This window comes from Trematomus bernacchii, unplaced genomic scaffold (genome assembly GCF_902827165.1).
Source record: "Trematomus bernacchii unplaced genomic scaffold, fTreBer1.1, whole genome shotgun sequence".
NCBI classification, from domain to species: Eukaryota; Metazoa; Chordata; class Actinopteri; order Perciformes; family Nototheniidae; genus Trematomus; species Trematomus bernacchii.
Window position 1 is genome coordinate 2,783,046 of NW_022987771.1, and position 113,053 is coordinate 2,896,098.

The 113,053-nt window shown below is 40.8% G+C and overlaps 5 protein-coding genes across 8 annotated transcripts in view; 4 read left to right on the top strand and 1 right to left on the bottom strand.

Moving 5' to 3' along the window:
- bco2l (beta-carotene 15, 15-dioxygenase 2, like) overlaps positions 1 to 1,304 on the top strand; it is a 15,067-nt gene extending 13,763 nt beyond the window's left edge. Inside the window, exon 12 of the mRNA XM_034148503.1 lies at positions 1 to 1,304. This exon is cut by the window's left edge and continues 9 nt beyond it. Within this exon, the coding sequence (XP_034004394.1) occupies positions 1 to 108 (108 nt within the window). The 3' untranslated portion in view covers positions 109 to 1,304.
- Positions 1,305 to 3,968: 2,664 nt separating this feature from the next.
- On the top strand, positions 3,969 to 54,166 carry LOC117496765 (GDNF family receptor alpha-2-like). 2 transcript variants are annotated; one of them, XM_034148511.1, is made up of 9 exons: positions 3,969 to 4,327; positions 4,438 to 4,583; positions 5,872 to 6,240; positions 18,438 to 18,524; positions 31,789 to 32,167; positions 42,588 to 42,700; positions 43,593 to 43,733; positions 48,049 to 48,185; positions 52,987 to 54,166. In XM_034148511.1, the coding sequence occupies exons 2-9, from the start codon at positions 4,532 to 4,534 to the stop codon at positions 53,122 to 53,124; spliced, it is 1,416 nt and encodes a 471-aa protein (XP_034004402.1). In that variant the 5' UTR covers positions 3,969 to 4,327; positions 4,438 to 4,531; the 3' UTR covers positions 53,125 to 54,166. The 2 variants fall into 2 exon arrangements, with proteins under 2 accessions (XP_034004402.1, XP_034004401.1); XM_034148510.1 differs by having other exon boundaries at positions 3,969 to 4,583.
- Positions 54,167 to 77,690: 23,524 nt separating this feature from the next.
- Positions 77,691 to 95,535, top strand: lzts1 (leucine zipper, putative tumor suppressor 1). 3 transcript variants are annotated; one of them, XM_034148809.1, is made up of 9 exons: positions 77,691 to 77,917; positions 87,707 to 88,042; positions 88,129 to 88,263; positions 89,805 to 89,967; positions 91,615 to 91,988; positions 92,501 to 92,674; positions 92,807 to 92,938; positions 93,628 to 93,822; positions 94,024 to 95,535. In XM_034148809.1, the coding sequence occupies exons 2-9, from the start codon at positions 87,821 to 87,823 to the stop codon at positions 94,555 to 94,557; spliced, it is 1,929 nt and encodes a 642-aa protein (XP_034004700.1). In that variant the 5' UTR covers positions 77,691 to 77,917; positions 87,707 to 87,820; the 3' UTR covers positions 94,558 to 95,535. The 3 variants fall into 3 exon arrangements, with proteins under 3 accessions (XP_034004700.1, XP_034004703.1, XP_034004702.1); XM_034148812.1 differs by lacking the exon at positions 77,691 to 77,917 and adding an exon at positions 81,496 to 81,557; XM_034148811.1 differs by lacking the exon at positions 77,691 to 77,917 and adding an exon at positions 85,211 to 85,448.
- Positions 95,536 to 99,147: 3,612 nt separating this feature from the next.
- LOC117496749 (heat shock protein family B (small) member 11) lies at positions 99,148 to 101,189 on the bottom strand. Its single transcript, XM_034148488.1, has 5 exons — positions 100,944 to 101,189; positions 99,983 to 100,089; positions 99,524 to 99,592; positions 99,386 to 99,429; positions 99,148 to 99,288 (listed from the first exon to the last, which is right to left on the bottom strand). Exons 1-5 carry the CDS (start codon positions 101,033 to 101,035, stop codon positions 99,196 to 99,198), a joined length of 405 nt encoding a protein of 134 aa, XP_034004379.1. The 5' UTR covers positions 101,036 to 101,189; the 3' UTR covers positions 99,148 to 99,195.
- Positions 101,190 to 101,237: 48 nt separating this feature from the next.
- On the top strand, positions 101,238 to 108,086 carry smn1 (survival of motor neuron 1, telomeric). The gene is made up of 8 exons (XM_034148487.1): positions 101,238 to 101,369; positions 101,886 to 101,957; positions 102,077 to 102,190; positions 104,936 to 105,127; positions 105,959 to 106,147; positions 107,195 to 107,269; positions 107,465 to 107,572; positions 107,833 to 108,086. Exons 1-8 carry the CDS (start codon positions 101,322 to 101,324, stop codon positions 107,887 to 107,889), a joined length of 855 nt encoding a protein of 284 aa, XP_034004378.1. The 5' UTR covers positions 101,238 to 101,321; the 3' UTR covers positions 107,890 to 108,086.
- Positions 108,087 to 113,053: the final 4,967 nt, after the last annotated feature.

Sequence of the window (113,053 nt, forward strand, 5' to 3'; positions counted from 1 at the left end):
ACTTTCCTGCTCATTCTGGATGCCAAGACCTTCACTGAGCTGGGCAGAGCAGAGGTCCCCGTCAATATCCCGTACGGGACCCACGGCGTGTTTAACCTCAAGGGCTAGACGTACCACCGTTTGCAGCTCTGTGGAAAATGAAATCTATTTATCCACAGAGCAGTCATCAAAATCAATATGGTGTGTGCCATTGATGGTAAAATTCCTGAACTGTAAAAGAAATAAGAACAGAAATAAGAACTGCAAGGAAATGCTGACTCATGCTATTTGTTTGTGCCTCCTCGATAAGAACAGGTACATGTCCTCGCTGTGTACTTCCATTACAGTCAGATAGATAGCGATCTTTTGGAGACTAACAACACAGAAAGCCCAGCATGGCATCAGCACACTGATAAAATGTGTCCTCTAAGTGTTTTTACAGTATGTGCTCTTGTAAGATTTTGTAACAGCCTTTAGACGATGTCTAGAGCCCCTGGCCGATAGCGCTTATTTTGAAGGACTGCTCCTTGAATCATCTTGAAAAACCATAAAACAAAACATAAGTCAATACTTACATTGAAATAAAACCCATTTCCCCCTTTTCTCTGTATAAACCCAAAGTGTTTTTGCATCATCACGCCACTGGAAACGCTATACTCCCACTGAGAACAGTGCAGCACTTAGGATACATAAAAATGCATCAGAGGAAATTCAATTTCTGTCAAAGTAATGTGATAGAAATGGACAAGGTCTGAAATGCCTGGAAAACAAATGGATCTAACTGGTCGATAGCCTCCAGAGAGTCTAGCGGAGGTCATATCAGAAATGGAGCGCTTTTTATACGCTCAAAACAACCCAAAACAAAGTTGACACACACATAAACACTGACATGTAGGACCTTGTGTGAGATCAGTTTGTTGTTGCATTGTATTAAACTGTGAGCCAAAGGAACAATGCAGAGTGAAGGGAACCGGCCGCACAGAGATGAAGAAGTAGCCTAGCTGCACCTGTCACTCCACCGTATCCGCAGCCATCAGTTATATTTCCCCTCACTTTGATTTAAATAGATTGATTTTAAATGACTTATGGCTTTGCACCTGATACAGGCACTAATGGCTGTGTGAAAGCAGAGAGGTTTCACATATATTATGTGACCCATATAATTTTTGTCTTTCCCAATATTTCAAAAAAACACTTTCAGTTAAGAGTTACAGTTTTAAAGATATTTTGCAACCTATCCGTAAATAATTCAGGACGGTACAGTGCACACACACAGATATTTCATTTTTTGCTTCTCCTTTTACAGTGAACTCAATAAAAAACAGGGAGGAAAAAGAGCTGTGGTGCACTGTTGGTAATTCATGTAATTAATTTAATACTGGGAATTAACTACACTTATGTTTTTGTCATGTTCCCTGCTCAGCCTCGGGCTGTGTCTCCTCATAAGCATGCTGCACAGGTCTCCCAAGATGCACATTAATTAGCCCATAATTCCTAATCTAATCAGTCATGCGTTAGCTCTGTGTGATTTCCTGAGTGTGTGTGTGCAAATATTGTATGCTTAGGTTCATTAGTACTCTCTCCAACGAGCATGACCTGCCGAGAGAGATACAGCGACCTTTGCCCTCAGATAAATCTCAAGCTAAATTTCCTTTTTTCGCAAATCTGTGAGGCGAAGCAAAACCTTATCAATGTTGCCTAACACCCTTTCAATTTAAAGTATTATAGGGTAAGACATTAAGCACATGGATCAATAGTTTGTTCAATGTGTTGCTCTAGATAGTTAACACTTTAAAGGCTAAATGTGGAGTTTGAATGATTGCTAAACACGCTAACTAGAGTCCTTCCAAATCACTTGTAGAAAATGTGAATAAAAATGTGCATCGCATTAGTATGCACGTTATTTCTGTCCTGCGTTCACAATTTCAGACTATCCACGCTCTTATTCGACCCCTGAGAGTATGCCTGACTGATAACCCCCCTGCTGTCTCTCTAAGCACAAGTTATTGTACAGGGTCTTAACTCTGACTGCCATCTCTATCATTATTTCATATCCGATGAATTCATAATGGTATCATCTATATTCACCATATTAGACACACTTCTCAGAGACAGGCTCTGATTTCCCTCAATAGTAAGAACAATGTCTTCAATATCCAGATTTGTCATTCCCTATCTTCACGGTCTTGAGTTGTCACAGAGAGAACGGTTATCTGACATACAGATTGTGTGCATCTGTGTGCATAAGTATATGCTTATTTATGAAACCAGTATGGAGCCGTGCATGTGCGTGTGTCTCTCTGTGGGCTGCCTCTAATCGTACACATAAAAAAAAATGAATACAGATGCTTTATGAAGTCAGAACGGAGCAATTAAATACCCACAGAGGGGGTGAATCGTGCAATGTCAACAAGAATAATGTCCCACAATGGACCTAACAGCCTGGCTCAAGAAAAGAAATAAAAAGATAAAAAGATTTATCCATATTGCACAATCATGGGAGGAAATAATGTGATGCCGGAATAGGAATCCACAATGCAAATGTATTTGTTCCCTGTGTTTGCAGCTAATGTGTCTCTTGATTGTTTGTGTTACAACAAGAAATGTCTTCTTCCTCCTGAGCCCACTGCTCAAGCAACTGAAAACTTGAACTGGTTTATACTGTATAACTCTTTTTCAGTCAGAAATTACTTGAATAACTTTACGGCTTCTTGTTTATCCGTTAAATGAAAAAGGAAATTGCTCCGGTTTTGGAAATAGCTGCACAAGGTTGCCATTCTGTGTTGAAAAAATGCATTCCTGCTTTAAAGAATTGAAGAAGAGGCTGAATCAGTCACTGCAGCACCATTGCAGGACAGACAGGATATAGTCATAGGGGAGGATGATGCTTTTCAATGTCCTCATAATGACAGAGACTTCAAAATCTTGGGGGAGAGGAGAATAAGCCCGGGCCAATATAGGCAGAATGAGGCTGATTTTGCCATTATAGCAGCGAGCTGTTTTCCCTCTTGGATGGGAGCCCGGGCTGACAGTCAAATGTCATTATGAGCCAGTGGCCTTGCAGTTTGTCACTGTCAGAGCCTCTAAATAGAGACTTTGTTTTCAAGATTTGTAGAGATTTATGACATTCCCGGCACTATTTAAGCGATGATGCACAACAAAGTCATTTTGTCTAATGCAAAGCCACTTTGAAAAATGGCAGATTCTTGTGGGCTTATTTCCTCCGAGCACATATATAATACCAGGCATTGTGCCCGGGTTTTTTTTTCCTTTTTTTTATCTTCCTTTCAATCAGAGGAAACACAGATGTCAGGAGAAATTGCTGGACTCTCGCTGTAATGAATGATGACATTTTCATCATCTTTGTTGAGTCCACCCTTGAACCCTGTCCATACAAATGATTAGCATATTCTCTAAGTTGTCGGTAAACCACTAATGTCAGCCAAAAATGAATTAGCTAAATAGCTGAATAAAATATTAACCCTTGAGCTGGAACACCAGATATTCTTGCTATTGATACATGTTGCCAACAAATTCCTTCCCTTGATTTGCTGCAGTTTTCTTCTCACCTTTCTCTAAAAGACTGTGAAGAAGCTTTAACGAAAGATATAGCAATCTTGCAAGAATGATTTTGCACATGAATCTCAGAAATTGTTTCACAAAATATATAGGCTCTCACAGAAAATCCTGAGGCAATACCCCACAGGAAATACCTCACAGGCCAAGTGAGGTCACTATCATTTCACCGCTGCCGAGGACCGCAGGTGTATTTCTCCCCAGCTCCCTGCAGGAAGATTACAGACATATCCTGGTGATTTTTCTATAGGGTAACATTATTTTTATTGGGCCTCGTTGTGACCGATTGTGACCCACGTTTTCCAATGAGAGCACCCTCCCCACAGCGCCCTCTGCTGGCGCACAGAAACTCCTCTTTATAAAGTGCCGTGATGCCTCGACACACATGCAGTCAGTGCAAAAGAAGCGTTCACTCCCTCCAGAGGAGCGCACTGCTTTCTGAAGGAGCCAGTGGTTGATGAGAAAACAATCCAGTCAGCGTTTTGTAGTCACTTTCAGATGACTTCCTCTGCCTCGTTAGAGATATTGGCATAGCTGACAGATCTTTTCACGCCAGTTTAAGGAATGTTTTAGGGAGAAATTGTCTCCAAGGGGCAATTGGAGCGGGCAGTGTGAGCCCTTATAATGCGGAGAGATCAAGTCTCAGTAGTTTGTCGGAATGAACGCAGCGCAGACGGACCCTGAGAAACTGCTCCATGGATTGACTGATTGATTGATTGGCATTTGATTTTACATTTTTCTTCAATATCAGAGGATTTCTTTCTGTGTCGTGGTTAGTGTATTAATAAAAAAAATAATCGTGGATTACTATTGGGGGTCGAGGATTTTTTTTCCGGAGGTGCGTTTTTAAAGAGGATATTTATTTTGTATTTGGTTTTTTAGTTAGGTTACGCACGGGTCAAGGATCCGAAGAGGGGAATTAACCTTTGACAAGGTGGAAATATTCATCGTTTGGACCCTAACTCATCTCTCCAACATGAAGTCTGTCACTGTGTGGATGTGCGTTCACATCTTCCTCCTGCTCTTAGGTGAGAAGTGAAATATGGAAAACATGTATAATTGTGCGCAAATGTGATAAATTCAGGCATTAAAAATGACAGGATGGATAAATTCTGACATTATTAATGATTGCCAAGGGGCATTTTCTGCTGTGTCCACTTTTGTCATGCATGAGTTGCTTGAGGGCAAAAGATTCATGCTGCTTTTTATAAATTAATATGTGTGGTCAAATACTGTTATATTTTAGGCAGATCAATTATGTTTAATGTCAAAGCTACAAGGTGAAGTTGGTGTATGCGAGTGAAACACTTATTATTTTTGATTCATTAAAAAACCCACAGGATGGATCTCATTATTGCCACATCTTTTAGTCAGTAAAAGAAAATAACTGAGCTTTCACCACACTAGTGTTTGGTTTAATGTGAAAAAATATCATCATCATCATAATCATCATCATCATGATCATCATCATCATCCTAATTACCATCATGAGTGTCGTCCACAAACGCCAGTGCGTCAGTTTAAGTCATCTGACTGATAACATATTTTCACAGTTAACTTCATGTGACTCTTTTTCCTTTACGTTGCTCTCTAATACTGATGCAGTGTCCCCTCCCCTTTGAGGGTCGATGCTCAGTATCACCACACGGGGTCTCTCTTGTCATTTCACCAGAACCGCCTGTAGTTAAAGTGTGTGTGTGTGTGTGTGCGTGTGTGTGCGTGCGTGTGTGTGTGTGTGTGTGTGTGTGTGTGTGTGTGTGTGTGTGTGTGTGTGTGTGTGTGTGTGTGTGTGTGTGTGTGTGTGTGTGTGTGTGTTTGGATGTTTGAATGTTGACTTATGTCAAACGCAACACCTGACTCTGTTCTGTGCATCATTGTTTACTCAAAGCCAGGTGTCATTTTCTGGATGTGATATTGGGAAGCTCACTTTTTTTTTTAAAGGTGAGATAATTAGATACACTTAATTGATCAAGTCTTCCTTTAATTACTGAGCCTGAACGCCGCAGTCTCACTTGTTTTTAGATGCACTAAAGTGACAACAGAAAATAACTGAATATTAATTGAACGGGAACTTAACAAGACCCCATGGAGAGATTTATATGTCTAATGTGAACATGAGGAATGTAACTGTCTTGCTGAAAGACGCCTTGGCCTGTGTGGGCATGTCACAGGCCATGAAACCTGTTTATGGGTCCCATATAAAAATAACCCAAAATGAAAGCAGGTTTATGATAGACTTGCATTCACACACACACAAATCCAAAATCCCCCATATTCAAGTGTGATTTCTGAGCCCTTTTTGTCTTGTCACACCAGTCTGTCCCCCAGATGAGTCGGCGAGTTCCTGGGAGACTCCCTCAGCTTTGTCCATTTCCTTGGCCAGTGGTTCTCCAGGATCTCCGGGCACCGGGTCTGTGCCTGGAGCTCAGCCGGAGTGGGTGGACTGCATCCAGGCGAGTGACATGTGCAACCAGAACGCTTACTGCAGCTCTCGGTACCGGGTGATGCGCCAGTGCCTTGTGGGCAAGGAGAAGGAAGCCATGCTGGACAACAACAGGGAGTGCCAGGCGGCCTTGGAAGTGCTCCTGGTCAGTCCTCTGTATGACTGCCGCTGCAAGAGGGGCATGAAGAAGGAGCTGCAGTGTCTGCAGAACTACTGGACCATCCACATGGGACTCACTGAAGGTAGGAGGCAGACGGTTTTACTATTCTCTGTCTCACAAATTCACATCATGTTTAACTGTGTGGCAATTTCACAACCTGCAACATAATTACACCTCTTTAAATCATGCTTTGTAAAACTACAAATGTATAAATTAGAACTTGCTCCTTCCACATTTATTCACCGTCAGCTCATTATGAACGATCTGGATCTTTAGTGTCATTTGTTTCCTTCTGTATTCCCCCTGTGGCCGTGAATCCAGCTCACACCATGCTAAATGGTTTTGTTCCTGAAAATGCATAGCAGGGCTCTTCATGAGCCTCATGGTCATGCACAGCTACTAGAAGAAGCACTCGCACTGCGGCAGTAAGCAGTCTGTCAAAGTGCAACACACCTCTATAGATGTTAATGTATGTGAATTAGGGCATTCTTTAGCATTATAATATTTATTTTAAATGATTCTTCCGATCTTAACAAAGAGTGTACTTTCCGGGCAAAGACAATAAGGATGCACTCCACACCCTTGTTGATGCCTTATTCCCTCATGCCCTCTTGTAATGATACCCAGAAGCCCTTGATGAAAAATACATGCTTTCCTTCTTTCCTCACCCACTCTAAGGTAATGGAGCTATAATGGGATTACATCACATAGACCTGTTGTGGTGGACTTATTGGTTTTCACCTAAAGTGTTCCATATTAGGTTACAATTGTATAGCTCAGTGGCCCTTATGTGTCCACTTACGCAGCACGTTAAATAGCACTCTTATTTTAACATTCTTGTTTGCACGTTGCCAAACATTTAGAGAGCATCAGGCAGCCTCCTGGATTGACATGTCTCTTGGTCCATATGTTTCACATGAAAACATATCTGACTGAACCAGAGCTGATGGAGATGCAGGGCCCTGGGGATCGGGCTAAAAGTGAGTCCTTAACCCAAGAGCGACATTACTCCATGCTTACACATGGCCGAAGCTTGTGTGACTGATGTCAAGTGTCATGCCATGTAAACATGGAGGACATTACGTGCTCGGCTGTTTTTACACGTGTGGTGGAAATGTTGCGCAGTCTCACAGCTCAGAGCATTCAGGGCTCTTGTGCGGCGATCCGTGAAGTGATTTGCCAGGACGACTGCTCATAGCACCAGCTATACACTTCATCAGACTGATGGCAGCAGAGGGTCCCTGACATGAGTTCAAGGGAAATGTAATGACATGGACGCTCCCCAGGCCTTCTGTCTTCCTCCCATGTCTTTCTCTCTCGTTCTGAACACTTCCCCCCCCCCCCCCCCCCCCCCCATAATGATCTTTCTGGTCTCCCTTTATATATCTCTTTCTCTCGCCTCACCCAAGAAACATGCAGGTGCTCGGCATCACTCCAAGAGTTTGTGTTTGAGTGCATCATGGAAGTTGTCTAACTGTCAGGGATAGAGACCTCCTGTGCTTGCCCTTCACAGAGTTTGTGTATCTTTACTCAGCAGATGTCTCTCAGCACTGTCCCGTTTTGGCCCTGTCGCCCTCGGAGATAAAACCCGATTTAACACAAACGAAAAGCTCTTAAAGTGCAGCTTTAATCTAATCACGATCCACTGTGCAGTCAAGCACGCTTTTGTTAACTGGAAACAATCTATGTACAACATCCATCTCTGGAAACAAACACGAAGGGTCAAATCCCAACACGCCCTCTCCAAATGGTGCTGAACCACTTTAAAAATGATTTGTGGACAAAGCAGGAAGGTTTGGATGTAGTTCTTGGGTAAGATGATGCGTAATGTAGTTTTGACAAATGTTCTTCTACTCTTGTTAAGATATGAATGGCTCGAGAGGAGATGAGACAGAAAGATAAGAAAAATGAGGAACTAAGGACTAAAAAAATAGGAGTAGAGCTTGAGAAGGTGGAAGGACAATGATGACAGACAGAAGAGGGCGGAGCTTGTAAAAGACCTGGACATATTTTTGTATTTATGTGATTAAATCAATTAAAAAAAGTTATCTCTTGTGCCTTAAGCATACAAATATACTGTATAACCACTTTGCTGCAACCATAAGCCATTATAAAGTGTTTATTCTACTAATTCAATACAATATTAATACAAACAATCCATACAGAGAAGGTACTAGAAAACAGAAGTAGTAGAAGCGGGAGGGCATAGTCATCCAATTTTAACGTCAAATACAATTATAAATAAATAAGAAATAGACATATATAATATATTCATCTACACATGTCAACACCACTCCCATGCTCTTTGAATATAAAACATATATAAAAAAAGAATCATATAATATGTATATAAGTTCACTCATAATGGGTTTACATACACACCCGAACTTCTATATTCAAGATTCAAGATTCAAAGGTTTTATTGTCATATGCACAAAGCTACAGTGAAGAAATGGAAATGAAATTCTTCTGACTTGAGCTCCTTCAACAATCCAACATATATAATAAAATACAAAAATACAAAATAAAAAGTACTGTAAAAAGACTATATACATGTCAATAGAATATGGGATATGTACAAGAACAGAATTTGAAATTAAATAATGTAAACTAAGACAAAATTATATACACACATACAGATACAGATACAGATACAGATACAGATACAGATACAGATACAGATACAGATACAGATACAGATACAGATACAGATACGCACACACACACACACACACACACACACACACACACACACACACACACACACACACACACACACACACACACACACACACACACACACACACACACACACACACACACACACACACACACAAAGCTGAAACGTTAAAAGGAAATGTGATGTTTTAGTTGTCATGACTACCTGAGTGACACTAGCCTCAGTGAGAGTGGAGCGATGTACATGTAACACATACACGACATACATATACACATATACTTCAGGTTTTGAGGTAGAACATTTGAAATCCGGCCACATCTCGAAGTTGGGCTGTATCTGATGACCCGTGCTGACCGGAGCAGGGAGTCGGCCTCTCGGCTGCCTGCAGGGCTTCAACATCATGTCTGTGAAGAGAAAGCTGACGTTGACCAGGGACGGACTGGGATTTGAAACGATGCCCTGCTCCCAGATCAGCTCAACGCAACGCAGCACAATACTCCACTGCCTGGGGCGAGGTTATACTGTGGCAATACCTAATTGAATGCGTCTAGTAATGTTGTTTATTTCAGAACCAAGGGGATGTTGTTAGCAGTTCAATAAAAGTGCACAAATGAATGTGATTAATAATGAAAGCTCGGAGTAGAAATATCCAGTATGTGGGAACAAAATATTACAAAAAAGGGAAATTATGTAAGAGTAAATTCATTTAAGATTGACTTGAATTATGACTTCATAAATGTTAAACATAACATCATACAGCGGAGCTTTTTTTTAGAAGCCTATCTTCTAGGCTGCATATTTGATACCAGTTTGGTCTTTAATGTTGAACATTTTTCTGTTTTTTCTGAAGTAAGAAAGGATAAGAAAACGTGTGATCATTGGTACAAAATATTTTTTCCGAAATTTTAAATAAAAATGTGCATTAATACATTTATGAGGGATCGTGTGCACTTCTTGACTTTGTCATAATTAGACCAAACTGTTTCCATTCTTCATGTGTGAATGAAGGAAGCACCGCCCCTAAGCCTTGAGCGTTGGTACTCGAATAAGAGAGAATTGAATTTGAACTCTGCGCAACTCTTTTATCTAGACAATCATTATGTTCCAGATCAAAAGGACTTCATAAACCAAAAGACTTTACCACATAAAAGAACTCACATCAATAATCAATTTGGGGGCAAAGTCATGTGAAGAATAATGAAAAAATCAACCTCATCCAGAGATTCAAACGAGCTTTGAAAGATCTTCATTTTTAAATTCATTGCCTCACCGCGTTGTCTCTTTTTTTATTCCACCGATGTCATTCAGCAAACATCAAAATGGATGCTAAAGCAAGAACTAAGCACTGAATGATAGGATAGTATGTTTTTACAGGTAGGCATCAAGTCTCTTGTTGCAGTATTTTATTTGAGATGTTGCGAGTTGCCTCCACTCATAAAAGACTTGCAGCTTGGATACATTTATGTGTTAAGTTATAATTAAGATTAAAACATAAAAAAGGCATACAGTAAACAACCTGCCTTTGTTCTCCTGCTGATGAAAATGAATCAGTTATGAATCAGTTATACTTTGATTGTAAACTTTAGTTTATTTCAATTCTAATTGTTTAAGCCTGCTATTTGCGGAAATTAAAGGGGCCCTATTATGCTAATTTTCAGGTTCTTATTTGTATTTAGTGTCTCTCCTGTGACATGTCTCCATGCTTTAATGTTCAAAAAGCTCTTTATTTTTCTCATACTGCCTGTGCTGCAGCACCTCTTTTCACCCTCTGTCTGAAACCAGAGCCCAGTCTGCTCTGATTGGTTAGCTGGCCGGCTCTGTTGTGATTGGGCAACCGCCCCATAGCCTATCACATGAATGTTAAATAGTGATGTTACTGAAGAAGAGAAAGGAGTCTAATGGAGGCAGGAAGGAAGATTTGAATATTTGCAGACCATTTACATGGACACATACATCTATATAATACATATAGGAAAGGGCAAACCCAATAAAACTTAATCGGGCCTCTTTAAATTTCAGAAAAACAAAGGAGACAAGGGACGTCACCTTGTATGTGAGATGTGTGTTAATCATTGCTAAACCAGAACACCATCACCAGCCAATCAACAATCACTTGTGTCCCAAAATCAGGTGGTGGGGCATCAGTTGGTGTAATTGTGTTTTTCTGCAGCCAGTGAACAGTTATCCTTTACCAAAATACATTTCAGATAACATAGATTTAAAATCACAACCACTGCGTCGAACTGGTGCGACATGCACCTCTCTTTTTTCTCCAGAGAGTTCTCTCCTGCTATGGTGTGATAACTGAAAATGTCATACTTAGTTGAAAGCAAACCAAAGAGTCTACCCTGAGACTGAAAGGTAATCAATCTTAAGCCAAGTCCAAGCAGACTCACCGTATAATGCCCTGGTGGAACAGGCCCTTAAGCTGCAGTGTGTCCTCTGTCCGTGAGATGGAACTGTAAATTACATTAGCTACAGCAAACAAGGTTCAGACACTTATGAGCAGCATGAGCGTCTCCGGTTACTAAGGTCCATTGAGAGGCCTGAATCTGTAAGTGTTTCAAAGTTGAATTTATGTGATACAAAACAATGCACCGCTGCTGAGAAAACACTTTACAGTACAGAGTGTGGCAACAATGTGAGTTTGATGTGTCCTCTACACATCTATACAAGCACCTTTCAGGTGGTGGGCGATATATTTCTTTCCCTTTTTTTTTTTTTTAAACAATATATTTATTGATTTTTTCAATTTTCACAACACAATAATGACGTAGCACATACATGACAAGTACATAATTACAAAGCAAAAAGACAAAAAATGACAAAAAAAAAACCAAACAAACAGCTCAGTCTCAAACATACACACATGTAGGTGGTTACAGGAGTATCACATTTATGATTGATGATGAATTTATGATTTCTTTCCCTTTTAAAATACATTATATTCACCTTACTGATATGTGGGGACAGATTTCATTCTTGATTTCTAAGCTGTTATGACGCTGCCTTTAGGTTAAACCGTACTGCGCTGAAACCATCAGTAATGGTGCTAATTGTTTCCTATTAATTCTGTTTTCTAAAGGAAAAATGGCAGCTAAATTCGATGTGTCAGTGCAGCCGTCCTTGATGGATAATGGGTGGTTTCTGCTCAGAATGAGCCTGAGTTGGTATGAGCAATGAGGTCTTGCAGTTTGAATCTATAAACGAAGTAATTACTAAGAAAGAAACATTGGCTGCTACACACAGGGATATTGTATAGGCAGCTGCGGTTCTCTTACAATCGTGCCTTGGGACTTATGTGGATATAGCCTTGCAGGATTGCAGTAGAATGAGTAATTTAAACGATAAGTTCCACACCTCTAACATGCATTATTTCATAGCCTCTGCGATGAAACCCCAGCCCGGGTCTTCAAGTAGCAATCGAAGTTCTTTTGTGGGGGGCTTTCAGAGCAGTTTAATTAGCTGAGCCAACTTGCACTGCAGGGAGAGAAAAGAGAGCTCCCCCACCGGTCATGTGTCAGCTCATTGTGGGAGAAGACTGTATCTTTGCATGAGATGACGAGAAAACCAGACAATTTCATGGCATGATTTATTCTCCTCACTTTCAAGATTGTCACAGTTGCAAAGGTCACCCATTGAATGTGTCACCACACCATGCTAATACCACAAGTATGGCCCAAATGCTGTGTAAAGTTACCTCAAATTGACAGTGTAAGAATGCTGCACACATCATGATTGACTTAGGCAGGGGGGGGGAGAGAAATGGAGAGAGCGAATGATGGGACTCAAGGTGAGGAGAGGACGGTAGATAAATGATAAGAGAGAGAGACAGAGAAACCCAAAGGGTACAAAAAGAGAGTCATGGGGGGAAACGAAGAGGTGTAGGGGGGGGTTACAAAGGTACACAGTATTCCTGGGTGAAACCATCATTACTATGAGCAATGGTAGCAGTCACCGGCCATTACCTTAGCCATCCACTGTCATAAGCAGAACATTTTTCCAGCCAGCCCGGCATGTCAGGGGAAAGGGAAGCAGGCTCCTGCATGCTGAATATGTCCTCTCTGCTTCCTCCCTCCCCTCACACTCGCTAGGTGGCTAGTTCATCATCAGAGGAAGGCCCCGTCGATAGCCTCTGGATGTGATCAATAGGATCTTTCAGAGCATTCCCAATCTCTTCCTCCTACTTTTCAACCTTTTTTTATCTTCCATCCCAAAAAGGATCAGTGAAATATGATGACAAAACAGGCTGTGTTTGTCTGCGTAAATCTGTCTAATGATTTTCCACACTGAAAGGTGAAGTGCTGCAGATGACTCCCATTCACCAGGAGGCTGTATAGAGAGTGTGACAGAGCGGCCAGGTATAGCGGGGTTTAGATTATAGCGGAGTGAGTTCTCAGGCTCTCTATCAGAGGGGAGAGTGAGTGACGGGCCATTCTGCTCGGTGAATGCTGTCATGATGTGGGCATTAAGACTCACTCATGGCAGGAAGGTTCAGGGCGTCTCTGAATGAAAGCGTGTTGCTGAAGTCAACTAGCAGGCCCGGCGGCTGTCATCTCAGCATGGGGACTTCCATTTCTCTCTCTGTGTTTCTCACGCTCCGCATCATTAATTGAAATAGCTGCTTGTTGGAATAAGTCAGCCAAGTTTTTCAGAGCTAGGGGCCAAACACTTTTTATTTATATAGATAGATCATTTGGATCGTTATCATTCTGTTATCTATTCTATACAGCGGCAGTACTTACATTTCACAGTTAATGTGTCAGTTTACAGTATCCAAAATGGGGTTTTCTATTCTTTCAAATGATGTAAAATGTTTCATTTTGAGGCTTATATTTTGCTGCCTGTTTTTAATGTTCTTTCGAATATGTCAAGTAAGCAGTGGTGGAAAGTAATTAAGTCAAGTATTGTACTTAAGTACTTTTTTGACATATTTTGTACTTTACTTGAGTATTTCCATATATTGCGACTTTATACTTTAACTCCACTACATTTTGGAGTACAATAATGTACATTTGACCCATTAAATGTATTTTAACACTCACAGTTACAAGTTACTTTGTACATATAAAAACACATGATATGGTATAATGCAGTACTGTACCACTGCACAGTATTTCTAGTATCTACATTTGGTCCATGTCAACAAACTAAAATGATCTTACATGTACAAAACAGGATAATATGATAACCATAATAATATAATACTGTAAATGGATCCATTCTGCATTACGAGAACCTTCGATACTTAAAACACATTAAGCAGATAATACTTCAGTACTTTATATTATTGTGAAATGGGTTATTGTGCAGAATGACTACTTTTCGGCACAATAATTCTGCACTACTTTTTGTACTTTAAGTATCTTTTGATGTCAATACATTTGTACTTTTACTTAAGTATTATTGGAAATCAGGACTTTTACTTGAAGTGGAGTATTTTAAGACCATAGTATTTGTACTTTTACTTAAGTAAAGGGCCTGAGTACTTCTTCAAACACTGTTGCTAAGCTATGAAGATGCTATTTACTGAAGCTGTGCAGCATTTACACAAGATTAAGCGTTCAGTACCAGACACCAGGTATTAAAATGCTGATTTAAGTAAGCATGTGTGTAACTATTCATATTAACATTACATCCACATAGCCAAAAGGCATGTCTGAACATTTCAGCACTCATTTCCTCAGCTGTGTTTGCCCACCACGCCACACGGATTGAAATTGTGACTTGAAATATTATTCAGAGCTAATCCAATATTCTATTTGTATGGTTTGGAATTGAGTTTAAAATGTCAATACCACTTCAAACGCTAAGCCGCTAACTGAATTTATGCCTCAACTTGTGTTCTGTTAAACACTATTCGAGAAAAAAAGATGCATTTGTATCACTTTATCTTTCCCCTTCTTGAAATGAGCACATTATGGGAGGGGAGTTGCGAGGAAACATTAATGCATTTTTATCGTAATGCAATAAAAATGTGAATTCTCATTTCCCCAGCGTTCCGTCTAATACGTTTCTATAGCATACAAGGATGCTTTGAGGAGTGCTTTAAAGAAGAATCTGTTGTGATAAGCCTGACAGCTTGTTTGCAACATTTGGGAGCTGTGATGAGAAAAGGCTCGGTCACCTTTTGTCACCGTCCGAGTTCGTGCTAAAAGCAGCAGGACTCTGAAGGAGACCTCCGGCTGCGCTCCAGGCTGTGCTTTGCGTTATGTGATTAATGTAACAACAGAAGTGCTGTTGCAGTACATTGTTATTATTTTAATAAGAAGTAATATTACAATTTGGTCTTTTCACAACATTGCCTGCAGCAAAACCGGGCTACGATATTAAATCAACATTAATAATAAATAGTAACACAATCAGCAGAGGGCACCTTTAAAAAAGAAACCAAAGTAAATGACAGTTATTAAAAAAACGGCTTCAGGAACAAAAACGGGTTGCCAAGAAAGTCACAAAAAAATCCATATAGGATAATTTTCATCACCCAAGGAGTTTAGCTTCATTGATAATGCATATGAAAAGGATGAGTGATGGCGCCTAACGGCTTCATAAAACCCCTTATGGTGAAGGTGGAGACAGTGAATACTCTTAAAGCAGAATTCCTCCCTCGCTGTAACCAGGGAAAGGCCTGCCTGTCTGAGCCGTGCCGGTCATGCTCCACACTGTCAGAGCAAATGAAGTCAAACGGAGGCTTAATTACAGCGATAAGTTGTTGCCCTGTGGCTGAAAACATCTTATCGCTAAACAGCTGGGAAGAATTGTCTATTATGGATGCATAATTGGGTCCAAGATGACTTTGAAAGAGCACTTTTTGGGTAAAAGTACAACAAGGCCTCCTGCTGTCCTCACAACCTACGGGTGTGTGTGTGATTATACTGTGTTTTGCACTTTTATGATTCAGTACGGCTCGTAACATCCATGTAAATAAGCTTTTAATATTCAGTAACTACAGCTACTGTTGTGGTTTGACATTGTTTTATAGGATCGCCACAGTGCACTCTACACTTCTGCTCATGATGTTTAATGTGTCTTAACACTTTTTGATCCCAGGCTGATTGTGCACTGAAGCTTCCCTGCGCTGGAAGAAGCTGCCAGAACAAAATGCTAAACAACCTCATAACCATTTGTTTTGCTCCTGGCAAAAGATAGGGCATGCTTTATTTCCATGTTGCTCTGTGCAACACAACGTGTTCTTGTAGTGGAAGAAGCATTGCACTTTTCTGTGGAATATTTCCCTCTTTTATAAAACAAATTACACAATAACTGTTGCAAAAATAAATGTGTGTGTGCTTAGCTGAACTCTTGAAAGGCTTCAGAAGGTAATGGCTGTAATTAGACTTACTGAGAGATCTCCAGCATCTGTCTCGTGGCAGAAACGTCAAAACTAACATGAAATGGCTGACACAAAATCAACTGGAAAACATGAAAACAGAGATACACTTTCAAATAAATGATTGTGTCAATACATCTTTGTGGCTCAGGGAAGAGTGGTGGTTCGATCCCCAGTCAACATGTCGAAGTGTCCTTGTGGAAGATACTTCAGATTAATCCCAGATTGATCCCCGTGTCCAACAGTGTGTGAAGTGTTTGAATGTTAGCCTCCCTGAGCAGTGGTTGAAAGTACCACTAAGTATGTAAGTACATTTACTGTACTCAAGTATCAGTTTGAGGTACTTCTACTTTACTTGAAGATTTCCATTTGCTGCCAATTTATACTTTTACTCCACCACATCTCAGAAAGAAATATTGTATGTTTTACTCCACTTCATTTATTTGACAATTCCCGGTTACTAGTTACTTTTCACACAAGTAACATGATGTGTTTATGAATACTATCTACTCAAAAAGTATCCAAAATGTGTTTCACATGAATGAATCACAACATTAACACACTCTATATGTATATGTTAATTGTTAATGTACATTTTTTAAAGAGACATTCTGCACTATGAATACATTTGATACATTTTATTGCTAATACATCTGTAACTTTTTTGGACTTTTGTCTTATTTTTAGACTGTGGTATTAGTACTTTTACTGAGTACTTCTTCCATCACTGTCCCTGAGCAGGTGGAACCTTTAATGGCACCTTTAATGTGTGAATGCTGACTTATATAACGCGCTTTGAGAGGTTGCAAATACTGAACAGCGCTATATAAATACAGTCTATTTACCGTATCCTTCAATACACAAACAGAACACACAAACAAGACATGTACATTGAGTACACACACAACTGTAGGTGATTCGAGTTACAAAGTATGTGTTACTCCTCTCCCCTCGGATTGTTTGCCGATGTTTTATTTATTCTTTCTCTCCGGTCTGCCTCTCCTCGGCTCCTTTTCTCTCTCTCTTAAACACACTTACAATCCTCACTTGTGCCAGATGTCAATAGCTATGTGCTCAGAGAATGGCCGGCTGAGCTGTTCCATCTTGTTATGATTGTCATTATTGATTGATAGTGGAGATGTAGGGCTCGGCGTACAGCGGCGACCCTGCAGTACGCTGGTCTGAGGCTGCTTTTCTTTACTCTGTGGACAAATTATGATCGAACATTCCCTTTCTCAAGTCCTTTCATTATCCAACTTATCTAGTCACTCCTTCTAACTGTGTGCCAATGTGCATCATTTCCTGTGCTGTTGATGAGGTTTAATGGAGAACATACTGCAACACACACACGCACGCACGCACGCACGCACGCACGCACGCACGCACGCACGCACGCACGCACGCACGCACGCACGCACGCACGCACGCACGCACGCACGCACGCACGCACACACACACACACACACACACACACACACACACACACACACACACACACACCAATATCCCAACCTATTACCCAACTGCTACGAGACAACATTTGATCAGCTTGCGTCATCTTCTGGGAAAGACTCCGAGGAGGATGTTGATAAACAAAATGCACTATATCTATTGATTGATTGGTAGGCAGACTGCAGTGTTGTTTCAACAGGTTTCACATTTTCTCATTTGTAGCAGCGGGCCTCCAAACCTTCCTCACAACACCCTGGCTGTGTTTCTGGTGGGATCAGAATGCAAAGCTATTACACACAGGAGGGGTTGTCTCAATCACACCGAATGGCTATGAATTTTAAATTCAGGATTAGGGCCTACAGAGAAGCAGGCACACGGGAGAGACTCAGTCAGTTGAGTGCTAATCTGATTTAAAACATCTTTTCTCTACCAACAGCTCTGGAAACACATTGTTAGCAGGGAAGATGTATTGCTGGGGCTTTAATCGTTCAGCTGCTCCCCCAAATCAAACCACAGCACAGACAAAATACTCTCTCGAAAAAGGAAATGATTCGACCACGATGAACATCCTGTTTTCCATATGAAGAAAATACCTGTTAACTGTTGGTCTGCCAGTATACCGGGAAATGCCATCATTACAGTTTAATGTGCACTCTCATGTATTACAGTGTTCATGAACTGAATTTCCTTTGAGTTTGTGTGTGTTATTTCAGGTCCTCATAGCTGGACTGAATTCTTATTTCTGTCTTTGGAAATGCTCTGCTGTAATGCTGTTTACTTTGAGTGTTAATTCATCTTTTTACTGTGTTTACAGATGGAGACATGGATGACTCATCCCCGTATGAACCTGTAGCTCCAAGCCGACACCACGATGCATTTCGCCTGGCCTCCATCTCTTCAGGTACCTCAGGTTTAATCTTGAACTAAATACTTGGCGGTTTATTATATGAGTGGAGACTTTTAGAGAGGGTGAAATAAAGGTTCATTGGAATGACTAAGGAAGTAGTGATCTAAATAGCCTGGGCTGATCATTCCTCACAGGCCTTTGAAGGGATCGGGTGCTTATCGTTTGATCTGTCTTGACATACGACAGATGTTATGGGCCTGTGGGGTAAACCATATACCCAGTTTATTACTGCACATTTTTCCCGGCTATTGACTCCGCTTTCAGTTTGATTTCCTATTTGGATTACTAATTAAACAGCCCAGCATGCAGCAGGGGAGCTATAGCCTGCAATTTAATTTACTGGTTATTACCGTCATGGTATAACTAATCAATGTGGATCCTATTATGAGACACAACTACAATGTTTAATGCAGTGCATATAGAAGCTAGTTATACAAAGGGTGTGATTGGACACAGGGACAATGTCTGTCCATTGCCAGAGCTAAAGGCATAGTCACTTGAAAATTAAAGTTTTTTTTTCATGTTCTGAGAACAATTTCTGGAGGATGTTCAATTTTTTTCTTTTTTCCAAAAGTAATTTACAAACAGGGAGAGCACATTTTCCTTTTCATTTGACTGATGTATCTTGCTTTGTTATATCTGGAAGGTACAAGAAAGACACGCTTTTGGTATAATCCCCTTAGCTTGGAATCAGCAGTGTATCACTTTTTTTTTTTTTTAAATGTGCTTGTTTGATATATTAAAAGAAGAAGAAGAGTACAAGATCAAATAGGCTTTGATTACTTTGGAGTTTTGAGAAACGATGGCACACTGTCCTCGCTGGAACAAACCGTGTTCATCTAGAAAACATTCAATAAGCGCATTCTCCGTCAAGGTTGCAGATAAATGTTATTCTAAAGATAGAAAATGTTTTGATGTTGCATCTGCAACAAAATACTAATACTGTTATCAACAAATCATGCTGATTAAATACATGTTTTGTATGGCTTTGTACAAAGAAAAACTTTCAAATTAGTAAGCCACCTGATAACTAAGTGAAGGCCATTTTAATTGATCAATTTAAAATTGCAGAAACTATGTTACACTCACTCTTCTTTTGGCTAGCGCTGATTATTTTGTATTTATTGATTGTTGTGTTTTTATTTAGGTCTTAATGTGTACACATGTAAAAATGTGTCTTTGAATGTGTATATATATATACATCTTTTTATATGTTATATACATTTGTTTTGATATTCAGGATCTCTCTGTCTGTACACACAAACTGGAAGATTGACAATAAAGTTGACTTTGATTTAGGATTAGGGGCGGAACATCTCTAAGTGGTTGCCCAATCACAACAGAGCTGGCCAGCTAACCAATCAGAGCAGACTGGGCTCTGGTTTCAGACAGAGGGTGAAAAGAGATGCTGCAGCACAGGCAGTATGAGAAAAATAAAGAGCTTTTTGAACATTAAAAAAATACTGCAGTTGCACCATATGCTCAAGAAATATAGCCATACTGTACATATGTCAAAAATAGTCGCAATATCGAAACATTTAAAAATAAATTTTCATTGTTACATTATTAATCACATTTGATAAAGGGTTGATGGCATTTGTTGTTGTGAAGTGAACATTTATAAGATTTTGGATTATCTGTGTGGGCAGAAATGTTCAAAGGGCAAGAAAGTACTTTATAAACAACAACAACATTTCCAACATTTTATTGACATACGTTTAGTTTTTTTGAAAAGCCATGCTCACAAACAATCCAGTGAGATGATATCAAAGTACAGACACTCATCCTTAGCCAAGCAGTGTAGGAGTGGGGTGGTAAAAGGACCGCAGTAAACATATTAAGATACAACAGGGGACTCATTAATTCATCCGTTTGGCTTTAGATGCTTCCTCCAATCTTCCTAGGTGAAATATTGGAAATCTGTTTGGCCACAAGCTTTCTTCATTATTTATCATTTCTAAGGACAGTGTAATTGATCTTGGCGCAGAGAGAAAACCACAGGCAAACTGATAAGTAATTACATACTTGTTTTATGAAGATAATTCTTACTTCGATTACTAAACCACACCAAAGTGTTTAATCACGTCCATAAATGTTAAACTGCAATGACACTTGGGGAATATATGATATCTGGCTGGTTGATGAGGACAGGGGAATGTATACTCTCCGAGAGGAAAGGTAGGAAATTGAAAAATAATCTCTGCCACTTTAAAAGTTTTGTCTGGGAGCAAGATAAGGGACAGAAGTTGTGATAGAAAGGAACTGTATGCACTCACACTCTGAAGTTGAAATTAAACAGTACATATGGAGACTCCGTTTCTGCATTGCCCCAAGTGATACAAACTATTTCACAAAGCTTCTCCTTCGTAAAGGACTGTGTAGTCGGAGACACTCTTTTATGCATATCTTCAAACTGAAAACATTCACTGTGCAAACAGACAAAAGGACAATGAGCACATTTAACCCTGTCCTTGAAACTCTAAATGATCATTTGTGTATCAATTGCCTACCGTTTTTTACCTTGGATTCATGAAGTAAAGTTCTTGAATGCCTCCGTGGCATATGAAGGGACTAAATAGTCTGAAAGAGAACAACAGTCTACTTGTCCTTGTTATTGTTTATGTGGAAGGGTTCGGCGAAAATGCGTGTGTTTATGAAACGGTAAACATACCACTGGATAAATGAGACTGAGAATTATTATTCACAAGTTTTGTGAGATCTTTTAGATGGAAGATTTCAGTAGTTTTGCTCTTTTGCTCTCTGTTTTTGGATATTTCGTTCTAAAACCAACTTTTTCTTAAAGAAGTCAAGGCAACAAGGTGTGAATAATCATGTTGGGGATAAAGAGTGCATACAGTAGAGTGGTGCATTGATGATGTCTTTTTGTAGGCTGACCCGGAAGTTAGCATCGCAGAGGGTCTCTTGACAAAAAACAGCACGATTTATTCATTGGATTTTTTCATTGGATTTTGAACATTGGAGAAAATAAAATCGCACACATTTTGTTTAGCAAGATAATGTCCACATATTCGAAGCATAATGCAAAACGTAATGGCTGTAAACAAACTACATCGTGGTAGCATGGCTGCGCGTCGCCACCGCTAAGCTAAAGGTAAGCTAATGCTCAGCGTGACGATGTTTAGAAGTCTCATTTAGACACTTGTTAGCAACCTATGTTGTTATATGACACATGGAAGCTTCAGGCATTCCCTAGTGGGTTATTTCATGTTGTAGAACACTGTGAAAATCCTTTAAAGGTCACCTATTATGCAAAATCCACTTTTTCATGTCTTTTATACATAAACACGTGTCCCCTCTGTGTAAAGAGATTCTGAAAGTTTCAGGAAAAAAGACCCCCTCTCTTTTTGTCCTGATCCATTTATATAAAAACATGTCTGAAAATGAGCTGATCAGATTTTGGCCACTTCATGATGTCATAACGATTTTTTGGCTTGTGTAACTATTAGCCAATCACCAACCAAGGTAACCCCCCCCCCACCTTATCACCTGCATCTCCTCCTAGAGCACCATTGGGTTCTTTTTAACCAAATATCTCTCAGAGGGGCGTGGGGAGGGGCTCCTTATTTTCATCTAAAGTAACAGACAGAGAATCAGCACTTTTGAAACAGGGCTGAAACAGAGGGGATTATGGGATGCTGCAATGATCTGTTTGGTATTTCAGACAAACACTTCAGAGACAGGTTCTGTATATATCTGAGACCTATAATATATTGATGAAAAACAGTATAATAGGGGACCTTTAAAGACTCGCTCTGCCACACTCTATACTGTATAGCTGAGGGTGGCTTCGTTAGAGAGAAGGCGATTCATTCTCTCTCTCTGCCCTGGCTTCAGTGGCACTGTGCACCTGCATCAGCAGTGTTTCATCACCTCAGCGTTCACACAGTGTCCTCCTCAACATCAGCCGGCCTTTTACCACTGGCCTCTTTGCTGTGATGGCAGCCAGGCGCAGTGTTCTGTCTCGTGCAAATACTAAGGGGTGGGGGGGTTGTAGGTGTAGATTGTGTTGTGATATGGTAGACTGCTTTCAGTGACACAATAGAAGCACCGTCTTACTGTCATTGTGTTGCAAGCACTGACGAGCTGTTAGAAGTAACTGGGTCACGAAGCAAGCAAGGTTACTAGCAGGGGTGGAAGAAGTATTCACATCCTTTAAAAGTAGTAGTACCATACTGTAAATGTACTCTGTTAAAAGTGAAAGTTCTGCATTGGAAATGTTTGTTAACTAAAAGTAAGTAAGTATAATTAGGAAAATGCCGTTAAAGTCATATTTATAAAAGTACCCAATGCAGAAAAATCTAAAATAAACAAAAAACAACAACAAATAACTCAAAGGTCTTTCAATTCAATTAGAAAACTACTTTAAATGTTTTTGGAAGGCTGTATAGACTGTTGTTTTTATGCAAAAATATTCATTTGTAAAGGAACGTGTCAGATTAATGTAGTGTAAAATATATTTCCCTGTACATTTTAGTGAAGTAGAAGTATAAAGTAAATTGCAAATACCTCAAATTACAACACTTGAGTATACATTCTACCACTGGTTAATTGGTTAGATTAGATTTTAATAGATAAGAAATACTATTTTCATCCTGCTATTTTGTAGTCCAAAGAGAAGGCCTACATGTTCTTGTAGATCCATATTAATGCTTCAAACATACACACGGCTCAGTTGTCACAGCACGATAAACCTGGCACAGTTAGGGGTCGCTATCAGCGGGATGATGCTCGCTTCACATCCTTACCACAAAGCACTTTTGGGCCCACTGTCTCCAGGTGTGATGCTGCACACCTGCCCACCTGTCTACACCATGCTTAAGAAGTCTGGTTATTGCCGCGCGTTGCTCACTCCGGTGACCCGTGACTCTGAGTCGCTATGTCATGCTGTCAGTGTCAAGGCAGAGGGCATGGATGTCTGATAGATGATGGAGATGATAGATGGAAGGAGAGTAGAGGTTATAGGGAGGCCAACATGTCAATAAGACAATACTGAACACTGGCTGGAAGTGGAAGGGAATGCTCTGTACCAGAAAGTGAGGAGGCTGTAAATAATACCTCTTTCTACAGAGTACAGTCAGTGCAAACACAGTTTTTTCAACTAAGCCTGTACAGTATCTGAAATCTGCTGATGGTCACGTGTTGTAAACCATTTTGTAAAAACTAAAAGCTTCAGTAATCACATCCTGTTTCCAGAAATATCCTGAAAGCAGAATGATGGATTGTCACTATAAACATATCGGATACATACATGAGACAAAACATGAGAGAGAAATGGAGAAGGAAAGAGAACATACAATCAAATCAAATACATTTGTTATAGTCCAATGTTAAAACACATTTGTCTCAGAGAGCTTGACAGATCAACAGACATGAATGACAATGTAAAAAGGGTATAATAAAATAAGAAGAATATAATACAATTACAACATTGAAATGTAAAATACAAATAAGATAAGAGAAAATGAAATGAATCAAATGCAATAAAGAACAATGAAATGTAGGACCCAGGAGGCTGTTTTAAGGAAGCCTGAAACCAGCCCTTACTATAGGCTTTAAAAAGGAAGGTCTTTAGACTACTCTCACATATGGGGACGCTGTCTACCTCCCTATCACAAAATGGAAGCTGGTTCAAAAGAATAAGAGCTCAGTAGCTGAAGCTGTGGGTGTTTCTCAATGTCGAGGAAGGCTGCTCCAGAGCCACTATTTCAAGGATGCTACGTCATCGAGTCCCGCCGAAGGACTGTTCCAATGTCCAGAATTCTACCGAGGCCGGCGTCCTTCGTTGCGGGAAATTTCGAGGCTGCACATGTGTATCCTCCGCGGTCTTAAAATCCCCACAATGCTTTGCGCACGGACCAATTTCCAAATCTTTGGCGGAAATCGCGCTCCATTTTAAGGCGGGGCCTCTCGTATGACGCACACCTGCACACCTGTTAGCCTGTTCCACCATTCTTCGTTTTCCGAGGCTAGGAAGGATTCTTGCCTCGCTTCTGAAGGACCTGACTCGGAGGGACATGTCCTACCAAGGAAGCGTCCTCGACATTGAGAAACACCCTGTGGCTCATGTTCTAGTTTGCAAACCGTATAATCAACATTTTGGAACCGTGAGTTCTTCTTCTGGTCGAGAGAAACACACAAGACTAAGGTTACCTGAAATGTGGCCAAAAGGGAAAAGATTCAATACAAAACTACGCCTTTAGGCCACTTTACAAAGTAATGGAGTGAGAAAGAGTGAGACTAAACTTGATCTGTATCATCAGTGTCTGATCTGTAGTACCATCATGATGGAAATATTGATGCGTATCAAAGGATGCATGTCAAATGCCCTTTTTCAGATGCTCTCCAATGACCTGGAGATAAGCAGGTATTATAGTTTTACATATTGTTTGAGGATTTCAGTACAACACCTTTTTATTTTCTTACTGCTGCCCAGAGTTGCTCTTCTTTCCTAATATACAGTGTGTGTCAAACTCACAGCATCATGATTGTTTCAGACAATCATGTAGCACAGAAGTGATGTTTTTGTTACAGCAATATATTGTGAAAGGAAAGACACACACAATTATTAAACCTGCTTCTACATTCATGTGTCTTCAAATGTTTATAACAAACACCAACACAGTATTAAGGATACACTTCCTAAAGATAACAGCCTAAACCAAAACTCCCCCTTTCACTACTTCTTCACTTGACATTGAGGGACACTTACGGTTAATGCTTTGTCATCAGTGGAGAGCTGAGATTTACAAGGTCTGGATACACATGCATGGTACTGATTGTGACTTGAAAAAAAAAAGATCGCTGAAGAATATTTCTCAGAGGAGTCGACTGGTGATCACTTCTCAACCCCAAACCCCTAGTTGCTGAAATAATTGAGTGCAATGAGTAATAATAATGCTTATTCTCCCTATTCTAATCAAATTTGACTCAACCAATGGGAATCTAACAGAATCAAACAAATTGGCACATTTGTCTTGTTTACTGTCCCACACCTGCCAATGACAGACACCTCCTGTTCCTAGCTCAGGAAATGAATGAGCCTGATTTGGTCCTAATAGTTCCTTTTATGCTTGCAGATAAAGAGTAGTGCTTCAACTTATTTTTCTGGTAAATGTATTGTTGGGTCTAGGAAATATGAGAAAAGAGCACAAAGGGATGTCTTGAAAAAGCTTGTTTTGTCTGACCAACAGTCAAAAATGTCAAATGCATTCAGTTTGCTATGATGGAAAATAACAAAGCAGCACATTTTTTACATTTAAGAAAACTGTATTACTTTTCCTTTCTTGCTTGCCACAAGAGAGCTCTGGCGATGTTTAAAGAGCTGTATAACCATTGTTTTCTCCGTTTCACGGCAGAGATGCAGTGCAAGTCAATAGCTCTCTGCTCGAATCAATAAGACATCATGTATGAAGGATGCGGGGGAGAATCGTTCCTACACAATGCACCAGGACCCTCAGCTATGCCCACATGAATTCCACATAACGTGCGGCATACAAAGATATAATTAACTGTAATTGTTAATATGCTCCGTGTGAAATGTATTCTGTTCTGTTGACCCAGCGCTGAGCTAATTAACTTATTAGGAGCAGAGGGCAGCGTAGAATCCTGCATTCAGAAGGTCCCTCCAGGAATGAAGTTTAACATCCCTTAGTTAGACCTTCTAACTCTCAGCTCTAAGCCTCTCACCTCTCGGCTCAGCGTGCCCACCATCCAATTAAATCCAGAAAGCTGTTTCTACAGCCGGGGAAAAAAAGGACGTGTGCAACAGCCGTGCTTAGCATGCTAGACATGTTACAGATTGCTCTCCTAACAATTACTATTACTTAGGCTAACACTAAGATCTTTCTTGTTTGCAAGCGCACCGTTTTTTTTTGTTCGTTGGGTATATGTGTGCACGATTTGTTTTGTGAGTTATTTTCGTGTGTTTATATGACTTTGTTTATACTGCATGCTTCATTATTCTGTGTGAATTTTCTAATGAGTTTACCCTAACCAAAGCCCCATATTGTCTCTCTGTGGATCAGTAATGAGTTGTTGTTCCAAGCACAATTATCTTTTGTTATAGTCAGCGTTTTTCAAACATGTTTGCATTAAACAAGAGTTAATAATCCAGGGAACACGTTTGTAGTTACAGTTTGTTTGCATTTTAAGTCATTCCCTACTTGCACGGCGGTAATTAAAAAGGAGGCAGTTGTTGGTATTTTGAAGGTTCGCCAAACAAACCCAACTCGTTTGCTTATTTCAACGCGCAAATTAAGACTGAAGATGCTAAAGCCCAACTTAAAGGCTCATAAAAAGCTCAAATAATCAAAGTGTGTTTACAATGATTTAAAATTCCTTTGGACACCGCTCTCCCACCTCTCCCATTCATATCACACACAAATATTTAGTTCCTCTCATCATCCCTGCTTATCCTCTCTCTTGTGCATGCCGGTCGATTGTGCACCAATCATTTCCTGCTCAGAGGTAAAACTCACTTGATCCCCGAGAACAGAAGACTTCATGAACCCCCGCCAGTCTTCCCCTGATGACGTCTATCTGACTTGTTCAGTAAGGCTTAAGGGGGGGATGAGTTTGTCGATCTTGTGCACCCTCTTCTTGCCCCGTGGAAACCCCACAGCGACACAGAGTATAGAGCTAATCACTGATGAACCCTTTGACACAGAAATGCTTGACATGCTCCTCGGGGGTCCGGACTAAAGACTTCCCTAACAAGCTCTCGCACGCTCACCCAGGGCCGTATTAAATCCAAACGTTGGCACCTTTCCTAATTACTGAGAACATACCCGGAGCCAAGTGGCGCTTCCTAACCTGGGCTGAACCCCCCCCCCTCTGCAGTGCAGCGTCCCCTGAGTATGTGATGATATATGAAATGCAGAATTCAAATTAGGCTGACAAAGAGCAATTACCGTGGAAAAAAAGATCCCTTACTCTTTGGGGAGAAACACATCAAAATCCAGATACAGTGTATGTGAACTTTTTATCCACTTCCTCTCATTTCTACGTGCTTCGTCCACCGCCCTCACTCCTTTCACGTTATTATCCCTGTTTCTGTTTTCTCACTGGAACACAGGTCTTATGTAATTTTCTCCATCTCTCCCGATAGGTGTCTCTTATCTCACATTTTACCTCGCAGCTTCTTTTTCACTTCTTTCTCTTCAATCTTCTCCTTGCTCTCCCCTGTGTCTTATATGTGCGGGAAAGAATAGATGGTTGTTTCCACTGCATTGCCATCAGTAGGCTCTAATTTATGATAGCCATAGAATAGAGAGCCCTATTAAAAGCCTATTTACAGGATCTCCCAACGCATCCACAATGCTTTTACTGTTGTTGACATCGACTTAACAGTTATGAGATTGCATTTTCAGGGGCTACGCGGGGCAGTTGTGAATAAACAACATAGGAAACTATTTTTTTGTGAATTCCTGTTTTTGTATTCCCCAAATGAATGTCACATTGTGCTTCTTGCACTCGGTAAACATCTCCGCAATCATTCATATTCTGCGGCCAACAGGTTCCAGGATGTAATAGGAAAAATATTATATGACTTCACTTAATCACCTTGATGTACTTTGTTCATTACATCCATTTATCAATCAATGCGGCCTCTCTATCTGTTCTTTCATTCAGTCAATGCCTCTCGTGCTCATGAATGTATAGTACTACAGCCGGCGAGGTGAGGTGATAGATATATGTAAAGTATTGTGATGCTGTGAGCTGTTGATTACACTGCCAATTGGCCGGGTTCATTATTCTGTGCAAGAGTCACGCATCTCCGCTGAATTAGGCTGGATTAATTGAAAGCTCTCAGCATGTCTGTGTAAGTGGCTGTCCAATCTGTGAGTCCGTGTCCTCTCATGTCATCTCTCTATCGCTCATCATCAGCCGCTGCAATCAACTGCCCTCCTCTTCCCTCTTAAAGCTTTTTCCATTTTTATCCGTCTCGTATCATTAGCTTATCAACCCCTTCCTTCTCACATTATGGCGGAATATGTTTGTTGAAAACCTTTATTGTAAAGCACTTGGAAAATCAATTATTACTCTGTAACACAATACGGCACATTTCCCCTCCCATCTCCACTCCTTCGCTTCCTTCCTCGTCTTCTCCATCAGAGCCCTCATGTGGGCTTTGTGTCTTATGTTCGCCCCCAGGATATCTTTTTGGGATGAGCACCGAATTCAATCTCAAGCGCCCCTATTCGGCGGTAGTAAAAGAAAAACGTCCGTCGCTGTAGCCTCGAAAGCTGCTTCAGCCTCCGCTTGGTCAGATAAATCTCAGTAGCTCATCCTTCTCCTATTTTCTTTTCATCCTGGACCCCCCGGTGGCCCACATTAGAGCCTGCAGATGGCCAGGGGAGATTCAGGCGCTGCAATCCATCAACGTTATGTAGCCTGAACCACTGGACGGCCGCTCCGCTAACCTCTCCTCCAGCTGGACCATCCGGCCCTCCTTCAGGCCGGCTTCAGCCAAGCTTGGCCCACTTTAGTACAACTTTGGCCCCGCTCCGGCCTCTTTACGCCCGCTGCCAAAACCAGCTCTCCTTTCAATTCTTATTGAACCGGCATGAACCGAGCTGCTCCCTCTTGACAAGGTCGACTAATTGTCTCACATCTTGCCTTTAAGGTTTGTCACTGTCAAGTAAGAACATGATCTGAGCACAATTCTGTCGGCCCTTTTTCTTCAGTCATGTACACTAACAAGACTCGGTTTCGCCAGACATCTGCTGTGGATCATTTATCCGCTCCCCTCAGAGAGGGTAAACAAGTTTCAATTGATGATACAATGATGTGTTATTCTAATAAGAAAGTGAATGTTCTTATTATACGAAAACAAGCGGAGGTTCTCACGCTGGCCTGAGACAAACATGAAATGAAATACAGGACTACTTTGAACACATCAAGCCGCCTGTGTCTGCTACATTTAAACTGTGTTACATCTGAATTAAATTAATGGTCAACCGAAAGCTTAAATGTGCTCTGTGATGAAGTCCCAATACTTCTGGTTTTGTTTTATCTGATGTTCTCTGAAACGGCAGTAAATCATAAATTATAGGGGAAGGCTTAATATTTTATCCCCCCGTTGTGATGTAACCAGTTTTCTTTATCCCCATTCCTAGGATTGATAACGTGGGATGCACCACTTGGAAACAACACAGCATCTCAAGCACACCTCTATAATAAATGGTCTTCTTCCCGCTGCAGGCTGATAGACACGGAGTTAGATTGGTTCTGTTGAATAAGAGATGAATCTCTTTGGGTGTCACTGTGCAGCTACGACCTCTGAAATATCATTATCTACAGGGGGAGGGAGGTTAACTTCTGTAATATAGCCTGAATACAAGAGAGGGCTTCCACAAGTGAACATGATCCTGCTTATTACCGGTATATCTCGTGAAAAAAGGGTGTTTTATTCTACTGTCACTGTGGTATGCAGTATGTGAGAACGCCCAGACACACCTAATGACATCATTTGTTTTCCACAAATATGATGTGCAGCCGGAGGGGTAATTGCAATGTTTCAGTTTGTGATTACAATGGGAAGAAATAAAAGGGAATTTAATCTTGTTCTTCCGTCCATTAAGTGGATGTTAGCGAAGCGTGTGAAATAGCATGGAGGCAAGAGTGGTCAAAGTGGGCGAAAGTCCTTGAGTTGTGCACGTCTTGGGCGGATGCTACTGTATTTAATGTTTCCTTCCAATGACCAGTGTTCAATTAGCATTTTTCTCAATATTTTCCCAGGGACTTGTTTGCTTTCCAATAAACTTAAAAACATTTATAGTGTTCTTCTTAAACTTAGACTTACATACTTAAGTCAAATGAAGAAAGAATATTCAGCTAACCTGCTCAGACAACTTGATAATGGACAGATATAATCACATCATAGTTTTACCTGGAAATTAATAATTTATTAACTTGCAATTTCGAGTCGTCGCTTAATTGATTCATATTTCACTCAAGGTCTGAAACAGACGGGATCAATAATTCAGCTAGAGTGGATGTCGGCTACCTGCAGGCATTCCTCCAGTGGCTTACTGATGGATGATATCGAAGAGTCTCCTTCAGCACTCAAGTCAAACATTTGCTATGAACTCCCCGACGTGAAGACATCCAAGAATGATTGTTTTATTCGTTGACTTCGCAACTGGGTTGACTGTAAACTAGGTTAGATTGATGGTGTTGAGTCAGAGGATCAATGGGAAGATTTGTTTTCCATAGATTGTGATATTGGTTAACCCTTAAAGGCAAGCACTTGGCAATAAAAAGAAAGCCTTAATTGCTATTGTCTAATGTATCTAAAATGACTAAATGTCCAACTAACAATCTGAATCTCTCAAGATACATGGCCCATTTAGGGTTTCCTTTTTTATTTCACCCTTATTTCACCCATATTACATTCATGGTAAACCCACTTTACCCCCATTTTACCCCCATATTGCACCTATATTACACCCATGTTACACCAGTATTACAACCATCCTACTGTACGGCCATATTTGACTGTTATTACACCTTTTTATCTGATATCTGTAGAGCATAGGCATCAAAACACAAGTGTATCTGTAAGTGATTGTCCCTGTTGTATAACCTTATCTGAACAATGTATCCTCCAGGATGCAGAAACCCTTTAAAGGTCCCCTATTATACTGTTTTTCATCAATATATAATAGGTCTCAGATATATACAAAACATGGTTCTGAAGTGTTTGGCTCCAAACACCAAACACATCCTTGTAGCATCCCATAATCCTCTCTGTTTCAGCCCTGTTTCAAAAGTGCTGATTCTCTGTCTGTTACTTTAGATGAAAATAAGGAGCCCCTCCCCACGCCCCTCTGAGAGATATTTGGTTAAAAAGAACTCAATGGTGCTCTAGGAGGAGATTCAGGTGATAAGGGGGGGGGGGGGTTACCTTGGTTGGTGATTGGCTAATGGTTACACAAGTCAACAAATCCTTATGACATCATGAAGTGGCCAAAATCTGATCAGCTCATTTTCAGACAGGTTTTTATAAAAATGGATCAGGACAAAAAGAGAGGGAATCTTTTTTCTTGAAACTTTCAGAGTCTCTTTACACAGAGGGTCACATGTTGATGTAGAAAAGACATGAAGAAGTGGATTTTGCATAATAGGTGACCTTTAAGGGGTACATAGTATGAAATCACAATAAAAAGTTCAATCTTAAACTATTTGGAAAAGACATGTCTGATGATTTCTCTCTCTTCTTTGATTCCACCATCAGGCATGCTCACAGTGGCCCCAAAAGGTTTCCAATGTGTCGACGCCGAGAAAAACTGCAACCCCTGTCTGGACGCGGCCAAAGCGTGCAACCTGAACAACAGCTGCAAGAGGCAACGCTCCGCCTACATCGCCACCTGCAGCAAGGAGGACACCAACAAGGGGGAAGTCTGCAGCCAGAAGCGCTGCCACAAAGCGCTGAGGCAGTTCCTGGACCGCGTGCCCCCAGAGTTTAGCCACCGGCTGCTTTTCTGCCCCTGCCAGAGCGAGGGCTGCGCAGAGCGTCGCAGGCAGACTATCGTTCCTGAGTGCTCGTACAAAGATAAAGAGAAACCCAACTGTCTGGAGCATCGCAGGGTCTGCCGCCAGGACTCTCTCTGCAGGTGATGTAAAGGGAAATGTTGTGGGTCGTACTGCATGTGTGTTTATTATGAGGGGTGGCAGGGCAGACATTAATTTGATGTGCATGCATGTTGGATTAGTTGGATTGATTTGCAGAAGTTGTGACAAACATTCATGGAAAAAGCTAATTGAAATTTTCCTCCTTTCCATGGCTTCCCAAAGTTGCATATTTCTTTGCTGTAACTTTGCCAGTGAAGTAATTACACTTTCCAGGACACTGTGGCTATTAGATGAAGATGTGAGGCTAAGTTGAATAGACAATGCTCAATTAAGCTGAACAAAACATTAGTGGATCACGTTGGCTGCATGGGGCCTCTATTGGATTCAAGCGGCCGGATTCAATTCACAGCTACCCATGCGTGACATGTTACCTTGTGTTAGTGCTGCGGAGAGCAGGTGAAACACAGCGGTCGTACTATCAGCTGTCAGGATCTTTATCCCCTGCGGTACCATGTGCTGTCAACAGGCTACACATCCAGCCTGTTGGAGGAGATATACTCTGCGTTCATTAGTCTAATAGCATAACAAAATGTGGGACATTTAAATAATTCCAAGCATTTAAAAGCTAATTTGTAAGCCTAATGGAGTTCGACCAAGTGTTAGACCCCTGAAAGCTCACCACTAAAAATAATACTTGTGATGTATGAATTATAAAGAGGGGAAACATTAGGTTACTTTTTGTATGTCCCAGTTGGACGGATGATTAGGCAGCTAATGCAATACAGAGACAGGCTGACACAGGTCTTGTGACAAGTTTAGAATACATTTAGTAAGGCACAACAACCAATACATAAGGGATGATTACTTGAAACGGATTCAACCTGTTTTTTTTATAATTATTTTGCATTAAAGTGAATAGTATGTTCCCAAATAATATCAGGCATAAGCAAGTCTGAAAACATTGTATACCACTTTTGAATTACTTTGCTCTCTTTTGGATAACACGCCAGGATAATTAGCTTAAAGGGGCCCTATTATGCTCATTCTCAGGTTCATATTAGTATGTAGTGTCTCTCCTGGGACATGTCTCCAGGCTTTAATGTTCAAAAAGCTCTTTACTTTTCTCACACTGCCTGTGCTGCAGCACCTCTTTTCACCCTCTGTCTGGAACCAGAGCCCAGTCCGCTCTGATCGGTTAGCTGGCCGGCTCTGTTGTGATTGGTCAACTCTTAGAGATGTCCCGCCCCTTAACCTATCACGTACAACGTGTTGGAGCGCTAGCCAATAGAAGCACAAGGGTTACATAGTGATGTCACCATGTTACGGAAGTAAGCAAAGGAGTCTGCGTTTCAGGCAGAGGGGGGAGTGTGTGGGAGAGAGACTCCCTATGGAGGGACATTTGGTATTTTAGCCTTAGCAGACCATTTACCTGCACACAAACCTCTATAACACACTACAGGAAAGGGACATCCCAAAAAGCATAATAGCTCCCCTGTAAGAATGAATAATAGTCACATCAAATCCAAAGTACTCTTGCTAGCCATGCACAAAAAAATCCTCGTGAGAAGTATATCTATGGTGCTTCACATTTATCCTGTTTCTATAGAGGTAAGCAGCCTTCAAGCTGAGCGTTAATGGCGAAAACTCAATTCCTCTCCACTCTCCACCAACACTAAATCCAACCAGCGCGCTGCTAAGGCAGGGAAACTCTATTGCCTCCTCTACGATTTATGATTGTCTTGATAATTACCTGCTTGCCTGCATTGTGTAATCTGTTTTCAGGCTGAGTTGCTTTCATGACCTTTAGGCCATCAGGTGTCTGCTGTGCACCTGCTTATTGAGAAAGATGAAATAGAACGTTAAGGCTCATTATCTGTGGCTGCGTAACGCCCCGCTGAGGTCAACAGCTCGATGAGCCGCACACACACTCAGTGCAGCGCGGACACATGCTGCTTTGTGCACCAACAGCCATTCAGAAGTCACACACACAAAACCACACACTCATACACAACCACTTTTAGCTTGAACGTGACTCAAATAATGTAGTGTTTAGGTGGTGCATTCTCCTGCAGTGAATAAGTGCTGCCGTGCAGGCGACTGTCACTACGATGCAATTAAAGTGAGATGTCATTGGTCGGTGCCGGGCTGACAGTGTGCTTTGATTGGTGATTTTTATCCTGCCTTGAGGTGTCCACAATGACCACTACCCTGTGAGATATTCCTTAAGTGTCCTCTGTCTGTCTCAATGTCCTCTATCTGTTACATGATGTCACCACAGGATAGTTTTCTATGCAGGATACACTGTCTTCATATTGATTTAATCTGATGTATCGAGATGTTGCACTAACCAACACGTTCTGTTCTTAATTTGCTCTGCACCAAGCGTGTGTTCACGAGCAAATTGAATTTAAAACCTATTTGTCATGCTAATTTGACAGATTAGAGTTTGTTTTCATGCCACCTTGGTGATAAACACTGTCGGAAACCCGGGCGAAACTTTTTAGCACAGAAGTCACAGCACTCTGAAGAACTGCAGCATAGGAAACTTTTATTGGCTTCTTTTTCCCCTCTCAGAGATGAGTTGATAAAAGCAGAGGAAGATCTTTCCACCACAGGCCTGTCTCTCCTGGGGACGCCTGTCTGACTCCAAACAGGCGATACACAGCTAACTCAAGCCTATTTCATTTGAACTCAAGGGACTGATCGAGCGAGGGGGAGGGATTGGGAGGAGGAAGAGAGGAAAGGAGGAGATAATGAGAGAAAGAGAGGGACTGAGGGAGGGTCGTAGAATCGATCCGGGCCGTAACTTCACTTCAGCGGGATGGACGTCTGTGATTCGGTCGCACAGCTGAATCTAAAAGACAAACTCATCCCCCTGCAACGTGCTCTGATGAAGACAGGGTCATGATTGAAAGTCAAAACGGATTAAAAAAATGTATACTTACCTGCTTCATTATGTATTTTAGACTTTGAAAGGCAGGCAGTTTGCTGCTTTACACCAGGAAATACTTTCCTTTTTGAATTTGTATTGGATGCCAGATTGGCTTTGATTTCACCTTTGGAGACTGTTCAGATTGTCCCAGGTGGAGCGCAGAGCTCAATCAAACAAAAATAAATATTTGAAAGGATTTCAAATATAAAATGTTGGCACGGGCTTAGGTGGCATATTGCACTGGAAGATTTCATTCTCTCTCTGGTCTCTGTGGAGGCAGTTGTTGACATACTCTGGAGATCTAGGTACTGCAGATGGACGGAGAACAACCAATAAATGGTGCAGCTCCTATTTCTTACACCTGGTTGTACTTCTGCTTCAGTTATTACGTTCTTTCCTTCCATAATCCTGCTCAAACAGAGAAAGACAAGACATACAACAAACAATAAACCCATATTTGTTACTGTCCTGCATTTATATCCACTTCCTCTTCTCTCAGTGTTCTCACCACCCTTCAAATGTATCCAACATCTATTCATTAGGGACTGCTGAGTCCACAGAGTGACAATAGGGCTATATTTGGATGTGCTGTTTGGAGCATGTGAGTGTGCATGTATGCAAGCAGATAAATTCCCTGTTCTATTCCATGTGAGTTCACGCAACGTAAGCCCATTGAAGTGTAGCCCAAAGAGCACGGACTTGTATGTGTACTGCATTGATTGTCCGAAGATCAATGCAGCACTTCTGTCTTTGATTAATATCACTGCGTCTCCGGGCTCACGGGGTGCTCTTTGATTGAGTTATTTTGCCACTGGTTATCAAAGTGGGGAGCTGAGAGACAATCGATCACTGTACAGGTAACCTGACCCAGTTTGGGACATGTACCAGGCTGCCTCTGCACACACACACACACACACACACACACACACACACACACACACACACACACACACACACACACACACACACACACACACACACACACACACACACACACACACACACACACACACACACACACACACACACACACACCACCAAGTTGAAAGATTGTTGTTGGCGTTTTTTATCGTCCGTTTCTCTCACTTTCCCTCTCACACACAGACAGTATGTACTTTGGTGCGCTTGTACTTGTGAGGACCCTCAGAGTATTCCCAGGACACTCACCGTTCGCTAACCTCGTCTTCACACATGCAGTCAGTTCGCTATGATGTACTGTAATGAGCAGCCAAGACTTCACTGCGTGGAAACCCATTTCCCAGGAAAGGAATCAAGATATAAGAGCACATTCTAAGCAGCGTATGTAAATGACATGCTCAACCCAAATACGCCCGGAGCTACAGACTCATGTGTGAACAATGGGTGAGCAAAGCATCTACCATCTGAGCTCCGGAGCTAAATCCTTACCCTAAACATGAATTGATTATTGTCTCTTTTTGTTATTGCGTGCAGCAGAGCTCATACACATTATCCAGCCTGTGAAACGGAAGAAGTGAGCATCATGACAGCAGCCTTGTTCCTACGTCAGTGTTAAAGCAGAATGCATTCAGGCACGATATTGTGCAGACAGCAACGTTTTAATACAAACGTATGACTTCCAGATTCTGGTTATAGTTTTGAAATTGTGGTTGGTAAGTTTAAAGGGGCCGTATTATATTTCTGGGGTTCTTCCTTTCCTGTAGTGTGCATGTAAATGGTCTGCATAGGCTAAAATCCCTGTCTTCCCACACTCCCCCCCCCCCCCCCCCCCTGCCTAAAACGCCTCTATTGTTGACTTTTGTAACATAGTGACATCACAAAGTAACACCCACGCTTCTATTGGCCATGTCCAACACACTGTACGTGATATCTGTAAGCTGTTGACCATTCACAACAGAGCCGGCCAGGTAACCAATCAGAGCAGACGGTGCTCTGGTTTCAGACAGAGGGTGAAAAGAGGTGCCTGTCACATGTCACAGTGGAGGCACAACATACAAATATGAACCTGAGATTACCAAATGTCCGCTTTAAGTAAAATATTATGTTCTAATCAACACTACAATAAATGTGCTAGTTACGTTAATTTGGTAATTAAGTTACCCTCCGTATATAAATTGAAAGAAATCAACGTGTCTCCTGTGCTAGTTTCTCAACCATCCTCACAACCGCCTTCTTACACAGACTTGCGCACACTATGATTAGAAAAGTTTTTGTGATATGAAAACAAACTGAGTTTTGGAAAACATCTGTTTCTATCCAAGCATAATGAGCAATGCAGTTTGTATTTGAGATGTCAGAACAGAATGGGGCAGAAACACAGAGTCATTGATCCTTTTTTATATAAGAAGAATATGGACTAATTAGCGCACATTTCAATCTAAATCTTTCTAATTCTAATGTTTTATGTAAAGCCAAGTCTTACATACCCTGTTAATGAAAGTAAAGACTAGCCAAAAATGTCCCTACATTAATGTCCTCACTATTAAGGAATAAAATATGTTTTTCACATTGACAGAAGTTTAGGTTCGTATTACCTTTGTAAAAATCGAAGCTGAAGGTAAGACCTGGATTGTTCCTATCTCCCTGGTTACATTACAAGTGATCCAAGTGAAGTGTCTTTTCTAAGCGCTAAGCTCTGGTTTTTGCAAGCGAAGCATGTGTCAATATGTGACCTTTTCCTCATACATAGTACAGTTTGCTGCAGTGTGCGGCTTTAATCAGGCCTTAGCTTCAGTGGAGACGTGCTCAGCCTGCTGGCTACACATGAGAGCCACAAACGGGCTAAGAGGAAAGTAAGAGAAAGTGAGAGAGGAAGACAAGTAATGGGACAGATGGGGCCGGAGTTGGAAAGAAAGAGTAGTGCATTTAATTCCAATACATGGATTAGTGTATGACCATTTAGTTTCCTAACCGTAATCTCCAACGGAACATGGTATCGGGGAAAACTGCAGTCATTACCGACTAGGCCTCTCACTCTTTCCTTTACAATCCCTTAGCCAACAGCACCTTATCCATTATTAATGCCAACATTATCAATAATGCTTTAGCCTTATTTACAGAATAGTCAATGTGTGGTTTTGAATGTGTCAATTAGGGCCTGCTCTTTGGCTCTTCATCAATCTTACTCTGAACTTCTCTCCATACTTAAGGAGTCTCATTGATAGCTGCAGCTTAAACTTTTCCCATGTAATATGTCTAACAGTTATTTAATTACTGCTAGTAGCTGTTCTTTAGCGCACTGCTAACTGTGTAATCTTTTCAGGGACAGTTCATTCCATTTGTTTGACGTGTACACTTTGTCTGGGGGCGGATGTTTGCCTTGTTCGGAGAGTATTTAGGGAGTTCAGATAACCTTGAATAATCATACTCGCCCCTTATCAAACAAACAGTACTGGGTTTTGTGTGTGGCACGCTTGATTTAGCATTCATCCCGATGTTATAACATTCACTAGGGGGTTGTAAGACATCTGCAGCGGGTGGTGTTCACAGAAAGGGAGAGAAAGTCAAAGAAGCAAGACAATTTTCTGGTTACCAAACAAGGAACATTGCAATCATGCATAAGTAAATATAACAGAAAGTGGGTTAATTTAACAAAACATTTCATATGGTAGCTTTTTTTGTGTGGAACTTCTACTTAAAATGCATGGGACGTTGTTCCACCAGACAGTTTTTGTTGGTTTCTATTCTCTGCTGAGTCAGGGGGTGAAAGGTTTTGTCGTGTGACAGCTAAGCTAAACTGCCTTGTGTTGTGACTGAATGCCATCTGTCCACATTGCCCTTTTAGAGTATTGACTGTGAATCCTAATGAGTACAGTGCTGCCAAAAGAGGAAGGCCTCTCTCCACGCACATCCAAGAGAAAATAGCTGTGGGTAAAATGGATGATCATCTCTGACCGGAGCAATCTCTGGGTCACCGGCAGAAATGGAAGTGGAAATGCAGGATCAGGATGACACTGAAGCTCACCAATTCATAGTATTGCCTTTTAATGGAAAGACAAAAGAATCGCTTTTAATCAAAAACATATATTCATAGCAACTCACCTCACAAAATCCGGGCTTTATTGTGAGGCTTTTCATAATAATTGTTATGATGTAATAAACCATGCCTGACAAAATAGAGTGATCTCAGCTCTGCCAAGACTCAGTGTTTACTTTTAACATCAAGTGACAAAAGAACACACGAGGCTTTGGAGCCTATTGATTAGTCCAGGGTCAAACCTCCTTTGCCGTGAGTTTGCACATGAACACTTAAGGCTGCAATGACAATCAGTTTTATGACAGAGACAACAAGGCATTATTGAGAGAGGAGGGATGGAGCGATGAGGTCGGAGGAACACAACAGAGGAGAAGATAGCAGAGGTGGGAAAGCTATAGCATCGAGAACCATCTTCAGTTTTTTCTCATTTGCTACATGCAACCGCTATTATGTCGGCAGCTATTGTGTCAGGGTTATTGTTATGCTCTCTGTAGATGAGTGAGAGATATGATTTCTAAAGCTTCTCATGGCTGAAGACTGCAGGAAGCGATAAGAGTAAAGAGCTGCAACATTTAACAGAAATGATCATCAGCAGATATTTTTAGACGGAGCACAGGGAGAGGTCTCTCAACAGTTTTGAACGTAGAAAGGAAGCTATTAGAGACTTTGGAGACTGATAACTGTTTTTCCTCCTGCTCCTCCTCTGTCCTCAGGGAAATAGTTTCCAAGACTGACACTCATCTGATTTGAGTCACGTTGTTTGTCACAGGCATCAACTGATAGGAATAAGAATCCATATAAAAAGCCATTAGTTTTCTATTACTGCCAAGCTGGATGGACAGGCACTCAGTGCTCAGTGGAATCACTGTGTTTAAAGTGTCAGGTTGGTTGAAAGAAGTCTACCTCTGTGGGGGCTCCCCTGCCACTTCCCTGGGGGCTGAGTGGCTGAAATGACCATAAAACTCTGTTGAGCTAGACAGCCTGTAATTTCAGCAGCGAGTGGCGCTTTGCCGGGGTATAATGGAAAGCCCATGGAAGCCATGAAATTTGCTGAATCTCAGTCTTGGAACACCATTGTCTGAACACTCAGGACACCTCTCTAAACTTTAAATGACTGTTTTTAAGCCATCATTGTCTGAAAAGGCCGTGCATCTAAAAAAGAAACACAGTGCTGGTTGACTTTCTTTAATCTTCGTGGTCTTTGCCTTTCCGGAAGAAAAAAAATCTGACATTCACAGTCTTTGTTGGCATGAAAGTAAAGGAGCCTTTGCCGATAAGAAATAGAAAAATGGAAAATGTGGCTGCAGAGGTTGCTCCCTCTCAGTGTCTTTTTTTGTATCATCTGTGGCATGATTGTGAGTAGAAGTGCCTTCTTTCACTCAAAACAGGAATGAATGAGGAGGGCTTTGAGTTTGGAGGGCTGCTGTGGAGCGGGATTGGTTTGCGGGCCTATTTGTGTGTGTGTGTGTGTTCCTCTTTGTGGGAATGTTATGTACCGTGTATCATTAGAGTGTGTGCGTGCATCGGTATCCATCTTTGCAGCCATGGAAGAGCAGCCATACGTTTTCTGAAGCGTGGCTCGCGATGTGATGTTAGCAGCATGTCACATCGAGAAGCTCTCCGGCTGATTTGATAGTGGGGCGGATGGAGATGGAGTTGGAGTAATGAAGTGAGTCTGAGTGGGTTTTGCTGCTCGAGGCCCAAGCCCATCACACCACACTCGCTGCATCTCCACTGTGGCGAAAGACTGCGGGAGAGAAACGGAGAGGGAGGGAGACGGAGAGATTGTAACCTTATCACCCCATGTTCCCCTCAGCCAAATCTGCTTGTCTCCGCTGTCTTCACAGAGCTGAGTTACAGAATACATTGGTCTTAAACTTGCTGCAACAACAGAAGAACTCTCTTTCTCTGATAGACAGTGTTACGGCTACATGTACCCTCCTCTCTGAGTTCCCTGAACAACAATGTCCTTACTGCCGAAAGCAATAGATTCAGTGTTTGCAGATAAACACGCGGAAGCTCAGAATCATTACAATGCATCTCATCTAATCCAATTACTTCAGAAATGTAAGAAAAAGGCAGAAAATTATGAATACTGATCAAGTAGCGGTACCGTAGAAGGTACTGTAACAGTAAAAAGTAGCGCAATGCTTATTTAAAGACAAGGCAGTATGTCAATGTGTTTTATTAATGCAAGTAGAGTTGTTATAATTGTTGAATTTTCAGTTATTATCACATCCATTTTGAGACATCGGGATAATGACTTAACTGAAGGAAATTAGCACCAGACTGCACATTTCTGACACCTTGTCTAAACCTTGCACAGCTAGAGATTGGCTAAGAACAAAAGAGATGCACAAGCTGTGTGTGTCTTGTATGGACAGCTGCATTGCTTAAAAGCACATACGTGTACCTGCTGTCAGACAACTGAACACACTGTTAAAACATGTCTGACTCAAGAGCAGATAGGTTGTTAGGTTGTTAGCACTGAAATGTTTTTAATAGTAAAAACGTTGACGTCTGCATGATGGAACTAAACTAGCCTTCTCCTTAATCAAGATACTGTACATATCGTGTAGCGGTATTGAGTGGTTTTTGGTCTTTACTTTCCAAAATAACACAAAGAAGGATTTTTCCAAAATGTTGAACAGTTCCTTTAATTTTGAGGAACAGCAGTCCCACCACCACTGGCTTGAGACACAGTGAAGACTTGAACTCTGGCTGGCGCCTGGATACCGATAAATATCTTAATGGTGTTTCAATGTCAATAATGTTTTTCTAAATCCCCCACATAGCACCCTTTACAAAACAGTACATCACTTCCCTTACAGATCATGTTTCTGTGTTTCCTTGTGTGTTTGTGTTAGTGTGCGTGCGTTCCCAAGAGACAGCCTGAGGAACAATTCAGTACCTTTGAACTTAAGGCTGCAGAAATTGGTCAGACCAGGTCACAGAATAAGTCATGGCAGAGCGAGATACAGAGATAAAGAGGGGAAGAAATGTGCAATGGTTTGTGATTCACTTAGTGGGCAGCTGTGATGTGAACAGTACAGACAGACCAACTTTGCACACGCTACTCCCAATAAACCTACTTAAGTGGATTAGCAATGCTGCCCTGGGGGCCTCCACAGACTTAAGCTCTTATCACAAACACACACCGAAACAAAAACACACTATTTTTATCAGCTCGCTCGGTTTGTGGGGAAAGTGAGCTTGGGAAACAGTGGAGATGTCCAGGATAAGCATGGAGGAAACAGCCAATAGAGGCATATCATATCTTTCTCACCCAAATGAACTGGGTTCGTGTTGAAAATAGTAAAAAGCTTGTTGGAACTGAAGTGTGAGCGAGACCTGGTTTGTAATTCAGGACACCTGTTGTCATGGCCTAGAAACAGATGTTGCATATACTATCCCAGTTTGGCTATTGGCAGATGCTTCAGAGTGAAAACGGTGCCAAAAAACACGGCCCTGTGCTTGGAACTTTTGCATGTGCATTCATCTGTGTTTTGCTTCTTACTAAACCTGTGCCTGCCTTTTTTGATTTTCGGTTCTGTGCTTCATGTTTGTTGTGCAGGTCTAGGCTGGCTGATTACATGGTGAACTGCGCAGTGACTCCGCAGACCGTGAGCACCTGTCCCAACCAAGACAATCACCAAGCCTGTTTGGCCTCCTACGCACGGCTCATCGGTGAGTTTCTTTGAGTGTTTAAGAGAAGAAAATATGGCAGGGGAAATGGTGGGCAAATGTACTTTTAAATCCCACAATAAATTCGTCAAATTCCAGGTATTAGATGAGATAAATATTGATGGTAAAAGACAGGTCGACCTTCACTTTTTCCCCCTCCTGGCCTACATCTCCCAAAGCACACTGGACATCAGCTCGCTACGAGAAGTAATTAGGCAGGAGAGGCACAGAGAGTGTTTACTTAATTAAAACACTTGATGACCATCTGTTTGCTCATATTAAATGTTGCTCAAACAATGTGCTTGGACTAGTACATGCACATATTTCAACGCTGGCCAACGTTTGATAACGGTCCCTTGGCGTCACGGAGCTCGGGAAGATTTTTAAAATGCAAATTTACATAAAAATAACTTTAAAAAAGAAAATACTGCATAGTGGTTGCTGAAGTGTCCATAATTCACAATCAGTCACTGCCTCCCCACCATGTGTCATAACTGGTGCAGTGTGAAGTGTTAATTTGCCATGGCTCTTCCTGGGATTTCTCTAGAAAGATACTACACAAAGTGCATCTAACACTCCTGACTCCTGCTGAAAGCATCGGCACAGGGACACATTTGCTAAGTAAAATGTTTTGGTACTGTGGTGCTATATTCAAACAGCACACACACACACACAAGCACCTACTTTGCAAAAATATTCATAACATAATGGCCTCTTTACATCTAAAATAAAGCATTACAAAATGCCTCACCTTGTCATAAACTCAGATAGTGCAAACCCATGACTAACATCTTGTTATCTGTTTATAGACTATGTGCAATAAATGTAGTCCATTAGTGACCTATAACAGTTTGTCCTGATGTGTGTATGTGTTTGTGTGTGGGTGACCTCACAGGGACAGAAATGACTCCCAACTATGTCGACAGCAGCTTCTCCAACTGGACCGTCTCCCCGTGGTGCAGCTGTAAGGGCAGCGGCAACCAGGAAGAGGAATGCTCCAACTTCCTCCGGGAATTCACGGATAACACATGCCTAAGTAAGCCGTCCCAACCTATGGATACTCTGCATGTGTAATGGGTTCTGTAACTGATAGGGTCCAACAGTCATGTTATATTGATAAGAGCACTAGCTTGTGATGCGGTAGTTACTCTTGCTGCCATGTAAGAGTAGAGTGAGCTATGAACTTCGATCTAATGCAACTTTAATGGCCTCATGGCAGACTCTGTTTTTCAATGTCCTGGAGCTCTGCAGTGATGAAACTCGGGAGGTGATGTTGTTGGGTGGATACTCTTCAAACATCCAGGTATCAAATTGAAGTTAATATAGATTTTTTTTTACTGAAATGAATGAGGAAATACATTATTTACGTAACATAGTTAAACAAAAAAAGAAATCAAACCAGAAGGATTAAGGTACTTATGGATGAATGGATGAAACTCCTTGAAGTCCGTATAAAGTTTGTGTGCTACATTGATCCAACTTAACCACGAACACCCCTTTGCCCGCTGATTAAGATGGAATTAAATGTTCTTCTCAAAAACGAGTCATTTCTTATCACTTCTCATCCCCCCCTTCGGACAAGATCTGCCCAGACTTTAATACAAAGGAAACCATTTGCATGTCATTTTCATATTCAATCTGCGAGAGTTAAAGGGCTTATCCCTTGCGGCGGAAAAATGTCATGAAAAAGGAACGGAACAAGTACAAATGAAATAATAGCAGAAGCTAAAATACATATCATCTGTACATCTTATGCATAACACCCAGGGTGCAGCATGACAGAGTGGTTACGTCCAACACTCTTGTGCTTTCTTCACTGAAAAAAATAAAATACAGAAAGCTATGTCCTTGTTATGGTGGAGCGAGCAGTGTGATCAGCGCTACACGACACCGTTGCCTTTAACATGTTCCATTTTGTGGATAATGCTTTCAGACCATTTCAATAGATTGCTGGTGTACCGTTTTTTAGCTGAGTGTGCAGGATGAGGGATGAGGCTGGGAGCTGAGGAGGCGTCTTGAAAAATAACACAAAATGCAGCATCTCCGCTCTGCAGTCAAGGAGAACAGGCGATACACTTTGACACAACGCTGAGGAGAATATATAAAAAACACTCAATGTGCAGTCATAAACATACATATAAATCTATATATAATATACATTTGAAAAATCACTTTTAGCTCCCAGTTGCCCTCATTGACTAACGTTCACTGTTTCTATCGAGTAAATACCTTATACCTTACATTGATTGACAATCTGAATCACATTGCAATTGAAGGCGTCTGTAAGACAAATCATTTATTATAGACACCTTGTCTCACAGTCTTACCTTAAAAGATCTAGTAAATAAATAAAAAGGATAAGTTGTGAATAGAGGCCAAAATAAAGCAGTCCAACTAAATGAATATCATTATAGATCAAACATGGCCTTCCTCCTCTTGTCTCTGCTTTTCTTGTTCTCTCCTCCCTTTTCTCTTCCTCCATCTGTCCCTGCAGGTAGGGCTATGCATGCTATGCCCAGGGATCAAAGGACAACTTATCAAGTCATTAAAAAATTGAATTGCTATTGGCAATGAGTTTAATCACTCGGTGAAACATTTGAGTGCAGTTAAAGCATCCTGTGTGGAGGCCTTCCAGCTAAGTAGTTTGATTTATGACTTTATTCCTCCATCGCACGGCATCTAGGAGGACAGCGAGCATCACGTGTCTCAGCGGCACTTTGCAGGCTCCTAACTGCTAGCGTTTAAGTTGTTAGGCTTCTCTGGTGAGCTCCGTTCCTTTATGTGATTTTATTTTCCAGCAGCAAATCACCGGTGTCGAACAGAAAGGGAAACATGAAGGGTGCTTTTGTATGTGTTAAGTGTGCAGGGGTATGTGTGTTTGCCTTTGTTTGGGTTCTGCTGTGTAGTACGCGTGCTTGTGTGCAACACTGTGTAGGTGGATGGAGGATGTGACAGACAAATGTGGCCATGCATCGGAGGACTAAGGAATGTTTGTGTCCATCCGATAATCTGTGTTATGTGGTGGCGGGAAAATGCCTCTTTTTTCTGCTTTCTTCGGGAATATTTTCAGTTTGATCAGTCACATGAATCTATTTAAGTCATCTCGGCATGCTGACCTTATAATGGATGTGGTTGCCAAGCAATTACATGCCTTGCCTTCTCTCTGGCTGAACAAAGAGAAACAAGCCTCGTGTTTTAAACGGATGAGCAGTGAAAAGGTACTCAGCCCCTATGTTGCCATATCTAGCTGAAAAGCTGACTGAACAGGGATTTATCACATTTTTGCAGGGACTCACACATGCTCGTAGACACAACATTACACACATACATACAGTACATCTGCAGGCACTCGTATGCATTCACAGGCTGCTGTTCTTTGTTTGAGCTGAATGATTGTCTACTTTTAACAGATTCAATTGCTGAGGGGAAACAAATTGGGGTTCATCATCTCAAGTGCGGACATTATTTCTCTATTTGTTGTTTGTTTGTATTTGATAGACGTCTCTATCATGTCCCTGCAGGATTCATTTATAGAAGCATAATTAGAAGCTAAATTGATAGCATACTATAAACATGTTATGCATTCAAAATGAAAGCGCGACATAGAATATTAAACATGAGGCAGTATGGGGCCGTGCTTCAACTGCAAAGGCACCATCTCCCCTTTTTCAACTTTGATCTTGGCAGCACCCCGAAGCAACTGGTCAGCGGACCTTAGTGACCTTATGGTTGTTAAAGGTCGGAAAGATGGATTGAAGCTCGTCCAATTTAATTGTAGGCTAACAACACATTCTTCAAATCAATTCCAAAACGTCTCTACAGGATAGGGATGGCCGATTGTAAAGGGGGGATAACAACCACGGGATTGCTGATCATGCTCGGAAATCAAAATACAATGCACACGGACATAAAACAACCCCAAAAAACAACGGCTCGACTTCAACAATTTAAAGTACGCTAACAAAAAATTCTTAAGATCAACCCAATACTCAATGATGTAAGGGCTGTACCTAAATTCAAACAACTCGGCAGAATGGTTTTCTTTAAAGGGGACCTATCATGCAAAATGCACTTTTGTACGTCTTTTATACATGAATATGTGTCCCTGGTGTTCCAGGGAACTCACCAAGTGTCAGAAAACACAACCCTCTCTATTTTCCTCCATACCCAAATCTCTAAAAAAGGGGCTGCAACGGATCTGATAAAAACTGATCCAGATTTGAACACTGTCCTGACGGTGCCGCTACGGCTATTGGGCCAACTCCACCAATCAGGAGGAGACAGCCACGGCCATTGCCGTTCGAAAGCGCTGGAGACGTTGTAGTACATATGCCAGGCCTGTAGGTGGTGCTGTTCTCACTGAATCAGCCCTTGCTAAAACAGAGCTAGAAATTGTCAAATTGAGCAAAATGAGGCATGGCTAAAATGCATGATCTGTTTGGTATTTTGAAAAAAAAAAAGTATAAATATGCCTTATATAGGTATGGTCCTACACTATATTATTCAAATATAGCATGATAGGTCCACTTTAAGCAAAAAGGGCTCACCCTGCTAGAAAATAAATAAACAATGCACACGGACCGCAAAACAACTTAAAACAAGGGGCTAGACTTGAAGAATTTACAGATGAGTAAAGGCCCAGAAACACCAAACAGACATTGACGAACTAGTGGCCACCGGGTCGACTGTTATCTAGGACTTTGGATGGTTGCTTTTGAACACAACACAAAGACAACAACAAAGAGCCAGTCAACACGCATGTTCTGCACCAGAAGGTACATGTTGGTTGGTGAACAGACACTCACTGACAGCGCTTCATTGACCGATGGCGGATTATCGGCATGGTGTCTGAGGGCCTGAAAGGTGATTACGGTGAGCAGCTCTATAGAGCCAGCACAGGGAGGAGAGTATTACGAACCTGTGTGTTTCTAGATGAAAACAGAGCTGGCAGACTAGAGTGTTCGGAGGCCTGGCTTCCAAGATAAAGGGCCTTACAGAAGTCAAGTTAGGTTAAGATGAAACATGTATAACGCTTTCAAAATCACTTAATGATTAAAGGGACTTGACCTTAGATAAGAGCCTCAGCTCCACATTTCAAAGATTTTTTTAAACAAATCCCTGATTGCTGTTTTTGATTATCTGAACTCTCGAGTGCACTGATGAAGCAAAAAGGCTGGTTGTCCTTACTCCTGCCTTTTTTCCTTCCCTCTCCACCCCCCCCCCCCCCCCCCCTCGGTTGCCAAAGATTGGGCAGGGGACCAAGAAGTTGGCTTAGAGCTGTCTGTCTGCTCGCTGGCTTGTTGCTGGGACGGCAGGGAAAAACAAATGACTTTATATCTCTGTCCCCGCAGGAAACGCCATCCAGGCCTTCGGCTACGGGTTAGACAACATACAGAACAGGTCTGTCCCCGGCCCCTCTGCGACAACGAAGACGGGTACTGATTGGTCAACAGCCCCCTCAGAACATCCCTTTGTCATCATCCACACGGTAATATGTTAATATTGGTGGTTTCGTTGCTTGTCTTACAACCAGGTTTGGGAGGGTTACTTTACATACGTATTCCTTTTAGGGCTGCTCGATTATGGAAAAAATCATAATCACGATTATTTTGGTCAATAATTGATATCACGATTATTAAATACGATTATTCATTGACTTTGACAGCATCCATTTATTGAACTTTAAAACAAATACAAATAATAATTTGAACAGTATCTTTTTAACTGTTGATTACCCTGAACGTATAATTCAACTGAAAAACCAATACAAAAATAAATAAAATAAATGATACATTTATATTTAAATAAATAATATCAAAATAATAAATACCAATAAACAAGATTAACAAATATTTTGGAGCGCACTTCCACAAGCTACTAAACACATATTAATATGATATGATAAATTAGACCAAAAATAAATTAGATCAAATATGTCACAACCTAGCAAAGCAAAATAATCGTTTTTTTCGATTATGTTGTTTTCGTAATTGTCGCAGGTCAAATCGTAATTGCGATTAAAATACGATTAATTGCACAGCCCTAATTCCTTTACAATTACTACAGTAGTTACACATTATCAAAGTATCACAATATGAAAGTAATGTAACCTGATTACTTTCCCAATACTCTTGGATTACCTCAATATCAAATGTCTATGTGAAAACAATGAAAGTTGAAGTAGCCTTAATGAAAACCAAAAAGAAAATTGAGGCAGTGTGTGTCTTTATTTTAAATGTATTGTTACATTGTAATCCTGCTAGTAATCCATATTTAAAAAAAGGTAACAGTTATCTGATGAAGTGTTTTTTGTAGGGATTACATTTACCCTTTTTTTGTATCCTTATTCTCCCGTTACATGTAGTCCGTTACTCCCCAAGCCTGGTTAAAACACGTGTTTAAAATAACATTTGTTTTATGTACATGTTGTTTTTGCAGCACAAATGTATCTGTTCACTTCCAGCAGTCAACTTCCTTGGCTACATTTGTTATAACTTACTTTTCAGACGATCCACGGTCTTTAACTCTGCTCTCATGAAAGGAGGGTTTTGTGAAGAGGCGAAATCATGACGTTCAACAATGGCCCATTCTCATTCACATCACATCCAATCTCTACGCCTGTTAAAGCAGTTGGTGCATCAGTTCAGACGCTTTATGATAAGACAGTTTAGGCTACACCCTAGATGATGACATACGGTTGAAATGTTATATTTCTCTCTCACACAATGAAATAGCGAAATAAATGAGAAGACAGGTTTTTAATCTGGATTAGAGGTTCTAAAATACTGGCCCAGGGCCCGAGCAGAAGACTGCAGTCAGCTCAGCTATAACTGGGTTCCCCGTCTGGAGCAGAAACACATCACTCTTTGCTGTGCTGCAAGAATGCACATGTGTTTGTCTTTTAATAGAACTGCACTTCATTTTCTTTTTAAATAAATGTGCAAAATGACAGGAGCATTTTGTCTGCCGCCTCACTCTCTGTCTCTCTCGAACAGGACAGGAATATTTCATTTGCACTTTGGGCAAACGAGAGGTTTTCCCCTTCTCTTTTTTTATCTAGCTGAGTTTGATTAGTTTTCACAATGACATATTGCTCTGTTTTACAGATGTATTTTAGATGTGCCCTGCTTGCCTTCTGGTGAAAGACTGATGATGTGTTTCACCTTTGCAGGAGACCCAGTTCCCAAGCACGGCTGAATGACATACTGTAGTATACAATTGCACTTTGAAAACCTTCTGCTGATGTTATTGTTAATGTCATTTTGCAGTCACTATTACAGATATACACAGAATCTAAGCAGCGTGCCGTGTTGCAAATTAGCATGCTGAATGAATGACTCCCATTAAGACATAGCTTTTGAGTCATTCCAGGGGCTTTCACAGCCAATAAATGGTCACACGGCACCCGAGTCATGCAGCATTGTCCTTCACGCAGTAACACTCATTGTCGCGAAGACAGCAAATTAAAAATCTTTAAAATGTTGCGAGGAAGACAATTAATGAACAAGCTCCTCTGATAACAATAACACAGTGTATGTCTGGGAAAGGTGTTGCAGGGAGAGATGGCGGGGAGGTAATGTATAGTAGATATCTGCAGAGGAATGTGTGTGTATGTCAGTATTGATGCACCGCTCTCTGCCTGTCTCAGTGCAGCGTGGTGTTTAATTTATTGTAAAAATGGTAATTAGGAAACAATAAGACGTGTGATTACTCAAGCAGGAAGTTTATAATTAGAGAGGGAGTTTGGTAGGGACATGTTGGGCGGTCCTGCGTTCTCAGACAGCTATGCCTGGCAATTAAAACTTGTCGAACTTCCATGGCAGATAAATGTTCTTGTGGTACGGAGCCCTCTTGGCAGAAGACTGATCGTCCACGGTTGTAAATCTCCCGTTGGCCAGCGTGGGGTCCTCGCTGTACAGAATATGTTAGGATGGTGTTGGATGGATGGACCACCATTACACAAAAGCGTAACCTATAATGTGTTAGAGAAGAGTGAGCGTATAGCAGAATCAGCCGCCTGTGACTAAGTCTTCACGTCAGTCACACTGCTCTCTAATAGAGTGTTTCAGCCCATTTAGATGCATAATTATTCATAAATGTCAGTACCAGTTGTTGTGGGTTTTATCCCCTGCTTAGTGAGTAAACATGTGGGCTGAGGCATGTTCCTTTGAGCATTGTCAGAGTGTAATAATCTTTGTTTATATGGAGAGACATCATTTTCCCCATTTACTAAAACATTTCATGAGGACTATTTTAAATCCCCAGTGATGTCTTTACTATTTTTCTAGGCTTTTATAATCCTTTTTCTAATTGTAAATGTCCTTCTCAAATAAGGAAATGTTTATTATTTGTACTGCTTTTCAAATTTTCATTTTTAAACAGCTAACCTTCCTCTAACCTCATAACCAGTGGGAAGCCGCTGCTGTCTGTGTTCCCACACTGTCACTGTGTTGATTTTCTGCTCAATTGAATACAATTGATTACGGATAGAAACTACAGTACATACCTCAGGGTTACTCCAGCCTGCCTTGGAAGATGCAGCCTTATACAACTGTACATTTGACAATGTGCGGATCGATAATGAAAACACTGTCTACAATAAACGTGTAGTAACCTGTTCAATGATAAATAGCCTCATCAGTATTTCAAATAAATACTGTTTTCCATCCTGTCTTCCTCTCTGCATGTGTGTTAGCATCAGTAAATGACAGCGTGTTTTGACATTGTCTCCGCTTCGTCACGGTGCATGCGTTTGTTTGCGTGGCTGCTGCTTTTTAGGCGTGTGTTTTGGTGTGTGTGCCGTCTCACAAGCCAGAGTCTATGTGTGGATATTGGCTGCAGCCGGAGATCTGGACTCATGTCAACAGGCTGCTGCCACACATCACTGCTCTTGCTAATTAATTGGCTTTTAGTCGCGGATGTGTTTGGTGCATTGTCAAGCTACCCATAGCTTTTTCCCCCCCCTTTTTTGGCAACTGTCATTTAACCATTTTTGTATGAAAGCAAAAGCCCAGGTACTGAGATAACTGCAGCTATTTGGAAGCCCCTCCTTTCCCTTCCCTCACTCTCCATCCTTCTTTCCTTTCCTTTACAGGGGAAATGATATGCTTGTCTTGTTAATAGAATCCAACACCCTTTTCATGTATCATTGTTTGATGTTAATATGTTGCCTTGTTCTGTTGGGAAGATGAAGTGCTGGTAGATAACATCTGAGTAGTGAGTTTCCTGTGTACAAGGAAATGGTGCAAAGTACAATTTCTGCAAAGGTTACATCGGTGAAGATGAGTTGAGGGGGTGATGGAGTAAGAGTGGGAGGAGGAGGAGGAGGAGGAGGAGGGGGAGAACATGTTTCATGTTCCTTATGATGGGCCGCTGTATGGCTGTGCTGCTCTGAAAATGATGCCTCCACAAATTGAGCGAGACTACTTTAACTTCGAGGCAAATGGTTATGCTTTGTGTTACAAGACTCCGAGAAAATGTAAAAAGTATTCAAAATGCTAACAATTTGATGGCAAAGCATATAATAAGGCAATTTCCGTGTGGATATAACCGTAGAACTCTGGAGGCCACGGAGTTTCATATCTGGGCTGATGTGTTCCCACTGCTCTCTGCCATAATGTGAGCAGTGTGGTGAACTGCTTTTCTTCCTCTCTGTTTGCTCTCCATACATACGTTTATGTTCCCCTTGTGCATAAGAATAGACATTGTAGTGTTTTCAATCGTGCACAGTCAACCTGCAAACAAGGGGTCTTGCAAGTGTTTTGTTTGGGCTCTGCTTGCTGTAATTTATGCCTTATGAAATATTGAAAGAGCAGCTGCTGCTGGCTTCTGTAGTGTGTGTGTGTTTGGCTTGGTCGCATGTTTTGCTTGTAAATAACGTCTTTAATGATATAGCTTTAAAAACTGTTTAGAGACTTGCTGGCACAACCTTAAAGAGTTTAGGAAAAAAGTCCTCACATGAAGCTTTCCTTTGTTGCCAACTTGTTAAAGAAGCAGAGAGCATACTAAGCAGCCGGGGCTTGGAATATACTTCACATATCAAAACATTTGGTGGATCAAACACTTGATTTCCGTGCCAAAGTGGTTCTGCCACAGAATCATAGTGTCTCACTTTTACTCTGACTTTCTGATTCTTTGTTTGTTTCTCTTATCTTTAGCTCTGTCCTTACTCACCTCCCCCTCGCTTCTCTCTCCTCATCAAATGCCAGCGTAAGAAGCGGCACGAGCGTCTGAGTCATGACTAACCTTTTCACATCTCTCTCCCTCTGTGTGTCCCTCTATCTGCCCAGTATCCTGATCCAAGTGGGGTTGGCCTGGGCAAGACCCATGGCCTGCCAGAGGACCACTCTGCCTGTCTGTGTGCCAACGTCTGGGCGCTGGTTCCCGCCCTGGCCTTGGCTCTGGTCCTGGCCCAGCATGCCTTATAGAAGCGCCAGGAGGAGAGAAAAGAGGTCATCCACCCACAAGCTGATCCCAAAAGCAGAAGGTGTTATTTCGGAGACTGATATTAAGAAGGCTGAATCTCTCTGCGGTCGACGTAAAATGGCATTTATGAAAGAGGAGAAAAAAAATATTGAGATTTTACAATTGTGAATTTGTTGTTCATTTGATGTATTGTTAGGTCGGAACACGACTTTGATGGAGCACATGGCTTTTTAAAGAGTTCCCTTGGTAGGAGAGGCCATTGAAGGCCATTCTCCAGAAATGACTCTCTCTCAGACTAAGACACAAAATCCTGGAGGACTGAAGCTGATCATTTCAAAGACTTCTGCCCGTTTTCGCACCAAAAGAGGGGGAGAGGGAATGAACAACCTAATTAAAAGAAGACTGGATTGACAGAAAATAAATTGTTGCAGAGATAAAGGGAATGAGCAAGAGGTAAATGGGGTAGAGCGGTAGAGGGTGGGAGAGAGAAAGAAAGAGACATATTTCTGCTTTCAGTCACACTTTTTTTGTCTTGAATTGGTTCTCGACTTAATCTTCTCTTAGATGAACAGACCGCAAATCTAGGGGATGATTACATTCTGTCTCTTCAACACTACTGTAAACTCTAAACTGTAAAGCCTACTCAGTGTTATAAGTGTTGGTATAGTATCCGTGACCATAATCAAACTACCGTACAGATCTTTCATTTGGGTACGTTTTCAGCAGGTGGCGAAAAGAACTTAACGATGGTGACGTAGTTAACGGTCCTTTGGTCATTTGAGCTGTGTTTGTTAATGACTGTGGGTGTGCGCCAAACGTCCACCTGCACATGTGTATTTTTCTGTCTCTATGTATATATACAACTCTTTTCTTTCATTCAACCAAATGATGTATCTTGAATGGACTGTACTCTAAGATGACTCTGTACTGGGACTAATTGAAGGCCTTCATTATCTGCGTTTATATTTGTCTATAAAGGATTGATCACAAAGAATGTATACAGGGATGAGATTAAACAAGCTCAAACTGCTTGGAAAGCCATAACCCCGTGTGTGAGTATTATCACTGAGTATGTGTGGACAATTATTACAATGTGTGTGTGTCTATATTTCCATGCAGGAGAAAAGTAGCTTATTAGAAGCAGTTTAAATTGCCAGTGTGGGGGTTCGTCTGCCCCCTCAGAGAGCAGAGGTTATGATGCATCGTGTAATTAACCGCAAGCAAGACAGCCGATAGTTTTTTAGTGCTGCCTATGAACCAATGTTTTAACTCTATTGTTCAACTTTTCATAGATTATTTAAAAAAAAAAAAGGTCTTATATTTTAGGTCTTGAACTTCATCCGCATCCATACCCTTATCTTTTTACTGAAAAATATAGAACTTGTTAAAATATGTCCTTCTAGTTGTGGAACTACTGTAGTATCAACTTAAAGGATTGATCTGACATTTTCAAATGATTCCCTTGACAAAAGTACTCATATATTACTGGATATGAAGCTACCGCCATGCAGCTGTTTAGCAGATTATCTTAAGCCTGAAAACAGGGGAACAAGTATGTACAAACATTTACCCACAAGCTCCTCTAAAGCTGAATAATTCACACACGACATCTTGCTTTTTGTGTGAAGATTACACTTTATAATTTAGGAGGGGTTGTGCAAAGCTGACCAAATGTAGTTGTTATATTGCAAATCGGCAGTTTTATGCTAACTTTGGGCAAAACAAAGTACCTTTCAAGCACTTTAAATACTCAAAGGCCTCATACCTATGTAGATTGAACAAGTTATTGCTGTGATCATTTGTCCTGTTGATGGCATTCCTTCATACAGATGACTCTGATTTCGTCCCATATACGAGAAAGAGATATTCTCTTTGCCACAGTGAACGAAACCAATCGTTTTTTCCAATGTACACATGGTCATATTTAAATCTTTAAAACCCTTCTGACTGATTCATTTCACATGGGAACATTGGTAGCAAGATGCATTTTGAAATGTTTATCCATACATAATTTTTTCCCTTGCAGCGAATGAACTGTAACTGATGCACAATGAGTGTTTCCATGAAATGTGTATGTCTCCAGGCGACACATCCACTATAGTGTTTTACCGCGTACATGCATGCTCTGAATCAAAGAGCTTTATGTTCCCCATTGATTTGCAAAAAAAGTATACAATCTGTCATGGGAACAGACGTCAAATTAAACTTTGCTCAATATTTTATTGTTAACTGTGCTTGCACCGTACACAGTGTGGTCAGGTCTGGCAGGAATGACCTAAACGTGTGTGTTTACTGCTCTGGGCTTCTGAGAATATAACATGTCAAACACTGGGATATAATATGTATCATTTTTCAGCACAAATTCAACATGCAACGAATTTGTAAATAAATGTATTGGTGTAAAAAGTACAAAATTGGCTGCCAAAATGTAGTGGACTAGAAGTATGAAGTAGTATAAAAGGAAAATAGTCGGGTAAAGTACAAGTTCCTCAAATGTGTCCTTAAGTAAATGTATTAAGTTACTTTTCACCATGGCAAAAAATCCCACTTTTGTAGCATCCCTCAACATTACCAGCTATTTCAAAAGATGAAAGGATAAAGGATTTCTCTGCTATTGTTCCTGGCAATGCTGCAGTCCATTTGAATTAAAAATGTATCTTTGTGAATCTTTACAAGCTGTTCTAAATGAATCACAATCTATTAAATAATACACGTTTTCACAGATATAGTTATTTGAACATAAAACATTGGTTGGGTGTTCAAAACAGTCCAATTTAAACAAATCAATCAAACCATCAATCTAAAAACCCATCCGTAACATCAGAGGTAAAAGTCAGACTCTGTGTTTGAGAATCAAAAAAAGCAAAGGTGTCTGATCTTACATCAACATTTAACAATTTCAGAGACAGCAATCCATCAAAGTTGAAGCAGAGCTGCCCGTTTTCCCTCCAGAACAGCCTCTGAAGTCCAGAAGGCAACACAGTCATAACATAGTCTCACAGACATGGGTCCTCTTTGTAGGAAAACCTTATTCAAATTGTTTGCACACTGGAAAAAATGCTGCTCCAAAAACAAGTTAACAATAATGAAAACAAGGTGTTTTCACTTGGAATAAGTACAACAATCTGCCAATAGAACAAGTGAAAATCAGCTTGGTTAGATTTCTTGAAATAAGAAGGGATATTTAGATAAATCAGATCTTGTAATTAGCTGGGAGAACTCATTTTGAACTATATTTGACCAGAATCAGGAAATGTTGTGTTACAAAATAAGTCGCAAATGCTCAAAAGTGTTCTGTTTTCTGATGTTAGTTGGTGATTTTCTAATAAATATGTAAAAAAAGATCTGAGATACGACTCAAAATAAGATTTTTTGACTTAACAAGATGATGCATTGTCTAAAAACAAGACCCGATATCTCACTGCAGTGTTACTTCTGAGGTTGTAATGTCTTATAGCAAGTGCAAAGACATATTCTGACTAGAAGTTAGACAAATATACTTTTGAGTTTTTGCAGTGCATGCGTACATTTTCATAATAAATTACAAATATAGTGTATTTGAGCTTTTTATTGCAAGGTGTGTTTGTCCAGTTTGACACTTGGGCATTTCTTTACCTGCAGTAATTTACACCTCTATGTATTTTGCATTTTGCTGAATAATTTAGAGCTCAGCAGGGTCTACAGAAGGATTAGAACTGGGAGAAGGTAAAAACGCAGACAGACTGCAGCATTTGTGCGAGGATGATAACGGGACCTGGTGATGTTCTGTGAGGAGTCTCTGACTGACACTTCAGTTCAACCCGTCTGACAACATAAAATGTTTTTGGCTTTCACTTCATGCGTGTAACCAAATAGAGTTCTTCATGCCTCCGCAGTGTACCGTAAATGTAAATCACTGCATTTTGCCTGTTAGCAGTATTTTCTGTTTCATAAATGCAACATGAAAGTGAACTTCTGCCCATGCTGTGTATATTTTACAACCTCCTCCATCAGGAAATGTCGAGTTAAAAGGCTCTCTGGGCTTCCTGTTTACGCAGCTGTCACCAGGACAATGTACCTCCCTGCCTATTAATCAAACTTTGATTTGGTCAGGTTGTTGCTTACTTTTCAGAAAAATTGATGACACACGGTGAGTTATTATATAGTCAGCTCCTTATAAAGGCGATCAAAGATAAATTAAGGGTTTTGACATGCAAATAAACTGATCAAAATTCAAATCTACCCTCACTTCATTTCACCTTCCCTGGAGTGGGGCTGAGTTTTGGGTTGAAAAGACAGCCGATCAGCAGTTCTGACACAGTTTAAGGGAAAGTATATGCTGGAGACCTGCACAACACACTGCTCAATTTAGAAATATGTATCAGGAATTTGATAGCAGGTATTACCAGTGCAGGAGAGCAGCGATGGGACAGAGAAGAGGAAGAATAAAGTGGATGGTGTCAGCTCGGTTTTGATGTCGTTAAGCCAAAATGTGCGGTTATCTGTCTGCATGATCATAATTTAAGCTACCGAGACAGAAATATGAAGGACATGTGTCCGTATTAGAAAGTTCTGGGCTCCTCTTTGCCCCTGTGTGTGTTCACGCTTGTCTCTGTGTGTGAATGCACGCGTACACAAGGGTGTGAGTACAACATCTTGAAACAGAAAATGTGCTAGGAGAGCAATTTTCTCCTTTTTTTTTTCTTTCAAAAGGAAATCCTTGTGGAGTCCAGTTTGTTTCTTCTATTTACAGGCGGGTAGAAGTGGAGAAGAGGAGGTAGCGGAGGGGTTTTGGGGGCACGGGAATAAGAAAGAGGCAGGTAGCTGTACATTTCACAGTTGATTAATGAGTCAGTGGGATGATGTCTCTTATCAACACTCTGCACATGGCGCAGAGAGAAGAAAGGTTTACAGAGGCTAGGAATGCTCCAATCACATACCGCTCCCATTGCCGTCCCATCATTCCTTTCTGAGCTCACCCACCTGTTTTTGTTGGGCTCTCTTCTTCTCTCCTGCACAGTAGTTTGTTGCTGATGCAATTGGACCCTTTACCCTATGTTAGGTGCCATGCCAAATACATTTTTGTCTCAGAAATGAGTGATACATCTGCTACTGTGCGGTTCACAGTCTGTTTCACGCGCTGTGTTTGGAGATTACCACAGAAACTGATGTAAACGCTTGTAATGAGTTCTTAATGTGGCTTATGTCATCATGCAAAAGGAAAAGTATAGTAGGCTGCCTGCTGACAACTGAAAAAGAAAATCCTCCAGTAAAATATTGACTAATAGTTGTGGATGTGCTTGAAAATGTATCACTTTCACGCTTGACAGGACTGGATTTCTGATATAAACTCATGTTTATCAAGTTTGATACGCAGCCTGGATGTGATGATCCTTGATAAATATGTATGGCATGCACTAATGCTTTCAAATCCACTGCGATATGAGCTGAGAATGATAGTTATTTCAATGCCTGGGCAAAAGCCACAGCATGTATCCTCAGCACTGTAATCCACTGTGAACATATCTCAAAGGAGGATAAAATGAGAAATGAAAAGAGCATCAGAGGAATACATTCAAAGTAATAGACTGCTCATGATGTTGTGTGTAGTATATATACCCTTGTGAGATAAGAAATTACTTTAATGCCAGCGAGACACATTCAGATGTTTTTGTCACGATCTGTAAGCCAAACTAATTTCTTTCTGCTTTCATTTGTTCCACTAAAGGTGTTAATATTTTACTATAATGTGAGGCATCCTTCCTGGTTGCTCGACACACAATACGGTATTACCCAGGCAGTTTTAGGGAATTAAAGTGAATAAAGAGACAGGTGCAACACCAGTGAGTCACTAGATGGACTGCAGTGCTCACCTTATGTTGTAAAAGAAGACGTTGTGCTTTGTTTAGGTAATTTATAGAAGACAGAAAGGGATGGGAAACATAAAATAGATGCATGTGAAAGTGGAGATGTTGGATTTAAGCCCAGCACATCACAGTGACATGGCAATAATTAAGATTGCAGTTTCTTTTCTCTGAAGTTTGCATAATATTTAGCACTTACTGTAGGAGGAGAAGGAATAATTATACCTGACAATGACAATATAATTAACTGAGTGAGGTTTGCTATTATGATAATCCAAAATCTTGCTTCTATAACATATATGATGCATTTTGGGTTATCAGCATGGGCTTCTGTGAAACAACTCTGCTCATTAAATAAAACAAAGGTTGGCCATAGCAGTGGGTTCCAGATGGCAGCGAGAGGTAATTGAAAAATGTGAACTTCAATACCCTGCATTCATTCAACCCAAGTGGCAGCTGTAAAAAGAAAACACAAAAAAACCCACAAATATTTCTGCCTCTCCACTGCCTGCATGACGCGACCAATTCAATCATTATGAATGACACATCTGCAGTGCAACATTTTGAGTTGTGCTTTTTTACAATTTAATATTACAACCCTGAAAAGCCTTTTATATGTTAACAATTTCTGCCTAACTGTAACCTGTGCAGCTGTTTTTTGAACAAAACACTTTTTCATAATCATATCTAGTTGGAGGTCATGTTTTCATGATGAAAATGGCAAAGTGAAGTGTCTCTTCATGCATTCAAATCAGGGCAAAATCATGTGAGACTTTTTAAAAAGGCCTGTGAATTCCTTGTCACAAATTATGTTTCTAAAGAAAAAGTGGAATCCTTCACGTATTCGGTAGTCTGAATGAAAGGGAAATGGTCTGAACAATTCTTCTGACATTTCTATTACTTTTTTTGTCACCAAATTGTCAAGAAGGATGACAACTCTTCCAGACGCTGCTGTCCTTTCTTTCTATTCAGTGTCCAGTGGAGTTGGTTTGACCTTCTTAAGACTTTGTATTGTGAGTTCAAATATCTCTTATGGACTGCAGTGTTATTTTAAAGAGGACATATTCTGCTCATTTTCAGGTTCATATTTGTATGTAGTGTCTCTACTGTGACATGTCTCCATGCTTTAATGTTCAAAAAGCTCTTTATTTTTCTCATACTGCCTGTGCTGCAGCACCTCTTTTCACCCTCTGTCTGAAACCAGAGCCCAGTCTGCTCTGATTGGTTAGCTGGTCGACTCTGTTATGATTGGTCAACCGCTTAGAGATGTCCCGCCCCTTAGCCTATCCAGGGCCGTCCCTCCCTACAGGCCGATCATGCAGACTGCGTGGGGCCTCACCTTGCGGAGGGTGTCTCAACTGAGCCGAAAATGCGGCGCGCTTCTGCGGCGCAATTAGTGTGGCGAGGCACGGTTTCGCCGCTGTTGGCCAGGGACGGCCCTGAGCCTATCACGTACAATGTGTTGGAGCGCTAGCCAATAGAAGCGCGAGTGTTACAAAGTGATGTCACTATATTACGGAAGTAAACAAAGGACTACAATCGAGGCGAGGGGGAAACTCCTTATGAAGAGAACCAAGTTCCCATCAGCAAAAACACGTCGGTTTGCTATCCTGGCTCCAAAATGGTGGAATGAGCTCCCCATTGACATCAGGACAGCAGATAGCTTACACATCTTCCGGCGCAGACTGAAAACTCATCTCTTTCGACTCCACTTCGAGCGATAGAATTACTAACAAAGAATTACTAACAAAGCACTTATATACTAATAAAGGACTGGCTTATCTAAAGCCAGTTGAGTAGCACTTGAAATGTTTTGGCTCTATGAAACCTGATGTACTTATATGATTCTGTTTTCTTCAAGTTTGTATCTTCTTGGTCGAATGCACTTATTGTAAGTCGCTTTGGATAAAAGCGTCAGCTAAATGTAATGTAATGTAACCTTGGGAGTTTAGCCTTTGCAGACCATTTAAATGCACAAAAACCTATACAACATACAGGAATGGGGAAAACCCCAAAAAACACAATAGCGCCTGTTTAACAGTATTTAAAGGTAAGCTTCAACAAAATGCTATGCCAAAGGACTGCACATCCCATTATGAATATGTAGGGGACATTACTTTTAGGTATAGGTTATTGGGAAAAATAAGCCATAAACCTCCTTTTAAGCCTTGTCTCACAGTAAATGAGAAAAACAGATATTGACTTTACAAACAACAGAGATTCTATTTCATTGAATTGGTGTTGATGTTTTAATTCATTGTCAAACTCTCTCTTTGCTGTCAAATAACAAAAGGTGTTGATAATGAAAAGCATGTTGACAGGAGAAAGCTCTTTCAGCGTGGAGGAGAGAGACAGAATGCAATTGGAAAATCATAGCAAGAGCCGTATATATTTTTTGAAGCAAACATCTACTCTGTCAGCAGAGAAGAGTGGACAGCAGTATTGAACCAGACCACTTGAGATGTAATTCCTTGCTCCAATGAAGAAAGACTGGACATTTCTATTGTCAAGACCACAAAAAAAAAAAGTGAAGCTGAAAGAAAGAGAGAAGGACAGAGAGTGAAAGAGAAGCATCAGCAAGAACAAACAGGCGTTGAAAGAGAAGACGACTAGTGGAGCTTTGAAACAATCCGATATAGATTCTGCCATGGCTGTGCGACTTTGACTGCGTCATGCTCACATCTCTCACACGTGGGGTGGTTATTGATGGAGCCGTCATATCCAAGCTGAACATCTGTAATGAAATTCTAGTCCTCTTATTGGATTTGGCGATGGGATCTCTGTCTCTCTCACAGCTGTAGTTTGGCCTTTATTGCACACCCATCCTGTGGACGGCACATCATATACACAAACACACGGTACAGCGTATGGAGGCTTGCGCGTATAAGGATTATGTCGTTGCCCACCACCGTAGCTATTGTTTACTCTCTCCGGATTGGTCTGTCAACACTGCATTTTACTGTATTTTAATTCAGTTTTTCCTTCTCAGAACAGGTAATAGGTACATTTTGTTTGCGCTCTCTGAAAACGTATTATATTTTTGCAAAAGGAGAGGGTAGAAGGCAAACATAATGGAAGCAGGCTGATAAAGAAAAATCCGAAGTGAAAACCAGAGTTGGTACCAGCAGTGGCTGCAGGAAGCATGCAACAATAGGTGGTTGGTGGGAAAAGTGGCATAACTGGGAAAGGAGAGATTGCATGTGAACCAATAGAAATGAAGTAGAATACACATTTTTGTAGAATAGAATAAAATAAATGGTACTATGCAAAACAATTTATGAATAATTGATCTGCAACGCACTAGAATCTGAATATTCGAGTGGTCCAAGAAGAACAGTCGTGGTCACGGGAGGAGCTTTCATCCAAATTTACAAAGCGAGAAAAAAGGGAAGAGAGCAAAAAAGAAGGACAGCACCAACAGAGCGAGGAGACAGTGTATAAAATTCACATGACAGGTCTCGTTATCTTGAATGCAAATGCAGCCTGTGTGTTTGCTGGAGTGACACATTGGTTCTTTTATTGATAAATTGAGGACCGCTATGCTATAATGCTACCAATATACTTTGCAGGGGCCCGGGTAAAAGACCCACTCTAAAGGCATAGATGATGACGGACTGTTTAGACTGCCTCTCATTATTCTTGCACCTCCCCGGCCCAGCCAGTTTACATGTTTATGACGTGCACACAGCGAAAAGATTCATTATTCCTGCTGCCTCTGGTGATTTAAAATGCTATGGGTGGATTTTCGGATTACTTGAGCTCTCAAAAAAATTACCCTTGGTTCTTCTCACTACTGGAATATTTGAATTTAGAGCAGATGACCCATCAAGGCACCTCTTTTGGATGATACCAAAAAACATCAATACGCCAACCATTTTTGTCAATTTCCCTTGGATTTTTACAATCAACCCTTTAAGAATTTTGACAACATGATTGCAGTATTTTCTCAATAAGGTGGAAGGGAGGAATTGTTAAAAAGCATCCCCTACCTACCTCTACTTATTACACGTCTACACTCTGATAGAAATGTATCTGGTGCCTTAATTTTCCACAACATACCATATGTTCTCCAGCTATTCCCACAACTTCAACCATCTAACACATCACACTTCATTCATGCAAGACTATGTGAGTTGTGGAAAATCCATTATGCAAACATATTCAATCCATACCTCTGAGTTGAAGGGTCCAATATAGGATCGCATTCTCTCTGTGGACATGCACACACTGCATATAACCTGATGTGAGTGTCTTCCAGACTTGTAATCATATTTACATGAGTTGTACATGTTCCAGCAGGAGTGGTGTATGAGATCTGATCACTGAAGAAGCATTTTGAAGGTCAAAGTCAGTATGAACATGACTGTTATAAAGCCCTAAAAGGTACAGCAAGCAGTAAGTAAGCAATGTGTTGAACATTTTGTTTTCATTAGTCAAAAACTCGGTTCATGCTGCCAGTTAAAGAGATTCACAATTCAATGCATTTCTTTCCCCATTTCCTTTTACTCTGATGAGCAAGTGTCCCCCCCCCGCTGAGAGGCTGCAGAGCTGCAAAACCACTTGCTACCCCTTGACCAATTAGAAAATTACTCAGCACATGAAATACTGTACACTGTAGTGCTTCATCAATTACCATAAAACTGAGTATTTTGCTGCTCCAGCAAATCTGCCTGCAACTGTGGCGGTAGGTCTTATTTATTTCCTGCCGTTAACAGTCAGATCATAACCAACAGCAAATAATTAATGAATTATAAATATTTGAGTGTGCTGTACAACCCAACGCAAGGGGGAAATGTTTAGATCTGGAATAATTATTTGGGATCACTCATAATGATTGAGATGGCTTGTCAACATATCAAACAGTATTGATAAAAAGGCACTATCATAATGAATATTGCATTAGTCAGTATCAGAAGCCAATTAATTAGAACCCCTAAATAGTGATGAAGTGTTTCATCAGTGCATTAAACAACTTAAAGGAAAATGGAGATTTGTAGTCCGGGTAAAAACACAATGGACTTAAATTCAGATCAACAAACTACAGTGAAAGTGTGGACAGAGATTTATTGAGTTGAGAAGAAGTCTGGCTGTAAAGGTGAACATCATACAAAGCTCAGTTCAAGGGAGAGAGCAGCTCTGGGGATCTCAGTCAGATGTGTGTGTGTGTGTGTGTGTGTGTGTGTGTGTGTGTGTGTGTGTGTGTGTGTGTGTGTGTGTGTGTGTGTGTGTGTGTGTGTGTGTGTGTGTGTGTGTGTGTGTGTGTGTGTGTGTGTGTGTTGAAGCTTGTATTTGTAGGTCTTTGCCCAGGGCCGTTGGACTACCCTGAGTGTGTGTACTTTATGTATATGCATTGAGGCATAGAGTAAGAAGAGAACAGCGAAGGAGGAGAGGGGTTAGGAGGGAGGTGGAAGAAGAGGTGGTGATGACCCCCCCCCTCCTCTCAGCCTTATCCCTGTCTCCCCCCTCAGAGGTGAGCTCCAGGTTTGTATTCAGAATGAGGCTTGGCTGGACAACTGCACTCCACAACCAACAAAACCCGACCCCAGAGGACCCCACAGAGCTTCCAGCAGCTATGGACTGACTTGCTGAACAAACCCAATGTCAGGTCGAAACACCTTTTCTTACAACCACACACAAGGCAGGGCTAAGACAGTGAAGGGGAGATAGAGCTCAGGGAGGAAAGGTAGAGGAAGAAATGTAGACAAGGAGAAATAACGAGAGTGTTGGGGAAATGGATGAACAATTAAGGGGAAGGGGGGGGTGGTGTCTTACAGATAGTGATGAGAAATGGAAGGCCTATATGCAGTGTGTGGTGGTGTGTGTGTGTGTGTGTGTGTGTGTGTGTGTGTGTGTGTGTGTGTGTGTGTGTGTGTGTGTGTGTGTGTGTGTGTGTGTGTGTGTGTGTGGGGTATGTATGGGTATAAAGTACAGTTTTGAAGAGAGGGAGCAAAAGAGAGATTGCGTGGAGCAGGGAAAAAAAGACACAAAAAAGTGAGAAAATCACAAACCTGAAGATTTGCCGAGCTCCCTTTCTCCCACTACAGACATTTTGTGGTGAATACTGATACCGCACAGACACATACCAAGTGCTGCACTTTGTAGCAACTGGCAAAAGTTCTGGAGATGGAGAAAAATAATAACTTGTGATTACTCCTTTTGCAGGAAAATGCTGCATTTTGTAAAAACGGAATGATGGAAGAACAGAATACCTTTGATAAACACTATCTTCTTTAAAGTGGTATATATTCAACTGCAGACGGCAAGATATCTCTGTTAAGAAATATTTTGACTTACTGTTGGACACTGTTTAAAATAGTACCATGGTATGAGTACTATGGTACCCCTAACCATGGTATTTTTGACAGTGACATGGTAGGTCTCACGGCATTTCGTGTTATAGTCACGAAATTAATTTAATCTATTGATTCGTGTTCACCAACACGATTTTCCTATTTTTTTCGTGTCACACTGAACGATTTGAAAAGCAATGTATTTCTATTGGTAGTGTGTTTCGTGCCTGCACCACGTCTTTTTGTCCGGTCGGGTCTTGGAAGACCGGAAGCTGTGTGGTTCATAAAAACATGTTCTTACTCAATATCAAGCCAAGATTATTGTTTTTATTTTAAATTGTATAATGTCTGATTTTTTTTGCCGTCTGCGAGGAAAATAAATCGGGCCTCAGAATACTGAAATTTGTATTTTTTAAATCTTTTTTTCCTTCTAATTTGTTATTATTTGGTGCAGGCACGAAACATACGACCAGACCAATAGAAATACATATTAAAAAATACCATGATACCATGTTGCCGTCAAAAAAGCCACGGTACATGTATGATACTGTACCCACTATTGTAGATACTGTAGCTAGCCCAGTGGTTCTCAAACTTTTTCTGTCAGGCCCCCCCTTTGGATAAAAAAAAAAGCCGGGCCCCCCCAACACAAATAGTCACGTAATGGGCCAAGTTAACATTTATTAAAATACATCAATATGAACTGAGCATCCCTTTAAAAAAAAAAATCACTTTGCTAGAACAGTGATAATAAAACAATGCTCCATAAGTCTGTGTGGTCAAAAAGTTAAATACATAATACAATTGTGCAATCCCTTTGCTAGAACAATAAGTTATAATACTTTGCCACTTTGCAATCTGTGCATAAAAAAAGAAAAGAAAGAAAATGCTGATATTTGGCAGAAAAGTGTGTCTTCACAGCATTAGTGGCTGCAATGAGCCTGTTTGGCACTGCACATTTCTTCAAAACGGGGTTGCAGGCTCAGTGGCGGCGCCAGAGATTTCTTTTGGGGGTGCTGTGGGGTAGTTTGACGTTTCATAGAGGGTGCTCAAACATTTAGGGTTTCCCATTAATGTACGGGGCGGTCGCTACAGTTGAATTTTCTACTGCAACAATCCCCACGCACATACACAGTGTACCCGCGACTGTTACAATGAAGGCTCGATAATCAGCTTACGGCATATAGGTGTAAGCAGGGGTAAAGTGCTATTTTTCTAAGTGGGGAGTGGACCTAACATAGGGGGGTCCGGGGGCAAGCTTTTTTTTTAATATTGAAGTTAAAAGCATCAATCTGCTGCACTTTGAGAGCAAAATGAAGAGATCTATGGATACATCTCTCAACACCCATATGAAACAGAACTGTAAGCAGATGTTCTTTTTCTTTATGGATATTTTACAAATCACTCCTTTTAAACTTTATTCTAAATTTACTGTCATATAGTATTTCATACCTGTTTTTCATTTATTCTCTTATTGTTTTATACCTATAATGATCATATAAACGTGTGCCTCAGAAATAATTGTTTACATTAATCGTGACCAAACCGTTTGAGACCCGGCCACTAGCTCGTTAGCACCAGAAGCTAACAACAACGATCTCCGGTACCGGTGCGCTCTCTCTCTCTCTCTCTCGCTCGTGCACGCACACAAAATGGCTCGTTCCACACACACACAGAGCCGAGCTTGAATGAAACACAGAGACCCAGACGTACTTGTACTGTACTGTATCATATTATTTTCGAATCAATAATATTTCAAATTATTTTTTTTCAAAACCATTTTTCCTCCTGGTCTCTTGCGCCCCCCCTGTCATGCCTCTGCGCCCCCCAGGGGGGGCGCGCCCCCCACTTTGAGAAACACTGACCTAGCCGTAGCTACTGTGGCTAGCTGTTTATACGCTTCCAGTTTTTATGCTAAGCTATGCTAACTAGCTACTGGCTGTAACTTCAGAACTGGCAACATATCAAGCATCTAACTTTCAGCAAGAAAGAGAATAAGCGTATTTCACTAAAAGGTTGAACTATTGCTGTAACAGAGCACAATGAGTCGCAATATTTCATAGCAAAGATTTTCTATTTTGGCACAAACACTGAAAACAGAAAGAGCCAGGAACACAATGTACCTACCAAGGAAGAAAGATCTGGCTCATAACTCACTGGTAATTCGATTTTCATATTAGTTTATTAGTGAACTCTAGAAGTAAATAATGTAAATGCTGGACAAAGCTAGTCTTTATGCTAAGCTAAGCTAACTTGCCTTCGGCTCACCGTGATCCTTGAGGACAGATAGTATTGATCTTTTAATCTTCGCAAGAAAGTGATTAAGCACATTTCCCAAAAATACTGACTAATGCCCTCACGTTAAAACAGCACAACAGGGAGTCATTTAGTGAGGCGGATCAATGTGGTATATCTTCAAGAAATCTACACGACTTTATCATTAATGAATGCTGGCTCTCCATCCCTGACATGATGACTGCTCCATCTTTTACGAAGATATCACTGGAGACTTGGTGAGATGGAAAGAAATGATAGAGTGAGTAGGGCTGGACAGAGAGGAAGACGGTAAACATTTCATGGAAAATAGGGAGGAGTGGTGATTAATTGAAGGGGTCAAGTATGCTGAAAGAGAAGATGGCTGCTTGTTGATGCTTGCAGCTAATGGGGAAAGACAACAAGACAGTAATGGAAAAACACAAAGTTGATGATTTGTTTTGAATGCTTCCTGTCAACAGAAGTGCTACTGTGCATCTGTTTTGCTCTGATTTTAAAGGGAGATATTTTGGCCAGGCAGAAGGATTAAGAGTTATTCTGTTTAACATCGGAGCATTTTCAAAGCTAATACACAGCAGACCACTTCATCCAAGGCAGTGGCATTGAAACACCTTTTATACTCCGTGTTGGCCTTCTGATTTAAAGTTTTCATTTAAGTAAATAGCCATTCATAAGTGTGGGTACACTTGAATATATTACAGAGAACTAGCACTGCAAAGGTAGACTTTGGTATTTTGAGGACAAGAACTCTAGCAACGAGACGGTAGGCCTATGTGTTATCATACAAACTATATGGTTCATAATCAGATTGCAAAACTTTCGGCTGCAATTGTCTTTCTTGTGGGTATCTTTTATTTTAATCTAGCTGTCACCTGGGACACACAATCCACTGATACGGGAATAATAATGTGTCTTTGGGAAAGGGATTTAAATTGTGAGGGGGTAGAGGATAAGGAGAAAATCCCAACATCCCAAACTTAAGTATTCAAGTGACAGTGACAGGTTTAGCGTGACAGAGCCTTAAATTCATTATGATATTTATTTCCACTCTCTGTCTCTCCTCATTTTTCACTTTCCCAGCACCCCCGTTGGCAAGCTACAATAAAAAGTAAGTAAAGTGCACTATGAAGCTTTTCCTTTTAGAAATTATACATATAGAATTGCATGGCTGTTCTAAGAGTTGCAGCTCTAGACTCTCAGCTCCATCTTTCCCCCGCCCTCTGCAGCACTCAGGTCTAATGAGTTGAAACAAAAAGGAGACCAACTGCTGACGTGAGTGGATGAGCATTAGCCTGAACCAGGCCTCATGCAGACCCACTTATCTGTAAATCACCTGTGTTCTGCAGACCGTATGGCCAATTACATTGAGCTAAAGCAGTACACCAGAAACAAATCAGAGCACAGTGTTGTCATCCACTTATTCCCCGATATAGAGAGATTTCCTGTTATTTTATTGAACTTTTATCTTATAGAGGATAACCTCATTAGGATGTAATGTATTTTTCAAGATCTGGCTTTTTCCTCACTTGCCCTGCTTGGGTCAAACATTTCTGCAACGGGGAAGAGGGAATAGTGTGCAGTGAGTATGTATGAGTGTATGTGTGTGAAGCTTCTCCAAGTCATTATTCTTTTAGTCTAATATTATTTAAGGTTGTTTAAGGTTTACCGCACAGCACTGCTGGTCATCAATTCATTCTCTGCATGATTTTTTCCAATAAGAAATGACGTCCACGGTGGAATAAAATAGCACTTTCTACTTTCTGAGGTCACAGGGCGTATGAGGGAACTGAACTTCTCTCAGCGCAGTGAGGTCAAAACGCTTCTGATACAGGATCTGTTTTAACTTTCGAAAAATCCAGCCTTGGTCTGAATCATTCACATTGAGTCCCCTCGAACACAAAGGAATTGACCGTGGTATTGATTTGCATGTAAGAGGTAGAGATAACATTGACATGACATTATGTCAAGTAATTTATCTTTCGAGTTTCCGATAAAATGATTGACAGCAGTAGTGGATTCTCATCGAGGTCGAGTAGCCCTCCCTATTCTTTAAAATTATAAATCAGTGCATGAAAGTCAGAGTATCTGTGCTGATAAATGGACTCTCTCTCTCTTTGATGTTGGATGCTTTCACATCAAGGAAGAGTCCATTTAAAACAACCCACCTCCAAAATGCTGCCTTTGAAATATAAGGTATAGTAATTATTGATATAAATTTAACAGCGAGTGAAACACGTCAAGCTTATACACAGCCTCCACTATAATTTTCTTTCAGTGTATTTGCAGGTATGTGTGTATGCACCTGTGCCAACTGCACATTTTTGTGCCCACTCTTCACTAAAATTACACACTTTATTATCTGGTCTCTAAAGCCAGCAAGCTCATTTAGAAAATGTGATTTAAAACAGCAATAGATATAGAATTATGGAGAAAAAAAAGAAAAAGGGAGTGATTTTTGTAATTGTTTCGTCGGGGGTTGGTCCAAATCACAACTGGGCGTCTGGAAAAAAGCAGATTGAAAGACGTAATGGCAACGACTAACTGCTAGCCAGTGTTTTTGTGCATTCAGGCCCCCTTGCTGAAAGCAGTATTTTCTCCACAGTTTGAAATCCTTTTTCCCAGGATAATTATCCATTGTAGATGCCCATCCTCAGATAATGACTGCCTTGCCACTGAGCTAGGAAATTAACAGAGACCCTGTGTGCACCAAGCACAATGGAGGAACTGCCCCCCGTATCAGCACTCAGCTCATTTTGAAAGAAATTGGTAAGCTGTTGTTAATACCCCCCTTCTGCTTATAAGGAATAACATAATTTCATTTCATGTATGATATCATCAAAAACAAAGAGTGAATCATGAAAAATAATGTGTGAGGAGACTTGGTTTATGAAGTGAATGGCAACAGTGCCCCCTTGTGAAGCAGATAAGCAACTTCCTCTGCATTCAGTATCACTCAAACTAAAGATTTTCAATGGCTTCACATTTGTCTTTTCTTTTATACACGAAGAAGCTGATTTGTGCGGTTCAGCCTCATACTGTCATCACACCTTAGTTACTTCAGCCATGCTAAAGGGGATTAAGTGATCAGGAAAGATCAGCACTGACACAATGGCTGAGGAAAACGGGTTATGTGAATTGGGGTTATTTTAAGGTACCAGCTTATAACAGTTTGTTGCAGAGAATAAAAGAGGGATAAAATAACGGTTTGAATAAAGTGCAATCACTAGCTGGTATTATGTCTATAAGTGCTTTAGTGCAGTGGGGCCTCAGCTTTAATTAGTGAAGCAAGTATTAGCACTTTTGTTTAATACTGTGCTAGTGTTCACATAAGCTTAATTACATGATATTGAAGGCCATTTTTCACCCGCTTGGCCTCTCTGTAAAGTAATAACCACTGGCTAGCAGACCGCTTTTTCCATGATTCAATTGAGACACTTGTTGAGAGCTGGCATGAGTCACCTATAGCAATTTACATATATTACACCATCAATCTTTAGCAGAAACTACAAAAAACAATAGGATCCCGAGCAATTTTTTTTTTTTCTGAATCTTTGGATGGCACCTTAAAAATAAATAGCTCTTCTGTTTTAATTGTATAATGACAATACAGGTTTTTATTATATTCTATCCTTTTCTATAACATAAACTGACCTTGCTCAGTGAAGAAGACAGATTATGGAGTGAGGAGTGTATTCTGCTATTCTGTTCACGCTACCTGACTGCGCAATTTACAATTAATAGCTTAGTTACACTCCATATATTACCTATTAGCAGATGCTGAAGACTTGTGAACGCAGCAAACTGTTGCTATTCTGTGAAGTGTTAACCACTAGGAGGGATGGATGACTTGATTTGTGAAATGTAAATGATGCATGTTAACACCTAGGGGTAAAACGGCTGCATCAGGGTGACTTTGGCAGTGATCCATCAGTACTACATACGGGCAGTCACCCTGCGCCTCTACGCCACTGCATCAAAAACTAAAATCATTAGAAAGGATTCTTCCATTAACCCCACAATTTAAAAGGATTATGTGCAAATCGGTCTAAAAGGTAAAATAAGGGTAAGCTCTAATATGGATTCAGTGAGCGCCAGAGGCATCCCTGTCCCACCAATAACCTCTCACTTCTGCACATTTCATCGGGTCAACATGTATATTGATGAGCAGATATGTACGTGCTTGATCCTGTACCCTTATCTAAAGTCAGTTAATCCTTCTTCGTCTATGAGGACAATGCTCGCCTTGGCTCTGTGCCCGACACCTTCAACACGGAGGGTGTGTTGATGAATTAAAGCCTTATCAAACTGTGGCTTAGTGGAGTTGAGCGAGGTACATTAAATCAATACTAATAACCCCCTGTATGTGATTGCGTGGCGTCTCAGTGACAACACCAGCGTCTGGGTGTGTAATGCGTGCTTTGCTCTTTACTCGGTCCACTCATCAGGTGTGTGGGACAGACAGACAACTTTATTGTCCCCATCTAACCTGACAGGCTGTTACTGTGCAGTCTGACCGCTTGGTGCCAGGCTTATTTATATGCTGCCGGTGCGAGAGATCTCGGGGAGAGCAAATTGCCTCGCACAGAGAGAGACAACCATCGCTGCTTTGAAGTGTGAGCATCTGTGTGAGTGTGTTTGTGTGTGTGTGTGTGTGTGTGTGTGTGTGTGTGTGTGTGTGTGTGTGTGTGTGTGTGTGTGTGTGTGTGTGTGTGTGTGTGTGTGTGTGTGTGTGTGTGTGTGTGTGTGTGTGTGTGTGTGTGTGTGTGTGTGTGTGTGTGTGTGTGTGTGTGTGTGTGTGTGTGTGTGTGTGTGTGTGTGTGTGTGTGTGTGTGTTTGTGTGTGTTTGCAACCTCACACTTCATCTCTTGCAGTACAAGTTGTACGTATTATCGCCAGGGGGAAATACAAATCTGTGTATAGATTGTATTTATCGATGGCAAGGTTATGTTGTCTGTTGTCTGGCAGTGAGCGCAGGAGATTTATTGAGTTCAGCGGGAAGCCATGTTCTCGCAGGTCAACAAGCAGGTCAACGTGTCTTTTTCTCTCTCTGGTTCACACAGCTCTCGGTGGAGTTGTGATGATGTGCCCCTGCTGTACCTGCCGTCGTTACAAAGCGTCCCCGCAGTGCCTGACTCCCTGACTTGTGTCCCCTTTCGCAGCGGCAGAGAATGAGGCGGCCATACATCATAGGCCAAGCGTGTCCTCTGAGACAGGGACAGAAAAAAACCAACAGAATCAATAACTCTTTAGCTTAAAGCCCTAGTTTTGTGCACTTTCTCTCCTTACCCAAATTCTTCTAGTCCATTCTTCTTTCCACTTCTGTCTTGTCCAGAGTGGCATCATTTATCTGTGTCTGACTCCAACTCGACTGTCAATATTATCTCTATCTGCCCTTCTGCTCGGCCCCAGGTGAACATGCTGATACACGGCGGAGCTGTCAGCCTTGACTTGAGACGGGAAAAAAATTTGAAAAGCACTTCAGAAATAAAGAAAAAGACCAAGGCCTGAGGATTACCGAAGGCCATTCAGCTTGTTAGTGCAGCGGCACCTACATCAGAAAAATGCATAGTTAATATTTTGCAGCAGGGCTGAGTGATTCAGGCTCTGGAGGGGCGAATGTTCCCCAAATAGACAGTTTACATGATGGAGGGCCTTGTGTAGTACCCACAAACCATTTCAGACAGCAGTGGAAATACTATTAGAGAGATAGAAGGAGCACTGGGGAGTAGTTCGCTGTAATTAAACTGGAGCGTCAATGTCACTGCTACCTGTTTACGACCCAACGAGTAGCAGTTTCCTGTGGTGGAGAGGTTTGGCTTTCATTTATTACCGACGATTACCATTATGAAGTCCTCCCATAAGGGATTTGGAATATATTTTGGGAAATGGTTCCATAATCTCTCTTGGAAATATTCCACACAAAAACGATTTTTCAGAGATCGTAGTTGCAGTGGAGTCGTAAAGTACAGATGAAGGGTTTAAAATGCACATGCTTTTGATCTATTCTGGAACAATTTAGCTAATGAATATTTTAAAAGCAGTGGTAAAAGTAAGCATGTTTTATAACTCATTTGGTAAGACGTGAAAAATCTCAAACTTTTATAAAAAACTCTTACAGTAGCTTCTTGCAAAACAACAACTTTAATTTTAAGTTTTACGCCAACTTTTCAGGACATTCTGAAATAAACATTACCAAGGTTTCAACAATATGGCTCATTACAAATGTAAATGACAGTGGTAAATCCTACATCGAATGTGCGTGTTTGTTCAATTTGTGATACTATTATGATTCAACAGTGTCTTTTAAATCTCCAGTGTTATATGGATTCATATTGGATTCACATTCAGCTGCCTACATCCACCAGTCTGCCAAAAAAAGGCATATGTGCAAATATAGAGCGGGCTTACATAAGAAATTGGATTTTGAGATTGGCAACGTGTGTATGTGTGTTTGTGTGTGTGTGTGTGTGTGTGTGTGTGTGTGTGTGTGTGTGTGTGTGTGTGTGTGTGTGTGTGTGTGTGTGTGTGTGTGTGTGTGTGTGTGTGTGTGTGTCATCTTTGTTCAGCATCTGGCCATCAACATTGACAAGGGTCAGTTTCTTGGGCCAGCTGGGTCAACAGCATTATCCACGGCCTACTTATTCAACTTGGTATTGATCTGCCTCCGTGTGTTAATATCTGTGTGTGTGTTGGGGGGGGGGGGGCTAAGTGAAGATAAGCAGGGAGATGGGGCCAGGCCAAGAAAAGGAGGTACGTTCTGGAAGAGTAAATTTGACATAAAATCCAATCAATTGCTGCGGCCCCGTTCCCAGTGTGACAGTCTGCTCCTTCAAGAAGTGAAAACACAAAACTCACATGAGTAATCACGCCGGTTCATTCACTTTGGCAGAAAACACAAACATCTCTTAATTGTCTTCCTGTAATGCGATCTTTAGAGACCTGGCAAGAGATTTATATGACAGTGAATGCAAACACACGCACACACACACACACACACACACACACACACACACACACACACACACACACACACACACACACACAATCAAGTTTAGGGTGTTAATATGTGATCAGGATACAAAAAAAGATTACTGTATTTCCTTATAGTTACATAAAAAGATATGTAATCAGATTAATGTTACATTCTTCAACAATGGGGATTACTAGCAGGTTTAAAATGTTCCAATACATTTACAATACCGAGAAGCACATGTGCACACACTTGTCTCATGAGTCCAGCTCTATTCTAACAGTTCATCATCGTGGCCTTTAGTTCAAATGGGGCTTTCAGTGGGTGGAAATTGCGCCATTATTTTGTGTTCAAAGGAGAGAAAGAGAAGCAACATTATCTATCAGTGCAAGCTGTGCCTTCCAGCTGTTAATATACTCTCATCACCCAAGGAGTCAACATCTCATTTAAAACAACATTTACAGGTAAATGCTTTTTAGATAAAAGAAATGTGTTGTCCAGTACTTGTAATAGGAAGCTGTGCCGTCTGTATTGGCTTTGTGTTCTCATTTAGGCTAGTTTCAATCTTCTTCATTGTGATATTAATATCTTCTTTTCACAGTAGGTGGACACACAAAATACTGGTATGCTTTTCTCTTGCATTTATTTGCATTGTATTTGAAACTGAAATACTCCAAAAGTTACGGAAAATAATTGGGAAATATAACTTTCATATTGTGATACTTAGATCAGGGTAAAAAAAATTCCACTAGGAGAAACGCGCTGCACTTTAAAAAACAATGCAAATATTAAAAACAGGAATGTAAACCACATGCAAATGAAGAAACATCTTCACCAACTGGACGAAACATGCTCAGGCTTTACTAAAAGTGCTGCATAAACAAAACGCTACAAATACAAAATGCTGGAAGAAGCTCAAACCACAATGGAAACAGGGCCACTAAAAAGTGATGCACACAGCTGGGACTGGAGCGTTTTGTTTAAAGGGGACCTATCATGCAAAATGGACTTTTGTACGTCTTTTATACATGAATATGTGTCCCCGGTGTTCCAGGGAACTCACCAAGTGTCAGAAAACACAACCCTCTCTATTTTCCTCCATACCCAAATCTCTAAAAAAGGGGCTGCAACGGATCTGATGAAAACTGATCCAGATTTGAACACTGTCCTGACGTCAGGACGGTGGCGCTACGGCTATTGGGCCAACTCCACCAATCAGGAGGAGACAACCACGGCCATTGCCGTTCGAAAGCGCTGGAGACGCTGTAGTACATATGCCAGGCCTGTAGGTGGTGCTGTTCTCACAGAATCAGCCCTTGCAAAAACAGAGCTAGAAATTGTCAAATTGAGCGAAATGAGGCATGGCTAAAATGCATGATCTGTTTGGTATTTTGAAAAAAAAAAAGTATAAATATGCCTTATATAGGTATGGTCCTACACTATATTATTCAAATATAGCATGATAGGTCCACTTTAAGTTCTGGGATTATAAAGTTGGCCAACTGTCACTCTCGCAGCTAGTCTGTTTCACATTTGTTAGTAGATTTGAAATTACTAGGTTAGCTACGTTAGCTAGATAGTTTACGGCATATCTGCAATTATATTGGAAGGAATCATGCGGAATCATCACGTTGTTCAAATAAGCCGATAAAAACGTACTTGTTGTTTCCAGTGACAGTGGTACTTGTTGGCCATCATAAATTGCCACCGTAATTGTAACAAAATACTGTCTTAAAGTTACCCTCCCAACCATGCACTCTACACACACACACACACACTCACACCAAAAAGGATGCTAAGGTACACACATCATTGTAACAACCCACATCATTATTGATACCTTGCAACATGGTACAAAACTGATTATTTCAGAGCCCACACTCTTTTCAGATGAAATGATATGTGCACACACAAAAGAAAACACACACAATCTGAAAATGCTCAGCCCTGCCTACACATTCCTTTATACACACAAAGGAAGATGCTTTTTGAGGGCAAATAGGATACTAGTCAAATGCAGGGCTTTCTAAGAGTGACCAGACAATGACACAGTGTATTTCTTCCTGGCAGTGCATGTGTGATGAGGACAAAACAACTGACGACAACATCAATAAACCTGGATGTGGTCACTTTGTCACAACTTAAATTACAGGCTTGTATAAAACTTCCAAAACACATAATTACACAAAGATATACACCCAATGGTACCCACTGTGTATAAAAGGGATGACAGTGTTCTGCGGGCTGATTGCTACAGGGGGGAATATATTAAGACAAATTGGCACTCCAGGAACACTGAAGGAAGTCTAAAACAGTCATTATATCTCCACTAGACATGCCCAGACAGCCAAGAGGAATATTGTTCATTTTGTTCACAGCCAGAAGCTTAGAACTTAATTGTATTATATCGTTATTATATGTGTGAAACAGACTGGAAGTTTTGCTGCTTCTAATTATGATGCAGAAGAGAGTTTTAGTGCAAAATGCTGGACATACACTGTAAAAGAAATAAGGAAAGAATGATAAGAAATACATGGAGGCAGAACATGATGGATACAGAAAGACAAAGCAGTGATATGGAAGGATGTGCTGGCATGTGAAGTACTGCAAAAACTGCACTGCGGGTTATAACCTGCACACCACCCTCCTGATCATTTATTCAACTCATCTGTTACATAAATAAACCAAAACACAACAGATCCGCCCCTGGCGTCCTGTGAGAGCCAATGCATTCAGCTGAAGCAGTGGAGCAGGTTAAATCTTCGGCAGCAGAGCATGGTGGGTACCAGCGTGGATGAGTCATCAGCCCAACAGCCACACAGGTTCACATCAATATAACCACACAAGCAGGATAACATCTAAATGTCAAGATTCACATGTTTAAACATTTAGATCGCTTACAGATATTTGCTAAGAAGGGTGGGCAGGGATGATGTGCTTTATGTAGGCATGCAGAGGCAGTAAAGTGGTTTACAAATGAATAGCTGGGCATGATGCCAGGAAAAGAGAGTAACAATGAAGTTAGAGAGAAGTGGATGAAAGGGTGAAAAAACTAAATAAATAGTTCACAACTAAAGAGAGAGGCTAGCAGCAGAGGGAGGGAGGATGGGAGGCAGGGTTTGATGTTCAGAGTGGGAGGGAGTTCAGGAGGGAGGCAACAAGGATACACTGTGGAGAGAGGGAGGGAGAAAGAGAGTGTGTATGGAGGAATGTGACTGTGTTCAGAGTATGGGAGATGGGACGGACTGACTGTACCGTACCAGGTATTGAAGAGGGGACCTAGAGAGATCATGCAACAGAAGCACACATCTCTTTTTCTGCACAAAAGCATTGTTAACTTGCATCCGACTGGAGGTTTGTCCACACACTCTTTGGGAAACAGTGACTGTGACGTGGGGGCAGGCAGACTGTTATGGAGGTAAGTTACCTTCAGCGGGACGTGCAGGAAAGTTGTGGCTGTTCGATTGAATGTGACAGAGTACTCACAGTGAGTCTGGGTGGTATTACAAAGCTGAGTGTGTGTGATTTGTTAAAGGGGGCTGACTTGATGTGACTTGTGGGAAGTTTTTTAGCTATACTAAGTAAGGTACCAAATGAAGGCATGGGTTTATTTTGTTTCCACATTTAGTTATATCCATTTGACTTAGTTGACTGAAAGTTTTTCAGCATGGAGGAAATCCAAGTCCTGCTATTTCCAAGAAAGTAAAAACATGTCTGTGTTTGACGACATGCCATGCAGCTCTGATTGAAATGTCTACTTTCAACATTTTCTTGTGTTTCTTTGCAGACAACTACCAATCATGTGATTTACTTTCAGCACAGGCATAACTTGACAAACCATTGTTTTAAAACTAGGGAAATGATAGGGTCTTTATTTAGATGTTGCACTATACACAGCAATTTGAGGAAATGAATGGCGTTGGCCACAGAACCAGGTAGTTAAAGGTGTTTCAAGCATGAATTAATGTCCATATATAGGTCCCACCCTGTGATTCTCCTAAATCATTCAAATCATATTCTTATAATTTGACAGTGTAATTTACACAAGATGGAGGTCTGTGTGGAGAATGATTCACCTTCAGCACAACCTCATAGTCTCAGGACTGTCACACCTGTGTACAGAGATATATGTGTTGAGACCTGTGGGGAGCATGAATTAGCTTACTGCACATTGTGCTGGTGACAAGGTGAATAAGAGAGGAAAAGGCACCTGCTCAGGCATGTTCAGCTTTGCCCTGTACTCTAACTTATTGTGCGAAAAAAACAACAACAGAAGAATCACAAGGGGGGTGTGGAGGATGAATGTCGCAAGTTGTAAAGACAGTAATGTCCCAGCAGAGAAAAGCTGTTTATCTTATGTTAAGTGCAGGATTATATTTGCAATTGTTTCATAATAGCTAACACAGCTTAGTTCCCTCGCGTGTGACAAACCATCGGAGCTGTCATGACCTGCTAAAGGATACGCGTCTTAAAATAGCTGTCCCAGATACCCAAATGCAGCATCCTTTCACGAGTGAAGACTGTTTCTCAGAGAAATACAGCATCCCACCATCTTTGGGAGTTTTTGCTCTGTATGATGTTGCAAACTTTTCAGTAATGATTCATGTGAACGTTCTCAAAATAGAGGTATATTCTTGTGGTATGTGAGTCAGCTGAGCGACTGTGCACAGCAGGTGAGTAACAGATGTGACTTTTGTGAGTTATGACAACTCAAACTGTTGAAAGAACCACACAGAGTTTCCCACCATGAACAATTTAGCATTGCAAGGTCAGGGGAGCTGTTATTGTGGAGCTAAGCGCAGGTATCGCATGCAGCACATATTTCCAGCTGCTTTCAGAAAGATATATAGACCCCCCTTAAAGTGAGCTTGTTATGTCTTCTCTTAGTCCCACAGCCACACACACACACACACACACACACACACACACACACACACACACACACACACACACACACACACACACACACACACACACACACACACAGAGTAGGGGGATGGGAGGATGGTTATACTCCAGAATGACAACCTTATCACTGAGTTTTCAGCTTGCAGGGTCAATAGGCCTCAGTGCCAAGCCTCATTCTGTACCTATGAATGTCCTTCCACAGTGATAACGTATAAAACGAAAACACATAAGACAGAGTTTTAAGAAATGGTGGAGTGACTATGTGAGGAACAGAAAACTTCAAGAGAGTTTATGTTAAACTGGTGAAGTTAAATGTAAATGGTCTGTAAAGGCTAAAATCACAAACTTCCCTCCAGAAGGGAGTTTCTCTCCCACACACTTGGATTTGTTTGTTTATTTCCCTTACATAGTGACATCACTAAGTAACACTTGCGCTTCTATTGGCTAGCACTCTAACACAACGTACGTGATAAGGGGCGGGACATCTCTTGGCAGTTGACCAATCACAACAGAGCCAGCCAGCTAACCAATCAGAGCAGACTGGGCTCCGGTTTCAGACAGAGGGTGAAAAGAGGTGCTGCAGCACGTAGCATGTAGACATGTCAGTAGAGGCACAAAATACCTGAAATGAGCATAATAGGGCCCCTTTGAAATATGTTTATCTCAAATTAATATTTTGTCTATTTATTTTATCAAGTAGGCTCATACAAAACATTGACTAGAATCCAGAGAATAGCTGGTATGTGTCACCATCACAACTCTGGACTCTGACAGCAAGTGTGCCTTTCATGCTGAAAGCTCAATTGTTGTACAAATAATGATCCGACAAGAGAACGAAGATTTTATGACAATACATCAAGTTCAATTTCATATTCATGCGGCTGTTTTATCATGCATGACACAGCGTGTTCAAAACAAGTGAAGGATAATGGAAAAGGTAAATATTTGGGGATAATGGATGAGCAATAATTCAAAATGTCTAGAAATACGTCCGTGTGTTACAATACATTCTCACTTGCTTTTTTTTAGAGTGGGATAAAAGCCTTACATGTAAATATTTCATGACTGTGGAGTGTGTGTGATCTCCTGTAACTTTAAGACACATACGTCTCTGTAAAACTATTTTTGGATTGAATCCAGGTCACTGCATTAGTTTGAAGCATTACAGAAAAGTGCATAGACATATTGTAATAAAATAATCAATCGTGTAAGGATGGATGCCGCTCAATAAAGGAATATAAAATCAAATTTAATTTTAGGACTCCTTAAATTCATGAGCATCAATTCCCATCCTTGTCAGAGCACTAAAGGCTTCCATTTAGACTCCATTAAAAATACATTTTCTTCTACACTCCATCTGCCAAGGTTATGCAAATGCCTGTGCTAAAGGAGCAGTAGTAGGCCAGCCATATCAACTCAGTGAGCAGTGCACACAACCTCTTCATCTATTAAAACCTATGGAGGCTGATTGTTGGGCTGACCTAATGTCTCATTTGGATGCACATAATAGTATCTGAATGCAATCTAATTCATACAGGGGGGTCCGTCACTTAAAGCTAGCCTGTAGTCAAAGATGCGGCCACACGGCTGCCAATAAAAGACACCGAGATCGAATTAATGAGCAATTACTGGCGTAATTCAAGTGAACGTGCGTTTAAGAAAGCCTTTTTCTACATGCAAACTTTAAACAGAGGAGACATTGACTGTTTGCTGTACAGTAGCATCAGTGTATAATGCAAAAGTTAGATCCACACAATATAGATCTGTCTTCCACACACACTTTTGTCTTTCCATGTCTGTTTCTTTCTCTTTGTCCCGTGCCTGGTGTTCCATCTCCTTACTCCAGGGCCGTAATGAGTGTCTGCTATTCTGCTCCTCAGCATTGAAGCCCTATTCATGCTCAGTCTCCTTTACAATGCACTAAACGGATTACCCAATTAGCTGCTATTGGATGCCATTGTGTGTGTGTGTGTGTGTGTGTGTGTGTATGTGTGTGTGTGTGTGTGTGTGTGTGTGTGTGTGTGTGTGTGTGTGTGTGTGTGTGTGTGTGTGTGTGAGTGGAAGATAGATGGCTGTCTGTACCCCACACTTCATTCCCAGTTGATGCTTCTGCTGGAAGCCACATTACTCATCCCCACAACTCAGCCACAGTGAGTAAGACATGGGAATGTGTGTGTGTGTGTGTGTGTGTGTGTGTGTGTGTGTGTGTGTGTGTGTGTGTGTGTGTGTGTGTGTGTGTGTGTGTGTGTGTGTGTGTGTGTGTGTGTGTGTGTGTGTGTGTGTGTGTGTGTGTGTGTGTGTGTGTGTGTGTGTGTGTGTGCGTGACAGTCCACATGTGGATGATAGAGAAAGTGAAGGAGTATGACTTCCCAATAACTCAAACTATCAGTCTATTATTCTCTGGAAATGATCTCTCCTGTCACACAGGACCTGTTTCTTCTTGTCCTCGCTTTCATTTGTGAGTTTAATTTCCAGTGTCACGCCTGGGATAATGGAAATGCCTGCTTCATTACATGTGAATCATCTGTTACTCTGTGTGAACCGGATCGATTCCAGCTATCTAACGTGTTGCATCAAACCGGGAGCAGTATGTTCTGTGTGCATTTAGAGGATCGAGCGGCATAATAAGGATTGATTCAGATTGATCTCGCACTCAGAAATAAAGGCAGAAGTTTTAACCATTTACATTGTTCTTATGCTAGATAGCGCTTGTGAATGTTCTAAATCTAAAATTGTATTTTGCACATAGGAAACATTTGTGGTTGCCCTACTACTGCCTTCAATGTTTTATTGTATGATTTTACAAAAATAACCACAATTCCTCTTGAGAGAGTAAAGCTAGAAATTGAGTGTTACTTGTGAAATCACAGTCAGTTAGAGCTTATGTTGGCCCACATGTTGAGTTGTAAATGTCAATGTTGTAGCTGTTCTTCAGTAGTCTACTCTTTTCAAAGGGCTTTGATGTCAGACATGCCTGCCAGCACTTGAACATGCCCGCTGGAAGCCTCTGCAAAACAAACTGCTTTCATCTCCGCTATCTCACAATGATAACCAAACTTTAACAACAATATTAACTGAGATGAATGAACTGCATCGAGTAAGGTTTGAGTCTAAAAGATGCCGAACTGACTTTAGTGAAAGGTATTGGCAGCCAATACAATACAAGAAATGTGTTTAAGAATAAAGACAAGGCTTCATCATTTTGGAAAAGGAATAAGAAGTCAATGTTAGAGAGGGACTCCACAGAATGTATACATCAAGTTTAGTCTATGTATTATCCGAAGTATTTTATATGGCAAATGATGTGGCTAGGGCATTTAAAAAAGTCAGGAAATAAAACCCAGATGTCATCGGAGTTGGGTTTGGAGTTTAAAGACGCGGATATTCCTGAGCATGGAGGGTTAAGAGAAACAATGTTGTTGCGTTTTCTTAGAGAAAATAGTTTTTGAGCTTGATATGAAGAACTTAAAGTCAGGATATTTAGTCTCTTGCTGTTCCGATTTTGACTGTTTTCCGATCTCCATAACCCTAACCCTAAGTCCTCCAAAGTTATGTTAAAATGGCCTTAATTTACCTTAAATTACAACAAAGTTATTGGGTAAAACATGGAGTAAAACTCTTGCACATCTCTTTGAAGCTTTAAAAGTATGTTAGTTATGAAAACAGTTTCAGCAGATTTGGCATTCTTGTAAAGAAACACAGTGTATGAAATTGTGTGTGAGTTTAAGACGCTGCATATGAACAAAGAAACATAATCTGTTTTAGAGTGACCTAAAAAAACAGACACACTGAACTAGATAGATTACACATGCATCTGTTAGAAATTACCATATAGACAGTGAGAATTAAAATGATGCCATCTGGCACCGTGGCATTGTAGAGGTACAGTGAGAACAGAGAAGTTCATGGTCATTGTGAGACAGGTATAAATCCTGGACCCTTACAGCACACTGCTGCCGACCACTGGCTGTGGTAATGGATTGGCTATGCTCTTGGTGTGTGTGTGTGTGTGTGTGTGTGTGTGTGTGTGTGTGTGTGTGTATGTGTGTGTGTGTGTGTGTGTGTGTGTGTGTGTGTGTGTGTGTGTGTGTGTGTGTGTGTGTGTGTGTGCGCGTGCACGTGCGCGCGAGGGGGGGGGGTGTATTGTCAGCTGGTCTTGTGCGCTACAGGGCTTTGTGTCAGGCAGGTCAGCTGGGGATCGAAAGCAAGACAACTCCCCCCCCCCTAACTACACACACACTCTTTTGTGCAGACACAAAACAAAACATGCGGCCCATCAGATATAAGATTAGATATATGCATGCATCCACACACACACACACACACACACACACACACACACACACACACACACACACACACACACACACACACACACACACACACACACACGCACACACACACACACACACACACCTCATGATCCCATCTCACCAAAGGTCTTAAATCAAACTGTCCCCTTAAAAGTCACAAGGTCAGACCATTTGTACTGCTTATTAAAATGTGCAAAGTTCAAGCAATACATATAATATTTGCGTGAAATAGAAGTGAAATTGAACGATTCTCGCTAGTGAGTGAGAGGGAACATAAAAGTGAAATGGCCGGATCATTGTCCAGACAAACAGGCTTTTGGGGGGGGGGGGGGCGGCACAATGGGACTAATCGGAGGAACAATGCTAGGCCACGAAAAGGATGAGTGAGCATTGCTGCTGCTGCTGAAAAAGATTATGGTAGATCCTCTTTGTAGACTTTGTGAAAATACTTTATAAAGGAAAAAGAACTTGCCGACAGCATGATGTAAGATGATGGTGCAGATCTGTCTGTTGAGCGATCTCACAGTATAGGGTCGTGCTGCTTCACATTCATTCAATTTTAACAAACTGATTTCTTTATCGATTGTTCTCGGGATGATATCAATGAATCAGTAGAGTTCCGTCACTGCATGCGGTAATAAAGCTGTCCTTTTTCTTCACATTAAGAGAAAGTATTACTTTACTCTTGACAAAAATGGGGTGTGAGATTTACACCTGTTTTGTAAGCCGCAGAGCTCAGGGGCCATATTTCTTCTGTTGTTGTTGTCTGTTCATTTGGAGCACAGTAGCTTGTATATTTTTCTGTCGCGAAGTGTGATTATATTTCATCCACATTGTGTTTCGTCAACAGTGTGTACTCCGTGGGTTTCTGAACGCTCTACTGCCCTTAGAGAGACTCAGAAGTTTGAAAGTGTGTGTTCTTTGTGTGCAGGTGTGTGTGTGTGAGAGAGTGTGTGGATCAGAACAAACAGCAAAAAGGCAGGATGCTGGCAAATCACTATAAAACTGAAGCTCTCTAGCCTTCTCATTGTGAGGACTAGTCATTTATTTAACGCTCAAATATGGTCCTGGGCTGTTTGGGGAGAATACATCAACCCGGCACACAAGAGTCCACACAAAGAGCGGCACACTTCAACAGACAAAGAGCAAAAAGAGAGAGGGCAAGCGCCTTTTTTTCTCCTTCAAATGAAGTGTTGTTTGTTCAGGGTGGGTGCAGGGCGCCGAGTGGGACGGATGGATGGAGGGGAGGGAGGGGGGGGTGAAGGATGAATGGTTATTACACAGTAAGTCGATGCACAAACGGAGGGTGTATGTGGGCGATAGTGGGGAGAATAGGGGGGTACGCTGGGGGTGTAAAAGATCTATTGTGAAGGCTGAGACTTAATCACTTGAGCGGCACACGCCAGTTCTATGGGAGCACATGTCGTACACTAGTTCCCCTGGGGGGGAGAGGGAGGTCCCAAAACACACCCACACACACAGAGTTGAATTTACATGTCAGTTATAATGCAAAGCTGGGTACAGGCCAACCAGAAAGACACACCCCCTTCAACAAAACAGTTAGCAGACCCTCCTGACTGGGGATAGTGTGAGGTTTGCATTTGCTGCTGGTTCATTCATGGGCACACACACACACACACACACAGAAGTTCACACACTTCCTCCAGGACGGGATATATGACTCTGCAGGGGCCTTTGCTTGAGATGGATGCTTAGATTGACCTGGCAGTAAGTACAATCTATTGTTTCATTACTTCAGTCCCATGTCAGTGGAGGATGCTAATATGTGAGAGTGAGAGTGAAGGCAGTCACAGTCATGTCAGAGTGTGTTTGCATCAGGGCCACAGACTCCTATACAGGTACAAACTCAACATCATATACCATTACTTAACATTTTCAGGAGCGGTTTACTTACTAGCAGGTTTTTTTGAGGGAAACAGAAAAACAAAACAGAAGCCTTGCGGGAAGACTTCCAACTGTCTATTTGATTCTTCCAAGATTAGAAGCCTCTATTCAATTTGGGATTATCTTTCCTCCCCTGATTTCACCTTAAATAGAGTATAACTGTCAGCTTCTTATTTTGCCGTAGAAAACCACTCAAACTCTCCAACTGTGTCTAACTTGCTGTCTGTCTCTGATGCTCCTATTATTCTCCTCATGATGTAACATCTATGTTGTACACGTCTCATCTAGCTTATTATTGTTTCCTTGGCGATGGAAAGTGACAGCCTTGATCAGGTCGCCCGCCTTCATTCTGAATATTTTCCTTCAACTATGCCTATCAAACACTTCAAGGAAATGACAGCTATGAATAGTTAGCAACACAACTGTGCAACCAATAATTATGGATTAGCCTCGAGCCAAATGCAATGTACACTAATATGAGACTTACAGCAGGATATTAGGGCCATGCTTTGTTAGTGTGGCTATTATGAAATGCTTAGAGGCTGAGGACCAGGTGTTTAGGGAAGCCCACAGGCCTGATCAGTCAGTATGGAGCCCCTTTGCTACTAACTCACTGATGTTCCCCTGTGGGTTGGAGATCATGGCTCGCAGCATCTGGGGTCCCGTTGTATTTTAAGGGGAGTTGGAGAAAGCCAATAGAGAGCATCCCTTTTACCTCTCTGAATGAATATCATTGTATTATAAATAAGAATAGTAAAACAACACATATTTCACAAAAAGATGAATACTATCTCTTTGAACTCATTCTTTATTTGGTAGCGGACTTTATGAACATGATTCAACATTATCTGTGGTAACACATACACTATTATCTTATGTTTCATTTGTTATGCTATGCTTATCCTATCATAGTAACAGTGTCAGTTACTATGGTGATGTATAGTGTGGAAAGTAATGTTTTCCCAATGGTTGCTTTATAGGATGTGTTAAAGGGGCCCTATTATTATTATTATTATTATTATTATTATTATTATTATTATTATTATTATTATTATTATTATTATTATTATTATTATTATTATCATTTTCAGGTTCATATTAGTATTTAGTGCCTCAACTGGGACATGTTCTCATGCTTTAATGTTTCTCATACTGTCTGTGCTGCAGCACCTCTTTTCACCCTCTGTCTGAAACCAGAGCCCAGGCTGCTCTGATTGGTTAGCTGGCCAGCTCTGTTGTGATTGGTCAACTGCTTAGAGATGTCCCGCAGAAATATCACGTACAATGTGTTGGAGCGCTAGCCAATAGAAGCACGATTGTTTCATAGTGATGTCACTTTGTTACGGATGTAAATCGCAGTGTGTGGGACAGAGAAACTCCCTCTGGAGGGAACTTTGATTTGAGTCTTTGCAGACCATTTACATGCACACAAATCTATATAACAAACTACAGGAAAGGGAAAACCCCCCAAAAGCTTTATAGGGCCCCTTTAATAAATAACACACACATTGTGTGGTCAACGAAGTTGTTTGTCTCTTTTTTCTCACAACTTCTAAAATGTCATAGTTTCAGCCACTCTCAATATATTAAAATGTAATTAATAACAAATTGGCAATTATTTCGATTAGTTAGTTCGATCCCCATGCTCTGCATTCAAGTATCCAAGATATACAACCTGCTCTTATATGTATCTACTCAAGTACAACAGTACATATGAAATGTTTGTATAGTGTTATTCAAGTGGCAGCACTGTTGAGTAAACTATAAGTAGCCTATTTGCGAGTTTGTTTAGAGGAAGGGCACCCCAAGGGCTATTTGTCAAATTCAACTGCCGAGCCATAAATGTAGTCACACAGTGCAAAGAGGGACTCTTTCTGTTACTTTGTTTGTTTAGCAAATGTTAACACACCTGCTTCAACAATGCATGTCTGGACTGATTCAGGAAACAACAGAATTGAACAACAGTAATAAAGCATCAGAGGAAACTGTGGTTTGTCCTTTCATGGAAAAATGTAATGTTTAAGGATCAACAGCAAATATTCTCCATGTTTGACGTGTATTATATATTTCCTGTCTTGCAGATGGAGCCATTGAGAGTGCTGTTCTGGGGTCATGAGTTGTGTCTTCTCTTCTCTTCTGTGTAACTTGCTCACCTGGACCTCAGCACCCCCCTCCTCACCTATGCCTGCAGGACCATGGGCAGTGTCAGCAGCCTCGTGAGCGGAAACGACCTCAACAGCAGACACTGCAAGGAGTCTGAACATCAGTTAAAAAAGGGAGCACATCCTCAAAGAAGGAGCGGAGGTTGCAGCCTAGACGACTTACTGAAGTGTGGCTTCACTCAGGGCCCCACCCACCCCTCCAGAGGCCTGTCCCACTCGCGCTCAGGACGAAGTGAAGACTTTTTTTACATCAAGGTATGTGTCATTGCATTTCAAACTATGACTTTAATACTGCACATTGCAGTTACAAAGCCTAACGTATTTATCCTGTTCCCTTAAAGGTGAGCCATAAACCCAGGTCAGCGTATTACAGAGGACCAATGGAAGATCATTCAGGTGGGAAGAAGACAGATGGGGAATCAGATGGGGGAGAGCAACCAAAACTGCTGCTCAAGTCAGGAAATATTACTGTAAAGGTGAGAAAAGTGCACATTTTATCTTCTCTAAAGCTTACCTAAATGATATCACTACATTTTAAAGGAATGGTTGAACATTATTACATTACATGTCATTTGTTAGACGCTTTTATCCAAAGCGACTTACATATATTCAGTACTGAGAACAATCCTCACAGGAGCAATTTGGGGTGAAGTGTCTTGCCCAGGGACACAACGACATGCTGACTGCAGTGGGACTTGAACTTGCTACCCCCTGATTCGAAGTCCAGCACACTATCCACTGAGCCACAGCCTCCCCATTATGAGGGATGTCTTGCTTTCTTGCCATGAGAAGATTAATTGCAAGCTAATATTTTCACAGTAAATGTGTGGGGTGGACCAACACATTGGTTAGGTTAGTTTAGCTTAGCATTAAGACTGCTAACGTGAGGAAAAGCTAGCTGGGCTACATGCTCCATCGAGTAGAAAAACTATCCAAAATATCAGATATGAAATGAGATTTCACTTTGTCCATTTAATAGCCTGATCAAATTTGGTCCGCTGTCCTTCAGTTAACTGGAATCATTACTATGGTTATACTTACGAACATTAAGAAGTCATACTGCATAACTGCGACTTTATAAACCTCACAGCGTAGTTGAGTATAAAACATGCACAGCAGGTAGTTGAAATGGTAGCAGCCATTCCTCATAACCTGTGTTGAACCGTCTCAGTTTATTAATCACCCCCTCCCAGATTAATGACCTAAGAATGCCTTGATCTTCTCATTGAAGTCATTTCTGTGCCAAGAATAAATAGGCAAACGGAGTCTATTTCAATAGGTCTTTATTCCTCTGGGGCAAGAAGGGGAGAAAGGAGAGGAATAGGAAGCAGCTTTAAAAGAGACGGAGCGGAGGATATGAAAGAAAAGAGAAAGACGAATCGAGGGCCAAAGAGAGTTTGAGGGATAGAAAGAGAGGAAAAAATGAGGGTAGGCATCCCAGTCATGAAGTCAGTGAGAAGGAATGCTGAGCTCACAAGCTTTACCTCTTACACTTCAGCAGTAGCTCATATTATTAATATCACAGAGAAGGGCTATTCATCTTCGCTCAGACAGCACATGGGGGAGAGATGTGGGATGCAAAGGGGGAGGAGAGGAGGTCTGAGAGGAGGGGAGGAATGCTACTGCTGGTGACGTTCTTGGACAGCACAGATGGGAGCATGTGGAGTATAAGTTCATCTTTGAAATGAGTTTTCTCTTTTATGACAGTCTGGTGAATTTGACTTGCAACTACTGCTGCGTAGCTTTTAATACTGCCAGCATGTAGCGAAGGAATTCTGCACGCTTGAGTAATTCTATTTTCAGCATGAAAACGACATGATTGGGAAAAATATCTATCCCTTTTACTTCTACCGAGCAATATTTATCTCTGTGGAAGCCAGTCATTACGATTTTCAAGTTTCAGAATGGACCCATCCGTGGTTTGTTGTACTCTCCGTAACAACTAAGCAGAGATGCTGAATATTGACATAAAAATTGGGAAGAGCACCTCTGACTGTATGTCATTTCACTCTTCCAGACCTCTGCTGACAAGTCATTGGTCCGTTCCACTGCCTTCAAGCCTGTGATTCCCAGGAGTGCATCCTCCACGGAGACAGGCCACAACAGCCTGGACCACATCCTCTGTCCTCTGGAGAGAGCCCGGAGTTCAGACATCAGACACAAGCACGACACCTTCTCAGGTCAATATCTACATTATATTGAAATGCAGCAGTAGAACAACTAAGTCGATTTACTCAAGTGTTGTATTTAAGTAGAATGTTGAGGTACTTTACCTCAGTATTTTCATTTGATGCTAATCTAAACTTCTTATCCACTACCTTTTGGAAGCCAATATTGTACTTTTTACTCCACTACATGTATCTGATAGCTTTAGTGTCACGGTTTTGGGTTGTTTTCATTTTCCACCTTTTTATTATGAAATGTTTTCCTCCTGTGTTTGCCTTCCTGTCGTTAGTTTCCCTGGTGTGTCTGATTGTCTGATTGTGTTCACCTGTTGCCCTTGTGTTTCTGCCTCCCTTACCCCAGCTGTGTCTTGTCTTATGATTACCCCTCTCTGTATTTAGTCTTGTCTTCCCCTGTGTGCCTTCAGTGTCTCTCCTGTCTCCCTCCATGTTGGTCACGGTCAGTTTTTGTGCTACAGTACCCATGTGTTTCATGCCATGTTTTTGTTCAGCTTTTAAAATAAAGCTCGCTTTTTGTTTCTAGACCTTTTTACCTTTTTTGTAGTCTGCATTTGGGTCCTACCCTTTCCACGCAACCTAACATTTAGCTACTTAACTGATTAAAATAATACTTTTGATGTGACATACACATTAATGCATCAATAAACACAATCCAGTAATTTAACATATGATTATGAAATGGCATTATGCAACCGGGTACTTTTTGTACATTAAAGTGGACCTATCATGCTATATTTGAATAATATAATGTAGGACCATACCTATATAAGGCATATTTATTTTTTCAAAATACCAAACAGATCATGCATTTTAGCCATGCCTCATTTCGCTCAATTTGAAAAATGTTAGCTCTGTTTTTGCAAGGGTTGATTCTGTGAGCAACAGCACCACCTAGAGGCCTGGCATATGTACTACAGCGTCTCCAGCGCTTTTGAACGGCAATGGCCGTGGCGGTCTCCTCCTGATTGGTGGAGTTGGCCCAATAGCCGTAGCGCCACCGTCCTGACGTCAGGACAGTGTTCAAATCTGGATCAGTTTTTATCAGATCCGTTGCAGCCCCTTTTTTAGAGATTTGGGTATGGAGGAAAATAGAGGGTTGTGTTTTCTGACACTTGGTGAGTTCCCTGGAACACCGGGGACACATATTCATGTATAAAAGATGTACAAAAGTGCATTTTGCATGATAGGTCCCCTTTAAGTATATTTTGATGCATATACTTTTGTACTTTACTTGTGTAATGCAGTACTTTTACTTAGAATATTTTTACAATTAAGTATTACTTTGACTTAAGTATAAAATACAATGACTTGTATATAGACTCTTATTGCACTATTTCTATTCTATTTTATTTGTATTTACTTGCACTATTGTATCTGTTTTATTGTGTTGCACTGTTGACCTAAGATTTTCATCGACATAACTACACTGTAGCTATGTACGAATGAAAATAAAAGCCTTGAAAAATCTTGAATCTTGAAAATCTTGAGTACTTCCTCCACCTCAGTTGAAATGCTATTTGAAATTGTAACTATACAATGAGACAACAAAAGTTAGAACAATAGCTTGTGCTACAAAATTCAACAACAAATTTGAGTTGAATGACAAATTTCCCCTAACGTAAATGTCATTAATTTTCCTTCCAGGGACTCTTTCTGACTCTGGACGTAACTCCATGTCCAGCCTGCCCACTCACAGCACCAGCGGCAGTCTGATTGCTTCCACGGGCCCCGTCAGTCACAGTGAAGGCGGCTCAGCTCCCGCACACCGCCTCAGCAAGGGAGCGCTGCCCAACTTCCCTCCATGGGTCAACGGGAATAGCACTAACCTTGACTGTAGCTCCAGGCCTGGTTTAAATAGCACAGAGTTGGACACTGGCTCCCCACATCCCGCAGATGAGCCAGGAGCGCTCTCTGAAACTGCGGGTGGGATCCGGTCCCCCATTACTACAGATGAGTCTCTGATTGAGCGTTTGGAACAGAGGCTGCTGGAGAGAGAGACTGAACTGCAGGAGCTACAGGTACCACGCTGTCGCATCAGCAACTAAACAGCTTGTTCATCAATCAGTATGTGTTTACCATTAATTAGGGGTGTTAAGTAACTTTACCAAAGTACTGTCCTTACAGGTACTTGTACTTTACCGGAGAATTTCCATCTACTCCAATTCAGAGTATGAAGTACCTTTAGTTACTTTGCGGATGATTCATGATAAACAATAATCAACACTTAAATTAGACTTTAGTTACACCTGGATTAAATTCACAAGCTACCCAGCAGGTATTCAAGAAATTAGAATGAGTTCCACCTTTACAAGCTTTGATAAACACATCAATACATAAATTGTTATAATCGAAACACATATTATGATTAAGAAATGGGCCAATATTCATAATGTGTACTTTTATTTTGATGCCAATACTTTTGTTCTTTTACTTGAGTGACATTTTGAATGCAGGACTTGTACTTGTCACAGAGTATTCCTAATGACTGCAGAACTGTGATTATTACTAACATGTCTTTCCCTTACAACAGGTGAGTTTTGAAGACAAGGAGGTGGGAACCTGCCAGCTGTTTGAGGAAAGACAGATGTACTGCTCTGAGGAGATGGAGGGGCTGAAGCAGCGATGCTCCACAAAGCTTCGCCAAGTGTCCCACATGGCTGCGAAAACCCAGCAAGCCCTCCAGCTGCAGGTCAGCCAGCTCCAGGTCAGACCACCTCCTATTTTCTTTTTTTTAATCTCTGGTTCATCTTAAATGTGACACAGTATTTTACCTTCTCATTTGAGAAAATACTTTCCACGCACAAACAAGTGAAAAGAGAAATGTGTTCTTGTGCAGGCTGAGAAGGAGAGGCTTCAGCAGGATGTTACAAAGCTCACACAAGAGAGGGATCGTGTGGAGCTCAGACTGAGGTGTTATGCGACAGAGAGTACGCAGCTCGCTCCAACACTTGAGGAGACTCAATGGGAGGTGAGTCATGAGTCATATGTGTGAGATCAGTTGGGTTTGAAAGCTTGCAGCACACCAAACAATGTGAAACCTTGAATGCTGCTGGCGAGATGAGGGACATTATGTTCCTGCATCACAAGAGGAGAAATCCACCATTATGCATCATGTTTATTAGAAGAAAATGCACCAAATGTTCTCTTTTATATGTTTCTGAGTATTTCACAATGTTGCCTTTCAACATCAGAGAATGATCAACACTTCTGAAGTCCTCCTCAAATTTAGAGAGCTTTTTATGATTTTTCAGCTAGTTCTGCAGGGGAGGGGTTTAAAGCCACTGAGTTTACTATTTTGATTCAGTATCACAGCTCTCACCAGAACAATTTCAGTTTCATCCAACTGTAGCCGACGCCATCTGCCCAACAACAAATGGAAGACATTTAACAGAGTTAAAAACGATGGTGAACATACATTATTGAACATTTGGCAGTTAAAAGAGACAAAACAGAGCCAACATGACAGTGAAACTGCCGTGTGGCCAGAGACTCTCATAATTTGCTGTGTGCTATGATTAAGGGAAATGCACATGAACATTATTAACAGTATAAGAGTATTCAATTGTTGATCTGTCCTTTAACTGCCGGAGTGGCGTACATACCACACATTACAACTATGACTGGTTGATCTTCATTATCATATCTGTCCAAATGCAGGTGTGCCAGAAGTCAGGAGAGATCTCCCTGTTGAAGCGGCAGCTCAGAGACTGCCAGACAGACGTCCAACACAAGCTGAACGACATCGTCAGCCTCAAGGCTTCGCTGAAGGAAAACACGGCAAAGATGGATATGCTCGAGAGACAGAACAAAGACCATGAGGAGAAACTTCACTGTCGCACCAGAGAGGTGGAGGTGAGTCTGATCTTTATTCAGTGGTAATTCATTCTACCATTATAATATGAAAACACTTGGAGGGATACTTCACATTATTTGCTACACTCAACTGTGACCTCCAGACTATTGCTATGTCTGTGTTAAAGCAGACTTAGCATACATGTAACTAAAATAACCCTCTTAAATGCTGCCCATGTGTTAAAAATAATTTGTATTCAGGTGTGCGAAAATGAACTCCAGCGCAAGAAGAATGAGGCCGATTTGCTGAGAGAGAAAGCTGGAAAACTGGAGCAAGACATTCAGGGAATGAAACAGGATCTGGCCAGGGCCAAAGAGCAAAGGCAGAACAGTTTGCCACCAGAGGCCCAGACTCAGGACTCGGAGAGACTGAACCAAGGCTCAGACTCCCCCACCAAGGGCCAGGGCGAGGAGAACAACAGACAAACATCCACCCTCCAGAGGGAAGTGGAGAGAATGAAGCAGCAGCTCATGGAGGAGAAGGACACTCAGGAGAAACTGTCCGGTAGCTTTGAGCAGGAGAGGCTCACTTGGAACAAGGAGAAAGACCGAGTCATCAAGTACCAGAAGCAGCTGCAGATCAACTACCTGCAGGTGCACAAGAAGAACCAGGACCTGGAGCGGATCCTGAAGGAGCTGACGGCCGAGCTGGAGAGCCGGACGGAGCTCGGCATGGACATCAACTACAGCTCAGGGTTACAGACTTACGACGACGTTATTGCCACGGAGATTTGATGGGAACACTCACATGTTGAGTGAAAGTGAACAAAGCACTATTTCTTTCACCACAGATATTTATGATAACAGCTGGACTTCCTTCACTGCCTACTAGTGTTTTACACGGGTTATTTAATAGAATGAGCATAGTGTATTTTGTGTCCAGGAGACAGAAGAAAATATCTGTTTGTGATGACACTGTCAGTACTTGTTTACTATGAAAAGGATGTGTGCCAAGATGATCAAGCAAAACTTCTTAAGTATGACACAAAAATAAGAATATAAGAAAATTAAATAAGTGAAGTAAAAAGGGTATAACTTGCAAACAAATTAATTCGTTTATCCTGTAAAATATTGTTTTTCCCTTTTTTTTATAATATATGTTTTTGTTTACAGTTCCCTTACACTACTTGTTAAGTTATTACATTTCACTTTTGAGATGACTGTTCTTGCTTCACTGAATTTGGTTTTCTCTTGAATTCTTAGTTTTGCTTGATACTTCAGAAGCGTTGCTTGATTTTATTGGCACAAACATAATTCCTTAGTTTAGGGTAAGTTTTTACCATGATGTCTAACAAGAGAACTCATCATTTGGATAACTTATCATGTAGAATTTGGTCAATGACACGTGGATGACGAGCTGATGTATCTGTTACATGATTAACGCCTAATGGTAACACATGATAAGCATGACAGTGACGTATCATCTGTGAGTCTTAACAAACATTTCGTTGTTTATACACATGACTGTATGCATGGAACATAGATATAAGCCATTTTATGAGCCATCAAAACAAAACACATGTCTTTATGATACAAATATTTGTTATACCCACACAAATGTAAAAGGAAATGTGTTTTACACTTCACACAACATTCTAAAATCATATAAACTGTCATGCATTGTCACCCCTTACATTCAATTCAAAAGTGAGGATCTTATTCAAAGTGCACTATAGTGAAGTAGATATATTTTAATAAATCATATGAATGTCATCCTCTTAATCTTGTCACACTTAGAACATGTCAGTAAATGCATCTTGCAAGGCAGTATCATTACATGTGTCAATTCAAATGAAACATAAGTGACTCATCGAAAAACCATCACTCAACTCAGCAGATATATTATTTTATGTAATAAACTATTTCTTTGTAGCAAACCTTAGGCCTGAAGATGTTCCTGATGTAGAAAATGCACAAATAGAGTATATGCTAGAAAACACCTCTGGCAGATACCAAGGGCAAATGCAAATTTGAGGGATTCACTTTGTGTTTTGAGAGAAAGAGGGATTACACGGGGCTGGACACAATGCAATAAAAGCAAATATTTACAGAGAAACAGAGGGAGATCTCGCGGTTATATCTACCTCCCTCCCCGCGTTGTTCATCTAACTTTCGTGCGCTGGCACCGCTCCACTTGGAGAAAAACAAACCTTCCTCGCAGCAGCGCCGCACGTTTGGCTCTGCTGTTTTGGAGCCTTTCCACTTCCCACAAGGGCAAAGTAGTTTGTGAAGCAAAAGTTTTACTGCTCCACCCACTCCACACTCAGGGACTCACGTACACTACCATGCAGGAATATATGCATACATTGAGCCGGCCAAGAGTGTGTGGAAAGTTCTGTAACGAGGCTTCTTGAGATTACTCAGCTTCCCACCAGTAAATGACATGACCACCGCGGGTCCAAATCCAAAGTGTTTACACTCCTAACGTTGGTCCTTAGAACATAGAATTGGTGAAATAGGGACGTAGAAAAGACAAAAAAGTTGATAGTGCACAAATGCCACTTGTAAAACTTTCTTCGAATTCAATATACAAAAATCATTCAATCATACCCCATGCGTGAAAATAAATAAAAGCTTCAGTGAAAAAAAAGGTATGCTGGGATGAAATTGGAAATAAGTACCAACAAACACTCTAGGGTGATTTTAAAAAGCAGCTAATGTTTGGCATTTGTGTTCAAACACTTTTGCTAAATTATTTATTCTGTATTCTGAAATGCTGTATATATAATTTAAGAAAAATGAATAGTTTAGCCCTTTTTGAAATAGAAGATTTATTCACACATCAACAGAATATTGTTGGACAAACCTGCATAATACATACTAAAACTGTACTTTAATGCACTTGAAAGATATGTAAATACTTTTGATTGAGTACACCACACCAAAATGGACAATACTGCAGCGATACATGTGTAGCTTGTTAATATGTGTCGGACTCATTCACAAGCTAATGCTGGATTTAATAACAAACATGAATGATATTGGTATATAATCAAAGCTTTTTTTCTCCGACTGCGCTTTTGTCAATCCCTCATTATCATTCTCCATTCCTCTTGGACTTTAATGTGAAGATTGTTTTCCTCTCCCGCCTAATCATCTAATTTGCCTTTTATAGTGTTTTTTCCCTCACACAGAAGCTCTTCTGCAGCTCATCTGCTGTCATTACTGAGCTGATTGGACCAAATCAAAACTGAAATCAAATTAAGGCCCATTGTCAGTGTGCGTTGCTCCGTCACTGACATGAAAGGAGGACCACCAACAAGAGATAAGAAGGAATTCAAAGTCGCTGCTTTGACATGAAAGAAAGAAACGGAGCTGACTGGATGAAGGGACGTGAAATAAATACGCATAGAAAGACATTTACACCGCAGCAATGTTCTCGTGTGAGTCATGCAAGAAATACGAGGCACTTTCTCGTGTTAAAATAATGTTTTCAAGGCACATTATTAAGTATTCAATTCTGTTTTACAATGTGTATCTTCTTCCTAAAATCTACAATTTGTTATCATGCCACGAGCGATCAGAGTGGTTTTTCGATGTTTTCATTGTCTGGTATTGTATCATTATTTAAGCCCTGAAAATTACTTCCTTGAGACTTCAAGTATATCTATTATTTTTCTTCTATGTCTATACATTCTGAAACTTATTTTCTATTAGGTTTGAGTTACTGTGCAACAACATATGAGATCTTTGAGCATTAGCGTTGAAATTGGATAACTCACAGGAGGACTCTTTTCTTAATAGGCAATACTGATGTTGTGTTCTCGTACCTTGTTTGTATAAATGTTCTATATTAACAACATACAGAGTGTTGGTCCAGCAGATGTCTCGGGGCGATTGGACAGCAGTTAGGCAGTCGTCAAAAGCCTCCTGGTGATAATTTAGCCGTGCCCTGCAGTGACATGATAATAATGCCCTCATATCCTGCTGTGATTCTCCTGATCGGCTGACAGTCAGGCACAAAAGGGCCTGAATCCATTATTAATGGGGAGGTGCATTTGCAAACCGGTTCAACATACAAAAGAGCCATCTTTGCTTAAATATTCACAGGAGAGAAAATTGAATATATTCACAATGTGAACTATTGTGGGAAATCTATAATTGCACTCCAACGAAATGGGAGTTTTCACTACATTTGATGGTCCGACCCTCACCTCTAAAAATTACAATAAATATTCCATACTGATAAATAATAGATGAGTCAATAACACTATACAGTTTCTACCTTGCCCTCATTACTCATTACCCACACACATAGTCAAATGTGCTACATCCCAGCACTACCCCTAAGCAATTAGTTGCTCTAAAATATCAGGGGGCTAGTTATTCAGGCATGTATTTCACAGTGTTATTGGTTTATCCGGAGCTCTACATGCAGGCCAAGCTCCCGCAAACACAGCCTCAGCAAATCCCCGAGCTCCTCTGCAGTCACCAAAGTAATTGGGGAGGGAGTCCCAAAGGGTCCTCGCACACACTGCTGAAATCTCTGCTACCGACGAGTTGAAATGGCAATGGAGGTAGATAGGTATCTGTGTGTGTGTGTGTGTGTGTGTGTGTGTGTGTGTGTGTGTGTGTGTGTGTGTGTGTGTGTGTGTGTGTGTGTGTGTGTGTGTGTGTGTGTGTGTGTGTGTGTGTGTGTGTGTGTGTGTGTGTGTGTGTGTGTGTGTGTGTGTGTGTAGGATAAAAGTACAGGAGGTGGATGGAGCGACCTATTTAGGCCCGTAGTAATTTAGAGTCGCTGGTTGGCTGGGAAACCATCTGGTTCCCCAGCCAACCAGCTGCATTGCCCATTTCTATGGGGATGTCAATTTTCGCTCATGGTGGTAGGGGGGTGGGGGTACTCTGTCCGGGTGCCAATTTAAGCCCCCACTGCTCAAAATTACTTAATTAACTCTATCTCTCACACAGAGAGAATCTCCCTTTGTAAGTAAGTCTACCATTCATCACAATCCAACCCTTTTATTCTACAGCTTGCCAACTGTCAGCTCGTGAAATTAGTGAGGAGCAGTTGAATGCGGGATAAAAGCCCCATGAGCGAATCCATAATATTAAACGAGCACAAACCCAAAAAATAGACTGCAAGTAATTTCCTAATTTCAGGCCAGATTTTAAAATGCACCTTAGCTTAAAAGCAGGAGATTTGTCTGGGACTGACGATCCGGTTAAAAGATGACAAACTAAATGTTTTTGTAACCATTAATTTTCCAGATTTAGGTACAGCTGTCTGCCACGAGGGACAAGATATCAGTGTGTGTGTGCGTGTGTGTGTGTGTGTGTGTGTGTGTGTGTGAGATAATTAATGACTTATAAATAAAGACTAAAGCAATATGTACATAACATAGATCAGGCTTTAATTCACAACAATCAAGAGTGTTAATGTTGCACACTGACTCGATGCACTGAGGCAAAGTGATCATATCCTGAGGTGATGATGAGACGAAGGTGAGATGCACTGCTTCCATTAAGCTGCAAAATAGAATAATATAAATAAAAGTAGGTGATTTATTTGTTCATTCCATTAATTGTATTTGTTTTACATTAAAATACTTTCATTTCGACTCACCGAAATAGCATTTGACTGAAGATGTCCCTCTGTTTGTTCAAATTCTGTAAAACAATAATGTTGGTAATCCCAATTAAAATTCTATGGTATTAAAAACCAAATTCGCAAACAGGTGCTGTCGACGGCTGTTCCTCTCACCTTTCTCTGTAACAGACTCAAACTGAGAAGCATTCTGTGAGGTGTTCTTCTCTATCTTTAGATGCTTGACTGCAAAAGAAAAAAACAAGACTAGATTTTCATAACGTTTTTTTAACATGAACAAAACTCTGAAACAACAAAAACTAGGTGTATTCTTTTTATGAAGGAAGGAAACGTTTTTCAGGAAATATATGGAACACTATCTTGTTTCTGAAAATGAGCATGGTGAATGTGGTTAAAAAATTACAAACATTAAAATAAAAACAAAACATTTGGCATATTCAAATGGGGGTGATTTGATAGCAGATCACATGTTTATGCCCTTCGGCTTTAAAATGTATTAGGGTTGCTTTGAATTAGATATATTGGGTGTATTGTCTGTCCATGTAAGTGTTGGTCAATTGGAAAACATTGCAGTACAGTAATCTAAAAGGTAGCATAGTATGTGTGACACCATACCATTATAGCTGTCCACTGTCACTGCAGAAATATCTGTCGGTTCAGCAAAGCGAATGATGAACTCTTGAGGAAACATCCCGGTGGACATCCAGAACGTGTTGGTATTTCTTGATAAAAAGGGAAAAACAAACATCTTAATGTTATCGCTAATCCAAATGGTATGGGATTGACTAAAGATAAATATAAAATAAACAAAATAAACACCTGATCTGACACATTTGACATAGAGAGATAGAGAGAGAGAGAGAGAGAGAGAGAGAGAGAGAGAGAGAGAGAGAGAGAGAGAGATAGATAGATAGATAGATAGATAGATAGATAGATAGATAGATAGATAGATAGATAGATAGATAGATAGATAGATACTTCATACATCCAAAAATTGTGAAAGAACATGAACCACAAATAATACTCAATATAAAATGTTATAGATAGTTTAGACTATTCTATAAAAACAAACAATATGTTACAGTAGCAGACTGTAACATGTAACACTGTAACATCTGTAGACTTGGTATGTCTTAAATGTCCGGTTAGGATGTATTAGAACGAAATCTAAAATGAAAATTGTAAATAAGCCATCTGTATGTAAAAAACACCTGTATGTAAATTGTAAATAAGTCATCTGTATGTCAAATATGTCTTATATGTCTTAAATGATATGATGAATTGGAAATGGGGGACCCTGATGTAAACAAGACGAAAGTCTTTCTCTGGTCTGCATCCCCTTAACAATTGTATGTTTTGAGCTGTACTGTACTGTACCCAATATACAAGCTGTTAATAAACTTTTCAATCAATCAATCAATCAGACAACATATACGTAACGATAGTATATTCATTTACAGTTGTCCTATTTTTAACCCTAGATAGGTAGCAAATGACACAAAAAAGTAAATTGGAAGACACTATTTCCTCGGTTCGTAGGAGGATATAAAAATAATGTAATAACTTAAACACTAACCCATCAGTGATGTTTTCTGGAGGGTGATTCTCGTCGCTCGATGAAGCGACAACAACTTTTGCCCCCAAAGAAGCTAAAGATGACTCAATCATCTTCACTGACTCACACGGCAAATATGATGCTCTCCACTGCTGCCTGGTGTAGAATATAACTGTATATCCGACAATAACACACAATAATCTGCTTTGTTTACGTGTCTTGGAGAAGTCGACAGCTAAGCTAACCTGCGCTAACCTAGCTACTGTCGTTGCCAAGCCAACCACCGCGTCGCAACTAATATACGTCAGAATTAGAACACACACGTCACTATTTACCGACGCACGTTGCTGGTTAGTTTTTAGCAATTAGCTTTGAGCAGTGACATTTACACGTCTTCTCATGGCGAATGGATACAAAGACACGTTGTTTTCTCGTGGAGGTGGACAGGTCAGTTATGATGCGCTAATGAGCATAAGGTGACAACACGTGCGATGCTTTAAAGGCTGCTGTAGATTTGGTTAAGAGTTGTTGAGCTTGGAAGCTAAGCTACAAACTAGCTCGGTTTAGTTGGTAACAAAGAGGAAAAGATGCACAAACTATCAAACTAAATATCCATAGAGTATCTGAAGTGTTTCATTTGTCGAAATGTTTCCCAATTGTAATATATTGTATTGGACAGACTTCACGTGAGCTAGCTTTAGCTGCTCGTTTATGTGGCACTTATTGTAGCATCCTTTCCAAAGTGCAGTGATGCAAAGCTAAACCATACAGGTCAGATAAAATAGCTACTCTGTTAAAGTGTTACTGTAAGTAAAAAAAAAAAAGCATAGAAATCACGTAAGAGCCCACAATCCTTTTGCATGTTATCTGTCTTGTTATGCATTGAATGTGAAATGTGTGTAAGAACATGAATCTTTTCATCTATAGAATCTTTTCATGCTATAAATCTGTTCTCATTTCCAGAGTGATGATTCTGATATATGGGATGACACAGCATTGATAAAGGCTTATGACAAGGCAGTCACATCATTCAAGGTAAAACAGGTGCTTTGTAATCATAGACTGTATATATAAAGTTTGCAATGTATGTGTAAGTTAAAGGGACATGTTTTTAGTTTTGCCGCTCATTTGTTTGCTTTTGATCTGTGTTCCAGACTGCCCTTAAGGGTGATGAAGAGCCAGAAGCCTCCAAGAAAAACCTACCTGGAAAAAAACGCAAGAACAACAAGAAGAACCAGAGCAGGAAAAGAGTCAATGCAGATAAAGAGGTGACTAACTAAAGAATACAGATTTATTTTTATTTATTTATTCGTTTATTTGGACATTAATGAACCAAGTGTAAATATGCCGGATTTAACTTTGAGCTACTTTCCATCCGCAGTCTCCACATAAAACATTAAGAAAATTACAAACATAGCTGTACAAATACATAAAATGCAAGAAAAGTGCAAGAGTAACGGCCCGTCCACACAGCGGCGTGCGTTGAAGCTTCAACGCTTCTGCCCATTCACTTTGAATGGGGTGACGTCACTTTTCGCCTAACTGCATTGTGGGAAGCAGAGCGGAGCTTTCCTGGCGTTTCAGGCTGCAAAAGTTGAGCGATGTTCAACTTTTGAAGCTTCTGAAGCTTTCGGTGGAAGCGTCAGCCAATCAAATCATATGCCAGTACAAGCTCTGGCCAATCAAACCGCTGCTTGTGTGTCAGGGGCGGGAGATTCATGTTGTTCAGATTGGTTGTTGGTCGAGCTTCAGACACGCCCGCCGGCAAGCTTTTTCCAAAGCCGCTGTGTGGACGGGCCGTTACTTTAGACCAGAGCCCTGTACCACGAATCCAGTTCAACATACCCTGGATATGTTTGAGTTACCTGGCTTACCTAATCCAAAACAAACGCGATCTCGCTAAGCGGTCCTACGACGCTGGTTATCAACTCGGTAACTCAAGCCAGGGTTTCTCTGTCCGGCTGAGTGCATGTTCACATGAAAGGGGCGGGGCTAGCAACATTTGACCAATCACAAACATGGAGAAACGTACTGACAGCGCAGCGTCATACTTCCTGAATGAAAAGTGAACTTTAATATTAGTCAAATATGAAGAAGTTAAACTTTAAACATCCATGACTTAAACACTTTATCCAGGATAAAAGCCACATAGCTGCACCTGCAAGGTGAATACAGCTGGAAAAAGTGTTTGAATGCGTACATTAACAGGTTTATGATATCACTGCCTCGTCTAAGACACGAGTGGATCTGACAGAAATTACATTTGACTCGAGTGTTTCGTCAATTTAATGTGTTGCTTAAAATAATACTTCTGCATACAGTATGTGACACTGTAGTGTTGCACGGCCAGATACGGCTCAAGAAGCTGACTCAAATAAGGAAATATATGATACATTATGATGTGATATGAATGATAATGGGACACATCGACGTCTGCACTCAGTGCCGCGGACTGTACGTAATGTTACTATGATCCGGTTACTTATGTCGTGGCAGATATTTAAGTAAGCTTTCTTAACGCTAATATTATATTAGTCAGATTGCTCTGAAGATGGGAGGTGATATTCTATTAATGTTCACGTTCACACAGTCGGTGATTTTTGCCGGCCGTCTTTCCTGCAACGGCAGTTTTTCTGTATTTCCTCTATCCTGTAATATGACTTGATAGCTTTAAACTCCGCACACTGAGCTCTGATTGGTCAGCAGGCGGTGCTTTCACTGAGTTGATCTCTTATCCTGGAACCAAACCTGCTCCGCAGCAGGTTAGCCATTCAGCATAAGTTACCATGGAGATCTAGCCCGCTAAGAAGTGAACCAGCGTCGTAGGACCGGAAACCCAGAGTTTTCCCTGAAGTTAGCTCGCTAAGCAAAAATCCGGCTTCGTAGTACAGGGGGGTATACTACGAATCAAGATTTTCGTTTAGCAAGCTAACTTCAGGGGTTTCCGGTCCTACGAAGCTGGTTCACTTTTTAGCAGGCTAGATAACTTAACGGCTATCCTCCGGAGCAGGATAGGTTCCAGGATAAAAGCACTGCCTGCTGACCAATCAGAGCTCAGTGTGCGGAGTTTAAAGCGATCAATTCATATGACAGGAGGAGAAAGGAAATACAGTTTAAACTGCCGTTGCAGGAAAGACAGCCGGCCAAAATCACCGACTGTGTGAACGTGAAAATGAATAGAATATCACCTCCCATCTTTAGAGCAATCTGACTATTATAACATTAGCGTTAAGAAAGCTTACTTAAATATCTGCCACAACATAAGTAACCGGATCAGAGTAACATTACGTACAGTCCGCGGCACTGTGAGTGCAGACGTCGATGTGTCCCATTATCATTCATATCACATCATAATGTATCATATATTTCCTTATCTGAGTCAGCTTCTTGAGCCGTATCTGGCCGTGCAACACTCACAGTGTCACATACTGTATGCAGAAGTATTATTTTAAGCAACACATTAAGTTGACGAAACACTCGAGTCAAATGTAATTAAAGTCAGATCCACTCGTGTCTTAGACGGGGCAGCAGTGATATCATAAACCTGTTGATGTACGTATTCAAACACTTTTTCTTTTACCAGCTGTAGCCTATTCACCTTGCAGCTGCAACTATGTGGCTTTTATCCTGGATAAAGTGTTTAAGTCATGGATGTTTAAAGTTTAACGTCTTCACATTTGTCTAATATTAGTTGACTTTTCATTCAGGAAATATATGACGCGCTGCGCTGTCAGTACACGGCTTCTCCATGTTTGTGATTGGTCGAACACTCCAAATACCACCCCTTTTATGTGAACGCGCACCTAACTAGATAGGACACGGCTGGCTTGAGCGATCGAGTTGATAGCCAGCGTCGTAGTACCGTTTAGCGAGAGTGTTTATTTTTTTTATTTAGTCAACCGGATAACTCAAAACATATCCAGGATATGTTGAACTAGATTCGTAGTATACCCCCCAGGCCTCAGGATATATCCAAAACAGAATAGTGACACTGTTTTTATTGTGTGTTGCAGTGGCAGGTTGGGGACTCTTGCAATGCGTACTGGTCTGAGGACGGCCAGCTCTACGCAGCCAACATCTCCTCCATAGACGAGGATAAGGGCACTTGTATAGTTGTTTTTACAGGATATGGCAACGAGGAGGAGCAAAACCTTGAAGACTTGCTTTCAGAGATTTCCGAGGCTGATGAGGAAACAAATGTCGAGGTAAAGCAGTGCATGTACATTAGAAATGTTGCATTTTATTCAATGTATATTCAATGCCTCTTTATTTAAGGTTGATGGTGATACATTGCATCTCTTGAGTTCATTTAGTTTGGGAGCATTTAGTATTATTTCCTTTTTAAATAAATGTAATAGCGTGACGGAAATCATTAAAGGAAAGAGTGTTCTTTCTACACATTTATATTTTCAGTATTGAAAAACCCCTTACACACATGCAGCTTAATTTGTGAATGGCTCACCAACTTTACATTTCGCTGTGCGCTATGAAAAGGAGCTGGAGTCATTTTCCAAATCACTCGGGCAATGAGCGACTTCTACAACTTTCACTTGGTGAAAAAGGGCTTCATTATTCCATGATACTGTTCACACAAAGTTCTGTATTTCACTCTGCAGATATGCACACCACAAATGGGAAATGACTTCAATGAACAGCATGTGTTGAACATTATACACACTGTCATATCCTTTAAGTTTTTATTTGGCCATTTTCTGAACACATGTTACCTAATTATTGACCGGTTAATGTCAATTACAGTACTTTATTTTCTATCCAATAAATACTTCTGGAATGCAATGAACATAACACATTGCTATCAATACAACTGTGGCTTATCAATATAAGGGTTACAATGTAATTAGGAAAGCATCTGATATGGATTGTAAGAAATGTAACACTTTTTTCTTCTGTTTTTGCCCTATTGCTTTGAGGGGTAAAAAAACAAATTCAAATATATTTTATAAAATCCTCCTATGTGTATAAACTAATAAAAGGAGATGACAAATCAAGGCTAAAATATTGTCTCTGCTACTCAGGTAAAGGAGACGGAAACGTCAACAGAGGAGAGTGACCGGTCAGCCACACCCAACCAACACAAACAGCAGCACAGTAAACCACAGAAGTCCAAGGGCAACAGACAACCCCCTCCTATGTGGGTTCCTGGTTTCCCTGGGTTACCTCCTGGGTTTCCTCCTGGGCCGCCCCCCATGCATGCTTTCAGACAGGTGAGAAGGACAATTCCACATAGCACCTGTTTCTGGTGGAAAGGCACTGGCAGGGCTCTGTTCAAGCTTCATCCTAGTACGATCCCACGATATCTTGACAACGTATCACCACTGTTGTCTAACAAACCAGCAACGATGTTATTTTATCTTTGTGTGCTACTATACACTTGATTGACATTGTATTTATCAGAAAAGATTGTTGCTCTCTCACTTTGCACTGAATAATCTTCACCGCTCAGTCTGATAAGGGAAAGGGGGAAGGACGATCGGCTTCAAAAAACAGGCTTTGGTTTTGTTTTGAAAAACAAGCTTTTTATTCCAGTTTATACAGTGATGTGATGTCACAGCGCTTGTCTGAAAAGTTTGAATATTTTTCAACTTGAAGCGCTCGGTGTGTCCACACAGAAACAGTGCTGCCCTCAGAAATAAGCCGCTTTCCCTCGAGTCGGCCACATGCAAATACATGTGCTGCTTCTTCATCGGAAACAATTGAAAGAAGTTGCTGGCACCCACAAAAATTGTGAAAATGTCCCGGTAACCGACTATTTTCATACACAATGTCGCAGAAAGTTTGAAATTTAAGATTAGAAAATTAAGGCTTAATACATTCTATGAGTGGGTTAGTTCTGCTGCAAGGAAAATAATTTAAACAATTAAATGTAAACAATAAAGTGTTTTACAATGTGAACAATAAAACCAGCATATAAACAACAGCCTCTCAGAGTTGGCATTTATAGCCGGGAGATTGTATTGGGTTGCAATTAATCTAACTGGTGGTTATGCTAATGGCTCTACCCTCTGTATAAATACAACTCTGTATAAAAGCCATAAAAGAAGGAATAGTACAAATGTTGTTTTTTCAAAGAATGAATGTTAAATCAAAGCTCTCTTCCAAATCGGACATAATATACATTATGTACAAAAATTAGTAAGCCTCAGACTGTAGATATTTCATTTCAGGTAAAGTTCAGTGAAGAAAGTTGTTAGAGCCATGTTTCTCCTTTTTATCAAAATGACTTAATTTTTTGTTTTTTTTACCTTCATCAGGGTGGAAGCAGAAGATCCGGTGGTCACGGGCCTGCACCTCCTTCCTGGCCTCCCATGATGCCTTGTGGTCCTCCAGTAAGTTTGCATATATCTATACACTAAAGAGAAATGCACCAGCTACGGCAGACACTGATTATTTGATGTAAAAAAAACACATTTACTCCTTCAGCTGGTAAATTAAGAAACGACTGTCAATTCAAATGTAATTGACAGACAACACATATTTTCAGTCTGCATCATCTTCATTATCTCTCTCTCTCTCTGCTTCAGATGATCCCCCCCCCTCCTCCCATGAGCCCTGACATGGTGGATGACGAGGCTCTGGGCAGCGTGCTGATCTCCTGGTACATGAGTGGATATCACACTGGATACTACTTGGTATGTGCACAGAAGCTATCTGACTTATGATGGGCTATAAAGGAACATTACAGCCTGTATTTACAGCCTCTTGCATTATTTAGAAAGTGCAGTGGGTGTTTATGGTAATTATTTGGAGGAGTTTTTGGTAGTTACACACATTTTGCTGTTATTTCTTATCTACAATAACCTTTCCCTCCAATGCGACCAGCTGCATAAAAGGTGTGAGACCTTGATTTTTATAAGGTGAGCTATATTAACATCATATTCCTTTTTTACAGGGGTTGAAACAAGGACGCAAAGAAGCTGCCAATTGGACCAAACTGCACCACAAATGATTCGTCTCCACATCTCATAGTTTCTCAGCCACCCTCCCTTTTGTGCCTAATGTGTATTTTTTTGTTGTTACAATTCAATGATTTGAAGGAAGTGTACGTGCTGTGAACACCAGTTCATCGCAGCTCCAGGAGGAGAGTTTTGTATTCTTTGTAAATAGATTAAATAAATAAAGGCTATCTGAGCACAGTTGATAACGCACTCGTTGTTTTTTGAACCGCAGCATAGAAACACAGTTGCACTAAATTGACAGTAAATGTGTGTATGTATAGCCATTGTTGTTCAATGATGGATATGTCAACACGGTATTTTGCTCATTTAAGCAAACAAGAGACTATCCAATTTTGTGTGTGTGTGTGTGTGTAACACTCTTATTTGTTGTAATGGCAAGTCATGTCCAGCAGAAGTCAGACTAGTATAATGTATTCACGTGATAAGAACATGCGTCATGAATACATAATAACTTGCTGTTTAGTCCTGTACAGAATGGCTGACATACACTCTTTGCCTCTAAGTGCTGTATACACTTGTGTCTCTGGGCATGCTAAGAATTTAATTGCAAGCCAGACTTAAGTCCTGCTTTAGGTCCCTCTGGTGCTTTCCACACAGTTCATTCAGAGAATGGTTCCAGTGTATGCGTTGCGTTGGAGCTCCGTTTCCCCTGAGGTGTTCCTCATCCACCAACCAATACAGCATCGCATGATCCATCATCATGTTTTTCACATTGGATGTGTGCATAATTCAGGCTGATGGTTGCCAAGGTTTCAACTGCCGTTGTGCAAGTTTGCAAGATCCTTTAAGCTTGAAAACTTTCAATATAGACATAAGGGATTTAACACGTAAGAGAAAGAACATTGAAGTGTTTTGATACCACTGGAGTGTTTTATAATTGTGTATGCTTGTGTGGAATGAGAGCACATTGTGAGTTACTGTCTTGATAACTTAGTGTCCACACACCCTATATGTATTCACTTACATCACTTGAAAACTGATTCTGTAATGTTTGAAGTGTAATAATGTAGGAACAGTAAAGGAAGTAGGGCAATAGTTACTGTATGTGTATATTTAGAATAAAGAAAACCACATGTAATTATAGTGGGAACAGCCAGAGCCATTTCGCTGTGCCTGTAGCACTTTCATTCCAGCAGATTCCCTTTATTTCCAATATTTGCTGCTTGTTTACACCCACTCCTCGGCTTCAAACCTGGTAGGCAATAGATCATACGCTCTACGTGTGTGTGAAGCAGAAAGACAAGCAGAAAACCATTGTGTGGTTCCGTGTATCGGCGTTATTGTGTCCTGATTTCTTATATCATGTGATGTTCTTCCAGCTGCTCCATGGCCACGATCTCTGACTGAAGAGCGGCCCCTTTGTTTGTGTGGTATTTTATATCCTGCTGTGACTGATTCTAACTGTGGCAGTCACTTTTGTTTCTGCCTGTTTGTGTGGGCAAAAGAAGGGAACATTTTTAGTTTTGGGGATTTACAAATAGAATATGCATTATAAACGAGGGCTGATAAACCAGACCTATCTGTTCCCCACAGACGGATTTTAAATCTGCCACGGCAAAGCCAGCACATAAGCCCCTTGCCTGCCTGACTGCGGCACACTGAGCTGCCCAAAGGGCCCGATGGAGCCCAGCGAGGAGTTAAAAGGGGGTCAGACCTAGCTTGGGAAAGCGCTGCTCCCCCCTGAGACTGTCTACCCCCTACTGACCAGAGCGGCATGAGGCGTGTAAACATAATCTGCATTTCACATTGTCCCTTCTAGGAAACACACACACACATCCAAGAGAGATCACATTGAGTTACAGCGCCTTCAGCTGTTTACTCCCAACGTCAACAAACATCTTGCTTTTAAATAAGAGACTGGGGGGGAGATTAGAGGAACACAAGCCCCTTTCCCTTTTTCCATAGAGACCGAGCACTAAACACTCATTGCAGATACAGTCATTATATTTTTATGTTGCAAACACCTTTATTAATGGAGAAGTCTTTTGCTTTATCACTAGATGTTAATGCATGCAGTTCTTTGTTTTACAGAGAGCTCCAAAGTGTTAGAAAATGCAAACAAAGCCTTGGGAAGCACAACAATGTGTTTTCCTATTCAAAAGAACACAAACACAATCTAATGAGTGTTAGTCTAACAACAGATTGCTGTATTAAGTCGTTTATAATTCAAGAAACAAAACATGCTTACCATCACAACATATTACCATAATGCCATACGGTGGATTTTCAGACTTAATTGCCGACCCACCGTTAATTAAAGCAATTTGTGAATAGTAGGAAAATCACAGTTAACAATGGCTGGCAATAACACAAACCTGATGTATGTATTACCGACACACATACATGTAAATATATTTAATAATATGTTTATGACTCAAATATATGTTCATTTCTTATTTTAACAGTTACTTACATGTATATTTTATATTTAATTGAATTAATCTTTAATCTTGTGTTAAATCCTGTCTCGTTTTTCATTCTCACCCTGTTGCTGTTAAACTACTGCATTTCCCCACAGGGATTAATAAAGCTCCATCTTATCTTATCTTATCTTAATGCATTGATTTCCAGCTTGCCATCACTAAAGGTTTTTCTTTTTATGATTTTGCTTTTGTGTAGCCTCTGCTTCCTCTCTCTTTTAACATTCTTCACTTGGATAGTTTCTGTTAATACATGATTAGGTCATGGTTGGGGTTACGCTGTGTGTGAATCTACAGAAAATAGATAAATAGAGCTTTGAAAACCGGCTTCTATAGCTACCGAGCACTTCTTGTAATATCACTGATCTGCTCATAAAAAAAACACAACATAGGATAGAGTGTTTCTTTACGTTGAAGCATTTCAAGCACAGATGTACAAAGTATCAGTCGATATAAGGCTGTGTACTGGTACTTAAACCTTAACGAATGAACAGCCAAACACACACCTACTACAAACCAAGGGTGGACAGTTCATGTGTCTAAAGAGTCTGAATTGGATGTTAGTCCCTATCCGGGTAAAATGCACCTTCTTGGGCCTAGATTAGATAGATAGATAGATAGATCGTACTTTATTGATCCCAAATTGGGAAATTGTTTTTGTTACAGCAGCATAAAAGGCATTTTACAATAAAACATGACTACAAAATATACAAGAATAGAAAGAAAATAAAATAAAATATAAAATATACATGTCGAAATAGAACATATACATGCAGATATTATATATATATATACAAATATATATATATATTCAAAATATATGGAATATGGAGTATTAAATATGAAACAGATTATGTATGAGTAAAATGTACAACGTGGTTTTATTTCAAGAGAAACTATGGAGCAGAGAAGCAGCCCTTAAAGCAGCCCTATTAAGCTTTTTGGGGGTTTTCCCTTTCCAGTAGTGTGTTTTTTTTGTGCATGTAATGGTTGACAAAGGCTAAAATCCCAAAGTTCCCTCCAGAGGCCTCCTTTGCTTACTTTCTGAACGTAGTGACATCACCACGTAGCACTGACGCTTCTATTGGCTAGCGCTCCAACACATTGTACGTGATATCGTACGGGACATCTCTAAGCAGTTGGCCAATCACAACAGAGCCGCCCAGCTAACCAATCAGAGCAGACTGGGCTCTGGTTTCAGACAGAGGGTGAAAAGAGGTGCTGCAGCACAGGCAGTATGAGAAAAATAAAGAGCTTTTTGAACATTAAAGCATGGAGACATGTCACAGTATAGAGACACTACATACAAATATGAACCTGAAAATGAGCAGAATAGGGCTCCTTTAATAAGCAATGTTGAGGTATCACTTTGGGTCGAGAAGTCTTGGACTTCCAATCCGACTTCTGTAAATGTGGATGTCACCTCAATGACCTTCTGACCTTTCCCCTCACAGCAGGTCCAGTAAAGACCTGGTGCCGCCACAGATCAGATTCACATTCCTGCTAGATCTTCAAGCCCTGGTTCAGAGGCTCATACATAAAATGTTATAAGATGAAATCAAAACCTATACCCCCCGCTTTACAGGACTCTAAGTACGCTGCATTATTGGTATAAAGGAAACACTTATTCTCAGAGGCCAAAGAGTACGAATGGAACATATTAAAAAGCTCCTGATGCTTTGACAGGTCAAGGGAATTATTTTATCTGCATGCTTATTATGCGATACGCTAAGTCAAGTGATTTTAACCTCCTCACGCATTGTTGACCCCCGCACTCTCATGCTGGATTCAATACTCTAAGGCACATTATTCAGTCAAACATCTCTTGCATCCATATGTATTCTAGTGAAATCCTTGAGCTTTCCAAGCATACCAAACAAGTAAGGTTAGGAATGGTACAGCCCTAAAATAATTAGGAATATATGAATGTGCCAGCCAAGGATGCAGGAGGCTTCATTAAAAGGTTAGTGCATTACATTAAAGTACATTTTGCACATCCTCGATAAAGTTTTGCTGGTACTGAACTGTCATAATTTTGTACATCTTTTCATTGTATCTTTTGCTTATTTAATGTGATGTATTATTGTATTTTTGACTTTTTGCAGTACTTTGCCAGTATTCTTTCCATGTTAATATGTTTATTGTTGGCCCCAAAACAACAAGGCAAACTTCTGGTGAAAAACTGCTTGGCAATAAACCTTATTCTGATAACTTGGATTTGTATAGTATTTTTCAAACCTGTAGATTCATTTAACACACAACATAACAAACACATTTGCAAGTAGGCAGGATGCACACTTAAGTTGGAGTGTAATGCTCTCACTTTGAACGTACTTTAATCATTTTAATTTGAATCTTTGGAGTGCCTGTATTGTGTCAAAATTACTAGACATCAGTAAAAATCAATCAATCAATAAAAAAATAATATATAAGAAAACTAAGTTAACTAAGTAGCACAAAAAAGGCAAAAATGATTGGCATGTGATTTAAATAACAGTTGAAGGAATCGTCGAAATGAGGCTACTTGATTAATGTAAAAGCAGCCTAATGTTGATGATGCCTTGTACATCTAGGATTTTTTCCTAGGCTATATTTAAAAAATATATTTTCCAATGCTGTGGTTCTGAATAAAGCCACCACTTTCCGATGCATTGTGTGTTCCTTGTCCATGCATGTTCTAAAAAGTAACAACAACTTCTACAAACTTGAAATAATTGACGTTACAACTGTTAAA

Coding starts and splice junctions, on each gene's coding strand:
- lzts1 (XM_034148809.1), top strand. CDS start 87,821: ATGGGCAGTGTCAGCAGCCTCGTGAGCGGAAACGACCTCAACAGCAGA. Junction 88,264..89,804: donor CAGGAAATATTACTGTAAAG/GTGAGAAAAGTG, acceptor TCACTCTTCCAG/ACCTCTGCTGACAAGTCATT. Junction 92,939..93,627: donor TTGAGGAGACTCAATGGGAG/GTGAGTCATGAG, acceptor GTCCAAATGCAG/GTGTGCCAGAAGTCAGGAGA.
- smn1 (XM_034148487.1), top strand. CDS start 101,322: ATGGCGAATGGATACAAAGACACGTTGTTTTCTCGTGGAGGTGGACAG. Junction 101,370..101,885: donor TTTCTCGTGGAGGTGGACAG/GTCAGTTATGAT, acceptor TCTCATTTCCAG/AGTGATGATTCTGATATATG. Junction 105,128..105,958: donor ATGAGGAAACAAATGTCGAG/GTAAAGCAGTGC, acceptor TCTGCTACTCAG/GTAAAGGAGACGGAAACGTC.
- LOC117496765 (XM_034148510.1), top strand. CDS start 4,532: ATGAAGTCTGTCACTGTGTGGATGTGCGTTCACATCTTCCTCCTGCTC. Junction 4,584..5,871: donor CATCTTCCTCCTGCTCTTAG/GTGAGAAGTGAA, acceptor TTGTCACACCAG/TCTGTCCCCCAGATGAGTCG. Junction 6,241..18,437: donor CCACATGGGACTCACTGAAG/GTAGGAGGCAGA, acceptor CTGTGTTTACAG/ATGGAGACATGGATGACTCA.
- LOC117496749 (XM_034148488.1), bottom strand. CDS start 101,035: ATGATTGAGTCATCTTTAGCTTCTTTGGGGGCAAAAGTTGTTGTCGCT. Junction 99,593..99,982: donor GACAGTGGACAGCTATAATG/GTATGGTGTCAC, acceptor TTTCTTTTGCAG/TCAAGCATCTAAAGATAGAG. Junction 99,289..99,385: donor TTCAGTCAAATGCTATTTCG/GTGAGTCGAAAT, acceptor TCTATTTTGCAG/CTTAATGGAAGCAGTGCATC.